Source organism: Pinus tabuliformis, chromosome 7 (assembly GCF_031772625.1).
Source record: "Pinus tabuliformis cultivar Carrire ecotype Pingquan chromosome 7, CPIR1, whole genome shotgun sequence".
In the NCBI taxonomy this organism is placed as follows: domain Eukaryota; kingdom Viridiplantae; phylum Streptophyta; class Pinopsida; order Pinales; family Pinaceae; genus Pinus; species Pinus tabuliformis.
The window spans coordinates 1,131,428,509-1,131,572,687 of NC_142293.1; the positions used below are offsets into that span (position 1 = coordinate 1,131,428,509).

The window sequence follows — 144,179 nt, forward strand, 5'->3', positions numbered from 1 at the left end:
AATACCCAATTTCAAAAAAAAAATCAGTCGAATCGGAGTCCGGATGAGGGAGATATCGCTGATTTAAAAGCGGCTCTTTTTGCAGAAATTTTGGTGATGGCGGGAGAGTTGCAGCGCAGATCTGAAATTCCAAGTGCCTGGATCAAGATTTCTACCACATGGGCAGATGCAGAATGATTGTTCCATTTCCAAAAACAGGTTATAGTAGGGATTCTGAGTAATATTGACGAAATTGTGACCATTTCAAATTTTCGCCAATTTTTTTTGTGATGGCGGCCCTAGGTCAAGATTTTCAGGACTTGTATAAATTTGATGGCTCTCATCCAGCCAAATGGCTAGCACAAATGGAGAAATATTTTAGATTGAATTACATCATGGATGATGAGACTTAGTTGAGTGTGGGAATACTGTACTTGGACAATGAAAGACGACAATGGTGGCAATGGCATCGACGTTGCTATCGAAGGCCCTTGACTTGGGACACATTCACAAAAGATCTTATGGACCACTTTGACCGTAAAACTAATCTTGTGGATAAGCTCACACAGACAGACACACAGCCTAGCAAAGATTTTATTTTTACAGAAAAGAAGGAAACCAAGGAACCTAAAGGGTTATTTTCTGCTGGTATCTCTTTATTGCAGGTTCATGGATTGATTCAGAAGGAGAAAATCATTGTGTCTATAAATCCGAGTTGCAAACAAAATCTCATAAATGTCAACTTAGCAAAAAAATTACAAATTCCAGCAAAACACATTCAAAATGCACAAGTGGATGATAAGGATGTTCAAGTGTACAAGGATTTGAAGATTTCTATGGATAAGTATGTGTTCCATGGTGATTTTTATGCTTCAGATATGGATAACATGGATGTTGTTTTGGGATACCCTTGGATGGAATCAGTGGGTACTATCAATATTAATGTACAGAAGAAATTCCTGAAGCTCTGGTATAAAAAGAATAAAATTACATTACAGGATATTTCCATTAATAAACAGGTAGAGTCCAAGGAGGCGGAAGCAGAAGATGTTCCAGAGTCTGACATATTATATGATGAGCTAGTGATGATAGATAATCAAACACAAACAGAAGTTGAAGCAGAAAAGGTTACAGGTGCTGATACATCAGAGGAGGGCTTAGTGGTTGAAGTCATATTTGAAAAGAAGACACGACAACAGGCACCACAACAGGGTGAATTAAAGAAAAAGACACCGTGGGTTAAAACTTCAACATATCATCACCCACATCACCCCGCAAGAAAACAACCAACAAGATGGCAACCAACTAGCCACAAGGACAACAACCCCCGTATGATGGATAGCAAGGAGCCTAGATCCACCTACTACATATCAACACAGAAGAGCTGCCACAGTCAACTTCCATCTCAAGCAAGCGAGGCACCAACGAGATCGAGGGTTCACCTTTCTCTTGGATGGCTAGATGCACGTGCATGGTACCAGTGGACTACTCTTTTGAGTAGATCTTATTATTTGTGTTATTCCCATGTTTTGGGGATGAAACATGCTTAGGGGGGTGGAATGTTATATACCTAGGGGGGATAATAAGGGGTACCAAGGGAGGTACCCAAGGTAATAATGTAATAATGGGATAGGCCATAGTAATAAATAAGGTGGTTAACCCATATCATGTAAGGGACCACAAGTAGTTAGTAATAATGCAATGGGCCCATGGTATTAGTCGATGGTATGAGGGAACCATGGTAATGATCCATGGTATTGTATGTATGAGGCCTATATAGAGGCTAGAGACTCCACAGGGAGAGATAGTCAAGGAATAAGTCAAGGATTATTGTATGAACAAGCATATGGCTTGTGGAGTGTTCTCCTTCCTTAAGGAGTGAATGTATGGTGTTGCCCTACCATAAGGGTTTGATCAATAAAGAAGCATTTCTATCTATTTCTATCTTGTTATTCTTGGGTTATTTTTATTCTCATATATCTTTTGGATCAGATCTATAACAAGTGGTATCAGAGCTATACCAAGTGGTATCAGAGCTATACCAAGTGGTATCGGAGCAAATCCATATTATTTCTGGGTATATTTGTATTTTCATATATTTTCAGATCAGATCTATAACACAATACCTAGTTCTTGTTCTTATTCTAGAACAAATTCTGAAGAGCCATCCACATCTCAGGTGCGTGTTCTTCCCAGACAAATGAGGTATGAGGGAATCCCTCACACCATCTAGGATGATCAATCTCGCCCTAGTATCCAAATCTTCCCATCTTTCTAGCTCCTTAGGGTTGGTTGGCTTCTTGACCTCTTTCTCGTCAAAATCCTAGATCCTGTTGACCCAAGATCAACTTGATCCTTTCCTTCCATGGACTATAGTTGGACAACCCCTCCAACCTGTCCTCATACCGAATGCTTGCCTGCAACTTCGACATTGTAGTGAATCCTTCACTCACAGTGTGACCAACTCCCTCTTACGTTGTATTTTTCTATGCACAACTCTGATTTACTTACTTCCAAAGTAGCTCAGACACGCTTTGATACCATGTTGAATTTCCACAACCTTGGGTCTAGGTTAGAATCTTAAAGTCACTGACGCTACCAAACCAAGAATCTCAACCAAAAACTACTTTGCACATCATAAATATAAAGCAGTAAATCACATATGCACAATATACATAGTTTTAAACAAAATTATACAATCACCAATCTTTGTTATATTAAACCAAATCTGAATAATACAACATTTTATGGTATATAAGATACAATGACAAATGTCATTGCAACTTCTATGTCGTATCTTGTCTCGCCGATCCTTTTCCCCTGTACTGCTCACTAGTAATACCTTAATCCATCAAGGCATCTACACATCGAGACTCTCAGAGGGCTGCCTCCTATCAATGTTGCAAGTCACGTCTGCTACAATGAACACAGGCTCAATGAACTGCTCTCTAGGCTGGCCAATACCCGAGCTCCAATTTGCCTTATAGTAGCCTCTTTCATCCATAAAATAGCTATACATAAGGTTGCAATACTACACCCAATCACGCACCAACAATGTCCTTCTTGTCTGCTGCTCTAGCGCTACTTTGGGTAGCCAACACCTTGCTCTCCAATCAGCTCTAAGGAATCCAATCAATCACAGATGAATCTGCTCCTAATATGACACTTCACCACCTTGGAATGTCATGTACATGGCATCAACAGGTTGATCAACAAACTGATCCAATCTGCTCACACCTTGACCCAATACACATCTTTAAACACTGTTGTTTCTCCTTGCTGCACTATTGCACCACTGGTTAGGGCACACCACACTGCCCTCCACCCAACACACAATCAACTATACAAGCCTATAAAGCCCACAGTTCACCCTAGAAGAGGTCCTCCATGCATACGCTTTCCCTTTCTTGTTATGTCCACCTAGACGTAGCCCTTAAGGGCCTCCAACTGCTGGCTATGGCTGACAACCTAGCCCAGTAGTTGACTGTAGCTTCGTTCCTCCTCAAATAGTGTCCCAATCCTCCTTCAAACAACAATCCCTTTCTCCTTTAGACTGTGGCCTTTCTGCCCTGCAAACCTACCCAAGAACAACACATAATCACGCCTCAAACATCCCTAAGACCTCCACGCTGTCACCTACAGCACTTCGGTCTTGCCACATAAAATACCCATGTTGTACCTTAGCTCTTCACGTTGTCTTTTGGCTCCTTTTGCTACGGCTTCCTCCACGAAATTTCAAAGCTCTTTATGAGATGTATTGCCCACACTTGGATACTCTAAAACACATCACTTCACCTCATATTTATACTCACATGAGGGCTCCACGAATTGACGAAGAGACCCATCTATTGGATGAATTTTACATCAAGTCTACGTGACTTGGAGACCAATAATTACCTTGTCAACTTCAAAAATTCATTTCTCTCTAACGACAACTTGAATTCAGATGATTCTCGATGCGTTGGAATCATATCACCGACCACTATCATCCTCATCCATCACATGTTGTACCTCCATCACGATTTTGGCCCAAATCATGATGGGTGCAAAACCCCACACTTGGGTTCCAAGCCCACACGCTGCCCTTGTGGTGCTTTGCCCTCCAAACCCTGAACCCTAGGGCTTGGAGTACCTCCCAAGCTACACAAATCAACAAGAAGTCGGGCCAACTGCTTCACATGCACTTCTCCTCCATGCATGTTCTTCCCTCAAGAACTTTGTCATGGTGTTTTATAAGACAAAATAGCCAAAGCCGTGTTCCTATATGTTCGAAGTGGATTTTCCCATGTGGGAATTTGTTCAGGTACTTGGTCATGGAAATGATAAAGGCCAAGCGAGTGCGCATGGCCAACACCTAGCGGATTTCCTTCATACACTTGAAGAAGACCCTCTTCTTTCAATTCAGTGGGATACAAGAATTATGAATAAGGCTATCCAAGCGCAAGTTTAGCGAAGACTTAGGGTGTGCTTGGATCCTTCAATCCTTTTTCCTCTGTCCTCGGGTCAAAGACAATGTCCAGGTTCATTCATACGCATATCGTTCCTAGGAGCATTTAAATAAAATTTGACATTACTTAGAAACATGACAATGTACAAAAGTGGAAAATAAATGATTGTTGATGTCGTTAGCTTAAATAGCATTTGAAGAAGGTCTATGCTAAATCTTTATCATGTTCTCAAACCTGTTGAAGTGGGCTTATGTCCTTGTATCTATATGCTACTAAAGATTGATGGAGAGTGGTGATTTGTTGTTGTTCTCATCAAATTTGCCAACAGGGTTTTGATTTTTCTTTAGAGCATCATCAAGTTGAGAATTTACATTGTTGGTTTCTTGTTCTGATTTTTGGGTGGCCTTCATTTAATCTCTGATTTGTTGGGGCATTTTCTTTGAGATTTCAAGCTTTATTCTTAACAATTAGTGCCCATCCTTTAATAACAAACTATGAAAACTGTATGTTCACTTTATCCCAAAGCCAAGCATCTATCTGTGGTCGGTACCACTACAACATCACATCTAGACAATTGTAAGATATTTTTTTGACAAATCCAGTACCACTGCAACATCACATCTTGGCAATTGTAAGATAATTTTTTGACAAAATAAGACCAGAAAGGAGCTAAATTCGTGTCACAAGTATTAGGGGATAGAACACATCAAAGTGTATTCAGATTCAACCTAGAAGTAGAGAGCCCTCTTGCAGAGTGGTGGCTTTGTTAACCATTGAATCTGCATCTTTGTTTAATTCAAATAACACATGCCATAATTCACAAGAAAATCTGGCTTAAGATTTGGTTTGCACTTGGTCATAGTTTTGGAGATGGGGAGACAAGAGGACTGAGCCAAATCTTAAATCAAAGAGATAATGAGGTAGGAGTCTCCAATGCAAACCATTTTTCCTGAAGTAATCTAAATCTTTTAATATAATCAACGACTTTGTAATGTTACTTAAATTAATCCCTGTATTCCAAGCATAATTGAGGCTTACCATTCCTCCAAGATGGAATTGTCCCCTTGACCAAACGGGACCAACATTCCCCTTCACTGCTCCTTGAAAAGAGTGTGATTTTCTGAGCATATCCATCTGTAGATGCCAGTGTCAACAAGATGCAGGATGGGATGTATGTGGGGTGGGAAGATGTATGAAAGTGCCTCACGAAGGTCATACTTGCCTTTGTAATGATGGTTTATAGAATCTCATGAATTCGACGATAGGGTATTGTGTTACAGAATGTAACTTTACCCTTCTGTGAACTCATTTGAGTTTTTATATTTTTAATTAATATTGAATACATTTTATTCTGATTTATGCATGTAATTTATTTTCAAATATTTTTTGTTTTCAAGTTAAATTGTTTTTAGTTATTTTATTTTTGTTTTCATTTTCATTCCTCCCTCATCTAAATATAACAATGTCCACTGGGTTGTTCATATATTGTCCTATTGGAAATTCCATGGAAGATTGTGGGAGGCATAGTTCTTGGGGTATCTCATATGCTACTAAGATGACAATTTATCAATATACATATATGAATGTTGGTGTTGTAACTGCAGCTATAAGATAGTTGTACACATATTTCATGGAAAATTTAGATGTAACAAGGAAATCAATTGTTCACCCTTAGTAAAATGGTCGTGGATGACATATTGACATCGACATCTATTTATTTCTCATCTTTCAATTTCTTTTTCATTTTTTTGTGGAATAGCTTCTTAATGAATTCATTATTGAAAACGATAGAAGAATATTTTGAATTTCCTAAAGAAGGGGGGAAAGACATACATTATCCAACACAACATTTTTGCATGTCCAATCTATCACCAATTTAGAGTCATCCATGACCTCTAATCTGGATACTCCCTACTTGCTTGCAAAATGAAGAAAGGTCTAGAAAGCTACAAACTCAACCTTTTTGTTTGAGCCTTTGCATGAACAATATTGAATGTGATCCACAAATTGGTGTAGATATTCCATTGGAATTGTTTGTCAAATATGAAAAAATCACCGGAATATTTATTGTTAATTTTTGCTTTTCTATAGTTAGTTGATATTCTACTTAATTAATTGAGAAAAATAGAAAATAGAAAAAAATACACACACCATCCACAATAAATGGAAACTTTTCTTAAGAAACCCTTAAGAGGGAATACCTACCTAGAAGGTGCGACTGCAATGTGTTTTTTTTTTCCAGAATTTATTTCATGCCATTTAAAAAAAAACTCAAATAAATTAAACTTCTCTAGAATGTACCTTATAGTTGCAAAGATTTACATTGCTCAAAGACATTTATGTTAGTCCAACTTTCTTTTTACTACATTCTTTAACGAATATATAAAAATTAATATTTTGATTGTATTTCATTATCAATATATTTCACTCTTTCTATTACCTTCAAGATTCCCTAACTCTTTTTAGCCTTCCTTTACGCCTCTGGGTACAATTACTAATTCATAAAACAAACAATTAAAAGAAACATCAAGAATCCCCACGCCACCACATTTCCCATGCCTTCCATTTAAGGTGGGAGGAATGAAAGTGTTAATTCCTAGCAAATTGATTATTGTATAGAGAATAATGCTTAGCAAACCCCAAATATCGATTTCCTTAACGGACTCTCAACTCAGTCCACATCCTATTTCCCATCAAATTACATAAATTTGAAGTGAGAGAAAGCAGCGAATGGCGTCAGAAGCAGTTAACAGTCATTAGCATCACCAATCAATGCATGTGATACGTGGGAAAGCCGAGGCTGTGAGTCAATGGAAGGGAAGGAATGTCTTGAAAATTTGAGATGTGTTGGCTCGACATTCGGTCAAAACAGTGCCAGGTGCACCAACAAGCCTTCGAGTAGCGTGCTCGAACAAGGTTGGAAGTTTTTTTTTGAACCTTTACTGTTTTGGTTAAGGCAGGAATGAGTTTCTGCTTGTGTAGGGTTTTTAAGGGTTTTCGACTGAGAACATTTCCTGTTCTCCCATTTGGCGAACCCCCACCTGCCACATAATATCATTCGGCGTTTCTTCGATCGACCTATTCACACATTCATCTTAGACAGACAAAATCGGATGTCTTTGGGCAAAGGGTGTGTTCATGTTTCCATACCATGAGAGCTTGTAAATGACATGGTTCAAGCATAATTTGCAATTGTTGAATGCCATAATTTTGATTATTGCACAACTTGATACAAACGCCACTGGTTTTGATACAATATCTTCTGATTTCCAATGATTGAATATGATAATTATTGAAGAATCTGCTGCGAACGCCATTGCTTTTGATATATAATTATGAAATAATGATGACAAGAGATGAGCATGTCTATTTGCTTTCTGGTTTGAACATATTTATCACAAGTCATGTTCATGACGAGTTTACCCAGTTTTCTTTAATAGTGAGATTTTTTTTTATTCTGGTGTGAGGTTGCTTATTTATTTATTTATTTCTCTGCAGGATTTTAGGACTATTAGATCGTCGCAGTTCAACTTCATTTTAGATTCTCCAGCGTCAGTCAATATTTGGCTCTTCTTTCCATTCGAATATAGTTGAACTCTATCTGTAGCCATGTTTGGTTCAGGTTCAACCCCTGCCTTTGGGGCAGGTTTTGGTTCTAGTTCCACCCCAGTTTTCGGTTCAAATACAGCTTCTGCTTTTGGTGCTAGCTCCTCTTCGCCATCTTTGTTTGGTTCTTCAACTCAGTCTGGTTTTGGTCTGCCAGGAATTACACCTTCGCCATTTGGTCAGTCAACGCCATCTCAAGCATTTGGGCAAACACAACCATCTCTGTTTGGACAGTCCACACCACAGCAGCAAGCATCTCCTTTTACCCAAACCCCATCATTTGGGCAAACCCAAACGTCTCTTTTTGGTGGAGCCCAGTCATCTCCTTTTGGGCAGTTTCAGACTCCGGCTTTTGGCGGAACTCAATCGTCTCCTTTCGGACAAACCCCACAATCAACTCCTGCCTTTGGCCAAACACAGGCATTGCAGTTTGGTACGCCTCAACAGTCCCTTTTCAGCAATAGCCAGTTAACAACTCAGATGGCACCAGTTGCGCCAGTGGTGACTCCTCTTCCGGACAGGGATATACAGGTTACTCTTCGGGAAGTTTTTATTTGATTAATTTGTACATTCAGTGTATTCACCTTTTACCTGATATTTGTCTCAGCACTTGCTTTGCTTTTTTTAGAAATAATGGAATGATTATGAAGACTATTCTATGGTGTAGGCAATCGTCGATGCATATAAAAGCGAGGCAGGGAATCCTAAATATGGTTTTAAGGTTGCTTCCGTTACCATAATTTTTCTCCCTTGTCACAGCTCTAACAAGGAAGACTTCTCAAGATTTTTACTGCACAGCATTAGTACCGAATGAGGTTTTCATTGACAACATTTATGCTGCAACTTGCAATCAACTGGGTAGATATGAAAGTAGTTTCATGGTCCTAGTTTATTTTTATTAACTTCCTATTCATTTGCAGCACTTTTTGCTCAGCGTGACTGATCCATCAATGCGAATCAAGCCAGTTGGTGTATCCGATGTAAGTTGTGATGAAGCTTTTTATAATCAAGTGTCCTGCAAGCTAATTTTATATAAGCTGATTCCAGAATTCAGAAGCTTGTGTTGACTTATTAACAAATATTTCAAACATTTGGTTCATTTTCAACCATTATATTATTTTCTCAGATAATGTGGGCAGAAGCAATGAATAAGCTGGAGGGCATGGAGAGTGCAGACCGAGAAAGGCTGTGGCCAGAATTGGTTCAAGGTTTCAAAGATCTCTCACGTCGGTTAAAGGTAAGATTTTTCTTTCCTAATCAGTAGAGGACTGCCATGCTGAATAATATTTTCCCATGCTTCAGTATTTTCGCAACTGTTTAACATCAGTCCAGAGATAAGTTGCATGTGAGCTTGAGCTAAGTGTCTCAAGGAGTTTACAAGCATCTTATCCTGCAATTTTTTTCCTCCCTCACATGAGCAAGGTATGCAAGCGGGCGAGTGCGTGCTCACGCTTGTTTGCAGCAGTTTATTCCATTATTCTCCTCTACTCTATCTTCAAATTTCACAATATTAAACCTAGAAATTTGTAGTCAATTGCTATGAAGTAAACCATGAATTAAAAATTTGCTGTCCCCATGTTTTATGCAGGGACATGAAAAATCTGTTTACTCTTGGAATATAATAAATAGAACAAAATATTTTGAGCAATTCCTAGAAGGCTTTGGATGCCCCGTTGAATACATATCTTGTGATAAAAGTGCACCCTGATGCCAGAACAACTTATACGTTAGCAAGTGCCCATTAAGGTATTAAGAAGACATAAACAAAAGCCCATAGGTGAGGTTGTTATTCTAGACTCATGGATCAAGTGTACATCCATTTAAGTCCCTGGTAACTCCTTAGTCTTACCTGTTGGAGAAAATGTAACTAAGTCCGGTCTTCATAAATGTAATTTTGATATTTGTAATTATTCAAGAAAAGAGAAATTATTTTTGTATTATTTGTCAATGAGTTTCTTGCTCATTGAAAATAGGTCAAGCACATTTTGAATTGTTTCTAGAGAGTCAAAGTCAAAATGTAATTATAATGAGGGCATGTTACATCGTGTAAGTCATCATACAAGGTCATGGGAACACCTCCAAGCATGGTCAAATCTTCTCCTAGCAGCAACGAAGTCTACAAGCAGCAAAACGATGGGTAAAATTGAATTATAGAGAAAAATTGTAAGTCGGCCTTAAGGACTGTCATGTCAGCTTGAAGAGGAGGGACAGACCTCTATTTACAGAGGCTGTCCACTCCTCAAAAGAACAAGAAACTTCTCTCTGAAATGCGCAAGCAAGAAGAAGACTTAAAGGACGAATAGAAGGCAAGGAAGAAGGCTACAAGGACAGCGAGTTAAGAAGACAAGGCAACGAAGGTATGCAGGACATTTCTGAAGCAGTTACAGCCACACATGCGAGGTCAAGGTAGGGTTGACTGCAGACATAACAGCATAAAAGAATAAGTAAACATATCTTACTGTTTTGGGTGGAAAACAAGGTCTACTAGGCCTCACTCTGCAAGCGAAGGAGAAGCCCTCATATACGAAGGAAGAAGGACTAAGATCGAAGAAGATAGGTCTGTTTCTAGGGCTAGAAACAGTTACATGTGCAAGGTGCAGGAAGGGTTTGACAGCAGTTTAAGGCAGAAGCATTACTATCCTCATTCAGATGTATACCTAGGCCTACAAGGTATCCAAAGAAAAGCGAAGAAGCCTCTATCTATAACGAAGTAAAGAAGCCCTAATATTCTAAGGTTTCCTAACCTAGAAGACAAAGTGATGGAAGACAGTGCTGGAAGTGACAGTGCAGAAGAAGGAAGGATTTGACTTATGCTTGGAGGATATCCTAGTCAAGGGTCTAGGGTTCGGCAGTTGTTCAAATAAGAAGCTTCTATAAGAGAAATCTTACAAAGGGTTTTCCTCTCAAGAGTGGAGAGGGTTTGTCCCTGGCAGAGAGCCAAATTCTATGTTCTTGTTATTTTGTTTTGGTAGCAGTTTGATGAAGCACACACATATGCACTAATAAGAAGAAGAAGTATAAGCTAATAAGAAAAGTAAAAGGACTTCACAAATTGTTATCAAGTCACAAAGAATCATCACACCACTACTTTGCCCTAGATTCTGTAACAGTGCCTACATGGCATGCAACCTATAATATTGGATCCAACACCTTAAGAGTATCCCATGGTTTCTTTTTCAGATAGATATATATCACAGATTTGTTATGGATTCATTTTTTCCATGGATATATTATGGATCCATATAAAAAATGGACATAGGATGATGAACTCTTGTAAGGTCTGTATGTTGTTGGTGCCCCTTTTCCAGTTTAAATGCATGAAGTAAAGTTTGTGCCCAAAGTTCCTTATTCCGGCTCTGCATTTAAGTCATATGCATTCTGGCTCTGCATTTAAGTCATATGCATGATTTTGAATTGATGATTATTCGAAATCATGCAGACAACGATGTAGTGGTTCTCTCTGGAATGCTAATGGGATGGTTTGTGATCATGGTTTTCCTTTCAAATCTATGTTTATGGTGTGATACCTGTCACCTCTCATATAACATGAAGTTTGCCCCAAGTTGAAGACCATGTGCAAGAAGGCTGCAGTTGGAGGTTTTATGGCCTTGGAGCCAACGTGCTGGTGCTTTGATCTACTTGTGGATTATCACCTTTTGTTGGAGGCTTGCTACTTGCATATGTGGAGTGTTTGGTGCCTTCATGGGGTTTTGCTTAGAAGTTAGCACAATGTACTCTTGATTAACCCATAGCACACCATGGAAGGAATACCCACTAACTAAGGGTTTTCCTAAGTATTATTGGTTATTTGTTGCTCTTTGATGTTGTGTGTTTGGTGGCTTGGCGTGCTTACATGGTTTCCCTAAGTTTCATGTTATGTTATTGCTTCATTATGTTGATTGAGAGCTCACTGAGGTGGTGCACTCACATTCTAGCACACACTTTCCTAGAGTCCATGCTTTGGATGGGTAAGTGCCTATTTGAAAGGGCCCCCCTTTGTTCTTTTCCTTCGACTATTCCATGGAGTTGAGGCATTTATTGAAGGCACACAACTTGCGCACAAACTTCTAGGATACTCAACATAATTTGAGGCCTTGGTAGCTAGATTAGGTCACATGCACGAGGATCTACACATTTGACCCCTTGGTTTGAGGAATGCCCGAATTATTGGGGCTATTGTTATCATGTGGTTGGCTTCTTGATATTATAGTTGACACATTTGTTGAGGAGGCATCATTGATAATGTTTATATCTCGGACAAGTGCTTCTGCATAGGCTGGGTGTCAAACATGCATAAGATATCCAAAATCCTCTGTAGGTGTTTGCTCATTAGGAGTAAGTGATCAATATGATTTATTTTTTCTAAGTCTAGCTTAGGAAAGATACATTGATTAATGTTGGCTATTGGGTTAAGTTTCTAAGGATAAATAATTTAATTCTTTAAGTGAATTAGCTCAAATTTCTACTATTGGTCCAAGTGGGTTAGTAATTAATTCCTAGCCATCTATCACTTTGGAGATTGGGGGTTAGGGATCTAGCTCAAGATGAAATTATAAAAGAAGCTGAAGGGAGAGGATGAAGTCGCATCAAATCATTTTTTGAGAGAGTGATTTTCACAAGAGTGAGAGACTTAAGACTAATAAGAAGAGAAAGATTTGCAGCAAGTTGATTTCAGGAGAAGGAAGAGGAGGTTGAGTTTGTGGAGAGAGAGAGGGCCAAGATTTGAAGGAGGCCAAAATTTGTGAGGGGTTGAGATTTTCCAGCTAGGCTTCCGTAGGGGTGAAAGAGAGATTTGCTCCACTGTGCAAGGGGCCGTATAGAGCTCGAAAAGGAAGGCCGATTTGTAGGTAGAGAGCCAAAATTTTCCTGGGCCAAGAATCTAATCTCCATTGGGTTGAATTCTTCAAGGGCCAAAAATCAGGTTATATTGTGATGTTTTTTTGTGTATCCTCTGAGGGTCAATTTCCCTGTTAGGGGAGCCCTAATTTTCTTGAGTTAATTAAAAGTGAAGGAAAATTTGTTGGGAAGAATTTCTTGCTATTTTTTGTGGCTGATTTTTTTGTTTTATTCCATTGCAAATTTGATTTGTGAAGTTAAAATACCAGTGTATTTATTTTCGATAGTTTCAGAAAATGATTGTATTGGATGAAATAATTTTTGGATATAAATTAATTGTTGAGAAAAATAAATCAGACCTAGTATTGAAAAGTTAACATGGTATTAGAGCACTAAAACTTTGAGGAGAAGGAAGATCAATTTGCCCTAGGGGTTTATACCAACAAAAGAAATTTTCAGCAATTATTTTCTAGGGTTTTGAGTATTTGATTTGGAAGGTGGGAGGATGGTTGCAAATGGACTAAAGTTTGAAGATTAGTTGGAGGGTGCATCCAAATTTAGTGCATGGAAAGAGATAATTACATTGGTGTTGATGGAGAATGGGATTTGGGAATTTGTTGAATAGACTTTCACTGCTCCAACTGATGTTGCACTATTGGCCATTCATAATCAAAGGGATGTGAAGGTTAGGAGAATCATCCTGGATGGGGTGAAGGATCATGTGATCCCTCATATCTCTAGGAAGAAGCCGGTTAGGGAAATTTGAGAGGCTCTGACTATAAGCTATATTAGAGTGATAATGCTAATAGAAAATGGTGTTGTAGGAGACATTGAGAAACACCAAGATGTCCAAGTCATATATAGTTGCCACATATCTTACTATGATCAGATAAGTTTGGATGAGTTGGCTACAGTTGGGGAGGCTGTGCTAGATCTAGAGTTGGCTACAGTTAGGGATGCTGGGGAGCATATGGGGGCTCCTAGGAGAATGTTTAGAGAGTGCATACCACCATAAAAGTTTTCTATCTACATGGCATTTATGAGTGACATTAGTGATTTCGAGCCTTCTAGCTTTGAGGAGGCAACTGACTAGCAGGTTTGGAGGAATGCCATGATGGAAGAGTGTTCTTCCATGATGAAGAATGATGTATGGGATATTGTGCCTAGGCTAGTAGGAAAATCAATTGCTAGTTCGAGATGAATTTTCAAGATGAAACAAATTGCAAATGGTAGCATCGAAAAGTATAAGGCTAAGTTCACGGTGATAGGTTTTTCCCAGACGAAGGGAGTATATTACGAGGAAACATTCCCTCCATTTGACAGATACACTTCTATCAGCGCTGTTGTGTCTATTGCCTCAGAGATGCGGTGGTGGACACATCAGATGGATGTGAAGACAACATTCCTTCACTAAGTGATTGAGGAGTAATTGCAGGGTTTTGAGGTGCATGGGAGAGATTCTTATGTATGCAACTTAAAGAAGGCTTTGTATGGTCTCAGGCAGACACCTATGACATAGTACTCGAGGATTGATGGGTATTTGGTAAGCATGGGCTTCGCCAAGAGTGAGGCATATTCCAACCCGCACTACATGCTAATTGGTGACGATCAGCTCATTCTGGTATTGTTGTGGATGACCTCTTTCTCATAGGATCAAAGAAGCTCATAGAGATGTGTAAGTGAGACGTAGCTGCAAATTTTGAGATGAAGAACAATGGCATGATGCATTACTTTTTGGGGTTGGATCTATGGCAATAGACAAGTGAGATCTTCCTTGGACAGGGGACATATGCAATTGAAATCTTGAAGAGATTTAGCATGGTGGTTTGCAGGCCTATGTCAACATCGATGATTACCATTCAGAGGAAGTTGAATGCTTATGAGTGAGAGTTGGTGGATCCCACGTGTTTTTTTGATGTATCTGGTCAATGCTAGGCGAGATATATGCTTTGCTGTGAACAAATTGAGCCAGTTTATGGTGGAGCTAAGGAGGGTTCATTGGATGGTAGTGAAGCATTTGTTCAAGGTATGGATTCAGGTATGTCAGGAGTGGTGGAGTGTAGTTAGTAGGCTATACAAACTTAGATTGGGTTGGGAGTGCCATGGATAGGAAGAGCACCTCTAGGTGCTATTTTAGTTTGGGGTCAACAAAGATCTCATGGTTCAACAAGAAGCAGTTTTTCGTGGCACTTAGTTCAATAGAGGTAGAATATATGGCAACTAGCTTGGCGAGTTGTGAGGTCATTTGGCTTTGCAAGATGCTTATAGGGTTATTTGGTCTCGAGTTGGCTCCGATAGTGATCACTGTGACAACTAGAGCAATATGAAGCTCTCGGAGAATCCAGTGTTTCATGATAGGTCCAAGCATATAGAGATCAAATATCATTTCATCAGAGACAAATTCTAGAGGGAAGTTGTGAAGCTCAAGTATATCTCCAAGGATGAGCAGGTGGCAGACATTCTCACCAAGTCACTGGTGAAGGGAAAGTTTGCGTTTTACAAAGATAAACTGTGGGTGGTGTAGAACACCTTCCTCGCTAGGAGGGAGTGTTGATGTTTATAACTCAGATAGCAACTTCTGCACAGGTTAGGTGTCAAGCATGCAAAATATGCCCAAAATCCTCTTTAGGTGCTTGCTTATGAGAGGTAAGTGATTAATATGATTTCTTTCCTAAGTTTAACTTACCTAAAGTACATTGATTAATTTAATTGATTAATGTTGGCTATTGGGCTAAGTTTCTAAGGATAAATAATTTAGTTATTTAAGTGAATTAGATCAAATCTGTACCATTTGATCTAATTGGTTAGGAATTAATCCTAACGATCTATCACTTTGGAATTTTGGGGTTAGGGAGTTAACTCAAAATGAAATTATAAAAGAAGCCTAAGGGGGACGATGAAGACACATCAAATCATTTCTTAAGAGTGATTTTTGCAAGAGAATGAGGCTCAAGGTTGAAGAGAAGAGAAAGGTGTGTAGTGAGGTGATTCTAGGAGATAGAAGAGGAGGTTGAGTTTGTAGGGAGAGAGAGAGAGAGAGGGCGAAGATTTGGAGGCCGAAATTTGTGAGGGGTCGGGATTTTCTAGCTAAGCTTGTGCAGGAGTGAAAGATAGATTTTCTCCAATGTGCAAGGGGCTGTGCAGAGCAAGGAAAAGGAGGTTGAAACTTGATATGCAGGTATATGAGCCAAAATTTTCCAGTGCTGAGAATCTAATTTGTAGTCGGTAGAATTCTTTAGGAGTCACAATTTCCAAGGGGCGTAAAATTAGGTTCTATTGTGTTGTATTTTTTGTGTATTTTTTGAGGGTCAGTTTCCCTGTTAGGGAAGCCTAATTTTCCTATGTTAATGAAAAGTGAAGGAAAATTTGTTGGGAAAAATTTTCTACTATTTCTTGTGGTTGATTTTTTGATTTATTTCTGCTACAAATTTTATATGTGCATTTTTTTTTAACAAAGTCGGTTACTAGATTTCTATTCCAAAAAAAGAAAAAGAGGGAGGCATGCTTCCATTACATCAAGGCAAAATGGAGAGAGGCGTCCTGGAAGAAAAATAGAGGGCAAACATTCCCTATCTTCCAAGCCCTTCCCCTTTTGATTCTGAGGTTACTAATTGCACTATCCTTATAAATACATACAAACTGATTCAACAACAATTTACACTTACATAACATAAAAAACTATTAGCGGAAGAACTTTGCAGAAAAGAGAGGAATGGAGAAATAACAACTAATTTTTGTTGACTGAGGGTTCCTGATGGGACTGAGGCCAGTTCTTGTTGCTTTGAATGTTAGAATTTTCTCCTATCTGATTAATAAGTAAGCTCTTCAAATAGTTGATCGTATCCTCCATATGCTTACACTTTTGTTTTAGAGCTGACATTTCTTTCCTCTGCTCTTCCAGTTGTCTCTTTAGAAAGGAATTCTCAGATTTTGCTTCAAATTTGTAGTCTTTGACTGTTTCTCTGATCTGTTCGATCATGTATTTGTTAGCTCTACAGACTGCGTAGTTCTCGCACTTTGGAACATTTGCAAGTGGGTTCCATTCCATTTTTCCTAAGGGATGTAAGCGACCATTCCAGCAGGGAAGAGAAGGGGAAATAAGAAACAAAGAATAGAAACAAAAACTTCCACTAGACAGGCCTGCAAAGACCAACAACTGCCAGGGAGAGGAAAGCAGAGCACCGAAAGTAGATGCCACCAGAGTTGCGTGAAGGCTAATGAATATGGAATTAAGCCTCCAAAGCTACGTGAAGGCTAATGAATGTGGAATTAAGCCTCCAGAGTTGCGCGAAGGCTAATGAATTTGGAATTAAGCCTCCAGAGTTGCGTGAAGGCTAGAGCCACCAGAGTTGTACGAAGGCAAATGGTTATGGAATTTAGCTACCAGAGCTGCGCGAAGGCAAATGGTTATGGAATTTAGCCACCAGAGCTGCGCGAAGGGGAGAAGCGAGACTAAGATAGAGTAGATAAGCTCATTCCCCAAAGGGGTGCAACGATAGTTACAGGAAATTAGATTACGACTTCTGAGACAATGAGGAAAGAAAGGGAGGGCGAAGATGACAAAGATAAAATCAATTGAGTGGAGGGGGAGTATATAAAGCTGCGCAACAGGCCACTTCAGGAAAGAGAACTTTAGCATTTCACGGGAAGCTTGAGTAGTTGCTATTCGCTTGATAGCCATAGTCTGACTATACTGTCTGTTCTTGGAGATTTCCTTGGATTTCCTGATCTTTTGAATTCTAGCCTTTCGAGTTGAAGTGACTGTTGCCCACCTTGATGTCCTAGTCTTGAGTGCTATTCTCTGCACATGGAGGCATGAGGTCCTATGGAATCGATTTCTGAGAAATCTCATTATCAATTCTAGATTCTCCCATAGGACGGTTGACAACAAGATTAGCCTGCATATCAGCGATACGATTATTTTCTCTAAGGATATGATTGAAGGTGACTTCACCAAGAAACTGAAAATTTTTCCCACCCTTTTTGTTATTTGACTCAAAGCCTTGTTCTTGAGGCTTCTACTTTCCACCATCGATTGGATTATTATTGCAGAGTCCCCCATTATAACTAGATTCTTCATACTTCGCTGCCTTAAGATTTCCGTTCCCAAGAGGAGGCCATATGCTTCTGCCCTGTTGTTGGTTAGTTCTCCTAATCCCCATTCATATGTGATGGGATTTTTCCCTCCTAGGTCGAAAAGTATACCTCCCGCTCCAGCCTTGCCTGGATTGGACTTAGAAGCTTTGTCAAACAGTAAGCAGGGCCTATTTAAGTTTTCTGACCATGTTTTGAATTCCTCTTTTTTAATTTTGATTTTCCAGTTCTGAATGATGTTAGGAGATTTGCTGATGTTTATTTTTTGTTGCTTGCTCATCGCGAATTCGGCCCAGACTCTTTCCTCTTGCTGCATGTGTTTGACATCTATTGCTTTAGCTCCTTTGGAGTTGATGAGTTTAGTTGACATGCTCCAAGTTTTAGCCAGAACTGTTCTGGTGTTTGGAGTGCGATCTTTAAAGATCCTCTGATTTCTTTCTAACTAGATTTGCCAACACATAAATGAGGGCAAACTCAGCCAATATCTTTTAACTGTTTCTTTATTTTTGAAAGTATATGGATACCTTTTTCCCCAGGTTGATAAAAGCTCATGTAAAGGCTGCGATTGCAGAATACTAACCTCCAAGGGACTAACTAGCCCTTGCCAGCAGACACGAGCAAAAGGGCACCCCACAAAGAGATGCTGGATATTTTCTTCACTCCCTTGGCACATTGCACAACGTGATGGGCCTTCATAACCTTTCTTTTTAAGATTATCAGCAATCAAAATTTTGCCTTTGAGAAGTGTCCACATGAACACTTTGAGTTTTGGCAGGGTTTCAATTTTCCATGCCACCCTCCAGTATTCCCAGTCTCGATTTCCATGCTGATGTAAGGTGGCATATCCAAATTTGACTGAGAAATCCCCTCCATCAGGGTCCCATCGAAGAGTATATTTTGTGTCTAGACTCAGAGGAGCAACCCCCTTAAGATGAGAGATTAGGGACTTCCACTAAGGGACAAGGCCTAGAGGGGGGTTGAGAATCCTCCAATCCCCCCATTCTCCACCTCTCCAAAGAGAGATGTCATCCAGAGTAATGATTCCTTTTGTTTTCATCCACCTTCTCAGATCATGAAGATTTTCTTGACAGGCTATAGGCTGATTTCCCATTATTCGTTCCTTCCAGATTTTGAGAAATTTTATATGTGCATTGTGAAGTTAAAATACTAGTGTATTTATTTTCAACAGTTTTGGTGAAAGATTTCATTGTGTGAATTAATTTTTAGGGATAAAATAATTGTTGAGAAAAATAAATCAGATCCGGTGTTGAAAAGTTAACAATCACCACCTTGCACACATATCTAGAGTGCCTTCCTTGACCTATGGTTCTAGATGTAGTTGATGGTTTTGGCACATGGTTTCACCCTATGGCACATGTTTTAAGCCTTTTTTCACTTGTAATAAAAGCGTCTTACCTCTCATGCGCATTTTACTAGGATGCATCATTTATGGAGGAGTTTATTGGTGCAATGGAGAGAATGTTCTACCTACCTTTGCTATTTTGGGAATGATTTGAGGTTTTCGAGGCATTGATCAAGTAGAGCACTCCCCTGTTTATGGCACCATTAGCACATTTATTGATGTATCATAATTTTTTCGGCACATTATTTTGGTGCGCCCACCTATGGGAGGAGTAACTTAATATTTTGGCCCTAGATCCAGGGGAGGCCTTAACCACTATTTTACACAACATTTAAGGGTGCACCTACTCCAAGGACTTCTAGGAGTAACTTAATATTCTGGTCCTAGATCCAAGGGAGGCCTTAACCACTATTTTACACATCATTTAAGGGTGCACCTACTTCAATAATTACTTAACATTATTTTTTGGTTAAGGGCTTCCTTGGAGAGTGCCCTCTTTATTGGTGATTGACACTTGGCATTTTAACAATCTTAAGAAGCAATGGCTCCTCTTAAAGAGTGCCTCTATTCTTTTGATTTGGCATCAATTCATATTTGATTGAAGGTGGATATCGAAGACACTTTGTAGGGTGTTCCAAAGGGGAAGAGGAACAGTGGCAGGAGGTGATTACTTTCTTGGTCAAAGAGACTTAATTAAAGGAAGAGAGAGAGACATGTGGGATCCCTTTCATTGTTCCACTGCTTTAGTATTTTGTTGGGTGTTTTTGTCTTGGAGAGCCCATCATGTAGCTTGTTGATATTTTTCTAGTATTCCCTTTCATTGTTACACTACTCTAGTATTTTGTTGGGTGTTCTTGTCTCAAGGAGTCAATCATGTAGCTTGTTGATATTTTTCTAGTATTTTATTTGGAGAAGAAAGTGGATCTAGATTCCACAAAATAATATTTTATTGCAAAAAAGATTGAGCTCAAATCTATATGTGGATTTGCTCCCTCCATTGTTATTGGTGGTTAGATTAATGAATAACACCTTTTTTGAGCCTAGTTGAATATCCTAGGAAGGTGAATGAAGGTGAATGCAATTGTAAGAGCTTCTATGTAAGTGTGGCTTCCATTTTCTCCCATATTGATGAATATATATTGCTGAAATTCACATCTAATTCTGCTGTAATAAGGGTTTCATAATAAGGGAGTATCGTTGGAGCAGAGCATTGGATGAGGTGTTTCGTATTTAACTTTCTTGCAATTTTTACTCTTAAGTTAGTTCATTATGTGATGTCAATTTATTGAAAAGTAGAGCATGTATAAATATTTTGGGGTAAGACCCACCCTCTATATATTAAGCATACACACAAGTAGAGAACCTCTGAAAGGGCCCACCGACTTGTATTTTTAGCAATATTGTTTGTTATTTATAGGTGAGATTTGCATGTTGTAACGACACTTTGTCCGCATTCATCTATTTTCATTCCTCTTGGTTTCTTTTTATTGATTCCATTTGCCCTAGGAGGATAGGTACTAATATCGGTTGTACATCCAGTTTATTTTCCTATATTATTGTTTTTGTTTTATTAAAGCAACTATTCATTTTAACATAAGCCCCCTTTGCATAGAGCTTTAGTAATCGTCAATGTTCCACCAAGTTTCTGGGATGGGTGAGCGCGAAGTGAGGAGATGCAAATGGGGAGTGTGTGGAAGCACCCCAAAACTTTGGGGAAACTTAGGGGGAACAGGGGATGTCGAGGTCCCTAGCATAGGGGTCCCTTGTCTCTAAAAATGTAAAAATATAAACGATAAAATCCCAATAATAACAATACATCACATGTAAATTCATCACTATGCAATGTAAGTACTAAATAATAAACAATAAAATAATACAAAATTCAAATTTGTGAGTGATATAAACATGATTTAGATTCATATTCAATAATGAAATATATTGATTCATAAACCATAAATGAAACATAAATAGTAAAATATTGATACAGTGATTTCATTTCATCATTATAGAATCTATTTAATAATAAGAAAAATATTAGATGCTAAAGTCTGAAATAGTAAATTGAAATCACTCAAACTCATAAACAATAGTGACAACTACAAGCCAAAGACTGGATCTAAGGTTGTCAGTATCTTGAGCCAAGACTCAAAAGTTAAAATTGAAAATTAACAATGGACAATGTCCATTGAAAATAAAATGAGCATTTAGGAGTGAAAGCGAATACAAGGTAAATAAAAGTGATTTTTTTTTTTTTTTTTTTTTTTAAGCGTATATAGGCAAAAGGTTTGGGGGATGCCTAGTAGTCCCCCTTTTGTGCGAGGATGCCCAACAATCCCTCTCTTGTGTGGGGATGCCTAGAAGCACCCTTTTTCGAGGGGGATGCCTAGAAGTCCCTCCTTTTGTGGGGGGGTGCCTAGAAACACCCTTTTTCGAGGGGGATGCCCAACAACACCCCTTCTCTTGGAGGAATGCCCAGAACTCCCCCCTTTGGGGAAACATGTCCCCCACTACGGGGAACAATTTCCCCCCACATTTCCCCAAAAGGGAGATGTGGGGAAACATTTCTCTAGGTGCCTCCGTATCCTGTGAACGTGGTAAACATGGGGGGTGCCCCCTGGAGACATGCCCCCATGGAACACTAGTAATACTAACCCTAGGGCATACCTCCCTTCTAATAGAGAGACAAACTCAAGTGAGAATATATGCTATTGTGGTGATAGTGACAATCCTCGGGTGAAAGATCATTACAGCATGTATTGACCATTGGGACTTTGTAGCTTTCGTGTAAGATCAATCAATAACATTTTAGCGTCGTTTCTGAGGACAAAGTCTAGTTCCTATTGTTTAATAGATTTGCTACAATTGAGTTGATGAAGGTTTGTATGTGGAGATCATACTCTCATCTGGTGACTCCATTATTGAAGAAATTATTGCCTATAGAGGTTAGAACATCCAATATAGTTGAAGACACATTTGAAGACTCACATTGGCAATTCCACAACGTTGGTATGAGGTATGATGGTTAATTTGTCTTTAGATTTATATTAGTACTTAATTTTAAATATTGAAATGAAGAAATATGGCCAAGTTGTATGCTCCATTGGAATTTTCATGCATTCTGGTATATCCACATAAGCTCCATTATCAAATTTGGAAGGAGCATGCTCCAAGATTTTATGGATCCCATTATATGGATTCACAATTTGTTACATCATTCATTGATATTATTTGTAAATTTCAATGTTGTCCATGAAGATATCAAGATGAAGATGTTTGCACTTTCATTGAAAAGGAAAGGTGCATGGGAATGGTATTATGATTTCAGCCCAAAGGAGATAACTTCATTTCCATAGGAAATTTCAGGTCTATATTTATAATGGAGAAGTGCATGTTTTAAATGATGCACATGTTTTGGTTGAGATTTGTTATAAGATGAAAGAGCAATTTGATGCTTGCATGTGAGAATGATGCTTCAAGGTTTCTCTTGGATAAAATTGAGGATAAACATGATATAATACTATTCTTGGGTGAGTATGTTATGAAGAAGTACGATATACTAGCCCTTATAAAGCTTGAAGCTCATAAGGGAGACCAACATTCTCTTTCATGACCATGAAGAAGATATTGGTGATGAAAGGTTAAGGGAAGGCAAGCATCCATTGCATTCTCTCTTGAGGTCGAAGGTTTGGTATGTCCTTTGATGACCCAAAATGGATCCGAACTAATGCATGGGTAAGGCTCAATACTTGCAAGACAATTTCGACAATTAACCAAAGCTAGGCAAGCTATGCAAAACAATGAAATTGTAAAGTTGAAGAAGGCAAAAACAAATGTGAGAGGAAAGTAAAGAAGAGTTAAATAAAAATAAAACAAAAAGATAGGAGATAAGGTTGAGGAATGGTAAGTGAAGGGGCATGGTTGATGTCCTTCCCCATACCCCCAACTCTCCCTATTTTATCCTTTACTCTTATTCTTAGAGAGCCATGAGAGCATTGTACTAGAGAGTGTTTGGGCGGATTTCAGGGAACCTGTTGAGAAATCACGTTGCTTGCATTTTAGGGTTGATTTCTCTTACATGATAATTACTTGTGAATATATGTTGGTTTCTTATTAAAGTTTATGTTCTCTTATTCATCAAGCAATTACCAGAACATAGAAACATGAAGATCACAAGAGACAAAGAACACAAAAGTTTAGGCTCCAAGCTAGGGCAAAATCCCACAAGGGGGAAAACCCTAAAACTCCTCTTCTTGTAGAATCAAATCAAAGTGAGATATCCATGACTCAAGACCAAGACAAGACTCCAACCTTCAAGAAGCCCAGTCAAAACCCTCCTTCAAGATATTCTTCCATCAACAAGGTCAACATCAAATATAGTAACAGGTACAACAACAAGTTCATCACTAGCAACAACCTTTAATATTACAACCGGAGACATGCGAGCTTCAACAAAGAACATACTTTGGCCTCTCCCTTTCTCTTTCCTTAACTTTGCTCCCTTTCTTGTTCTAATGTAGAAGAATATATGAATAGATGCCTCACGTTCCTGTCTCCAAATAAGCTCAACTTATCCTTTATTTATACTTGTCCAATGTAAGTCGAATGGGTGTCTCTTCCTGGGTAGGACCGACTTGACAGGCAGAGCTGACTTGGCTTCTTGAGGTGATTTGACCCAAATTACATTTTTGAAAATTCTTTTTCCCTTTTCTTACAAGAAGTCCAAATAGGACTTTGACTCAATTACAATTCTTTGACTCAATAAACCCTAGAAGCATGAAATAATAATAATAATAATAAAAATAAAATTTTCTTTTTTATTCTTTTTACGTTTTACATGAAATACATATTGATACAAGTGTAATGATAGTTATGAAGACCAAAGCTAGTTACATTTTCAACACGCCATCTTAACTAGGGAGGTATTCCTTACTCCCTCTCAACTAGGGAGACACATCCACAAGCCTTAAACTTGTCTCATCCACCAACTACTTGTTCTTCTGTGGAGATCTAGTTGTAGCTTGTAGGGATCCTATCTCAGATCACATCATACCGAGATTCGACCTTCCTAGATCTTTGTCAATCTTCACATAGCCCTATCATGTCATCAAAACATCTTATGGAGCAAAACTCTTTTAACTTGATCCCACAAGCCTTCATTTCTTTCTTCGTCTTGCAACAGGATTATGCTCTCACATTTTTCAAAGGGATTATAACAGCTTCCAATCATTAGTAGCAATAGTCAAACCAATCAATGTAGAGCTAGTCATAGCTTCCTCTTTTCGGCTTAGATGGGTGATCTACTTCTTGACCAATATCGAATCCAATATATCACGACTTCTTGTATTAGTTCATTGCCTTTTTTCCCTTATATTTCTGTTATAAATTCTTCCTAGAAGCCATACCATATTCAATTTCGAATAGTAAGATCCTTTCAGTCATTTTCTGCCTCGAGTTCCCTCTGAAATCGACATTGTTTTCTTCCTCACATTGTCTAGTAGCTGAAGTAGGTGAACTTCCATCTAATTGATTTTTCCTTCCTCCTTAATCTTCATGCTTTGCCATGATCTCCCAATTCTTCCATCTACTTGATCAAGCCTAGTTAGATCATTGTCACGTATTCAAAGCACTGTCATATACATCATAGTCATCACTTTACTGTTATATACTCTGTCACATCTTATATTGTCACACACACACACACATATCATAGTTTTAAAAACCGGCTGGCATGAATCAGAAACCAGTCAAACTGGTAGGTTCATTAGGCAACCAGGTCGAACCAGACAGAAAACTTTGTTTAAGGGCCAACTTAGCCAAAAAAACACAAAATCCTGACCAGACTGTCCGGTTTATGATAGAACCGGCCGATTTATGGTCAAACCGGACGGTTTTGTTATAAACTGGTCGGTTCATTGCCAAGGCCGCGACGGACCCACACAGAGTCTTTTTGGAAGCTACCTGGGTGTTTTGGAGGGAAAGTAAGGGTTTCCCTCCAAAGACACCCTCTCCAAGCCTTTAAAAGGATCTCACCCCCCTCATTTTCCTCACACATCTCATTTGGAGTTTTTGGATTGGGAGCTTGGAGAGTGTTGAGTTTTCGCTGGAGTAGTGGAACAACAAAGAGTTTGAGCTAAGTAGTAGCCATCATGCCTCCAAAAGCCAAGGATCCTGCATAGGCTCATTGTGATATGATTGATGGCAAAATGATCTGCAAATATTGCTAAAAATCTATTGAAGGAAGGGGTATTAACAAATTCAAGCAACACTTGGCTGGAGTAGGAGGCCGTGTAAAGCCATGTGGAGCTACCAAATGAAGTAATAGGGCATATTAGGGCAGAATACCTTCAGAAGTTTGAGACTCAAGTCACTGAAACAATAGAGAAGTTTGTGACTCAAGCAATTGCAAATTTTGGGAGTCGAGAATCAACCAACTGAGTTTGATCATGATGAGAAGTTTCAAGTGATAATGTTGATCACTAACATCATATATGTAGACTTGTAGTAGGCCAATGGCCCCATAGTTTGAAGGATTTGTTTTTGAACTCTAGAGGCCATTTAGAGACTCATTGATTATATATTTTGTTGCTGATATGTATTGCACTTGGTTCCATTTTGACATATTCACCTTTACATGGTATATATGAGCAAACTTTGCATATTTTGTGTCTATTGGTTTGGAATCATGATTTAAATCTTAAAAATAGTTTTTTTCATTAAATATTAATTATTTCATGTGTTTTTTTAAAACCGGTTCATTGAGATCTAATCAGTCCCGGTTTGATCGGTTCCGGTTTGAAACCCAGTTTATTAGGTGGACCGGTCTGGTCATTGGTTTCGGTTTTTAAAACTATGATATATATATCACTGCTATAATGTCTGTCATCCATTATTGTTCAATCATAGATCAACCATCCATCCGTCATATAGCTTTAGTATTAGGTCACTGTCATGTCAAGATCATTGCCATACTAAAGTTCACAACCATACGGCCATATAGATTTCAATATATAGATCTAGGTCACTGATATAGGGTTACTGTCATCATTACTGTTATGATGGCACTATCACACATCACTGTGAATATAACACTCTGCCATACATCTCTCCAAGTCATAGTCATAGGTTATTATCACAGTTCATACCTCCAAGTCACAGGAATATAGAGCACGAGATGAAGTGCGAGCCATAGGTTTCAAAGAATAGAAGCGAGTCACAACGAATGCATATACAAGCTACAAAAAATATAGTACGAACCACTGTGTAAACAACCTGTAGAGGAATATAGTGCAAGCCATGGTGACAACAAATGTGAGCCACAAATGCGAGCTACTAAACATGATACGAGCCACTGTAACATGCTAGCCACAGAACAAAGTATGCGAGCCACTGGGATTTAATACAAGCCTCCACAGATAGATAAACTGAACCACAAAAGGATGCGAGTCTCAGAGCTATACGAGCTACCACAGAAGTTCGGGATCAAATTTTCTTTGAGCTGCTGGCGTTGTTGTTTGACATAGTCTATAGGTCGGCTTCTATTGATGTGATTAGTCCTTTTAATATGTATGGGAAGGAAGTTATGACTGCTTCATACAATTGTGCGTTAGAGATGTGCTCTGAATACTTGAGATTCCTTGTTCACTATCCTTGCATAGCCCATGTATTATAGTTTTCCGGTCTTCAGAGATGATCCATATAATTTCTGTTTTCTTCCACTTATGTACCACAATGCATTATTGAGGATGTGATGCACAAATATTAGGTTCTTCTAGCACACTTTGTCCAGTGATTCAGATTTTAATTGTATAGATAACATGTCATAGGATTCAGATCTTTTGTTGCAGGAATAAATTGGAATATCTTCCATCCTGTCTCCCACAACTTGGATCACAATGTATCTTGAACTTTATACTGTCCCTCTAGAGTTCGACCTAGAAATCAACTTCAAAGTGCAAAGGAAAACACTTGAATGCTAAAATTATTTCGGTCTAGATCTTCAAATGGCAATAAGAGTGCTAATTTCAGACTTTTGTAGAGAAGGAACACACTTAGATCTACAGTGCTTCATTTAGGATGGCTTCATGAACTTCGATGTAGTAGTCCACTTGAGTGAGGGATAATTCACATTTCATAAAAATTTGGTTCGGTTCTCTTGTGAATAATCCTTGTCTCTGTTATTTCTTGAGAATAGATTGTCCACACAAAACAGTGGTTCCCAATTCTTTTGAGATGTTTCATCGAACTTGCCATATAAACTTTGATACTTCAGATCACATGTCACAGATATGAGGTATTCTTTCAAGTTTTGTTCTGCTTCAGTTATTGCCTTCGATTGCCCAGGATATATAGATCCTTTTGTAAGGATGACTTTCAAGAGAGTTAGAATAGAGGCTGTAAACTACAGTGAGTTTTCTTCATCTTCCTTCATAAACATGGTAAACTGTAGGAGGCTTTCAGATGTCTCACGGAGGGTTCAAATCCTTGTTTTCATCTCAGTCTTGGTCTTTAAAATTAACGCAGTCCTCTTGATCACGACCTTAGTCCTTTTAGATCAAATGTGGATCTCTTGTTCATACAATTCGAATCACCTTAGGATATAAATGCCCCCACAAGTTCAGATCATCAAATCTTAAATTCTGTCTAGGGGTACCACAATGTCTTTGCATGCCATAATGCTATAGACTCTAGAGATTATATCACAAGACTTTGTATACTGACCTTTTGTAGAATTTAGATACAGATCTTCGCACTTCCTTACTTGAATTCAGATTCCAAACAATTCGGATTACAAACATAAGATTTCAAAATTCCTTGATGGAATGCTATAGGCTTCAGATTTTCCTGAAGCAGTCTTAACTGAGAAAAATGGTATGGACTTCAAGCCTTTCTTCCCTTTCGATGGAGAGAGAGATATCTGCTTCAAGATACCAACAATTTGTGATCTTCAAATTGTCTTAGCTTCACCTTAGCTCTGATACCATGTTGAGAAATCATGTTGCTTGCATACTAGGGTTGATTTCTCTTACATGATAATTACTTGTGAATGTATGTTGGCCTCTTATTAAAGTTTATGTTCTCTTATTCGTCAAGAAATTACCAAAACATAGAAACATGAAGATCACAAGAGACAAAGAACACAAAAGTTTAGGCTTCAAGCCAAGTAAAAACTCCACGAGGGGGAAAACCCAAAAACTCCTCTTCTTATAGAATTAGATCAAAGTGAGATATCCATGACTCAAGACCAAGACAAGACTCCAACCTTCAAGAAGCCCGATCAAAACCCTCCTTCAAGATATTCTTCTATTACAAATTCAACATCAAATATAGTAACGCGTATAGCAACAAGTTCAACACTAGCAACAATCTTCAATATGTAATATTCCTAATGGAAATATTAAGTGAATAACAAAAGCATGAACTAAGAACAACAACCAAAATTTCAACACACACACAATATATTAGAATACACAAGAAATTGCACCAAAATTCTGAGCCATTTTATTATTTCTGAGCAGAATGGAGTACAAATAGATAGGATTAGAGGAACTTAGGCTTGCTACAACAAGCAAGGCAAAACTCAGGTTGTAAGAATGATGCCCAAGCGCTGGAAAATCTCCTCTCCAAATTCTGCGTTGGCCAGAAATTTACTATTGCTGCTGCCGGATAGGAAATCTGCCTTTAGATGTGCTCATAAAATTCTATGAAATTAGCTGGTGCCCTTTTTCATTAAACCCAAAAAAATCCAGAAAGGGTTTGGCTCCAAATCAACTCTCTTGGAAGCCCACAAAATAATGCGAATTTCCCAGTCTCCTCTCCTATACGCACTGCTAGATAACTATTGTAGAATGCTCTCCAAATCTCCTCCAAATCCCTGCAAAAATCCCTTTAACTTCCTCCTCAAATTTCCCTTTTTTTCTCCAGCCACTTCTCACTTCAATCCTCCCTGTCACTTGGCTGTTGCACAAGCTCTGTCAGTGACCCTTGTGCAAGCCTAGAAAGGGACAAATGCTGCTTGTAGATCCTCCCCAAAAATTTGACTTGCAAATCACCACTAATCTCCAGTGAAATCTGAAGAGAAAATACGCCAAAATCCCGAAATCTGATATGCAAAGGTGCTGTCTCCTCAATGGGGTGCAAGTTTCCTCAACTCTGCGGAGGAAGCACACAAAAATGGCTTGGTACTCGTGTAAACAACTCCGGAACAACTCCAACTGAAAGCAATGACTCTCCTAGGGTGACACTCTGTTGAAAATGTAACTAGTTTCAGTCTTCATAATTGTTGTGCTCATTCAATATGTATCATATGTAACAAACAAAAGAAGAAAAGAAAAAGATATTATTTTTAAAAAAACATGGGTTTCATGCTCATTATTGATGGTCTTCTAGGTAAAAGCATGTTCTTCATGCTTCTTGGGTTTGTTAGGTCTTAGGATTTATTGTTATGAGTCAAAGGAGTCAACATCATGTTTATAAGACCCTTCTGGGCAAAATGTAATTGGAAAAAGAATTTATTTTGAGCTAAGTCACCTGACATGGGGATTCGGGATTCGTGGTGTCAGATTCAAACACATTGACCTCCCGGAACAGGACACGTAGGATTTGTTATATATTATTTTATTAAATATATATATATATATATATATATATTAAAAATTAGATATTTCTTACACAAATTTTAATTAATGATACAAATATATTGATTTCAAACATAGATCTTCATCTATAGCTATTAGCATGCATAGTACATACAAAATTCAAGTACATGTCAGTGATACTGGTCACATAAATCATGATTTATAATTCATAACTGAAAGACAACTTACAACTACAAGATAGTAAGATAAACACACTGACAACTGTAGTTTTCTCATTAAGTCATCAAATCAAAATGTGTTACATAAGTAGTGTTGGTGCAATGCCAATGGCAAATAGAAATAGAAAATATAAAACAACTACAGGTATACAAGCCTCAAGGCTTCAATCAGCATCATAATCAACATCAGAATCAGCATCAATGTCCTCACCATCATGGTCCCCACTGCTCTCCTCTGCATCCTCCTCCTCCCCTGTATCCATGGTTGCCTCTGCATCTGCTGGTGTGGAGGATGACCCCTCTAAGTTATCAAATCTAACAGGCTCTAGCACTGGATAATTGAGATCCATGTTGGCCAATGCCAACTCAACACTGGTGTCCAGACCCATATCATCAGGGACAGTGTTACTTGGGAGCGGGAGCGAAAGCGGGGAGCGGGAGCAAAAACGGGAGCGGGAGCGACATTTTCAGAAGCTCCTGGTTTGGTGCTCTTGATTAAATACAAGTTCCATACCCTAATACATAACAAAATTCAATGGAAACATTGCAATCCCCCAATCCTAAAATCCTGAAAAACTGATAAGTCTGCTGGATTTTGAATGAAATCTAAAATTCTACTTTCTCCATATGAAATCCAATGAGGCCGGAACCACTCTCAAACATACTGAGTCATTTCATGGTAATGTTAAAAATTTAAGTAAAAGGATGAAAATGAAGATTAAGGAGAATGTCACTTTTACTTTAAGAATTTAACATTACCATGAACAACATATCAACACTAGGGCCTAGACTTGATCATTAAGCTGCGAAAACGCTTGCCAAATGAAAATATGCGTGGCTGTAATGACCAAATGCGGCCTTTTCATACCCACGCAGGTCACTTTTGTCGCCTAACGAGTCCTGGGAAACAGGACACAATTTCCAAAATCGTGACATGCTGCCAAAATCGTGATATGCTGGGGGATTCGACGTGTCAAAATAGGACACGACGTGTCATGTTTTTTGGACACGAATTTCGAGAGAATCGTGTCGGACACGACGGATTCGGATTCGTGGGCCCTATAGAATGAATCCAGTTAGATTTTGAGTCTAGAAAGTCCTAGAAACTCCAAAAGTACAAGTCGGCCTAAAGGAGGGAATTCGACCCTTTGAAAGGCTATATAAAGAAGCAATTCGACCATGTTTAGCACTCACTCACTCATGAAGTTTGATATCTCAAGAAAGAATTAGATTTTTAGCTCGGATGTTGGGAAAAGGAAGAGCGAAGGTCTAGCAAAAGAAAGGAGGATGAAAAATATTGCCTTTGGGCCCTATCTCTTGCACACATGCAAAGTTCGAGGGTTTCTAGTGCTGTAGGAAGAAGTCAAAGTTGAGGATCCGAGTTGGAGGAAGACGAAGTGTAGTATCTTGTAGATGGAAGGAAGAATACTCTATCTTGACCTCGTTCACATTGGGAGGAGCTGTCTTGCTCTAGGATTAGGGTTTTTGTAGTAGCTACAAGGCCAAAATTACTGGGTCAAAGTTGCAGGACGAGTTGCAGTATTGAAGCTGGCAGGTCGAAGTTGCAGTTTGAAGCTGGTTGGTGCAGGAACAAGGAAGGACTTGTTGGAGGGATGACTTGGTACTTGGAGAAGGATTTGGTCTAGGGTTTGAGTCTTTGTGTCTCAATTGAAGCGGATTCTATAAGAAGAGAAGAGTTTTCCGGGTTTTTCCCTTTGAGGGGTTTGCCCTAGCTGAGAGCCTAATTTCTGTGTCCTTTGTTGTTACTGTTTTGTTCTTGATATTTGTTTGATGAAAAGATCTAACTAAAGAACAAAAGAAGATTAACTAAGTTCACAAGCAAATATTAAGGTTAAGAATTAATAGCTGCCACATTGCAATGTAATATTAATAATAATAATAAAAAATCTTTTTCTTCTTTTTACTTTTTACATGAGAATACATATTGATACAAGTATAATGATAATTATGAAGACCGAACCTAGTTACATTTTTCAACAGAACCAAAGTCACAAAGAAGTTAACACATCCCGAAATTCAATGATCACTATCTAAGATTGGTTTCCTGCCTTTTGGGTTTTCAAAGGGACAAAGAAGAAACCCCTGGGACAAAAAGAATATGTAGAATTTTTTGGTCCATTGATCATTTACCCAGTTTGCAACCATATATGCATTTGGCCAAAGACCATTGAACCTACTTATAAGATCACATTCCTTGTAAATTTGAGGATCTCTCCTAGTTTATTCATAGAAATAGGGAGTGCCATGACTTTTTTCTGATGAATTTTCTGCGTTGTCCACTTTTTGTTTTGTTTTGGAAGGTGGGGCAAATGCCTTCTTGCTTTCCTTGCGTCCTTATATGAAGGGAGTCACACTAGCCAATTGAGACAAACTTTTATGAGTAGAGGTAGACTACTAGTGGGTAGTCTACCATCTGAAGAGCCAAAGGATGTGGGGTAGCCATGCCACGAAATGAGGCTTCTGGGTTAGTTCTGGACTTGGCAGGAACACTTGCTGTAGCCTGTGGGTAGGGTAGGTTTAATATATCTAGGCACCATTCTTAGATTGTAACTCTTCCATTAGTTCATATCCAGAAGAATGCCAAATATTGTGTTTTCCTAAACTAACTTTTATTTTGAGAATCCCGGACCTATGATTCTTTTGGTTCATTCACAAATAATTCTTTCTTTAATACAATAAGGGTTTATATGAGGCCACAAAGTTGTGCTTGTAACTGATAACAAATTCAAAGAAAAATATCTCCTCTGCACTTATTCTTGCCTCCAATGGCTTTTATACTACAAACAACAATTTGCAAAAGATTTAGGGTAGGATGTGAAGAAGAGAACCCAAGAGTTCTTGCAGTTTGAAATTGGCTAATTTTGGGGTGTTGTTTGTTGTATCTTGGATCATTAGATGCTTAATGTCAGGGCAAAAACTTTCTTTTGTTGTAATTTGTGATGAGCACAATGACTATATCAAAACATTTGGTAGGTGTATCACTACACCAAACCTGGGCTCCATTTATTAGCTAGCCCAGGAAAAACTGCAATAAGTCCAAGTAATCTCCTCTTGTTTAGAATATTTTTTAGACATTGTACCTTCCTAGAAAAATCAGGGAAGAGGGAAGCAAAAGGTGTATTCATTATTGGAGCTTACTGACCTCTTACATGATTTTCCTTGTTGTCTTGGGTCTGATTCTATTCCAAACAGTGTTGAATTTTCTCTAGTAGTGACAAACTAGAACGATTTTCTATCAAGATAACTACTTCAAATGATTCATTAGCATCAATTCCGTATAACATTCAATATCATCAAGCAGTTATACATAAGGAAATTTCAACCATTGATCACAGTAGAGCAGTAGAAATCACAATGAGATAATGAGAAAAAATTAGGCCAACAACCAGGGCAAAACCCACAAGGGGAAAACCCAACAAATCTTTCCTTATGAGAGAGAGAGAGAGAGAGATTTCAATGTTCATCAATTCATCTTGAAATAAAACATCAAGATAACAATTAACCAAAGAAATGACCTTTCATAAGTACCCAGGCATACTCTCCTCCCACAGATTTTTGGCCTCTTCTTCTTTATTTATCCTTAGCTGGAACAGAGAACTTGAGATGATTCGATGCCCTTTTGAGGAGGAGAGTCGAAAGGGTTCCTTCGAAGGGGCCAAGATGACTTGATCTAGGAGGCTGACATGGGCACTTTTGGGGGCATAAATATAAATTCAAATTTTCCCCTTTTATTCATTGATGAAAATACTGACCATGGCTACCAAAATTTCCAACACTCCCTCTTAGCCAGGGAGGTACTTTTCATTGTATCTCAAGATCAATATCCTCGACCAGTCCATTGGTCTCTTAGTAATAACCCAAGGAGAGAGATCAAATGTATAAGTCTCATGATAAGGAAAGATACATAGCATCAAACACATCCCATAAGCCAATACCCAATGGCATCTAAGTCAGTTCCCAATTGACTATGGGATTTATTGACCACACTTTGTCAACGGTCCAAGGAAGCAGGTTACAACGCAGTGAAGAATTTTTTTCAAAGATCAAGTCATCAACCAACACAATTATGCCATTGTAAACTTAGTTTCTGCAAGTTGTATTGTAAATGATGCTAGTATGACCATTTAATTATGTAACAACACCTAAGTAAGCCTATGATTTTGGCAAAAGATTTCATCCTAAGAAGTTTTTTAACCTCCCCGAATTATGTGTGTTTGTAAACACGGATAATCGACAAAGTTTTTCTTTCAGCTATAACTCCAAAGCTAGGATGGAATTCATTGACAAAGTCTTAGGTGAGTCCTAGTGTTATATTGAGTCTATTGTAAAAGTGTGTTTGAGAATAATTTTAGCACATTTGGCTAGATTATTTTATTACAAGCACACTTGGTTTCATACTAGATCATATTGTGTCGCAGAATTGGGTAAGTTATTGAGGGTATGAGTCTAAATGCATATTTCCCCTTCTAAGGGTCTAAGTTTTAATTATTTGATGTAAAAATATTTTAGTGCAAAAAATATTTGAGGGTGGAAAAAATTATTAATCCCCACTAGTGTCAATTAATTAATTTTTCTGGCTACATTAAATAAAAATCCTAAGCTAGAAAATTAATTAATTTTGAGTAAAAAAAATAATTATCTTCGAGTGGAAAATAATAAAAAATTCGTGGGTCAAAGGAAAGTTAATTTTTGGAGGTTCCCCACCAATGGAAAAATGGACATTTTAAGAAAATTTGAGCCCTTGGACCTTGGTGGTTATGTCAAAGTCAATTTTTTGAGGAAATTAATCCAAAATATTAATTTTTGGATTAATTAAAAGTGGGTTCTAAGAAAAATTCGAATTAAAAGATGATCAAGATATTTTCGACATTGAGATTATTTTGGTGATGATCAAGCAAACTTGCCGTTATTTTCCACTTGGAGGGGTTTTCTCTATATAAAGAAGCTATTGAGTTTCTATTTGATATCTTTGGATGATGTAATTCTTAAACGTTGGTATTGAGCTGCTGCTTTGCTGGGAACATTATTTTATCATAATAGAAAGACTTTGGGGTTTAGTTCATGGTGTTCTTCTTCTGTTGATCTGTGGTATGTGTTAGCTATGTGTGATCCTATATTGTGCTGAATATTTTTTAATAAATTGTTATTTCATTTGTCGGTGATAAGAACATTCTATTGATACATGCTATCTTAGGTGATCTGATTCACCATATGATCTAACAATTTTACTTTGAGAAAATTATAGAGATTTACAGGTATGCTAGCCCTTGGGCTCCAAGTTCACAGACTGTGGGGAAGAGCCAACTATGTTTGGGCTTTGAGATTTCATTGTGGTAATTGATTTTGCAAGAGGGTTTTGGCCAATATCTATTTTTCAAAATTATTCATCCATTGCTATTTATTCAAAAATATTTTCCAAAATTATTATTTTGTAAATATTGTACATTTGTAAATAATTTTTCTAACCCATTTTATTTTGCAGCACTTGGGTATTTGGGGTTTTATATTTTTGTATATATATTTGGGGTTTGGCATTCTTTGATTCATTTTTGTAGGTGATAGCTCAAGGTTTTGAAGCAACAAATTTTTCTGGGCTATTCAACCAAGCAATGAAGGCTGATCTAGGCCCTTGAGGGCTAAATATAGCCTCCCCAACTTCCAACAACTCAACGTCTAGCTGAAGAAGGGATGCCGTCCAACTTTTTGGTAGTGATTTTGGCAATTGCAGGCTTTCAATTTCTTTTTAGGACCTAAGGCCTAGCCGTCCTGCCTCCTTTGCCCTGGCCATGAGGCCTAGAGGCCTTCTAGGGTCCTCCACCCTGCTCCTTGCCTTGGCCACATCCCTTTTAGGGCTTGCCGCGGGATCTTAAATCCCCCAACCCCCTTCCTCGACCTAGCCATAGGCCTCCAAGGGCCTTGGCCTCCCTTTTCTCCCTTGGACGTGGGCTTGGGGAGCCTCCTAAGGCCCTCGCCCCCCCTTCTACCCCTGGCTGCAGCCCTAAAAGGGCTTATCCCCTTGCTGTTAGCCATTTTAGGGCCCTTTCTAGCCCAGCGTCAGCCCTTTTGGGCTTGACGTTAGCCCCAAGGGGCTTGGTTTCCCTTGCTGTGGCCTTCTAAAGCATCTTCTCCCTCATCTCTGCCCTTGTTTCCTTTTCTAGCCTTTCATTGGCCCTTTCTAGCCCTGGTTTTGGGGTTTCCTAGCCTTAGTCCATTTCCTTAGCCCTCATTCAAGTATTATTCAGTCATTGCTTTAGTTTTTTCTTTTCTAAAATTTGGTTTTGCAGCAGTTTTAGAGCTAACTTGGTGGTTACAGGTTCTCAAGTCCATTGGAAGCCTCTCTAGCCATGTACAAGGCCACAAGGCCTCTTGGTTTGCTCTCTAACCCTCTAGTTTCATCACTGTCCTCATTTCATTTTCTGAAGTATTTTATGACAACATATTTAGGGCTTAAGTGCATCTAAATCAAGCCTAAATTTACTAAACAATTTGCCTAAGCAATTGAGAATTAATCTAAGGTCAAATTTTGTGCATAGAATTGAATATTTTTGGACTGTTGGGTTAATTTCAGATCTGATATGTTTGCTACAACCACATAAAAACACTTACAACAATGATAAAATCATATAACCATGGCATAATAACTCATTGGAAGTCACATTTCATCATTTCATTTGTCATTTGCACTCATTAGGCTTACATTTCTTGGCATATTTGATCATAATTTGAAGACTGTCATAATAACCTAATGATTGATATACACTGCATAAAGATCTGATATAAAATTTTCAGTGGTGGAAAAAGTGGTGACAGTCACCTAATTTCACTTAGCTGTTGTTTCTTGCATCTTGTGGATCTTGGATAATTGTTTAATTGTGTAATTGGGTGATTTTCTTATTGCTGCAATCACATGTCTCTTGGCTGATCCATATTGCATTTCTGCATCATTGACATCTATTTGCACTTTTGCATTAACACACATAAGTGCTCTAATTGATTTGATAATTGTCTAATGAGATTGGCTTAACAAGTAACATTGTGATTAATGCTCTTGTTTATCATTGATATCATTGATAAGTGGATACATTTCTTTTCATTAATAGCTCTTGTGGATTTGTAATCTAAGTCACTCTTAAAACACCTTAACCGAATATAATCATAATTGTGATAAGAGATCTAATTGTGTCCATAAGGAGTCCTTTCTCGTATCTAATTGGCATATTGATTCTCCATTGTTAAGATCTTGAAGATTTTCTCATTGTACATAAAGAATTGTGTCTAATTGTTTGAGCATTGATCTTGTCTGTCTCTTAAAGCAATTGTCCATTGATAATATTGGCACATTTTCTAGCATCGTTTATTTTGAGCACTTTCTCTTGGGGTGAAGAGTGTCATTGATTTATTGTAAATATTTCATTGTTCTAAATTGAAAACCACTGTATATTATCTTCAAGTACTTAAGAACTTAATAATCTCACCTTAAGAGTCTTCACTCATATTTTGCATTTGCATTTTAGGACTAGGCCTCTTGCATTAATTAATTAACTTCCAAGCATGAGCTTGGTCGATAGAGAGATAAACCCACCTTTCTCATCCAGCTTGCGAAGCCTAAAACCTATTTAGTGGTTAACACAGTTACCTTGCAGTCGTCAGAGCCACAGTCTTTGCAGCGCCAGAGGCATCGGGTGGTTAGAACTCAACGGGAGGGATTGTTAATCAAGCCATAGCTTGCTTCCCTTTGGTTTCTCTCTCACAACCTACTCTAGAGACTAGCTTCAAAACAGTTGAGAGGAAGGATGCACTTAGATAGACATAATTTGAAAAAAAAACCAAGGTTCTGCATCTCACTTAGATTGTAAGATTTGTATTTCATATTGCTGAAGAATCGAGGGCATCTAGGTATGATGAGATTCTTCTGATGATGATAACTATTTGCGGAGTACTTTTTATTTTTCTTGTTAGCACAATCTTCTCTTATTATTATTAGAGTTTGTTCTCTTACTTCATCAAATAGTTACCAAAACAAAAGAGACAAGAACATAAGATGTTGGCTCTCAGTCAGGGCAAAACCTCTCTCTCCTAGAGAGGAAAAGCCTTCTGCAAATTTCTTTTATTGAAGCTTCAATTGACAAATGCCAAACATTAGACCCCTGACCTGTAGATCCTCCAAGCACAAGACATGATCTCCCTTTTGTACTTTCCCTTATGTTCTTCAATCAAAGCCTTCTTCTGCACCGCACCTTGATCTCTTCCTTCGCACTTCTTCCAGCAATTGATGATACTTTCCTTCACTCTTTTCCCGACAACTGCGGAAACCCTAGGTCTCCTTAGAGACCTCTTCTTTGGTGCCTTCTTTTCCTTCTACCTCGCTTGGCAATCTTCTTTCTCCTTGATACTTAGAGAGAGGCTTTTCTTCTGGTGTATTTCTGAGTTAGAGGATGACCCTCTTAACCCTACTGCAAATCTGATTTCTTCGCATGTGTGGCTGATCTAGGGCTTGGAGTTGACCTTTCTACTTGCTTCTTTCCTTCGCTTTAGGTGTCCCCTTCTTCGCTTGATGAGGAGACTTTGATGGGTGACCTTTTCTAGCCCAACCGAGCTACTTCTTATGACTGTAATTGTAGATCTGATGTGGCAGCAAAATGAGCCCTTTCTCCTTCGCACGTGTGACAAAAAAGAGCCCTAAAACAGTCCCAAAAATTCCGATTTCTTTCTTCTCTTCTTTGTTGGCTTAGAAGCAACCTTTTTGCTCTTCTTCGCACCTCCTTATTGACTTTCTTCCTCGCTGATTTCAGATATAGCTTGATGATCTATTGGTGAAGTCGAACTGCCCTATATATAGGAGTCTGTCCCTCCTATTTGGGTCGACTTGAGCTAGTGAGGCCAACATGTCCTTAAGTGCACCAAAAATTCATTTCTTTGAGCTGACTTGAAGAGGAGACATGTCTTTGCTTTGGAGGATCTCTTTTGACATATTTCTTTGACTCTAATACATCGATTTACATAGTGTAACATGCCCTCATGGGTCTTTAACAATTACATTGACTCTTTGACTTTCCTAGAAGCACTTGAACATGTACTTGACCTATGCAATGAGCAAGAAACTCAATTTTACAAATGAAAAAAAAATAATTCTTTTCTTTTACAAGTACAAAGATCAAAATTACATTTATAAATTTCGAACCTAGTTACACTTTCTTCAACACATATAGGACAGTGAAGTATCTTCAAAGCAACAATTGTTCATCTAGTGACTTGGTAAATAAGTTATCTTAAGCAAGTAATTGACTCCATTAAGACACTGGTCTTTCAGGACAAATCTAATCTAATCTTCAGCTTGCTAAATTAACCAAGTTGTTAGGCCATTTAGTCGTGTCTCCTGGACTTGTTGATTGCGAGCAAGTTTCCTATCTTCACATTTCATAGGGACTATCCCCATAGCTTGTTGTAGGGAGGCTACTAGATCAGAGAGGGCAGTGATCAGAGTGACAACCGCCTCCTTGAGTATTGTCACATATCGCCTGTACAATTTGAGCGACAACAAGATCAATCAATATCGTTCATGAGGCCAAACTCTCCAACCATAAGCAATGGTTTCTCAATCAAGCACAATGACCTAGAAGAGTACTCAAAAATCAATCTTCTTGACCAAGTCCACTTGGTCTCTCTGTCAAGCACAATGACTCAAGGAAGAGAACTCAACATTGATCTCCCCGACAAAGCCCAATGGTCTCTCAGTCAAACACAATGACCTAAGGGAGTAATTAGGAGTAAACTCTCTGACCATACCGATGGTCTCTTGGTTAAATCCAATGACCTAAGAGGTCCATCTCCCTGACCATAAACAAGGTCTCTCGATCCATGACCCAAGGGAGGAATCCCTACCTGAATCTCAAACTCCCTAACTATATAGTCTCTCGGTCCATGATCCTAGGGAGGAATCCTGATGTCAAAACAACCAATCTCCCAGACCACATGGTCTCTCAGTCAAATACAGTGACCCAAGGGAGAGTACTCAAAATCAATGTCCTCGACCAAGCCTACTGGTCTCTCAGTCATCATGACCTAAGAGATCACTTCATGCCTTAGAACCAAGCTCCTTGACTAGACTCACTGGCCTCTTGGTTAACTGACCTAAAGGAGTGAATCTTCCAGACCATAATCTATGGCTGCCCAGCTACAACCCAAGGAAGATTCTCACCATGCTATCAATCAATGCTCCCTCTCCAAGTGGGATTCTCAGCCATTCCAGGCTTCCCACAGAAGCAGGCAAACATCATCAACCTGCTCAACAATAGAAAAGTATACCATGGTCGATTCCATTACTAGATCAAACAAACCATGAAACAACTTTCGAAGCCAAACTGCTTCACAAATAAGCTACATTCCCAAAAACATCATTCAGGTTAATAATAACCTAAAAGTGCTCTTTCTTTCATTAGTGCATCCAGTCCAAAAAGAGTCAGCAATTTCATGCATTATGTAGTTCAACGAGCCAATCAGTAGGATTCATTAAGTCAACAACAATGTCTTTAAAATTTTCTCATCATGGAGATGTCCATGGACTCATAGTACATCATGCCAAATCTTAGCAAGGAATTCACCAAGCTCATGCCGCACTTTCAATCTTGCGATTCTTCAATCAACTCCCTCTTAAATAGGACAAAGATGTTGAGAAATCTAAGGCAACATATAGATTAGGTTCTTCAGCTTGATTTCTCTTATACTTCGACAAATTGTTGTGATTATTATTTTGTTCTTCATTATTGTTATTATGTTCTTTTCATCATCAAGATAGATGCGAAACAAGAAGATCACATAGACACCAGAGATAGGCGCACAACCAGGGAAAAAAACCCTATGAAGGGGAACCGGAAAACCTAGTCAAACTCTTCCACTAGTAGATTCAAATCAATTTTGAGACAACCAGGACCATAAACATTTTCCATCCACCAAGTCAACTACCCAAGTCAAACTTCAATCCATACACAATTCGACTCCACTAGTAAAGATCTTGATTTGCCCTTGTAATTTCTGAAGCTTGCATAATATCTTTGATCTTAATGTGATGATATGTCATTCCAAAAGACTTCTCGAATTTCTTTCTTTTCTCAAATTTCATTCTTTTTTGCAACTATTTTAGGTCCTTTCAAGATAAACTACTCACATTTCTTTCTCCTTTGCAATGATTTTAGGTTCTTTCCAATATACGATTCACATTACTTTCTTCATTGTACTGATTTCAGATCCTTCAAATATGCTACTCGCATACCTCTCTCCTTGGCAAAGATTCCAGGTCCTTTTACTCGCATTCCTTTCTTCTTAGCAACGATTTCAGATCCAATTAGGTTGATGATTTCTTCCAATAGGTCGAATACACCTTTTATTTATAGTCTTCTTCAAGGTGGTGGTTTCCTTTTACTAGGCTGACTTGAAGGTGGTGTGGCTGACGTGGTGGAGGAGACTATTTTGACATAAAACAAATTTTCTTCTTTGACATAAGGATCCCATGAAGGGTCTTTTACATCATGACTATGACCTTGACTCAAGATATAAACCCTAGAGCACACAATGGGTGCTTTGACCTATTGACCATTGACCCAAGCATGAAACCCATGCTTTAATAAGTCGATCTTTCTTTAATAAAAATTTCTTTTTTCTTTTCTTTTGCCAAATGCATTACATCGTGACTCAAATACAATTATGAATACCAATGCTTGTTACATTCTTCAACACTCTTGCTTAACTAGTGAGGTATTCATAATTTATATACATATACATATGGGTACAAGGATGAACTCAAAATGATATGATCTACACAAACAAAGAGTTATACAGCACCGTAGTTCTTTCGAATTGGATGTTTGACCAAGCTATATAACCGGGTGGGACTAAGGTGTGTTCCAAGATTTAGCTACTCTAGGTACCATCAGGCTTCCACCCTAACACCAACCTAGGGATCTAGGTGCATATCCAAGGTCAGAGCTCCAAGACCAACGCCACGCTCCCGACTTCGGGATCAGGACATCAACACATAGGTCGACTAGATGAACCTCGCAAGCATCTTGTTTCCCCAATATGCTTCATCTCTCCTTATTAACTAAATCAAATATATCCACCAGTCCAAGCATGCTTCAAATGTTCAATCTTCTTACAGAGAGATCTTACACCATCACAACCCTAATTAGTAATAAACTTTCGATATATATATATATATATATATATATATATATATATATATATATATAGTTAACTCAAACCTCCGGGGTTCTCAAATGTATTGATGTTGCTTAGGTCATTATCATATTATCCCAACACATCTTCGTTGAAAGCTTTCTTCTTTAACTTCTACAGCAACATCAAACTCAACCTTAGCACTGCTTCTAGAACATCCAAGTCTTGTTTACAACTTTGCTACTCATGAGTATCTATCAGTAATGCTTCAACCATGATCTTTATCCTTTCTTCAAGATCTCTGTTGTAGTTGTCAGATTATGCCCTCCCTCTCAACTAGGGAGATATACACCTTTCATCCAAGCTCTCCCTCAACTTAGGGAGATCAATAGCTTCATAACATTTTCAAAACTTTATTTCTTCAGGAACATCAATCTTTCTTATGGCAACAAGGTCATCTTTTTATCTTTTGTGTCATCATCATTCTTACAACTTCCTTTATTCATCATGCTCATCAAGTCACCTTCAATTATGAACATCTTCAACATCTTGAAGATTATGTACCTGCAAATAGCAAGTACAACCAAGTACAAATATACAAAATGATGAAGTCAATTATATCAAAATAGGGTTATCATGTCACTACAATGGAAGCATCAAAACAATCAAGCTTTAGGACATCAAAAACCTAAACATAGATAGGTTCATAATTAACAAGGGTTACATATTTTATATTTTGGACTTTAACAACTTGCTAGGGTTTTGTCACAAACCATATATTCCATGATTGAGACTTAAAGCTTTTGCAATCTAATCATAGCACTTTACATCTTCAATATTATGCCTTAGAATTTCATGTCAAATTTTACTAGGATTTTGTCACAAACCCTAGATTTTATTAATGAGTAGCAACAATCAAACTGGCAATTCATATCTAGTGTTTTATTATTATTTCCTTGTATCAATCTTCTACTAAAATTTTATCGAAAACCCTAGATACAAACATCAAACTCCAAAATCAGATATACAACAATTTTTGGCCAAGTTAGGGTTTCAAACATACAAAAGCACATACACCTAGGGATTCACAATGTAGGGATTCACTTCTTAGGATCTTTCATTAATTGATTCATGGGTTTCGTCAGAAACCCTAATCACCAAACCCTAAAAATCTAGGGTTCCATCATATAATTTAGATATCATTAATGAACCCTAAAAGGCTAGGGTTTCTTTATAATATTACCAAAATCCTAAACATCAAGAGAGTAGGATATCATTATTGTTTTAGACTTTATCAACAAACCCTAAGTGGACTAGGGTTTCATTATTAACATACCCTAAGCACCAAAAGGCTAGGGTTTTGTGGAAAACCCTAAAGATTAGAGTTTTACCAAAATAAACAAATGGCAAAAGATAATATAGCAAGGGTAGATTCAATCTAAAGATTAATCACCCTAACAAGAATCCTTGTGATTCAAAAGATCTAAACATGAGAAAGCTAGTGATATAAAACAAATTTCAAAATCACTGTACCTTTTAACAAAAATATCTTGCTACAAATCTTTATACATACCTTGATATTCTTCCTTTACAAACCTTGTAGGATTTTAGTTGAAGGGTTCCTATGGCAACAAAGGTTTTTAGAAGCCTTTTCTTTGAAGATTTCTTATTTCTTCTGGCAAGCTTAGTTTTGTGAAATAATACCATCCTTCTAATCATTGGCAAGCACTACCATGAGTATACAAGTATAATTACAAGTTCGGGATTTTAGATTCAAACCTCAAGTTTAAATTCAATTCTTACTAGAGTTTCCAATTTTACCCCAGACTAACTATAAACCCAAAAGCTATGGTTTCTATATGAACTATCTAGGGTTTTACAATCCTTAGATAGATTGAAAAATTTCAAGTCCTAGAATCATATAAGCAATTGAACAATTTTAATAAATGATCATGCTATACATACCTCAAGGTTACATACCTTTGATTTGAAAGATTGATGTTCCATTGGGCTTGTTGCTATTTCTTGCAAACTCCATACACATTTGTTAAATAAAGAATAGTAAGAATACTTACTTGATTTCTTCGAGCTGGTCCCTCAAAGGTTGGATGCCTTTTGCTTCAATTTTGTAGGTGAGGAGATTGTCAAATATTGAGAAGGCTTCAAAATCGGATTCTAACTCCACTGTTTAGACCTTGGATATATATATATATATGCTTAGAAATGGGATCACATAATCGTCTTAGGATGCGATTGTTAAGCTTGCAATATGTATGTGTAGATCTTTACAGCTCTGCCAACATTTGCCTCAGATGTCTCGGGTTTTTTGCCATTGTATATGATTGCAAATTTTTTGTAAGTATGGAACCTTCTAGTGCGTACTCATGCCCAGGTCTATTGGGAAGTCTTGGCTTCTCTTTTAAGGTGACTGAAGGTGTCAACAATTAGGCTTTTGATGTTTCTCTTATGCTGGCTTTTAATTCCACACAAAGATTTTTTAATTTGAACAATTTGGATCATTGTGGTAGCATTTAATTCGGATCTTGATAATAATTTTCAGGTCTTGTAGACTTGTTTTAGATCTTTGCTTTCTTTACCAAAATTATTGGCAATCCTGGGCTAAAAGATTAGCCTTTCGGACCTCTAGAATAGAGCTTTTCGGGTCTCAAAAAATTCTTTGCTCATTTTGTATGGGTCTGCGGTTTAGTGACTGTGGTGAGGGCTAATAAATGCGCCTAGAATTTTGGTTTTCAATCTTCTAGGAACTCGGTCCTAGATAGTTGCCCTTATTTTCTCATCTTGAAGCTAACGTGACCTTCTTACCGCCCTTTATGCAAGCAAACCATGCTCTGATACCATGTTGAGAAATCTAAGGCAACATATAGACTAGGTTCTTTAGCTTGATTTCTTTTATACTTAGACAAATTCTTGTGATTATTATTTTGTTCTTCATTATTGTTATTATGTTCTTTTCATCATCAAGACCAATGTTGCACGAAGCGGGAGCGAAGCGGAAGCGTTTTTTGGAAGCGGGGACGCCGAAGCGTCATTTTCCAAAAATCTAGGAAGCGAAGCGTCCGCGGAAGCGTCTGCTATATATATATATATATTTTTTATATTTTTTTGCATTTATACTCAAAACAAACATCCCAAATACCAAATTAATTGTAGAAGACATGAAAACATGCATATTTTTGCATAAATCAAGATAGATATAACATCCATTGTACATTAATGATCTAGAATCTAGATTCTTCTCCTCTTGTCTAGCCTTTGCCTCTACCTCGATTGTCTAGGGATATTAGTCAACATTGCCCAATTTTGATCAAACTACCTAATTCAAGACTTAAAATATGGTAGAAAAAGCTTAACATGTTTGATCGATGATTTTGACTTGATTGAAAGGTAATTTTTTGCTAAGGGCGTGCCGCGTGACAAAGGAGTTCAACAATTAACACCACCAACACCAGGGTACATATAGGGCTTGGTGCTCTTGATTAAATGCTAATCGCATACCTTCATACTTGATATAATCTAATGAAATGCCACAATCCCATTGATCCTGAATACCTGAAAACTGTTAAGTCTGCTGAATTTTGAATAGGATATGAAATTCTATTTTCTCCATATGAAGTCTAATGAGGCTGGAACCACTCTCAAACATTCTGAGTCATTTCATGGTAATGTTAAAAATTTAAGTAAAAGGATGAAAATGAAAAATAAAGGAGAATGTCACTTTTACTTTAAGAATTTAACATTACCATGAGGGAGCATCTGCTATATTTATATTTTTTTTTGCTTTCATTTGTCACCCTAACCCAAGGTGGACCCACCCCCAACAAGCAAACTCACCTAAAATTTAAAAAAAAATTGAAAAAAAAAACGATTTTCTAAATGCTTTTCCGGAAGCTTTTCTGGAAGCGTACGGAAGCGCCTGGGAAGCGTCTGGGAAGCGCCTGGGAAGCATCTGGGAAGCGCCGTACGAAGCGCGCTTCGGAAGCGCCAGCGCTTCCAAATTTCCAGGAAGCGTCTAAAAATTTCGGAAGCGCGCTTCCGGCCAAGCTTCCTAGGCGCTTCCGTACGGGACGCGCTTCGGGGCTTGGAACCGGGGGGGGCGCTTCGTGCAACACTGATCAAGACAAATGCCAAACAAGAATATCACATAGACAACAGAGATAGGCGCACAACCAGGGCAAAAACCCTATGAAGGGGGAAAACCCAACCAAACTCTTCCACTAGTAGATTCAAATCAATTTTGAGACAAATACGACCATAAACATTCTCCATCCACCAAGTCAGTGACTGAAGTCAAACTTCAATTCATACTAACATAATTAGGCTCCACCACCAAAGACCTTGATTTGCCCCTGTAATTTTTGAAGCTTGCATTATATCTTTGATCTTTATGCGATGATAGGTCATTCCAAAAGACTTCTTAAATTTCTTTCTTTTCTACAACTATTTTAGGTACTTTCAAGATAGACTACTTGCATTTCTTTCTCCTTTGCTATGATTTCAGGTTCTTTCAAATATAACATTTGCATTCCTTTCTTTGTTGTACTGATTTCAGAGCCTTCATATATGCTACTCGCATACCTCGCTCTTTAGCAAAGATTCCAGGTCCTTTTACTCACATTCCTTTCTTCTTAGCAATGATTTCAAATCCATTTAGGTTGATGATCTCTTCTAGTAGGTTGAATACACCTTTTATTTATAGTCTTCTTCAAGGCGGTGGTTGCCCTTTATGAGGTCGACTTGATGAGGAGAGCAGGTTGACTTGAAGGTGGTGTAGCCAACTTGGTGGAGGAGACTATTTTGACATAAAACAATTTTTTCTTCTTTAGCATAAGGATCCCATGAAGGGTCTTTTACATCATGACTATGACCTTGACTAAAGGTATAAACCCTATAGCACACAATGGGTGCTTTGACCGATTGACCATTGACCAAAGCATGAAACCCATGCTTTAATAAGTCAATCTTTCTTTAATAATTTTTTTCTTTCTTTTATTTTGACAAATAATTACATCATGACTCAAATACAATTATGAAGATCGACACTAATTACATTCTTCAACAAAAGAGGTCCTCAACCCTTGTCAGAAACAACACATAGTAGAAAAGATCATGGGTTCATCATATTCAGATCAACATTGCTTCTTCAAGTCTTCTGGCCGTTTTCATCTTGGAAGTCACAATTGACTTCTTTCCATTATAGATTGAACACATGCTTCAATTTGGCTGATCTTGTTGAAGAATCTGGGGCAATTAGGTGTAGAATGATTCTTTGGGACTAGATAACAATTTGTGATGTCTTTTTACAATTTGTCTTTGTTAGCTTAATCTTCTTCTTCTCTTATTAATACATGTGTGTTGGCTTCATCAAACTGCTATCTAAACATAAAACAAGAACACAAGATGTTGGCTCTCTGCCAAGGCCAAAACCTCTCTTCTCTTGAGAGGAAAACCCTTCGGTATGTTTTCTCTTATTGAAGCTTCTTTCTTGATCAATGCCAAACCCTAGACCCTTGACTAGAAGATCTTGTCAACACAAGTCATGTCCCCTTTTCTCTGCACTATGTTTCCCTGACACTTTGTCCACCTCCATTCAGCACTTCGTTCCCCGACACTTCGTCCTTATTCCGACACTTCGTTCTTCTTTCCACTGTTAGTAGATCTTCTAGAAGAAATACTTTATCTTTTGTACTTAGTGATATCCTTCACCTAAGGATACTCATTCCTTCTCTTGATCATCCAAGTTCCTTCTTGATGTATAGTGGTAGGCTTAATGTGACAACACTACAACCCTAATTCTTGCACGTGTGAGAGGTACCCTAGAGAATTAGGGTCCTTTTCTTTCGTTTGAATTGGGAGGCCTTGTAGGCCTAGTTTCAAACCCAAACAACACTAGTTCATGGACTGTTAGTCCCTGCTGTCATACCTGCAGATTTGTCTTTCTTTTCTATGCATGTGTGACTGTTTCTAGCCCTAGAAACAATCCTCTACCTTCACTTTTCTTCCTCCTTACATCGCTCCACTTTGTAGATCTTTGTAGACTTATTTCCCTTCACTTTATCTCGGCTTCTTCCTTCGTTAATTTCAGAGATGATTGTGTTATCTTTGGAGGAGTGGACAACCTCTATATATAGATGACTGTCCCTCCTTTAGGCCGACTTGAATTCCTTTGCTTCGATGGGTGCTTTTAGTGGTGCTATTGCTTCTTTTGATAGTGTCTTTGCTAGGAGGAGACTTGACTTTGCTTGGAGGTGACATCTTTGACTTTTGTACACAATGTAACATGCCCTTAAGGTCTTTAACATAATTATTTTGACCTTTTGACTTACCTATAACACTTTAACATGTGCTAGACCTACTTGAATGAGCAAGAAACTCATTGACATATATGATAAAAATAATATTTCTTTTCTTGTATAAATACAAATATCAAAAGTACATTTTTGAAGACTGAACCTAGTTATATTTCCTTCAACACTCCCTCTTAACTAGGGAGGTATTCATACAACATTACAAGGTGTTTGGCTATTATAAATCTTGAAGAATTCACATAAGAGAAACCGGATTTGCAATCCATCTGTTATAGCATCATACTAACCAACATTGTTTCCATAGCAAGGCCTTGACTGACAACTCTATCTCTCAATAGATCAAAGCACAATGTTGGCAAGACCAATGACTTATAAACACCTTAGTCATTGTCTCTCAAGGTACATACCCACCTGGGTGTTCACTGAGTATGACCTTTTAGGAATTAGGACTATTCTTGTCTTGGGTTCCCAACCCTCAAAGAATATCGGTCCTCTTGCCTACTCTTGTCTTGGATACCCTACACATCCTCAAAGAGTATCAGATGCCAGATGATTATCCAATCCTCCCATTCTTTCTTCCCAAGAGAAGACAAGAATGTGGTGTCTATCTTGTGTCTACATTTCCATTCATGGCCTTCATCGAGACTCACGATTGTTAGTCCTGGTCTAGTGCATGACACATGAAATGGAAAAACACAATTGTCGCTCCTTTGTAATCAGCGGTGATACAAAACTCCCTCTTGATCAGGGACCTATCAGAGCTACCTCTTAATTAGGGACTCTTTCATTCATCAACAACTTTTTTTTGGGTCCTTCAGCTGCTTGATCCCCTTTCTTTCTTTGATGTCATGAAGCCTTTGCTCGAACTTCTTCTAGGTAGGGCACCATCCATTGATCACTTTCCTTCTTGGTTTTTCATGTCATTGCTTCCTTCGTGGAAAGTGGCTTTCTTGTCATACATCAGGTTTTCTTGTCATCTGGCTACTCCTTTGTCATCTGTCTATGCTTCATAATACTCTTTTCATGGATGCTTCGTTGTACTCGCTTGTTTACATGCTTCGACCTAGTAGCCCAACATGACTTCATCTTGATATTGCTTCAACATTAAATGGCGCTTTTGCTGGATGGCTTCTTCGTCATGACATCTTCGTAGAGTAGAATCAATTATCTGCATCTTTCATATCTCCAAGGAATTCATAGATGTCAAGGGTCCTTCCTTCCTTTGTCAGAGTTCTCCTGCCTTCTTGCGGGAGATATCTTCAATGGTTCTTTGTCAGATAGTGATTCTTTGTGATCGTGGTGTTCTTCACATGCTTGATCTCTTTCTTCATTTGCTTCTTCTTGGATAGATTGGTCAACCACCTTATGCTACTTGTGAGAGCACTTCTTCATTGCTTGCTTCTTGGACTAGTCAACATTTCTTCTTGTTTCTTAGTTAGCAATCTTATACTCCTTATGTGAGCATATCCTTTTCTTTACCTTCATTGCATTGTAAACCATGCCTTCAAGCATGTCCTTGATGAAAGAGATTCTTTCATACTTGTTCATGCTATAGAACTATTCCCATGACTCAATAATATACATATGATAACATGACTAAACTTTTATGCATGCATACCTCATCTTGATTCTCCTTTGATCATCTTAACTTCATTTGATTGTCCTTGGTGTGGCCCTTCTTGCTTCATCTTAGCTTGCTTGCATATCATCCTTTTCTTGAATCCCATGAATGGGATTCCCAATGAGACATCTGCTTTGGTTCATGAACCTTCTTTTGAAGGTTCCCTTCATAGGATCTTAAAGACCCTTGCCTTGCAAATGTTTCTTTTCTTTTGATGATAGAGGTCTTCTAAGATTCTTAATCATGATCAATTTTCTTTCATCGTGGATGAGGTCTTATACTAGGTATGCTCCTTCTACATGAATAGCTATATCTACCATGCTCCTATATTCTAGAAGATATTTCTAACCATGCATTTTGTTCTCATTATAAATGCTACTTCTACATGAGTATCTAGAACTCTGTACTTCATGCTTCTAGATTCTAGAAGATGTTTCTAGCCATGCAATTTATATTTTATCCTACATGCTCCTATCCTACTCAAAACCTTGAAAGAAGACTTAAAGTAAAGAGTTTGACTTAGTCATAGTAGAGTTCCGGAGGATCTTCCTTCTTTTGCTTCTTTTCTTCTTCTTTCACCTCTGGAGTCATGTGAGCTTCCTCCCTTTTTCTTTTGTTGTTGTTGTCCTTCTTAAGCTTAGGACAATTCCTTTTGTAGTGTCCATATTTTTCGCATCCATAGCATTGGATTTTGGACATATCTTTGTTGTTTGTTCTTCGTGGACCAAATTTGCCAAATTTTCCCTTTCTCTTGGCAATGGTAGCAAATGCCTGCTCCTTTGATCCCATATCTTCCTTTGCTTTAAGTTTGGTTTCTTCTGTCTTGCATAGAGACCACATTTCACTGAGCGTGGTTGCTTCTTTCTTGGCATATATGCTTGATGTGAAGTTGCCCCAATCCTCAGGTAGAGCATTGAGTACTACAGTGGTTGTCATTTCTCTGTCTGACATGACTTCCCCAAGCTCTTGAAGTTGATCCCTCATCTCGGATATCTTCATGAAGTAGGGAGCTATTCGTTCCTTGGATATCTTCATCTTGTACAATTCATTTCTCATAGATATCACTTCTCCGACTTTGGATATGAAGAATAGCTCTACTAGCTTATCATAAATTTCTTTTGATGTTTCAAATTTGGAGACATAAGGAATGAGAGAGTCCTTGATAGATTCTATTAGAATCCTTTGAGCTCTTGTCTCATCCTTATTGTACTTGGCTAAGGCTTGGGTTTGTTCCTTAGCAGGGATAGTGATATTCCCTTTGACATGTTCTAGAAGTTCATTCTCTTTGAGAAGTAAATCAATCCTCTTCTTCCATGCAAGAAAGTTATTGGTACCTACCAATTTGTTGCTTTCCTTGCAAAAAGACATTGATGTATATTCAGAAGGGGACATATACTTACTTGATAGATTTTGAAATGTAGTTGACTTCTTTTCTCCTTGAAGTCTTGATGGCTTGCTTTCCTTGAATCTTGATGTTCCTCAAGATGTCTTCTCCAAGTGGGCTTGCTTGATGATGAGACTTGCTTGATGATTTGTGGCTTGATGTAGGTCCCTCTTTGATCTGCTCTTCTTTGTAGGTGCCTTTATATAAGGCTCTTCTTCTAGCTTTGTAGTCTCCCCTGATGAATGATAGATGATAGACCTTCTTGTCCTTGATGTGATAGAGACTTCTTGGCTTGATGCTTCAACTTTTGTAGATGTCCTTCCTTGATGAGTCACCTTATGAGTGTTCTTGAGATGCCCTTTCCTTGATGTGTCACCTTAGCTCTGATACCATGTTGAAGAATCTAGGGCAATTAGGTGTAGAATGATTCTTTGGGACTAGATAACAATTTGTGATGTCTTTTTACAATTTGTCTTTGTTAGCTTAATCTTCTTCTTCTCTTATTAATACATGTGTGTGTGCTTCATCAAACTGCTATATAAACATAAAACAAGAACACAAGATGTTGGCTCTCTGCCAGGGCCAAAACCTCTCTTCTCTTGAGAGGAATACCCTTCGGTAAATTTTCTCTTATTGAAGCTTCCTTCTTGATCAATGCCAAACCCTAGGCCCTTACTAGAAGATCCTGCCAGCACAAGTCAAGTCCTTTCTTTTCTTTGCATTATGTTTCCCCGACACGTTGTCCACCTCCTTCCGGCACTTCCTTCCTCGACACTTCGCCCTTCTTCTAACACTTCGTTCTTCCTTCCACTGTTAGTAGATCTTCTAGAAGAAATACTTTATCTTTTGTACTTAGTGATATCCTTCAGCTAAGGATACTCATTCCTTCTCTTGATCACTGAGTTCCTTCTTAATGTATAGTGGTTGGCTTAGTGTGACAACACTACAGCCCTAATTCTTGCACGTGTGAGAGGTACCCTATAGAATTAGGGTCCTTTTCCTTCGCTAGAGAGATAGGCTTCTTTGCTTGACTTGGGAGGCCTAGTTTCAAACCCAAACAACACTAGTTCATGGACTGTTAGACCCTGCTGTCATACTTGCAGATTTGTCTTCCTTTTCTTCACACGTGTGACTGTTTCTAGCCCTAGAAACAATCCTCTACCTTCACTTTTCTTCCTCCTTCGATGCACTTTGTAGACCCTTTTAGACTTATTTCCCTTCACTTTATTTCAGCTTCTTCCTTTGCTAATTTCAAAGATGATTGTGTTATCTTTGGAGGAGTGGACAACCTCTATATATAGAGGACCATCCCTCATTTAGGTCGACTTGTAGGTTGACTTGCTGCCTTGAGGCCAACTTGACTTCCTTTGCTTCGATGGGTGATTTTAGTGGTGCCATTGCTTCTTTTGATGGTGTCTTTGCTAGGAGGAGACTTGACTTTGCTTGGAGGTGACTTCTTTGACTTTTATACACAACGTAACATACCCTTAAGGTCTTTAACATAATTCTTTTGACCTTTTGACTTACCTATAGGACTTTAACATGTGCTAGACATACTTCAATGAGCAAGAAACTCATTGACATATATCATAAAAATAATATTTTTTTTCATGGATAAATACAAATATCAAAAGTATGTTTATGAAGACCGAACCTAGTTACATTTCCTTCAACAGATCTATTTGTTGAAAATGTAACTAGTATCGGTCTTCATAATTGTTGTCTAGCTCATGATTGGATGTAATTCATTTGTATTTGTAAGAAGACGAAAAATAAAAATTATTGTAAAAGATCAATGAAAATATTTTTATAAGCATGGGTTTCATGCTCATTTGATTATATTTCTAGGTCTAAGCACTCATTATGTGTTTCTAGGGTTAAGTCATGAGTCATTGTCATTGTTGTCATGTCCTAGACCCTTATTGGGCATTTTATATCAAGGAAGAAAAATTATTTTCATGTAATTTGGTCATGTAAATCTACTGCACCAACTCGGTCTCATTAGGGACCTTCAACCACTATATATATTAGTGCATTCGACCTATTGTGACACATTCAAGCAAGAAGTTCGATCTGCAATTCAAGAAAGTGCGAAGGTAAGAAAAGGAGAAGATAAAGGCTTGAAGAAGGAAGATAAACCCTAGTAAAAGAAATAAGATCGTTTTCTCTTGTTTCTAGTCCACATGTGCGAAGATCTTGGAGTTGCAGAAGGGCCAAAAAGTTGCAAGTTTGCAGTAGAGGTTGAAATTTTGATGCAGGAGGCCGAAATTTGTGATTGATGCAAGATTGAAGAGGGTTAACTTTTGTTGACTAGAAGCATATTTTTGTCATCTTGTAAGGACTTATTTGGAAGGATGACTTGGTGGATTGAAGGAGGTCTTTGTCTTCATCAAAGGGTCTTGGTTGTCTCTTTTGATTTGGTTCTTGAAGAAGAGGAGAATTTTTGGGTTTTCCCTTAGGAGAGGGGTTTTTTTCTTGACTGAGAGCCTACATCCTATGTCCTTGTTGTTTTGATATTCATGCATTTATGTTTTGGTAGTTGCTTAATGATAAGAAGATAAAATAAGACATAAAAGAAGATAATAAGAATACGAAGAAATCACAAGCGATTATCAAGATAAGAAAATAGTTTTGCCTTTTTGATTTTCTAACACTATCTGCTCCCTCTGAGTCCAGAACTTCATCCCATACGAGTCTTCTTGTCACAAGCTTTGTTCTTCCAATCTTTTCATCTATTGTCACAGCCTTGGCAGACTTCATCATGTACCTGCAATCCTCACTAGGAGGCCAAGGAAGAACAAATACAACCAAGCAAGATATACAAGGACAAGAAGAATAACAACAATAGTAATAATCAAGAAAGAGAGATGTAAAGTACTTATCTCTTGAGAATATGTCAGCTCCCTCTTAATCTTAGCCTTCTTGCATCCAACCTGCAAATCAACCTCATCATCAAGATGTCATTTCTTCCAGGAGCTAGGGTTTCTTCTTTCAAGTGGAAGCAATCAATCCATAAGCCCTAGGCTTTCTTCTCCAACCCTTTTTGTCTAGATAGGGTTAACAATTGTTTAGCTAGGGTTTTGACTCCAAACCCTAATAATTCTTCAAGTTTAGTCTAGGGTTTACAAGCCCTAGATGTGTAACAGTCATCTTTGCATTCTTTTCCAATGTCCAAAGCTATATGCTTGAAATGATCCTAGATCTTTTCAAATCACGAAACCCTTTTATCACAACTGCTCTTGCAATAAATCTCATCACTCGGGTCTTTAGGCTTATACTCAAATACACATGCAAGCTCTTAGTCATTTAGGACTTTATCTTCAAATTTAGCAGACCCTTTTAAGGAAGCTTCCATACCTTGTTTAATACTTGAGATTTCAAGGCAATGTTCTGACACTATTCCTTTCATTTGGAGACTTGCAACTTGCTTGCTCTAAAGGTTAGAACAAAACTCAAAGGGAGATAACAACATATTCTGGATATAAGCCTTCAGACTTCTGTGACAAACTTCGTTTCAATACAACTTCTTTAGCAGACTTATTCCAATACAAATTATGATTCCGGAGTGACACCATAATCCTTCACAAGTCTTTGATACAAGCTTCTTCATCTATACATGTTCTTAATTTTGACTTAAAATTTTCTGAAAACTTAAGTGATGCAATGCATCTCAGGAGCTCAAGTTAGATCATGGGTTCTCGATCTGTACTTAATAAAATTTGTCTCAAACTTTCCTATTTCAATCTTCACATCAGGAGTACAACGAAAACAGTTTTCAGATCTTGCTACAGGATAACACTTCATAGACATCATTATTACAAAGATAGTAGATTTGAACTGGAAATGTTGGCTTCTTATATCGTCCTTCTTCTATGTATTGAACAGAGCTAACATTAAAGTCAATTCAGAAATCAAGTCTTCAAGAGCTTCACATCATGTCTTGATCAATACTTATAAATTCAACCACAGAGGTGCAATTTGGAAGTCGTACGGATTTGTGGCTCTTTGGAAGGATAAGATTCTGACCTGATCTTTATTCCACAAACTTGATCACCTTTGGATGCTATTCGGGTGCCACAGAGACTTGCAAATTCTTTCATCTTAGTTGCTCTACACAGTCTAAGGTCACAGACTTCTTAGGATTCATTTGTCACCACAGACTTTTGACTTGAGCACAGAACTATGCTCAAAATTTTAACCTGTGCACAAGCTTGTCATGAAAGAGATAGTTACAGATTTGTCTTTAGCAAACTCGGACTACTCTTTAGTTTGGATCATGCTTCAGATATACAAATTTGGATTTTCTTCATAGTAACTATTGAACAAACCACAGACATAGAACAATACTACTGTACAAGGAGCTCAGATGTAGACTTTCGGTCTAACATAGGGACTAGGCCCTTCTCACACAAGGATCATAATCCCATTCATGGATTGTTATTAAGTAGACAGGGATCATATCAAGGAGCTTGATTCATCAACTTTTGAATCATCATGCAGTACTTGCACTTGTCCTTTTTCCACAGAGAAAAGAGACTCAGTCTTGACGCCTTTCACAGGCTCGGGCTTTGTCTCCTCAAACTTGTCGCTGTTCCAAAAAGAATAAGCTCGGTCTTCCTTCAACTTACTTCTGAGGCTCCTTATTATAGAGGTAACACTTAGTACTGAGACTTGATCTTCTTATGAAATACATGCCTTCAAGATTGCTTCGAACTTCAGGCCCGGACTTGTTCATTTGAATAACACCACACAACTCGGATGACATTACAGATCTTGATTGGGTTTGGACATCTGGTCATACCTCAGAGAATAAGGCTCGGATCTCTTCTTCACAGCTCGGACTAATACACAGACTTTAGACCCCTTCAATATACCTCAAATGTATGCTACAGACCTCGGACTTAGCTCAGAATCATGCTCAAAACTTTGCATTTCACAGAGATAGGAGCCACAGAATTTTGCATAGGAGTTGCAGAACTTTGCATAGCACAGAGATGTGATCATGAGTCAAAGTGTCTTTGAGGAAACCTGCTCTTCAATCCAGCCTCTGATACGATGTTGATTTTTCTCTAGCTGTGACAGACTAGAACAATTTTCTCTCAAGATAACTACTTCAAATGATTCATTAGCATCAAGTCCATATAACATTCAATATCTTCAAGCAGTTATCCATATGAAAATTTGAACCATTAATCACAGTAGGGTAGTGGAAATCACAATGAGACAAGAGACACAGAATATTAGACCAGCGGCCAGGGAAAAACCCACAAGGGGAAAACCCAGCAAATCTTTCCTTATGAGAGAGAGTTCAACGGTCATCAATTCATCCAGAAGCAAAACATCAAGATAACAGTTAACCAAAGAAATGACCATTCATAAGCGCCTAGGCATACTCTCCTCTTTCCACAGATTTTCGGCCTCTTCTTTATTTATCCTTCGCTGGAACAGAGAACTTGAGATGCTTCGAAGCCCTTTTGAGGAGGAGAGTTCACACATATATATAGTTTCCAAAAGGGGGTCGAAAGGGTGCCTTCAAAGGGGCCAAGCCGACTTGCTCTAGGAGGTCAACATGGGCACTTGTGGGGGCATAAATATAAATTCAAAATTTTCCTTTTTCTTCATTGATGAAAATACCGAACATGGCTACCAAAATTTCCAACAGCAAACATCCCAATTATATCACAAAATGAAATTGTGATTTTTTGGCCTATCCGATGTTTGCCGATTTTTACCAATATTTTGGCGGTATCTTAATTTTGCCGATGTTTGCCAATTTTTACTAATATTTTCTTGATTTTTATGATTTTTGCTTTTTTGGACCCTTGCTGATCTTATCCCGATGTCTATTTTTGCAACATTGATTCCAAGCTTCTCATATTGTCATTTGCTAATATATCTATCCAGAATTGTCATATTTTATCATTATTTGTATATGCCATCTGGGGATTATGTCTAGAGTCTAAAATGAGGGAATCAGTGGCTTGATTGTGGTCTATATGATTCACCCGATTTCTTCTGTAGATTGCTCACCCCTATAACTTAGCAAAGAATCGAGTTTACTTCGGAGAAACAATGAGCAAGGAATTTTTAATAAAATCAGGGTCCTCATCCTGCTGTACTCCTTGGCAAGGAAGTTGGGCTGTCATTAAGAATATGAAGGTTGCATTATACAATGGCACTGGACTTTGCCCATGTGACATCAATGGATTAAGCTATTACGTGTTCAGGTTTCAGTTGATCACTATTCAATAATGAATATGCATGGTTCTGGAAAATGCAGATATACTGTGAACCCATTTATATTAATTTTTATTGATAACATTTTCATTGGCTAATTCACAAATGGCATGTGCATCTCTAAAGTTTTCAATGCCGGTGGTGTTGCTTAATAGTGAATTCTGAAGAACATATTGATCACGATTTGTTGCATTTATTAACCCATAAGGGAGGTTGGTGAATTATATATTTAATGATATGTTATATATAATGTCATGTATGCAGAATTTCTTTCATGATTGCTGTCCCGCAATAGCAATGAAATATTTGGGTTCTATATTATGCAGTTTAGTTGTAATGTTCCAAACTACGAAAAATAGTGCTATGCAAAGCAAACAATAAAAAGAAGACCATAAAATTGAAACATTCATTGCACACCCATAAAAAGTCCAGGAATAACCAACCACTGAGCCATTTTATTATAATCTGGGAGAAAAGTACAATAATGTGGAAGTGGTGCACCTGGGCTTGCCTCAATGGCAAGCGTGATCAAACCGAGGTAGTAATATGTCAAGTCCAGATGGCACAAATAACTGCTGCTATGATACCCTGCATTGCCCTTGTGAAACTACGCTGTTTGCTGCAAAGGTGCTGCTGGAAACCCCACCTCTGGTGCTCAGCAAATTACGGGAAATTAACCCTGACCTCTCCACCAAATACCCAAAATAACCCATGAAGGAATTGGCCAAATGTTGATCTCAGAATTTTGGCCCAAATTCTACTTAGCTCCTCCCGCAGCTGGTTGAGTTGGGACCCTTGTTTGACCCCTTAGATCTGCACAAAAGATTCTATAAAATTAGGAGTGTGATCCTTGCCCAAAACCTAGAAAAACCCAAAAAGGGTTTTACTTGGTTCCAACCTACAAAAATTGACCCTTCACAGCGTGGCCCTCCTCCAATTTCGAATTCTATTGCTATAACTGATCCTGTCAATCTCTACTCTCCCAACTCTAGCAATCCTCCTCAAATGGCGCTCCAAATGATCTCTCAGCCTCCCAGTTCCAAACTCCCCCAGATGGTGCTGCCCCAAAGAGTCTCACTCCAATGACTGCGAAGTCATGGAGGAGATGACACAGTCTTGCGTGTGATGAAATGGAAGCTACGTGTAGGATGGCCCTCTTGTTTGTAGCTGCCCTCTATACTCTTGAAAATGATGAAGGATGCTCCTGTCTCCCCAACTTCCCGGAGTGCCTCACGCTGTGACTATGCAATCCCTGCGCTGTTGTTACTCCCCCTGCTGCTGGTACTCGACTTACAACTGTTGTAACTCGTCTCCCTGTTGCTGCTACGAACTGAGATGAAGAAGAACTCCCTTCTAGGGCTGGCACTCGAAGTCCACCGAAGTAAGGGTTGAGATCTCCGCTCGGAGACACTCGTGTGCTAAACAACACAGTAACCCGACTAAGCAGCTCGAGCAACTAAGATTGAGTTCAATATGTCAAAAGATACCAAATGAGGCTGAGCCTTCTCTATTTATAATTCGTGGGCCTCTTTTCCCATGTGTGCCCCCCGACAACTAGCAATTCGACTTTCCCTCCTTAGTCATCTGAACTTCTCTCTAAGGTGGTGTGTATTTCCTCATGTGGGTGGCCCCCATGCTGTGCCAACAAAACATTCCGGCTCCTTTTTCCTTCTTAAGTCTTTTCCAAAATTCACATGGATCCCAGGGCCTCCAAAATTGTCGAAATTGTAGAATAAATAAACTTGTAACAATTTAATTTTGGAAGGGACATTACAGTCCTCCCCTTCCAAATGTTGCTTGTCCCCAAGCAACTTCAACACTGGATGCTCATGTATGTGTTCACCCTCCCAGGTGGCATCCTCATCCGCAAGTTCCTCCAATGCACAAAAAATCACTTGTCCTCCAGCAATGCCTGAATAAGCGACTCCTTTGTTTGTTGATTACCCTTATCATCATCAGTAATATCGGGACCCCAAACGTATTGCAGAGTCATCCTAGGTCCCTGCATTGTCCTGACATGAAAGGATCCCTCAATACCAGGATCCCAGTCCATCCTGTCCCACCTGAAGCTCCCCTTGCTCCACTAACTATCTTGTCCGGTATAAATATCAGAAGTCCCCCATGCCATCGGTGATTCGCTAAAGCCCAAAGGAAGACCTCAATGACCTCCCCCTGTTGCAACCGGCTAACCCCTAATGGTCGTTGAGCTATGTAGTACTGTGATGTCTGGGTCCCATGCTAGCCATAGAAGGGTGCCACCATGTTGTCGCTGCACCACTCTGGCTCTAGCTGACTGCCCATTGTGTGTACACTGTATCCTCCTCTCCTGAAAGTCGATGGTGGAATACTAATAGAGGCGAGGCACTTTGTGCCTCGACATCTCCATGACGTCAAAGTCTACCCATCTAATTCTAACTCCAAACTGGTGCAGCGACAAAGAAAGCCTGCCTCGCCATCTAATGAAGGCCACTGTGTATCCCCAGGTGCCAATCCCTTAGTGAACTAGACCACTCTCTGCCATGACTTTGACCATCACGAGATAGAGTGATCTATCAATCAACTGAATCCCTGCATCCCCTAGTTGGACCTGCAGCAACATAGCTCTGACAACTACAGGAATCCATCCATGCCTCATCTCTAGTCCCTGCATGTGATCAATATATAGGCTCCATATATCGTGGGCTAATATGATGCATGCTAATCTGCCCTGTGCCTGCCACTGTGTAGTATTGATGATCGTTGGAAGCCAAGTGTGCCAAATAGATACCCCCTGAATGCAACCAAAGGATGGGTATCTGATACTCGTAATCAACTTAGGGTGTGTGGATCCCTCTTGTCCCTGCTAACCATCCCCCCTGGGTCTGCCATTCGCCCTCTCGATAATGTGCCAATATAAGGTCTGGAGCCCGGACACATACTGGGAAACTATCTCAATCGTACCCAGTATCCTCTGCTCATGTTTGGTCTCAACATGCCTTGAGAAAAGAGTGACACATGTATCCCTCATGACTAGCTCCCTAGATGTAGGCTCGATGATGAATGATATGCCACCCCTGCAGATGGTCACATCATCCCCCAACCTGTGGCTGTCAACTGATGCACCAACCCAATTCCATTGTTGAAAAGTCTCCCCCCTAGTGCGCTAAGTGTCACCCAAATATCTCAGGTGAGCTCCTTGTTCCTCACTGCTCATGCCCAAAGTGCAGAAAGATCGACTGCTCCCGTGAGGGATGTAGAAGAGGGTCAGGCGTGTGAGGCCCCGCGGATACCATCAAGTATCGCTCATCTGTGTCCCCATCGATCCTGGGTGAACTACCCCCAAAGGTATGCCTGGTGTTTCCGTCCAAGGGTTTCCTTGGAGGCAACACTCCTAGACCTCGTTGTGTAGCACTATACACCCCTGCATACCATCGATCATCCCAGTACTCCTGGACATGCCACTGTACACCATTGGATACCCTCGGCTATGACTATGCCATCCTATACTGGCTTGTGTCCCTCATGTGTCACTGTACTGGTCACCCCTTGCATGTACTCAATGCGATGTGAGGCACTCCCACTCCACAGCGCAATCCAACATACTACGACACACCCCCATGCGTCTCCATGCCCATCTGCAGACCACTGCTCCACGCTAGATGCTCCTACCCATCCCTGAATGAGATGGCCTAAAGCTGTGTCCATATGCGTCGACCCGCATCCAACCCGTATCATCACCTCCACCGTCGCATCACCATGCTCTCCAATGAGGGGACCTCCCCTCCAAGTTCTCCGTAAGGGAGCCAAGAAGTGAATCTCCCCAGGTTTCAACAGTGATGCCACCACTGCTCTGCTCCTTTGTGTCCCACACAAATGTGAAGAATCCCCAACTCCATACAAGGCACTGTTTGGTGGCCTGCCAATGCCACCTCCTCCGACAAACTCCTGCCAGAGTATGTTGATCACCCAGTGATCTTGTGTACAAGTGCCATACCAAGACAACCAAAAGAGTCTGTCCATAAATTGGTTGGCCATTGGTGTTGACCGAGACTCCCCTAGCAAATGTGCATGCTCAATTGCACCATCCTGGTTGTAGTCAATCAGCATACCTAGGAAATGATAGGTAGTCCCACCGGGAACCCAATGCCAGTTTGCGGTGCCGATATCCCCAATGCTTGGAAGCTCCTGTTGAGCTACACCCATGTCCACCACCCTCTCCATAACCCACTCCACAGGGTACCAACTCAGAATCTCTCGCCATCCAACCCCAAGAGAGGGATTGGATGCACGAACTCTTGCACATAGAACCCCAACATGCGGGAGCTGCACCCTGCGCAACTCAGGTCGTCTCATCTCGCTATCCTAGTCAATACATGAAATCTGATTGGGTAGCTTTGTCTCTCTGTCCAATGGGCCAAGGTTACCTAACAGTGCTGCCAACCTCGCATATGTATGCTTGAAGAGGGCTGCTCTCACGCCCCAATGTGCACTCTAGCTGCACCAGTAGGGAATCCAATCGCTCCCCAACGTGAGTCAGTTTGGTCGTGGACTCGGTACAAATCGCTCTCATGCCCTCCATCTCCTCGTTTTGCTACAGAAGAGCCTCACACACTAACATGATCTTCCTTTGTAGTGCTAGGTCGGCCTGAAACTGGTGGAAATGCTGTGGGCATCTATCACCTGTAAACTCGATCACAGCTCCAGATACCTCAGCAACTGTTGGCATCTCATCCATGGGTGGCACCCCCTCAACAAATGGCTCTATGTGTGTAGGCTCTATCCTCTCCACCAAGGTGTCAACTGGAGCTATCAAAGAGGTCTCTAATAAAGGTGACTCCTGCGCCACACCGAGTATATGTTAAAATTGGCAACTAGGGCCAAACTCCATGTGGGTCTACTTATTCATGGCAACTGATATTTTTCTTGGATTCCTCTCGTCGAGAGGTGTAGGATTGATCTAAAGATCATTTGATTCCGACATGTATTCATGGAGATATGAATTTATTTGTGTTATGGGACAATTCGTCAAGGTCGGCCAACAACCAAATTGCCCCCACTTGTGCTCAACATTTTAGTATAAAAAGAGGTGGCTTGCAAGTCATTTAGACAATCATCTCTTGTGATCTCTCTCCACTTGTCTTTGGGTTTTGGTGGGAGGAGAGATCTAGAGAGGATACGCTTGCCCTAGCAGAGATGCCCTAGATCTTGACATTGTCATGAAGAGAGATCCCTTTTCGCATATGGTATGATCGAGTTCATTATAATCTCTGGCTCGCATAAGGTATATCTGTGTATGTCATAATCTCTGGCCCGCATATGGAATAACGGTGACCCACTGAAAAGCACAGTCACGCTAGCATCAAATTTCCATAGAACGTATGTAATTACAACACACTGTAATACATGTATGGCATTTCAATATGTATGGTATACTCTGTGATTTGTAATTAACATCACACTCATTGTATAAACTCGCATTGCACTCTGTTTGCATTATATATTATCATCACACTGTGTATGGCATGGTATGGCAAACAACATATGGCAGACAGTGAACAACATGTATATACATGATATGGCAGACAATGTTTCTTTGACATGGCAGACAGTGTCATGGTATGGCAAACAACATGTATATACATGATATGGCAGACAATGCTTTGACATGGCAGACAATGAACAACATGTATATACATGGTATGGCTGACAGGATTTTGGTATGGTAGACAATATATATATTATATGACATGGCAAACATAGTATCCATGACAGGGTAGTCTCCCCAGTGACATGATATAGTAGATGTGGCAGGGAACTTGATGTATCACGATCCACAATATGTATTCTTTGTTTCTCCTGATCGATACACTTTGTTTCTCTATAATATGGTTGGCATCAAGATGCTTTGGTTTTCTTTAGGATATGACATCAACTCACATTGCTCCTCTGTATGGGAAGCATCATTGTATGGAGAGACCTAGTTGCAGTTAACTGCTAGGCTAGGCCACAGGCCATAACCAACAGTGGAGACTGTTTTAGGAGTTGTGTTCATAGGCAGTCCTATAGAGCAACATCATGTAAGTAGTGCAACAACATGATGATGATGTATTGCAGTAAGCATAGTGCAATAAAGGGTACAACACATTGTAGCATGAAGGATGCAGCATAATGATGATAAAGAGTAGCATGTTGGGTACATCATGATGGGATACAACTCAGTGATGGTGCAACATGGTGCAACACAATGATGATGGACATGGTATGATGGTGCAGCATGGTGCAGCACAGTGGTGATGGGTGCAACATAGTGCAACATGATGAATGGTGCAGCATAGTGCACAGTGACAGTAGTGCAACATAGTGATGATTAGTGCAACATGTTGAGATGCAACACACTGATGAGAACAACTCTGTGATGGGTGCAGCATGGTGATAGAATCACCTTGGAGAATCAGTTGAAGTAGTATGCCTTCACTTGAGTTCAGATCAACTACCTCATGTGGTATTTTCTTAGTGAAGATCTCTGCTCTTATTTTGACAAGTCAAAGTGTTGACTTCTGATGTATATGTACTATCTCTCTCTTTGCTGAACTATTGAAGAACATAAGAAGAATTGATCAAGGGTTTCCCCACATTGGGGTTTGTCCCTGGCTGGGGCCACATCTTGTGTCCTCTTGTTTTGGATTGTTTTCTGCGATTTATGTTTATGTTCTATCTGCATTTTACTATCATGCTAAATGTGATTGCTAATCTGGAATTGATATTGAGCTAATATGGAAAATTGAAGTAAATTTGCTCTCAGCATAGAACATACCTAAAATTAACAGTATATCGATGTGCTTCTCACCATCTTGTGGGCTCTCAGCATCATGCTCAACCTCCTCCTCAGGCTCCTGATATCTAAAGCAAGGTCTCCACCAGCAAAAGCGCCCCCTGGTCTCACCCTGTAACCGTCTTTGTCTTGCCTGCTCCTTTTTAGGAGATCTGGTGCCTTGATTTGGTCAGCGTTCCCCACACGATGTAGATGGCTGCACCCCCATGACCTGCTCACCTCTAATGTCTCTGTTGTAAGAGTGAGGATGGGTTTGGTCTATCACCCTTCTCAACTGGGCCAACCTCTGATCGTCCTAATGAATTCTACCCCATAATTTCTGCATACTAGATTTCCCTTGAGCCATGGGTTTGTCTTCGGTTTCACCTGTCACTGTGCACTCATACCCAAAGCTTCCATGATCTTCTGGCTAATTTCCCACAGTTGGGCCAAGATCATGTTCTGATACCACTGTAATGTTCCAAACTTGGAAACATAGTGCTATGTAAAGTAAACAATAAAAATAACACCATGTAATCGAAACATTCAGTGCACACCCATAAAAAGTCCAGGAATAACCAACATTTGAGTCATTTTATTATAATCTGAGAGAGAAGTACAATAATGTGGAAGTGGTGCACCTGGGCTTGCCTCAATGGCAAGCGTGATCAATCCCAGGTGGTAATATGTCAAGCCCAGATGGCACAAATAACTGCTGCAATGATGCCCCGCACTGTCCTTGTGAAATTGTGTTGTCTGCTACAAACATGTTGCTGGAAACCCCACCTCCGATGCTCAGAAAATTACGGGAAATTAACTCTGGCCTCTTCACCAAATACCCAGAATAACCCACGAAGGAATTGGCCAAATGTTGACCTCAGAATTTTGGCCCATATTCCCCTTAGCTCCTTTAATTGTTGACTGAGTTGGGACCCTTGTTTGACCCCTTAGATCTGCGCAAAAAATTCTATAAAATTAGGAGTGTGATCCTTGCCCAAAACCCAAAAAAACGTTTCCCTTGGTTCCAACCTTCAAGAATTGACCCTTCACATCTTGGCCCTCCTGCAATTTCGAATTCTGTTGCTATGAATGATCTTGTCAATCTCTGCTCTCCCAACTCCAACAATCCTCCTCAAATGACTCTCCAAATGATCTCTCAGCCTCCCAGCAAACTCCCTCGGATGGTGCTGCCCCAAAGAGTCTCACTCCAATGACTGCGCAGTCATGGAGGAGATGACACAGTCCTGCGTGTGATGAAATGAGAGCTGTGTGTAGGATGGCCCTCTTGTTTGTAGCTGCCCTCTATACTCCTGAAAATGATGAAGGATGCTCCTGTCTCCCCAACTTCCCGGAGTGCCTCACGCTGTGACTGCGCAATCCCTGCGCTGTTGTTACTCCCCCTGCTGCTGGTACTCGACTTACAGTTGCTGTAACTCGTCTCCCTGTTGCTGCTACGAACTGAGATGAAGAAGAACTCCCTTCTAGGGCTGGCACTCGAAGTCCACCGAAGCAAGGGTTGAGATCTCCGCTCGGAGACACTCGTGTGCTAAACAACACAGTAACTTGGCTAAGCAGCTCGAGCAACTAAGATTGAGTTCAATATGTCAAAAGATACCAAATGAGGCTGAGCCTCCTCTATTTATAATTTGTGGGCCTCTTTTCCCATGTGGGCCCCCTTCCAACTAGCAATTTGACCTTCCCTTCTTAGTCGTTCGAACTTCCCTCTAAGGTGGTGCGTATTTTTTCATGTGGGTGGCCCCCACGCTATGCCAACAAAACATTTCGGCCCCTTTTTCCTTCTTAAGTCTTTTCCAAAAATCACATGGGTCCCAGGGCCTCCAAAATTGTTGAAATTGTAGAATAAAAAAACCTGTAACAATTTAATTTCGGAAGGGACATTACATTAGTCATCACTCTTTTTCTGAGTAACCATTGGTCTTCCGATCCAATTTTGCAACCTCTTTGTAAACATTATATTTTTGGCAGTACGTTGTACCCCAAAGATGGATCTTTTTTCTAATGCTCTTTTGGTTATCAACCTCCCTTAAAGGTGTTCCCTTAACCAAAATAACAACCCCTTTTGGTGTTCCCTCTGTGAATGTTTTCTTGTTTGTAATCTCTAATACCAATCATGGATGGTGTCACTGGCAGCTCTGCAGATTCTTAAAACATAGTTTGACTTCTAACATTGTTGCCATTGCTTTGGCTATGGGCCAAGTTATATCATGTCGTAATAGTCTCATCCTTGTGGCAAATTGTCTGAATATCTGAGTAAGCTGTTTTGTATTTTGAAGGTATTATAATTTGGTATATGCCAATAAATAATTGTCTATTATAAAGAGTGCAACTTGTGGATAAATATTCTGTACTTTGAAATGTGGCGAGGCAGTTGCAAGATGAGGCAATAGCTGCTGATGTTCAGAGGCTGCAAACAACACAAACCAATGTTAAACTGGTAAAATTTTCATTGTGTGAAATTTAGTGTTTGCATTGATTTGGTTTACCTATATAGTTTCACTTATGAACATGGAAGTGGATCCTACTTGTTGCAGCTAGAAAGACATTTCCATGTGGACACTCTTACATGGATACAACGTTTGAGGCAAAAGGAGCAAGAACTACAAAGGCGCCTTTTGAGGGTGAGGTTGTTTTATCTTGTCCCAGTTAATTATGCTAGGTTTAATTGCTTCTCTTGCAATTAGGTGTGTCATACTGCAAAGTGTTGCGGCCATTGGGTCAGTGTTACGTTTTTTTCAAAGAAAATAGGATTTAAATATTTCAATATATAAATATTGTTTTGCAAAATATCACTTGGAGATTTGTAAGCTGGTATTTCCTTAGGATACGACTGTCTGAACTAAATAGCATACTTTAACGCAGAATAAATTTTCCGTATTGAAGGTACATCTAACCATTTCATGGAAGTTACAAGCAACACTTTCTAGTAGCTATTCTTTAGCCAATGTCTCAGGTGGAGATTAGTAGTTTCAAAGGATTAGACATGAACAAGGAAAAGGAGGATTTTTACTCCCTTTGATGATTTTCTACTGATAAAGGTATATTTATAATGCAAAACGCTTTTAAAAATGGTCACTGAAGATAAAATAAATCTAAAGAAAATTAGGCCACCTACTCTTAAAATAGCATCATGGCTTTAAAAGCACACTTGTAGTTTTACAACATGCACAACCGTACAAAAATGGGCATCAAATATTATAATAACCCCATAATGACTGTTTTGTTTCCTTGAGTGTTTTGTTCCTTTAAACCAAGCATCTTCACAAATCTTTCAAACGTGTACTGAATGCCTCTGCAAAGAGAACTTCTAGCTGTTTCTCGCTCCTGCATTGTATGTTATGAACATAAATAACATAAAATAATAATTAATAATTAGTATTAATGAAACAACATGTCTCAAAAGACATGTCTCATTTGAAAATAATAATAATTTTTAATATATATATATATATAAAGAATTGTTAAAAGAGTAATAAGTGGTGAAGCAAATAAAGTGGAATTTTAGAAGCATTGGTATTAATTAAAAAAAGGGGTATTAGGCCCGAGGGTTAGCTCAATTGGTCGAGTCCCTGTCGTTAAATCACTTTTGCTATTGAGAGGTCACAAGTTCAATTCTCTCGACACTCGGTGTCCGGGTCTGTGGTTGAGCCAACAGGAATTGATCCCTTCGGGTGGATCTGCCTAATACATATATTCTATGGATGTAGTGGTCACCAATCTCCGGGGTCTGTGAACCACATAGAAAAAGAAGTGTATTATAAAATTATTACCTAAATCATAAAGTGCCCGATTTAAGTAAAAATATAATGGTATTTGTTTGAAAGAAAAATGGAGTCAATCATTGAGGAGAAAAGAATGGAGTTAATAATTGGAAAGGAAGGAAAATTTTCCTATAATGGTATCCCCATTGTAGATTCAGATTATTTACATTAAAAGGAAACATCCAAGCAAAGAATATTAATATTATTATCAGCACAAGCGGCAAGGAAATTTACATCAATATTAAATTGACAAATCAATTATCAATTCTAGAGCCAAATATAGGTGAAAAGGAAGATATTTTTCATAAGAAGCGATATGAAATTAAGGACTTACAAGTAATAATTGATGATTATGAATGCATATTTCAATTCAGTGTTGTAACTATGTTTAATGAAGAGTTCAACATAATTCTCGATTTCCCATGGTTTGGAACATTAGGTACCTTCATGTTAAATATGGAAAAAATTACTGATGTTTCCCTACAAGAAGAAGATGATGACATTTCAGGACATTACAATGAAGTCAAAATAGATAATACCTTTGTCAAAAGACCTTAAAAAGATATTGAAGGTCATGTTTCCAGAAAATAAAAAACCAATATCAAAGATGCAGAAATAATTTGACGAAATTTTCTCAAATAAAAATAAGGAAATTTCTCGCTTAAAACATCATGGTCAGAAATTATTTGCACAAGTCAAGAAATCCAAGACTCTGAAACAATCATTAGAAAACAAAATGGAACAACTTATCCAAACAAAAGTCTCAAATTCTTCAAATAAAAAGGTCCAACTTGTGGAGAAGGCAACAAATGTAGATTCCATTAACCTCACACTTCAAATAGATCTGAATCCAAATGAAGTCAAAACGTACTTGGATGTTGTATAGACGTTGGAAATTCTAAAGGAAACCCAGCAACATCAACACACAATGAAGATCATATTGCAAAAATAAGTAAAAAAATGGCACAAGCATGATAAAAAAATCATATTACAACATCATAAAAGCAAATGTTTTAATTAGTGAATGTATTAGAATTACTAAAAAAGGAAACAACTGTCTTATGTTTTCAAAAATATTGATGCCAACACAATCCAGTTCCATAACAAAAATTCGTCTTGGGTATCAGATTAGTGCAAAGTCTTTTAGAGGATCAAATTGGGATGGTTAGATCATTTTTTAGTTTGACAGTTTTGCGCTGTGCTCAAAAGTAAATATCGTCTTGTATCATCAGGATAACAACTCCAACAATTGGGAAAGACAAAATGATTACAAGACATAGAAAGTCACATCAAGCCTTTCCATAAACATTTTTTTGAGGACAAAGCATTTCTAAAGGGGAAGGCAATGTTATGAATATAGATAACATAAAATAATATAAATAATAATTAATAATTAGTATTAACAAAATGACGTCTCAGAGGACATGACTATCTATGAAAGGGCACTCTTGCCTAGGTATATATACGGGGCCGTCATTTGTAATTCTCACCATATTCTTCATTCATTCATATATATATATATATATATATATATATATATATATATTAGTGTTCCATGGGGATCTGGCCCTCGCGGTTGGGTGCATGCTTCCCATGTTTCACATGCACCCGGGATGGGGGGATGCTTGGGGAAACGTTCCCCATGTCCTCCTTTTGTGGAAACTTGGGGAAACGCAAGGGGAAATGTTTCCCCAAAAGGGGTGCTTGTGGGCGCCCCCCTCAAAAAGGGCTGGGTGCCCTCCTTGCCCCCCTAAAAATTTGCTTGAAAACAATAATTCATAAGTGGGGAAACCTAGTATTCAACCCTAGGGTCCTACTAATGCAATGCAATTAATGGTAATGTTAGATTCTTAAAGTAAAAATGTCATTCTCCCTCATCTTTCATTTTCATCCTTAAATTTTTAACATTAGCATTAATTGACTTATGATATTTGAAAGTGGTCTTGACCTCATTGGATTTCATATGGAGAAGGTAGAATTTTAGATCCCACTCAAATTCCAACAGGCTTAACAATTTTTAGGATTTCAGGGTTTGGTGATTGCAACGTTTCAATTAGATTATGTCATGTATGATGATATGGAACTAGCATTTAATCAAGAGCACCAAGCCCTTTGTGTACCTTGATGTTCGTGGCATTTATTATTGAACCCCTCTGCCATGACCCTAGTAAAATTGCACCTATAATTCAAACAAAATCTTGACTTGACATGTTAAGCTTCTTCTATCTAATTTCAATGCTTAGAGTGTGATATTGATGATGAGGATCCCAATATATGCAATGATTTTGATGATATGTAGGTGTTTGTTGTAACATGATTTTTTTGGACTATAGAGGCCATCTAGGGCCTCTTTGCTGAGAAACTTTGCATATTTGTGTATATTGATGCGGATTCATATGGATGCGCATAGATATTTACACATTTTTTCAAAATTTGAATATTTATGTATTTTTTGGTCGATCAGTTTTTTGGTCTTGCCAATTCTCAATTTTATGGTTGACGTGTTCAATCACCAGTCTGGTTCTGATAACATTGGTTCATTGTCCATTGTTCATTTTTAGTTTTAACTTTTGAGTCTTGACTCTAGATACTGATGACCTTAGACCAAGTCTTTGACTTGTCACTTTTTACTATTTTTGAGTTTGAGTAATTTTACTTTACTATTCTAGTCCTACGATTTTAATATCCACTATTTTTCTTAGTACCAATCAAATTCTAGAATAATGAATGACGAATTTAAATCAATGTATACAATATTTTACTATTTTTTTCCTACACAAAAAGCCTGTAATTTCATTCCATAGGATCAAAATTAATTCTGTTTATACACTTTAAGAGCGTATTTTTGAGACTTATAAAAAGTCGGACAAAACAACCTACAGAGATCTGGCATCATAAATTCTCTTAAGTGCCTCAAAACCATAAGACAATCATGATTTTAAAAACCAACGAGATTCTAGATCTTTGAGTCTAACAAAAAACAACTAACAAAAATTAGTGTTCCATGTGGACGCGTCCCGATGTGTCCCTACACTCTGGGGACATGAGGATGCGTTCACCCCACCTGGGAAACACGTCCCTGCGCTTCCTTGCACTCTGGGGACATGGGGACGTCTGGGGGATGTTTCCCCACGTCCCTAAAAATCGGAAACCTAAGTTGCAGGAAACATTGGAGAAGGTCTGTTTCTGGCCGGAAACGGAATAGAAACAAGGAAACTTGTACCGTACGGCTTGGAAACTTGTTTCTAGCCGTACTGGCCCGTTTCTCGAGGAGGAAATGTGGCCAATACGGCTGGAAACGCATTTTCAGGCTGTACGGTAGAGTGTTCTCTTCTAATTTGACTTTTTCTTGTATTTTCTTTTTAATTTTTTTGCGTCTAATTTTTATTGGACGACTAAAATATCTTCTGGACGCTTCTAGATGCCTCTCAAGCTATAAAAAAAAGGATTTTTTGAGTGGGGCAGGTTAATGTTCAAGCCTATGGCCCTAGTGTTGATATGCAGTTCATGGTAATGTTAAATTCTTAAAGTAAAAGGATGAAAATGAAAAATAAAGGAGAATGTTACTTTTACTCATCCTTTTACTTAAATCTTTAACATTACCATGAAATGACTCAGGATGTTTGAGAGTGGTTTTGCCCTCATTGGATTTCATATGGAGAAAGTAGAATTTTAGATCTCACTCAAAATCCAACAGAGTTATCTGTTTTTTAGGATTTCAAGATTGGAGGGATTGCAATGTTTCCATTGGATTTTGTCATGTACAAGGGTATGGAACTTGTATTTAATCAAGAGAACCAAGCCCTCTATGCAGGGGAGACTCCCAATAATCAAGAGCACGTAGGGTACTAGGGTATGGAACTTATATTTAATCAAGAGCACTAAGGTCGTTCGACTATGCAGGAGGAGACTCCCAATCAAGCACGAGACAAAAAATTAGAAATTTCTCGCGGCTGATTTTGGATTTTGGATATTGTTATTTTCATTATGTGATCATTCATGAGTGATCTAAATTTAGAGACTTATAGTTTATGCATTGACAATTGACAATTTAATCATAATGTAATAAATTAGAATGTGTCATATATGCTTTATGATTGCACATATTTCTTAAATGTCCTAATATATACATATATATTACGTTTCCCTGTTTCCAAAATTTGGGGGGGTCACGTTTTGTACTCTTGCCCGTTTGGAAAACTCGTATCCGTTTCGTGCAACTTAGCCAGAAACGCAAGGAAACTCAAAAGGGGGACATTTCTCTCCCAAAAGAGGAAACGCTACCTGTGTTTCCAAAAAAAAGTTGAGGTCAATTCATAAAAAAAAGCAATGTTCCACCAAGTTTCCGGGACTAGGAGGCGAGGGAGCGGGGATACACAGGAGCGGCCTATGCAAAAGCTCCCCACCCATTTTTAGGAAACGTGGGGGGACGTCTGGGTCTTAAAAACTTATAAATATAAAATATAAATTGATGAATCATATAAATGAAACAAATTTAAAACGAAAAGCATGTTTCCAAAAAAATTGAGGTCAATTCATAAAAAAAAGCAATGTTCCACCAAGTTTCTGGGACGAGGAGGCGAGGGAGCGGGGATACACAGGAGCGGCCTATGCAAAAGCACCCCACCCATTTTTAGGAAACGTGGGGGGACGTCTGGGTCTTAAAAATTTATAAATATAAAATATAAATTGATGAATCATATAAATGAAACATATTTAAAACGAAAAGCATGATTATTGATATCATTATCATATAAATTATAATCATACATCATACATGTAAGTTTGTAACTATACAATGTAACTACTAGTCTACTAACTTACTAACAATGCACAATGAAAATAAATTATAAAATTATAAATGTTTAAACTTTTAAACTTTAAACCATATTGATGTTCCACTTCTAACTATGAACATTGAATATAGAATATTGAAATAAAATTATAAAAGTCAAGTCTGATACATCAAAAGTCAAAAATTTTAGTTTTGTAGAGTCAAAATAACATAAGAACATATCTAAAGATAAATAAGCATAATTGCTCAAGGTAATTTGTTCAACGAAGGAGCAGATAGAAGGTTGTTTGGTGATGGCGGCAACGTTCCGTTCAACGAAGGAGCAGACAGAAGGATGCTTGGCGATGGCGGCAGTGTTCATTTCAACGAAGGAGCAAACAGAAAATGAAATGTGAAATGAACATAACATAAATCCTTCCCGGTCGGTCAACAAATATTAAAAAATTATTACCTTTTTGTTTCACAAAAAAAATTGTGAATTTTTTCTAGGGAAAAGACCCCTCAAGGCCAAGACCCCTTAAGACCCCTCAAGACCAAGACCCCTTAAGACCCCTTTTGCCTAAAACGACCCCAAAAATGGAGGAAATGTCCCCTTTCAAGTTTCCTCGCATACCCTGTTTTTTGGGAGCTTGGGGAAACGACCCCCTTTCGTCCCCAAGTCCCCGGAGCGTGAGGGAGCTAGGAAACTCGACCCCCCAGTGGGGGGACGCAACCCTGTGGAACACTGAAAAAAAAGTCAAATCCCTAATTTTTTTTATAAAATATTATAAATATACTATGAATTGATGGGGGGAAGGGCTTTTTGGTTATTTCATATTTGAAGGGACCAACAACACGATGGGATGTTGATCCAGAGGATGATGCATAGGTAGATATGGAGGAGGGACTTGATGAGACACAAATGGGGTTGGTTGGTGTGCCACTTAGCATGTTTGAGAATGCAAGTGATTCTGATTTAGATGGTGACATGGTTGATCCTGATTTATTCATGTAGCAGTTGGATGCAGAGACTAGCGGGGCATTACCTTGAGCAATTATGCTCATTTGTCATTTGATATGTTCTTATGTTATCTGCGTTTCTATTTTGGACTTCAATTGTAAACTTTAGTTTGTTTTGAATCTTGATATATGATATATTAGACTTGATTGTAAAAAAAAATGAATCTTGATGTATCAGACTTGACTTTTATTTCAATATTCAGTGTTCATAGTTGGAACTTCATTATGGTTTAAACTTTTATTTTCATTGTACAATGTTACAGTTACTTGTATGATTGTATCATGCTTTTTGTTTTAAATTTGTTTCAGTGATATGATTCATCTATTTATCCTTCATGATGTAAGTGTTATATAATGATAAAGACAATTAAATTATAAAATTTCAATGATATATTTATAAATTTTTAGTACTTTACTATATTTGTTGGTGTCTCTTGTGTTAAAGGCCCTAACATCCCCCCATGTTTCCTAAAAATTGGTGGGGAGCTATTGCATAGGCTGCTCTTGCGTTTCCCCGCTCCCTCGTCCCCATGTCCCAGAAACTTGGTGGAGCTATGACAAAAACCCGTGCAACAGTTCATGAATTTCAGAAATTCCTCAAAATCAGTTGCAGTAACAACATATCATAAAGGATCCTATATGGACAAAATTTGTGCAAAAAGTGTAAAGAAGAGCATATCTAGTGCTGTTGATTATCCTTTGGTTGTGGGAACTTGATTTATCTCTTCCGTGAAAGGCCTGTAGAAGAACTTGTAGTGATAAGGTCTTATGTATTTAGTGATGTGCCAGGGACCCCGATCCATGAGCAAACCTTTTTTAGAAAGGCAATCGATTGTTTGATTTATTTCCCTGTAGATGTGAGCATACAAAAATTAAGTAAAAGTGTTGAAGAATGTAACTAGGTTTGGTCTTCATAAATTGTACTTGAGTCAAAATGTGATATTTGTCAAAAGAAAGCAAAAGAAATTTTATTAGTAATTTAATTGACTTGTTAAAGCATGGGTTTCATGCTTGGGTCAATTGTTATAGGTCAAGCCTCCATTGTAGGCTTTAGGGTGTTGTCAAAATCAATTGTTGTTTGGTTAAAGACTCCATCAAGTTAGTCTCTTCACCTAAGTTGTCATGTCCCTTGTCAAACACATTTGTAACAGGGTGTTGCTACACAATTTTGCATAATTTTGGCTAAGGAAGAGAACCCATCATTTTCGGCTTAGGGACTTAGGAGGCAATTCAACTTAATTTGTTTACTAGTGGAATGTGGGGGGCCACCCACATGGGAATTCGAATTGGCCCATTCAAATAGCTTGGAGGGAAAGTCTAATAGGTGCATGGAGGGGCCCACATGAGGCAAGGGAGGCCCAAGGAGTTATAAGGAGGGAGCAACTCTCATTTTGGGATTTCATTCATACATCTTGCAAACAATATCACTTCACTGTTCACTTTGCTGTTTAGCTGAGTCAATTGACTGTTTAGCCACGAATCTCTCAAGTGGGAGGTTCAACCTCAACTTCAGGGGACCATCCGTGCCCGCCCTAGAGAGGCAATTCTATAAGGATTTCAGGAGTTCTGGGGCAGTGACATAGCACCACCAACGAACGTAGAGCAGGGAGTGCGTATTTTTAGTCAGCCAGAGAATACGTAGAAGGCGGCCAACAGAGATCAGATTGTTTGCCGGAGAGTTAGAGAGCTGAGATAGCAGCAATAGACCATAATTATTACTGAGTTTTACAGCCAGCAAAGCCAACATTCCCACAGTTCGAATCACTGGGCTAGGGGACAATGCTGAGGCCACTCAACTGTTTTTCGTGGAGCTTAGGAGCAAGTGTCTTACGCCAAGAGCTCACTCGGGAAGTCAGGGATTGGATAGCAAGGGTCAGACCAACACTTTGGGGGCATTTACAGGAGGATTTACAGGTAGTTTCTAGCAGGCTGAGTTTTGCAGTTGTAGTTGAGGTTGGGCTCCAAGGGGGTCGAATTTCAGAAGTCTAAACCAGCCAAAATCCTTTCTGCGTTTTTTTTGAGTTTTTGACAAGGATCTCAAATATAAAGTTTCATAATTTTTTGAGCATCGGAGGTGGGGTTTTAAGCCATATTTTTGCAGTAGACAATGTAGAATTGCTGGGGATTGAATAGTGCCTTTGGGGATTGATTTTGGGAAGTCCAAATTGGGCCAAACCATTTCTGGGTTTTTGTGGGTTTTGGCCAAGGAGTTTGTGGCTGAAGTTTCATCATTTTCTGAGCACTGTAGGAGGAGTTTATTGCAGTCCCTTTCTAGGCAGCAGTGAAGTTTTCTAGGCAGCGCAGAGCATTAGAGGAGCAATCATTTCCAACATTTGAGATCATTGTATTATCACTTGGGTTCTGTCACGCTTGCCATTGAGGGAAGCCTAGGTGCATTCCTCCATACTATTGTACTTGTTCCATTGATTAATAAAATGGCTTAGCTGGGTCTTAATTCTAGAGTTTTTATGAGCATTTGCTGATTGTTTAAAATTTTTGTTCTGTAAATCATTTTTGCTTTACATATCACTATTTATTTAAGTTTGGAACATTACAGTGGTATTAGAGCATGAACTTGACCCAGTTGAGGGAAATTAGCCAGAAGATCATGGAAGCTTTGGGTATGAGTGCACAGTGATGTGTGAAACCGGAGGCAAACCCATGGCTCAAGGGAAATCCAGTATGCAAAAATTTTGGGGTAGAATTGATTGGGACGATGAGAGGTTGGCCTAGTTGAGGAGGGTGACAGACCAAACCCATCCTCACCCTTACATTAAAGACGTTAGAGGTGAGCAGGTCGTGGGGGTGCAACCATCTACATCGTGTGGGGAAAGTCAACCAGATCAGGGCACCAGATCTCTTGAAAAGGAGAAGACAGGACATAGACGGTTAGAGGTTGAGACCAGGGGGCGCTTTTTTTGGTGGAGACTTGGCTTTAGATATCAAGAGCCTGAGGAGGAGGTTGAGCATGATGTTGAGAGCCCACAGGATGGTGAGGAGCACATCGATATACCCGGTGTGGCGCATGAGTCACCTTTATTAGAGACCTCTTTGATAGGCCCAATTGACACTCTGGTGAAGAGGATAGAGCCTACTCACATAGAGCCATTTGTTGAGGGGGTGCCATCTCTGGACGATATGCCAACAATTGTTGAGGTATCTGGAGTCGTGACCGAGTTTACAAGTATAGATGCCCACGATAATTCCATTAGTTTTAGGCCGACTTTCTAGCATTAAAAAGGAAGGCCGCGTTAGTGCGAGAGGCGGTTCTGCAACAAAACGAGGCGCTGCAGGGCATGAGAGCGGTTTGTGCCGAGTCCACGGCCAAATTGACTCAAGTTGGGGAGCAGTTGGATTCCCTATTGGTGCAACTAGAATGCACGTTGGAGTCTGAGAGCAGCCCTCTTCAGGCATACATAAATGGGGGTGGCAGCACTGTTAGGTTACCTTGGCCCATTGGACAGAGGGAGACAGAGCTACCTAGTTAGATTGTATGTATTGACCAGGATAATGAGATGAGACGACCTGAGTTGCACAGGGTGCAACACCATGCTGGGGTTGTTCTATGTGCAGGAGTTTGTGCATTCAATCCCTCTCTTAGGGTTGGGTGGCGAAAGATTCAGAGTTGGTACCTGGTGGAGTGGACTATGGAGATGGTAGTGGGGACCCAGGTAGAGCTCAGCAGGAGTTTCCAGGCACTCGGGATGCTGGAAGCCCCGACTAGCATTGGGATCAGTGAGGGACTACCTATCATTTCCTATGTATGCTGGTTGTCTATAACTGGGATGGTGCAATTGACCTAGCAATTGATCATGCACATTTGCTAGGGGATTCTTGGTTAACACTAGTGGCCGACTAGTTTATGGACATACTCTTTTGGTTTTCTTGGTATGGCATTTGTACACGGGATCACTGGGTGATCAACATACTCTGGCAGGAGTTTGTCGGAGGAGGTGGCATTGGCAGGCCACTAGATGGTGCCTTGCATGGAGCTGGGGGCTCTTCACTTTTGTGCGGGGCACAAAGGACGCAGAGGAGCAAAGTAGTGGTGGCATCACTGCTGACACATAGGGAGTCACTTCTTGGATCCCTCAGGAGGGATTTGGAGGGAAGATCCATTCATCGGTGGGGATAATGATGCAATGGTGGAGGTGATGATATTGATTGGGTGTGGCCTGACACATAGAGACATAGCTCTAGGCCATCATATCTAGGGATGTGTGGGAGCGTTTAGTGTTGAGCAGTGGTCTACAGGTAAGCATGGAGATGCATGGTGGTGTGCTGTAGTGCGTTGGACTGCGTTGCAGAGTGGGAATGCCTCACATCGTAGTGAGTACATGTGGGGAGTGACAGGTGCAGTGACACAAATAGGAAGTAGGATGGTACATGATGGCGTAGCTGCAGCTGAGGGTATCAAACAATGTACAGGGGTAGGCCGCGGTGTACAGTGGCATGTCCAGAAGTACTGGGATGATCGGTGGTATGCAGAGGCGTATGGTGCTGCACAACAAGGTCTTGGAGTGTTGCCTCCAGGGACACCCATGGACGGAGATACTGAGCATACCTTTGGGTGTAGTTCACCCAAGATTGATGGGGACACAGATGAGCGATTCTTGATGGTATTTGTAGGGACTCACACTCCTGACTCTCTTTTACGTCACTTACAGGAACAGGTGATCTGGTTGTTGTCCTTTGACACTCTGGGCACAAACAACAGGGGACAGGGAGCTCACCCAAGATATTTGGATGACACTTGGTGCGATAGAGGGGAGACTTCTCAGCGGGGGCATCGAGTCGGTGCGCGAGTTGACAGCCACAGGTCGAGGGATGAGGTGATCACTAACAGGGATGGCATATCATTCATCACTGATTCTATGCCTGGGGCGCTGGTCACAGGGGAGACATGTTTCACTCTTTCCACAAGGGATGTCTGGACCATGCATGAACAGAGGATACCATGTACGATTGAGATAGTTGTCCAGTATGTATTTAGGGTCTCGACATTGTATCGACACATTCTCCAGGGGGCGGGTAGCCGAACCAGTGCCGATGGTTGGCAGGGGCAGGATGGATCCGCATACAATGAGTCGATTGCGCGCATCAAATACCCATCTATTGGTTGCATTTAGGGGGTAGCTATCTGGCACACGTGGTTTCTAGTGCTCATTAGTACTACACAGTGGCAGGCACCAGACAATTTAGCATGCCTTAGATTAGTTCATGATGTATGGAGCCTATCTATGGGTGGCATGCAGAGACTAGAGATGAGGGCCAAAGGGATTCCATTAGTTGTCAGGGCTATGCCGTAGCAGGACTTCCTATGGGATGCAGGGATTCAGTTGATCGATAGAGCGGAGTCGTGGCAGAGAGTGATATAGTTTGCTCTTGGGATGACACATGGGGGTTCACAGAGGGTTTCATCATATGGGGAGGCAGACATTCTCTATTGCTGCACAGGTTCGGAGTTAGATTTGGATGGGTAGGCCTTGGTGCCATGGAGATGCCTAGGCAAGATGTGTCTCACCTCTTTCAGTGTTCCACCATCGAGTTCCAGGAGAGGAGGATATTGTCTGCGCACGATGGGGAGTATGACATAGTCAGAGTAGCGCAACATCAGCATGGTGGCACCACTTTGGGACTAGCAAGGAACTCGTGTGTCACAACTCTTCATAGCGCAATAACCTTTACGGATGCGCCGACTACTACAGGGGGAGATCATACAGATCTTCCATTGGGCTTTAACGAGACACTGATGGAGCAAGGGACTTCTGATACTTGCACCAGGTAGGATAGTGAGTGGAGCGAGGGGAGCTTCATGTTGGACAGGATGGCCTGGGATCCTGGTATTGAAGGATGAGGTTAGGGACGATTGAGTGGCACATATGGGACACTGGCACATGTTGCAGTGACAGTGGGGAGCAATAGTTAGAGAGGATGCTCATTCAGGAATTGCTTGAGGACAAGTGATTTTTGGAGCGTTGGAAGAACTTGCCGGATGAGGATGCCACTTGGGCGGGTGAGCACATATTGGAGCACCCAACTTTGAGATTGCTTGAGGGCAAGCGACATTTGGGAGGGGAGGATTGTCATGTCCCTTGTCAATCACATTTGTAACAGGGTGCTGCTACACAATTTTGCACAATTTTGGTTAAGGAAAAGAACCCATCATTTTTTACTTAGGGACTTGGAGGCAATTCGACTTTAATTTGGTTGCTAGTGGAATGTGGGGGGCCACCGCTGTCACCCACATGGGAATTCGAATTGGCCCATTCGAATAGCTTGGAGGGAAAGTCGAATAGGTGGATGGAAAGGCCCACATGAGGCAAGGGAGGCCCAAGGAGTTATAAGGAGGGGCAACTCTCATTTCGGGATTTCATTCATACATCTTGCAAACAAAATCACTTGACTATTCACTTTGCTTTTTTGCTGATTCAACCGACTGTTTAGCCACAAATCTCTCAAGTGGGAGTTTCAACCTCTACTTCGGGGGACCATCCATGCCTGCCTTAGAGAGGGAAATTCTGCAAGGATTTCAGGAGTTCCGGGGCAGTGACATAGCACCACCAACCAGCGCAGAGTAGGGAGTGCGTATTTCTGGGCAGCTAGAGAATACGCAGAGGGAGATAGAGGCCAACAAAGATCATATTGTTTGTCAGAGAGTTAGAGAGCTGAGATAACATCAATAAATCAACATTCTTGTTGAGTTTTACAGCCAACAGAGCCAACATTCCAGCAGTTCGAATTGCTGGGCTAGGGGACAGCGCAGAGGCCACTCAGCAGATTTCGTGGAGCTTAGGAGCAGGTGTCTTAGGCCAAGAGCTCACCCGGGAAGTCAGGGATTGGATAGCAAGGGTCAACCCAACACTTTGGGGGCATTTCCAAGAGGATTTACAGGCAGTTTCCAACGTGCCAAGTTTTGCAGTTGCAGTTGAGGTTGGGCTCCAAGGGGGTCGAATTTCAAAAGTCTAAACTAGCCAAAATCCTTTCTGTGTTTTTTCTGGGTTTTTGACAATGATCCCAAATATAAAGTTTCATAATTTTTTGAGTATTGGAGTTGGGGTTTTAAGCCGTATCTTTGCAGTAGAAACTCCAAATCAGGCCAAACCATTTTTGGGTTTTTGTGGGTTTTGGCCAACGAGTTTGTGGCTGAAGTTTCATCATTTTCTGAGCACCATAGGAGGAGTTTCTTGCAATCCCTTTCTAGGCATCAGTGAAGTTTTCTGGACAACGCAGAGCATTAGAGGAGCAATCATTTCCGGCATTTGAGATCATTGTATTATCACTTGGGTTCTGTCAGGCTTGCCATTGAGGCAAGCCAAGGTGCATTCCACCATACTATTGTACTTGCTCCATTGATTAATAAAATGGCTCAGCGGGTTCTTAATTCTAGAGTTTTTATGAGCATTTGCTGATTGTTAAAATTTTTGTGTTGTAAATCTTTTTTGCTTTGCATATCACTATTTATTTAATTTTGGAACATTACAAAAGTCTTCAACTTAGCCTCAAAGGAATTATCATCAAATGAACTCAAGTCGGCCTAAATAGAGACACATCTCTTCATGATAACATGTCGGTCTATTTTCATATGGCAACAACTATATATACAAGTATGAGGACTTCGCATAAACACAGTCAATGAACTCAGATTGATTTCAGAAAGAATTTCGTGAGACCTCTGAAGCAAGTGCAGATATCTCAAGAATAATCTCGGTGCAAATCCCAGTGAGTAAATTCGGGACATCTTCAGTATAGCCACAGTTCTATGAAGAAGCTCTGTGATATCACAGTAAGAAAGTTTGGTAATATCACAGTGAGGAAATTTGGTAATATCACAGTGAAGTAGTTCAGTGATATCACGATGAAGGAGTTCAGTAATATCACAGTTAAGAAACTTGGTGATATCACAACAAAGAAGTTCAGTGCTATCACAGTGAAGAAGTTCGGTGCTTGTGCAAGGAAGAAGTTCAGTGCTTGGTGACATCATAGTGATGAAGTCTCGGTGCAAACACAGTGATAATGTTAAATTGGGCAACTAGGGTCAAACTCCACCTTGGACAACTCAAATGATGTAGTTGATATTTTTATTTGATTTCTCTTTTCGAGAGGTGTAGGGTTGATCTAAAGATCATCTCATTCTAACATGTACAAATGGAATTATGAATTTATTTAGTTTATGGACAAATTGTCAAAGTCGGCCAACAATCTAATGTAGGCTCAGAAGCCCAAACGTCACGTCTCTTCACCCTCAACATTGCGTATATATAGAGGAGTCATTTTCCTCATTTGGATACACATCAGTCACTCATCTTTCTCTCTCCTCTCCTCTTTGGTTCGTACAGCAAGCAGGAGCAACCTTCTTCTCTATGCGTTGACCTGTTTTGACTAAAATGGTAGGCCAAAATTTCAGATTTGTTTTTGGGCTATTATAGGGACATTGACCAGCGTTGGTCGAGGGTCAAACTTCATCTTTTGACTGCGTTTTTCACGCAGGAAATTCATTTTTCTTAGACTGCAGCTCTTGGCACAAAAATCGAGGTGTTTGCAGTTGTTTGACCAACGTTGACTGCAGAACCATTGACCGTAGAAGTTGACTGTGCATTGACCAAGTTTGACCAGATTTTTCTGGACTGTTTTGGGCTAATTTGGTCTATCCATGGAGGCCGAATTGATTGGGTTTGACCGAACTTATTTGGAGGAAGATTTCTGCTAAGTTGACCAACATTGACTTTTTGGTTAGGGCATATTGTTGATTGCAGTTTGTCTGGATAGATTTGAATTTATTTGGGCAAGTGAATTTTGTATATTGTACTCTCTCTCTTTGCTGAACTTTTGAAGAATAATAAGAAGACTTGATCAAAGGGTTTCCCCACATTGGGGTTTTTCCCTGGCATCATCCAAATATTGAGTCCTCTTGTCTTGACTTGTCTTCTGCTTTTTATTTATGTTCTATCTGTGTATACTGTCATGTTAATGTGATTGCTAATCTGGAAATTGATATTGGGCTAATAAGGAAAATTGAAGTAAAAAGCTTTTAAGCATAGAACATACCATTGTTATCTAAAATTAACATGGTATCAGAGTTGAGGTGGAGACAAAGCCCAAGCAAGAGTGAAAAGGGCAATCACTGAGATTTGTTGGACAAGGACAAGAGGCAATGGCTTTTGCATCTTACTTCAAGCCTGATGACAAGCTCAGTGATAAGTTTGATTATCATGCATGGAAGATGTCTCTTGATTTGACTTTGGAAGAGCAGGATGTTATGGACTATGTGTAGGGAAAGATCACTGAACCTCCTTCAAATGCACCGTCTGCCGCTAAGACAAAAGTACCAAGAAAGGTGAAGTCAAAGCAAAGAAGATCATCAGGGATTCTATTAACAAGCATTTGGTTGCATACATCTCCGATTTGAACACATCTAAGGAAATGTATGACAGGTTGGTTGGCATGTTCAAGGTTAGCAATGCGAACCAAATCCTCTTTCTCAAAAACAAGTCGAAGGACATAAAGAAGGGAAGAGGTGAAGATATCCAATCCTACTTCATGAGGATTACTGAGATATAAAATGATATTCTTTCAATTGGAGAAGTTATTGCTGATAGGGAGCTCACTCTCATTGCCCTTGGAGGACTCCTTTGTGAATGAAATGTGTTCAACACTACTATCTTCAACAATGACAAGATTCCAGGTTTTGATGAATTGTTGACTAGATGCACTCAAGAAGAGACAAGGATGATGGAGAGAGACATTTCTTCAAATAGGAATGAACCTATTGCATTCTCCGCTCATGATAAAAAGAAGAACAATACAGGTTCAAAGAAGCAATGTCAAGGAAGACCGGATTCAAAGATGGAAGGAAGGGAAGATGCTTCATTTGTAACAGGTTTGGCCACTATGCTAGGGAGTGTCCTAATAGAAGGGATACATCTCATGGTGATGGCAACCACAACCACAACAATTTCAGGGGCAACAACAATCAAAGGAATGGCAGATTCAACAACAAAGGAAAAAGGAATGCTCCCACTACTCAACATGGAAATGGCTGACCTCCCAAAAGATCAAGAAACTCCAGGTATGATGAATCTAATGTTGTAGATAGTAAGCAAAAAGAATTTTATCTTATATCTGCCCTCTCTAATGCCTCTCCTCCGGATACCTTGGGAAATTGGTTGATTGATAGTGGTGCTTCAAGGCACTTCTCTGGGTATAATGAAGCTCTTTCAAATATGATAGAAAATGATACAAATTTGGAGATCATTCTTAGGGACAATGCTACCTATCTCGTGAAGGGAGTTGGAAATGTTACTCTTCAATTGAATCAAGGTAACACCATTCATCTACAAGAAGTTCTATATGTATCAGATTAAAGAAGAACCTGGTATCTATCTCAGCGATGGAGGACAGGATTCAAGGTGGCATTCATTGATGGAAAGGTACGTGTTTGGAACAGAAATTTCAAAGAAGCATTTACTCTTGGATTTAGGGTTGATAGCCTATATCAAGTTGGAGGAAGCCCATTAGGAGCTATGTCTTGCGACACATCTCTGCAATCCGAATTATGGTATTGAAGGTTTGCTCATCTACATTATAAGGTTCTACCGATGTAAGGAAGATGGTGACAGGTATGCCCGAATTTAAAGTAGAACATGAGGTGTTTGTCAGGGATGTGCTGAAGGAAAACATACAAGGGGACCGTTCCCCTCAAGTGATAGCAAAACAACTGACATTTTGCAATTTGTTCATTCTGATCTATCTGGTATGATGCTCGTGACATCTTTGGGAGGATATTTATATATGCTATCTTTGTGGATGATTTCTGTCGCAAAACTTGGATATATTTCTTGAAAAGGAGGACGAAGTATTCTCATGATTTTGTTCTTACAAAGCCTTGGTCAAATTCAAACTGGGAAGAAGATCAAAATATTGAGGACCAATAATGGAACCGAATATGAATCAAATGAGTTAAATGACTATTGTAGAGAAGCTGGCATTGAGGGAGACTACTATTGCATATACTCCTGAGGAAAATAGTGTTGCTGAAAGGAAGAATCGTTCCATTATAGAAGCCACTCGTGCCATGCTTCATGATCAAAGCCTTATGAAGTTCTTATGGGTGGAAGCTGCCAACACTGCTGTGTACGTTCAAAATAGATGCCCTCATCAAGCGTTGGACTCCAAAACTCCTGAAGAAGTTTTCACCGGTAAGAAACTTGATGTTTCTCACTTTAGAATTTTTGGTACCTCGTATATTTTCATGTGCCAAAAGAAAAGAGAAGCAAATTGGATGCATATGGGAAGAAAGGAACATTTGTGGGCTACAGTGAAACTTTTAAGGCATATAGAATCTATGTGCCTGGTCAAAGAGAAGTGGAGATAAGTCACGACGACACCTTTGACGAATATGCTGCCCTTGGGAAGATTAGTAACCTTCCTATTCCAAGGAAGGACAAAGAAGTAGATTCAGGAAAGCAGGGAGAACCGCAGGCTGAGCTGATGCTCGATGTTGAAGGATCAATGGATCCCATTGATCCACCTCCTCATGAACCCTCCTAAAAAAGGAGACCCTCATGGCTTAGGGAAACTCTTGAAGATGCCGAGAGACATATTGCACCAAGGGGGACATTTCGTGAAAGTAAGAAGCTGAATAGGTATCAAGGGTATGTAACTGCCATGAGCACCATTGTTCAATCTGAGCCTTGCACATTCGAAGAAGTTGTGAAGCACCAAGTTTGGAAGGATGCTATGAATGAAGAGTATGAGTCGATTATGAAGAATGATGTCTGGGATGTGGTCCCTATAACTAAGGACAAACCTGTTGTCACCTTGAAATGGATATACAAGATCAAGCATGGAGTTGATGGAAGTGCTGAAATGTTCAAGGCCAGGTTTGTTGCTCGAGGCTTCTCTCAAAAGGAAGGTGTGGACTACGATGAGATATTTGCACTAGTTGCCCGATATACCACCGTAAGTTCAATTATAGCCCTTGCTGCCTCGCAAGGATGGAACCTACACTAGATGGATGTCAAAATTGCCTTCTTGCATGGTTCAATTAAGGAGGAAGTCTTTGTAGAACAACCCGAGGGGTTCGAAGTTCAAGATCGTCAGACACATGTATGTAGGTTGAAGAAATTCCTCTATGGGTTGAGGCAAGCTCCCCAAGCTTGTATGAGAGGATCGATAACTATCTGATGAAGCTGGGTTTTACAAGAAGTGAAGCTGATCCGAACCTATACTTTAAAGTTGAGAATGACAAACATCTCATCTTGGTACTTTATTTGGACGATCTCTTTCCGACAGGTGCAGACCCTTTTATTCATCAATGTAAGAGGGAGTTGGCTTCCAAGTTTGAAATGAAGGACCTAGGACTGATCCATTATTTCCTAGGATTGGAGGGCTCGTAAAAGCCAGGTGAGATTTTCATTTCTAAAGGAAAATACATTGTGAAGCTACTTGAAAGATTTGGGATGGTGGACTGCAAGTCCGTGACTACTCCGATGGATCTTAACTTCAAGAAGTTATGCAGAAGTGCTGCTGGGCCTGATTTTGGAAATCCATTTGAGTATCGTCAACTCGTGGGGGCCTTGATGTTCTTGGTGAACTCTCATCCAGACATATGCTTTGCAGTGAATACATTGAGTCAATTTATGGTCGAGCCTCATCACATACATTGGATTGTTGCCAAGAATCTTTTGAGATATCTTCGGGGCACAATCACCTATGGACTAAGATACACTGTCGGGAATGTGAGGCTCCATGGTTATTCTGACGCTGACTGGGCTGGCAGTGTGGTGGATCGTAAGAGCACATCGAGATGTTGCTTCTCTCTAGGTTCTGCTTCGATATCCTAGATGAGCAAGAAGCAAAAGTTGGTTGCTTTGAGCACCGCTGAGGCTGAATATATTGCTGCTAGTATGGCCTCCTGTGAAGCTGTTTGGTTGAGGAAGCTCTTTAGTGAGCTGTTAAGACATGTGTTGGATACCATCTTGATATTTTGTGACAACCAAAGTGGGATTCGTCTTTCTGAGAATCTCGTGTTTCATGATCGCTCCAAGCATATTGATATCAGGTACCACTTTATCCGGGATATGTTACAATGGGGAGCAATAAGGCTCTATCACATTAGGACTGATGATCAGGTCACAAATATTCTTACGAAGCCCCTAGGGAAGGGCAAATTCTTAACCTTCCGTGAACAACTTGGCGGCGTGGAGAGACCCTCTTATGAGGGCCCCGTTTGATTTGGATATTGAGCTCTTGGAACTCCGAGGGGTTTGGGGTACTTCTTAGAGTGATGAGCAATCATAGGGTGGGTGGTTCACCTTCCCCTAGTGGTGCGCGATGTACAAGGTGAATGGATCACCTTCCCTGCTGATACCCCATGATGGTTGAGATATGCATAAGATGAGTGGTTCATTTTTTGCTATGGCATATGAGCAAGATGAGTGGTTCACCTTCTCCTGCCGATACATCCTACCCATGCACTCTGGGACTCATGGGAAGTACCTCTCATCTGGCCAATGAGTAGGGAAATGAGGATAGGGACCATAGTACTACCGATGGACACATCATGTACTATCATACTCCCTATGCTAGGATGTTTGATATTGATCTGGGATCAATGGAGATTGACTTTGGGTCAGTGGAGAGTGGTATGATACACTCTCGATTATTGGAGACTGACTTCGGGTTAGTGGAGAATGGTATGACACATTCACGATAATTTCTTCTTCATTATTTCTTCATAGTTTAGAGGAGCAAAGTATAACAGGGATGTCAGAGATGGTATAGATTGACAGATGATTTGGCAAGTGGTTTTCTTCCTAGTTGAGAGAGTGTTAAATTTGGCAGCTAGGGCCAAACTCCACCTTGGACAACTCAAATGCTATAGCTGATATTTTTATTGGATTCCTCTTTCTGAGAGGTGTAGGATTGATCTAAAGATATCTCATTTTGACATGTACAAATGGAATTATGAATTTATTTCGTTTATGGACAAATTGTTAAGGTCGACCAACAATCTAATGTAGGTTCAGAAGCCCAAAAGTCATGTCTCTTCACCCTCAACGTTGTGTATATATAGAGGAGTCATTTTCCTCGTTTGGACACACATCAATCACTCATCTTTCTCTCTCCTCTCCTCATTGGTTCGTACAACAAGCAGGGGCAACCTTCTTCTCTATGCATTGACTTATTTTGACTAAAATTGCAGGCCGAGATTTCAGACATGTTTTTGGGCTATTACAGGGACGTTGACCAGTGTTGATTGAGGGTCAAACTTCATCTTTTGACTGTGTTTTTCAGGAAGGAAAATCGTTTTTCTTAAGCCGCAACTCGTAGCGCAAAAATTGAGGTGTTTGCTGCTGTTTGACTAGCATTGATTGCAGAGCCATTGACCGCAGAGGCTGACTGCGTTGACCAAGTTTGACCAGATTTTTTTGGATTGTTTTGGGCTGATTTGGTCTATCCATGGAGGCCGAATTGACTGGGTTTGATCGAACTGATTTGGAGGAAGATTTTTGCTAAGTTGACCAACGTTGACTTTTTGGTTAGGGCATCCTGTTGACTGCAGTTTGACTGGATAGATTTCACTGTAATTGGGCAAGTGAAATTTGTATATTGTACTTTCTCTCTACTGAACTTTTGAAGAATAATAAGAAGACTTGATCAAAGGGTTCCCCACATTGGGGTTTTTCCCTAGCATCCGCCAAATATTGTGTCCCTAAGAAACCCGATTCGCTAAAAAGAGGCCACGTGTCCTGTTAAACACACATGGACAGCAAACAATGTGAAAGATAAATCAGTGAGTACATTTTTTTATTAACAGGAGATGTACATTTATAATACAATGTTGTGACTCTTGGGTTTCAGATCCCAAGGTCTCTTGGACTGCTTAGTCTTTTCGGCTTCCACACTAACCCTTTAGGATTAGGTGTCCAACATTCCCCCCCTTAATCCGAAGGGTTATGTATGAGTCCAAGAAGAGAGCTGTAATACAAAATGTGCAAAAAATGCATGGCAGCACTAGGCTGAATGTGCTCTATGAAATGTTGGTATAAAGGGCGGTGGTTTAAGGATGACCACCAACACTGGAACGCTTAGTGCAGTTCCCGAAACTCTTGCAAAACTGGCAAGAAACTGAAGTTTTCTGCTAGAGGAAGTGATCCTATTGTTTTAAAGAGGGAAACCTTCAACCATAAAAGGGAGGTCTCACCCCGCATAAAAGGTAAAACTTCAACCTGAAAAGGGAAGTCTCAACCTGTGATGGTTTAAGGATGACCAACAACTCTGGAATGCTTAATGCAATTCCTGGAACTCTTCCAAAACTGGCAAGAAGCTGGTGTCTTCTGCTAGAGGAAGTGTTCTTAATCTGTGATGGTTTAAGGATGACCAACAACTCTGCGATTCCTGGAACTCTTCCAAAACTGGCAAGAAGCTGGAGTCTTCTGCTAGAGGAAGTGTCCCAGATTGCCAACTGAAGGCATGTTCATGCATCTTTGTCTCTGGCTACAACTCTGAAACTGGTGTGGCAGGTTGTGGCTCAGGCTCGCTTGATGTGACTTTGAAGCTTGTAGATGACCATCATTTCCCCCCCTGTCAGATACAAGGTGAGATGATGGAGAAAACTCAACTGCAAGACTGTTCAATACTCTGGAACAAGTTCTGACATGTGTTTGGAATATCTTCTTGGCTGTTGATGCCCATTGCCAAGAAGCGATCCATCCAAGATGAATCTTTGTTCTTGCAGGACGTTTGTTTCTGAAGCATCTGTGTGAAGAATGACTGGTTTTATGGCAGTGCTTACATGGATGAAGATCAAAACAGTGATCTTTCAGATGGCCAACTCGGTCACAGTGTTGGCATTTCACGATCTGTAGTTGTTGTTGTTGTTGTGGAAGAGGGGCAGAGTCTGGAACAGCTGAAACTGAACTGTCATAAGGAGCAGGTGAACTGTCATGAATGAATCCAGCACTCTGAAACTGAATGGGCTTGGCATAGTCTGGAATATGAAAGGACAAGTCCTTGTCATATCCAAGACCAGTTCTGTGCTTGTTGTGGACAAGCTGTTCCCAAGGTCTGATGATGGGCTTGGGAAGTGCAGATTGAGTTTCTGCATCTGCATGTACAGTTGCTACTTTATTGGGCATTGGATCTGAATAAACTTGCTGCTTGTGGGAGTTTATTTCACTGTTCTGAACAAAAACAGGTTCAGAATGATGACTCCTTTGTTTTAATTCTTCTTGCTGAAGCTGAGATTCAAGCTCCAAAAATTCTACCTTTTCTTGTGTATACTGCAGATAGGTTTTGATATCACAGAGAGTGTTCTTGCTGATTTTCACTGTATCATGATCAGTAGAATGCATCAAAGTTTTCAAGAATTCTAACACTTCAGTAATTTTAGCCATATTCTCCATTGTCAAAATTACACCTTTTAAAAACTGATCATAACTATGACCCAATGAGTAAAAGTGACGCCCACTCAAGACACAGAAAAATCCTTTGTAAATGTGCAGCAAATGAATCAAGGAACAAAAACTATAATGAGTTTTAAATACATTTCCACAACTGGGGCAGCAGCAACTGCAATATTGGCAACTGAGAAGAGAAGCCAACTGCCTCAAGCTGGATCTTCAGAGAATCTTCTTGCCCAATTAAGAGATATACAAAAGAGGCTCCTTGAGTTTATTAGAAAGAGGGTATCACTTCTAGAAAAAGCACTGAATGCTGAATACCATAAGGAGTCAATAATTGCAGAGCAGAAGGAATTTGAGTCTATCAATGAAGAACCTGAGCAAGAGGCTAGAGATGTACATCAACCACTGGCAGAAGTTGGTAGCACTGCTTTTTCTGCTCTATCAGCTCTAGGTTGATATTTATGCGTTTCTGCTGAAAGTTGACCCAAAGTTTTGATTCCAGATCCAGAAGAGGTGTCAACACATGCTTTTGATAATGATTTATCTGAATGCCCAGTGTATATTCGTCTGTCGCCAATATTGATGAATGGAAATGGAGGCTTAGCTGTCTAACACGACTAGACAAATCCCAGCGTGTTGAATATTCCAAATATAAAAAACATCACTTGTAATGTAGAAACCAAACTGATATAGAGCACATATAATTCTCTGCTGGAATAATCTATGCTGTTTTATAAGTCCAGCATTCAAATACAGCGCACAATACACCACATGAATTCTTAAATAATGCCAAATTGCTGCAACTTTAAAGAATATAAACAGTCTCCATGACTGATCAAATAAAGATACAAGCAATGTTTTCTAAATGGCCAACAATGAATATTTTCAGCATCAAAATTAGCTTAAGTAGGTTTGTATCAAACCTTGTCTCTGCCCATCAACCAACGCACCTTTGAGTGCTTTCGACCCTCTAAATTCTCAATGTACCAAGGGATGCACAGCAATCGGTTTTTACTTTTCACCGACTGTTTGCCTTGCTACATATAGCGGTGTGTATAGTGATATTATCTGCAGTCCCTGCTTCTGGACAGTCGAGAAAACTTGCGGCTTTGGTGGAAGGGCAACAACGAAGAAATCCCCAAGCGTGATATTACAATTGCAGATGAATGAAACTGCTTGGATCTCAAGCCCGTAGGGAGCAACAACGCTAGATTCACGTAAACATCTCTGACTGCAACCGAGTTTCAAGACACACAACGCATGCTTCAACACATTTCTCAAAATTCCTCCACAAATTTTCATGCATTTCGCAGTAATCTTGAATTCCAAACTTCAAAGGCTCGAGCAATGGTTGCAGACTTGACGTATTTTGACAAAGGAAACGAATAGATTCCAGGGACATAGAGAACATTCAAATTCAGGGATAACGTTTAGAAACTCGATGTTGACTCCGTGGTCCTCAAAAGCATTGATGATTTCTTCGAATGCTGTAAGTTACAAAGTAGCACTGCGCACGCTCAACTATTTAGTTCCTTACAACAGATTCCCAAATCCATGAATTGATAGTCACACAACCTTAGAATGCAAAAGTCATTCCCAAATGTCGATATAAAGTTAACCAACACAATATTCAGGACTTCTCAAATTCTGATGGTTGAGACGAGCTTCAATGGTTGCATGCAGTGTTCCTCGGTCATATCCTCTCCTTCCTCAGCGATGGAAGAGACCAGAATCTTGAAAATGCATATTCAAAATTCAGAAATACAGCCTCCGCATTGCAACACAAAAAATATAACATGACAGCAGCATTCTCGAGCACCAAACAACACGTCCTTTCGTAGAGACATTGACAGTCCGCCGTAGGAGGAACTCCTGGAATGGCTACACCAACACAGCAATTCATTGTAATGAGCACGCAATACAAATTTGAGCTCTAAATGGGCCAGCCATTCGCCCTGTCAGCCAGCGCATGCAACTTTAAAGTGGATTTCAGAATGAATGAACGTAGAAACCGTGCCCTTCTTCTTCCAACACCATAACCTTCCTCGGTTTAGCGGTGACGGGTGCAGGAGCCCAGAATTGCTGGGGCTCTTACCATAGCCTCCACGCTCTTACTGCAATGCTTCAACGACTCACAATAATCAAGGCTGCGGTCTCTCAACAATAATCAGTATATTCTCGGCTTTGCCATCGGCTTCAAAGGGTGGTGATGCTCGACTATTCAGCAGATGCGTTATAGAGAGCGTTATGGAGTGATTGCAGTGGCGTGGCAGAGACGCAGGACAGAGGTGGCAGAGACGCAGGACAGAGGCATCTCAGGACAGAGGAGCGCAGTCTCAGGACAGAGCATTGATACAGAGAATTTTCATAGAAATAGCGTATATCATCATCGCTCGTAAATGATAAGAGCCGTTTCCAAATTTCTTTTAAGGATTATATGTATCAGCGGCATAAAAATCGGCAAAGAATCAAGTGAATTGTTAATAGGGATGGCAGATAATAGGTGGCACTACAGGTTGAAGCGGTAGATTTGCTATGCGCAAGGAGGTCTGAGACGCTGACAAGCTAGAACGGTTGAAAGACAGACAATGAGGGCATAACTGGCCATAAATTTAGTGGAAAGGAAAAAATCTGCAGTTCTGACATGCAAAGAGAGGCCACAAAACAAGTGGCTCAAATATGAGCAGGGCCAGAATTCGCCCGCTCTGATACCATGTTAAACACACATGGACAACAAACAATGTGAAAGATAAATCAGTGAGTACATTTTTTTATTAACAGGAGATGTACATTTATAATACAATGTTGTGACTCTTGGGTTTCAGATCCCAAGGTCTCTTGGACTGCTTAGTCTTTTCGGCTTCCACACTAACCCTTTAGGATTAGGTGTCCAACATGTCCGAATCCCACGAATTAGACACGATTCGTTAGGGATTTGAATCCCAGAAGGGGACACGTTGTGCCCTAACGGGACGTACGAATCCCGTACGTGTCCTGTTAGGACACGTCGTGTCCCGTTTTTGGGATTCGAATCCCCAAAAAATGAAACTCGCGGGCATAAAAAAGGCATTGTTCTTTAAGTGTTTTACCATTTCTCTCTTTCAGTTTTGCATACGTTGAGCTGTGGGCAAGGAGCTAAGGGTGTGGAGCGTTCGGCAAGGAGATTCAAGCACCAGGTAAGTGCATTTCATCTCTATTTTTTTGCATTTCTATTACAACAGTTTGTATATGATTTTTTTTACAAATTTGTGCATGTTTTGTTTATTTTTTTTACAATATTCATGGCTCAATCAAGGGCAGCAGTTAGGGGGCAAAGGAAGGGGAAGAATGTCTCCATTGGAGATGCCCCTCCTCCCCCAATATCATCAAAGTCTGTTGCAAGTAATGTTGAGGGAAGAGGAGGACCTAAAGACAACATTGAGAAATATCCCTTGTGGAAATATGTCACAAGAGAGGACGGGACAAGCAAATGGAGATGCAACTTTTGCCACATTTCTTTCAAAAGCACATATTACTGTGTGAAAGGCCATTTGTTGGATTTACCAGGTTGTGGAATTGATGCTTGTAAAGCTATTCCTTTACAAAAGAGGAAAGAAATGGAAAAGGAGTTCATTGTTGGTATGGAAAATGTGGCTGCAAAATCAAGAAAAACCAAGAATGAAGACCCCCTTCCATTTTTGAGGAAAGGCACCACCAAATTTCCATTTGAGAGTTCTATTGGGGGACAAGCAGCAAAAAGAAGAGCAATTACACTTGGTCCAATGGACAAGATTTTTCAAAAAGAGAAACGGGAAGAGCTTGATCTCACCATTGCCTTCTTTTTCTATCAAAACTTTATATCATTTAATGTTGCACGCTCACCTCTATTTATTGAGATTTGTCGAGTTCTAGCTCACGAGTCTCCATCATGGTATGTGCCTCCTGGTTCAGAGAAGCTTAGAACCACATTGTTGACGAAGGCAAAAAAAGAGGTGCAAAAAATGCTTGAGCCTATTGTAGCATCATGGCCAACATCTGGGGTTAGCATTGTTTCTAATGGATGGACAGATCCAGCACGACACCCAATCATCAACTTCATGGTGTCTTCCATGAATGGTCCAGTTTTCTTGAAAGCAGTGGATACACTTGGAGAATACAAGGATGCACAATTTATGGGTAAGTTATTTATTAAAGTTGTTGAAGATGTAGGTGTTGATTCTTGTGTGCAAATCATTACAGATAATGCACCTGTTTGCAAGGCTGCTGGCATGATTGTGGAAGATAAATATCCACAAGTGTTTTGGACATCTTCCATTGTCCATTCATTGAACTTAGCACTGAGATCCATTGCTTCTGATGTGCTTTGGATTGGTAACATTATTGAGGATGCACGACATATCCGTAACTTTGTGCAAAATCATACAAATGCCCTCACTATCTACAAGGAGTACAACAATCTATCATTGTTGAAGATTGCTGATACACGGTTTGCCTCTTCATTCATGATGTTGAAGAGGTTGAGGGAGGTCAAGACCGCTCTTGGGGCCATGGTTATTTCTGAGTTTTGGTCTTTTTGGAGAAAGACAGATCAAGTAGCCTTTAAAAGAGTGAAGGACACAGTGCTAGATGATGCTTGGTGGGAGAGGGTAGATCTAATTATTCAGATCATGGACCCTATCATTTCTTTGCTTCGATTTGCAGATACAGACAAACCCATCCTAGGAGAGGTTTATGAGGGATGGGATTCCATGATTGAGTCTGTGAGGAGCATTATTCTATAGAGTGAGTGCCCCGAGTATGAGACATCACCAGAGGCTTTCTGTGGTACTATACAGGATATTCTTGTCAGCAGATGGGACAAGAATTACACACCTTTACATTGTTTGGCTCACTCATTGAACCCAAAATACTACAACCATGAGTGGTTGAATGGTGGACCTTCCTGGTGAAATCTCATAGGGGAGGAAAGATGCATTCATGCGGGTTTTCTAGGTTAGAGCATCCCTTGATGAGGTGGAGGATGCCTTTGCAGAGTTTTCCATTGGCACTGGTCGATTTGCAGGATATGATGTGATTAGAGATAGGGGGGCTAAGAAGCCCTATTCTTGGTGGGCAAATCAAGGGGCAACAAGCCCTCCTATTCAACAGTTAGCCATGAGGCTCCTCTCTCAAGTGACTTCATCCTTTTGTTGCGAGAGGAATTGGAGCACATATGGGAATTTGTATAGTGTGAAGAAGAGCAGGCTTGAGCAGTCTAGGGTAGAGACAATGGACTATGTGCACACCAAACTTCGTCTTATTTACAGGCAAAGGGAAGAGTGGTTGAGGGGAAAGACAAAGCTGTGGGATGTTTTTCCTGATGATATGGGTCTGGACAATAGTGTTGAGTTGGCATTGGCCAACATGGATCTCAAAGATCCAGTGCTAGAGCCTGTTAGATTTGATGACGGTGATATTTTCGAGGGGTCATCCTCCACACCAGCAGATGCAGAGGCGACTATGGATACAGGGGAGGAGGACGATGCAGAGGAGAGCAGTGGTGACCATGATGATGAGGACATTGACGCTGATTCTGATGATGACTATGAGGATTGTTGACTCATGAGTCATGGGCTCCGGCTACCTATTGCCTTGAGGCTTGTATACCTGTAGTTGTTTTATATTTTCTATTTCTATTTGCCATTGCGGCATTGCCATTGCACTACCTATGTAACACATTTTGATTTGATGACTTAATGATAAAACTACAGTTGTCAGTGTCTTTATCTTACTATCTTGTAACTGTAAGTTGTCTTTCATTTATGAATCATGATTTATCATTTTATGTGACATGTTGATGTATTTGAATTTGGTATGTAGTATGCATGCTAATTGCTATAATGTTACTATTACTAACTTATTTTGTAAACAATAAAACTAACATCTAGATGATCTATGTCTGAAATCAATGAATTTGTATCATTAATGAGAATTTGTGTAAGAAATATCTAGTTTTTAATATATATATATATATAAAATAATATATAGCAAATCTTAGGTGTCCTGTTCCAGGGGGTGAACGTGTCCGAATCCGACTCTCAAATCCTCGTATCCTACGAATCCCGAATCCCCGTGTCAGGTGACTTAGTTGTGTCCTCTTGTCTTGGCTTATCTTCTGCTTTTTATTTATGTTCTATTTGCATTTACTATCATGTTAATGTGATTGCTAATCAGGAAATTGATATTGGGCTAATAAGGAAAATTGAAGTAAATTGCTCTTAAGCATAGAACATACCATTGTTATCTTAAAATTAACAGATAAGGATTCGGTTGAAGCACAGTGATGAGGTTGACTTGATGGATGGAGGTAATCTTGAGTCTAAGTTGTAAGGGTCTTGGTCGTCTCACTTTTGAATGCACTGAAGGAAGAATTTTGACTGGGTTTTCCCCTAGAGTGGGGTTTTGCCCTGGTTGCGTGCCTATATCTTGTGTCTTCTTCTATTTGTTGCTTGGCATTAGTCTTGATGGAACTAATAATAATAATGAAAACCATCACAAGATAATGTCATAATAAGAGAAATCGTTTAAATGCCACACTTTGGATTTCTCAACATGGTGTCAGAGCTAAGGTCATGATCAAAGGCAGTTTGAAGACCACTGATACGTCTTTGAAGTATTTTCAGTGAAAACCTCTGTTTGCATTTCTCTCGAAGATCATGTTAGTTAAATGAAGATCCTAGCTTAAGAAGAAGGGCTTGAGTATACCTCAAGGTGACAAGTTCAGACCTAATTCAGAGAAAATAAGTTCAGTAAAAGGTTCAATACTACAATGGTGAATTTCGGTAAACCACAGCAAGGAATTCAGTGAAGCTTCAGTAAAGTATAATCAATGAAATATGAAACGTTTTAGGGCTGCCTCCACAGAACCGAAACCTTGGACTAATACTTGGGCTGTCACTACATAACCAAGTCACATCTATGCTGTCATCACAGGACTGAATGACTAAATTACATCTACAAAAATCACTGCAGAAGTATATTAAAACCAAGTTATGATGCCACTGTAGAAGGATAATAGAAGTCGGGTTATGTCATTGCAGAAGCCAAGTTTTGATTAAAGTTTGACACAAATAAGGATGCCATAGATGTCACTGCAGAATTGAATTCTGAGCTAAGTAAGGATGCCACAGAAATCAAGTATGACCGAAACAAGGAACCAACTTAAGGAAATCAAGTAAGTATTCCTTACTCAACAAGATGTACTTGCAACAAGTCTAATGAGCTATCTAATCAGAGGTACGTAAATACAAGGTACGCTTTTAGATTTGTAATATATCTAATCTTAGATGGTCCTAGTTTACAGTTAGTCTAGGGTAAAAGAATGTAATCCCTAGATGACATACAAGAACCTTAATCCTCATCTTCTAAGGTTTACAAGTAAAGCAAAAGTCCTAATGTTGGAAGAAGGAATAACTTGATATCATAAGATTCCATCCTCCATGGTTATGTAGAAGATCTAACTTGAGAAATGAAATCATGTTTTTGGTATCACATGTTTTGCTTGAAAGTATGCAATACAGGTATAAAAGATCATGGCTTAATACAAGAAGAACACTTCAAGGAATCATTACAAGGTTTGTCAAGAAACAACTCCAGGTATGTCTTAGACTATACACCTTACAAAATTTTCTTAAAAGTATGTTCATCTTATTTTGAAATTTGTGTTACATTACTAACATTGTTTTGTCTAGCTGTCTTGAATCATAAAGATTCTTGTTTTTGGTGATTCATCAGTTAATAAATCTACCCTACTTACATAGTTGATTGTTGTTATAGAACCCTAGATAGGTTCTCTTGAAAACCCTAACTTAAGGGTATGCTAATGTTAATGTCTGAAACCCTAGCCTGCTTAGGGTTATTAGAAATGTTTTTTGAAGTTTTTTGAGGATGATGTCATGTTTGGGGTTTTGGTATGATCATGAAAACCTAACTTGTTAGCGATGAATGATGTTGTCTAAGATCCCAAACCTTTGATGTTTTGGTAAAGAAGGGTTTTCTATGTTATGAAACCCTACGTATGTGTCCATTAGTTGTATCCCTAGCTTGGTCTAGGTCGGTATATATCTAATGTATTAATATTGCTTGACATATGATGTACTTATGCATGATGATGGATTCCTAGATATATGTGTTGACCTAATTATTAATGGTCATGAGTCCTAGGGTTTGGAAACAAGCCTTAGTCAAAGTTTGATATTCTAGGATAACATTGTTTGGGAAATCTAGGGTTTTGCCACTGAACCCTAGTAGTAGTTAAATTCTCTAGTATATGTAACAATCTGGAATCTACGAATCTATACAGTGATTGTTGAGATTATGTAAATGAGAAATCTAGGGTGTACATCAAACCTTTGTAGAAGCTAGTTATGTTGTTGATTAAGTTGTGATCGATTTTGATTGTTGGAAGCTCATGTATGAAATATAGGATATGTATGAAATCCTAGTGAGGAGTCTAACATATGAATTCTAATAGTTGTTAGAAACATTACTTGTTTGAATTGTTTTCCAGGGTTTGCTATATGAAAGAACTTGTCATATCGTTGAAAGAATATTGAAACCCTGGATGAGTTTAATATTTTGCGTTGTTGATGTGATTTAGGGTTTAACTAAACCTGAGCAAGAAGTTGAAATATAGTCTCTTGCTGATTATGCTTCTGTTATTACAAGGTTTTGATATGGCTAACTTCATGTTTCTATAGTTTTGGTTGTACTTGCTATATAAGTTGTGCAAGAACATCATCTTCAAGATGGTGAAGATGTTCGTAAGAGAAATTGATATGATAAGCATGATGAGAAGGATGGAAGCCATGAAAGATTCTCTAATGTCATAAGAAGAACCTGATCTTCCTGGGTTAAGAGGGAGCCTAGATAGAAGAAATCTCCCTTATAGACAACCGCCTTATGGAGTCAACCACTTGCTTTATATCAATTAAGGACCAAATCACTGGATGAACAACCGCTGCTTGAATGCTTAACTATCTTATCTGCTATGCAAATCCTAAGACTTAGGTGTGATGCAAGGAGCTTGGTTACTTTTAATTAAATGCCTATTCTAGGTGTATGCTTTCTCCTAACTATTTTGAAGCTAGTCTCTAGAGTAGGTTGTGAGAAAGAGGCCAAGGGGAAGGAAGTAGAGGCTTGATTAATGATACCTCCCCTTAGGTACTAACCTTTTGGTGCTTCCGGCGCTGCAGAGACTGTGACTCTGACGACTGCAAGGTCACTGTGTTAACCACTAAAGAGGTGCTAGGCTTTTCAAGAAAGGTGAGAAAGGTGATCCTATTCTCTATCAACCAAACTTATGCTTGGAGGTAAGTTATTAAATGCAAGACTAGCTCTTAGGATGAGATGCAAGATTATTGAGTGGTTCTTGAGTTAAGATTGTTAATGTTAAGTACTTTAGTTATGATTGATCTTAAATTATGACAATAAGTACTTATCAATGGAAATTAAGAGACAATCTTTAACCACAAGAGAATATGCCAATTTAACAAGTGCCAACAAGATACAAGATATAATTCCTCAATAACCACAAGAGATATCAACTTAATACATGAACCATCAAATGACAATTAGAACAATAATTCTCAATACAAGATGCCAATTCTTAAGATAGGAAACAAGATTATCAATGCTCGATTCAAGAGATGCCAATATTGCTTAATGCCAATAATTCAAAAGATATTCAATTTTAAGCAATGAACACTTAGATCTAAATGCCCATGTGAGATTATCATTCACAAATAGATTGAAGCAATAATGAAGACACAATTAGACACCAATATTCAATGAGCTCTTAGATCTATTAACCATCCAACAAGATGAGACTAATGTGCTTTAGGGAGTGAGCTTATCAAATGTGATCTTATGAAAAAAAAGCTTTAGTCAACTCACAACAACAAATGTGTTAGTGCGCTTGAAACATGTTGGACACCTAATCCTAAAGGGTTAGTGTGGAAGCCGAAAAGACTAAGCAGTCCAAGAGACCTTGGGATCTGAAACCCAAGAGTCATATGTTGTACTATAAATGTGTATCTTATGTTAATAAAAAAATTGCACTCACTGATTTATCTTTCATATATTTTGTGCTGTCCATGTGAGTTTAACATGGTATCGGAGCCACTTGTTTTCCTGTGGCCTGTTATTTGCATGTCAGTCCTGCACCTCTGCCTGACTCCGGCTATTTTAAGACTCTCTGTCTGACCCTTGAAATTATGCCTGTGCTCTTGTCCTGACAATTTAAATTTCTTTGGCTTTCGTGACTGTTTATAAACGTTTTTTTGAAAAGCGCTGAGTTTGTCAGAAGCACTGAAAACGGGTCAAATACAGCCTGCCTGGATTACATGAGAGTGCCGAGTAGGGTGATTTCTGACATTCAACGACGTTTGTCGTGATCATGACATTAAATGTTTTTTGTCAGGCCATTTACTGCCGGAGATAAAGACACCCGTTAGAAGCCGAAGTTTCTTCACGAGACCTACCCATACGTTTTGACGTTACATTGTTTTTAATCAGGATCGCATAAAAAAAAAAAATGTTTTAATAGTAAGGTAGAAGAACTTCATGAAAGTCTGAGCTACCTCTGCGTACTTCTCTGCAGAATCCCTGAAGCTCTGTCACGGCTTTCTCTAAGAGATTCTGGTGCGAAGAATTGGTGAAGTGTTTTTGTGGTTCACACTCGTTCAACCATCCTTCTGATGCCTCTTCAGACTTGCACATATTCTCAGGCATAAACGTATTGTCATCTGAATCTGAATTTATTACCTGTGTCATTCGAATCTCTCCTGCGTCGTTACGAGATTCGAAAGTAGGGTCTCCTGAATTGCAGAGTTTTACTTTCTTGACGGAAAGAAAGTCCGAGCTGCTGCCGCCTGCCACTGCCGCTCGAGAGTGAGGGCCATTCAAGAAGGGAATCGAGGCATTGATTTTTAAGCCGCAAAGAAGGGCCCTCGAAACTGCGTAAAAAAAAGAAGAAAAAGGAACGCTGTTTATGAGCCCGCCAGCCGAGTTGAAGGAACCCGCACTGCCAGTCCCGCCATCGTGAAGAGGAAAGAGCTCTTGTTAAGAGCCGACCCTGACAGAAATCTAGATTCATCGTTTGTGAAGACGGAATGGTGATTGAATCCGATGCCGCTGTGGAGGAATGGTGATTGAATCCGGTGCCGCTGTGGAGGAACTGAGACGAAAATAAGGCCATTCAAGAAGGGAGATCCGCATAAGATTTATGTGGCTCGGCCTCCTGCTCTGATTCTTTTGATTTCTGACATGGTATGATTTCTGGCGACAAGGTTCATGTCCAGCAAATTCGCGTTGGTGACTACATCGAAAACCGTGAGCATAAAATTCAGCGGCAAAGATAAACATTATCTGTGAGTTGAGTAATCTTATCTGAATCTCGATTTGCCACATACATTCCTGTGCTTGTCCGCGAATCAGCTCCGAGCAACATTCATCCAGTCCATATTCATTGTTTTAGTCTTGTACAAAACCTTGTCTTGCCCTCAAGAACCGTCGCAGGGACCGACTGTGGTCACTACTGTTTGCGTGAAGTGGATTGTGAAATCTCGGTTCGCTGTGTGTTTAACATATGTCATTTGAATCAAGGTCAGCTTGTTAGATGTGAAAGCCCTCTGCAAAAAAAACTGCTCGCTGGGGAGCGTAAAACTGCCTAAGGGAATATCTCAGTTCTTGTCGATAGGGGCATCTCTTGCCGCCAGCACAACGCCATCCCTTAAGGTCTCTACACCATACAATTTTTGTGGACATACTCAGAGATGTCCTTGTCGCTGCTCGCTACAAAACGCCCGAGGTGACCTCTGCAGGAGGAGAATTTCGGCTATTGTTATATTTGTGAGAAGATATTTTGTCCGGAAAACACACTTTGCAATATTTTGTGGACTTCCACATGTTATTGTTATCCTCTATTCCTTTATATATTCACCAACGATAAATAATTTTATTCTTTCAACAAAGGATTCGAACACTTGACCTCTCTGTAACGCTCTGCTTTCCTTTAAATTCATTATGCATACAATGATGATGAAGATTGAAGGTGTAATATCAAGTCTATATGTTCTTGACTTCAAGCTTTGAGCAGACCCAAAGCAATTCACACTGGTCTTCCTATTTGAAGGGGTTTTGAAATTCAAGTCTGGAGGCTGAAATACATAGCTATTCAAGTTACAAGACAAGTGTTATGACTTCTGCAAATGTTTGGGTTGTCGTATATTGATCTAGATTTTTGAAGAACCAGGTTCTCTACTTCCCAGCTACTTCTTTATTACAATTTGTTGGCTAAGATTTTTTCTGTGTAATTTTGCGCAGAATATGTTTATGGTATGAAATTGCATTGTATATGGAAGTATATTGAGAAGCTACATACTTGAAGATTTTTTGAAGACAAAGTAGTACACCAATCAATTTTTTGCAGTGATATTATTGTGAAATGTATAGAATGGGTGTTGTATTAGAATTGCTGAACACTCTAATACATTCTACCACGGACAATACAATTATGATTGATAAATCCATTGTCGCAAACATTCAAATCTGTTTGAAAAATGTACAAGAAAATATTGAGTTTTTGCAGCTGGAAACAAAGCTACTGCAGGAAGAATTACAGCAGTGGAGTCACCATTCTGAACCTGTTTCTGTTCAGAACAATGAAGCAGAGTCCCATAAACAACAAGTCAATATTGTTCAAGTTCATTCAGATTCAGTACCCAATAAAGCAACAAGTGTACATGCAGATGCAGAAACTCAGTCTGCACTTCCCAAGCCAATCATCAGACCTTGGGAACAACTTGTCCACAACAAGCACATAACTGGTCTTGGATATGACAAGGACTTGTCCTTTCATATTCCAGACTATGCCAAGCCCATTCAGTTTCAGAGTGCTGGATTCATTTATGACAGTTCACCTGCTCCTTATGACAGTTCAGTTTCAGCTGTTCCAGATTCTACTCCTCTTCCACCGCAGCAACAACAACAACACATTGTAAAATGCCAACACTGTGACCGAGTTGGCCATTTGAAAGATCACTGTTTTGATCTTCATCCATGTAAGCACTGTCATAAAACTAGCCATTTTTCAAACAGATGCTTCAGAAACAAACAGCTTGCAAGAACAAAGATTCATCTTGGATGGATCGCTTCTTGGCAATGGGCATCAACAGCCAAGAAGATATTCCAAACACATGTCAGAACTTGTTCCAGAATATTGAACAGTCTTGCAGTTGAGTTTTCTCCATCTTCTCACCTTGTATCTGACAGGGGGGGAAATGATGGTCATCTACAAGCTTCAAAGCCACATCAAGCGAGCCTGAGCCACAACCTGCCACACGAGTTTCAGAGTTGTAGCCAGAGACAAAGATGCCTGAACATGCCTTCAGTTGGCAATCTGGGACACTTCTTCTAGCAGAAGACTCTAGCTTCTTGCCAGTTTTGGAAGAATTCCAGGAATTACAGAGTTGTTGGTCATCCTTAAACCATCACAGATTAAGGACACTTCCTCTAGCAGAAGACTCCAGCTTCTTGTCAGTTTTGGAAGAGTTCCAGGAATTGCATTAAGCATTCCAGAGTTGTTGGTCATCCTTAAACCATCACAGATTGAGAACACTTCCTCTAGCAGAAAACTTCAGTTTCTTGCCAGTTTTGGAAGAGTTCCGGGAACTGCACTAAGCGTTCCAGTGTTGGTGGTCATCCTTAAACCACCGCCCTTTTTTACCAACATTTCATAGAGCACATTCAGCCTAGTGCTGCCATGCATTTTTGCACATTTTGTATTACAGCTCTTTTCTTGGACTCATACATAACCCTTCGGATTAAGGGGGGGAATGTTGGACACCTAATCCTAAAGGGTTAGTGTGGAAGCCGAAAAGACTAAGCAGTCCAAGAGACCTTGGGATCTGAAACCCAAGAGTCATATGTTGTACTATAAATGTATATCTGATTTTAATAAAAAATTGCACTCACTGATTTATCTTTCATATATTTTGTGCTGTCCATGTGAGTTTAACAAAACATTAGAAAACAATGGCAATTTTAATGCTACCAATGCTACCTACCTTACAATAACACATAAAACCATGAAACACGTAAGAATTATTATCAATAGAGTGTGGGCAATGGAGATCTCTTATGTTCTACGTATGTAAATTTTATTTTAGAGCTCTTTTAAGTGCAAGATGAGATGCATATGCTTGCCAAATAAGAGCAAAATCACTTTGCCAATATGAAATTATGAGCTGATTAGTCCTTTTATGATGCAAACACCAATGTTATATTAGACTTATTATGCAGAGATGACATTCACCTACTCTTGTGAAATCAAGCCAAATTATGATTGCCCAACTTATCCAATTAATTTATCAATGCAAAAGACAATATGTGAGTTGATTTTATGGCGATTTAATGTGTCTTTTACCACTGTTAAGAAGAAATAAGGTAGCTGTAGGTAAACAATGGGGTAAGGGTTTGAGGGGCAAACCAATGGCTTTAGGCCTTGAAGTTCACATTTTGAACTTGCCAAAAATTTTCCAATGACTAGAACACCTGCAAACACCTGCAAACACCAAAAATTGTGCAAATACCTTTGCAAAACACACCAATACTCAGTCCCAAAATCAAAAAATGACCCACAGAGGTAGAGATGGCAAAATAGGGCAAGGGAAAGGTTAGAGAGGGGGCAACAAGCCTCTTAGGGTTGCGGCTAAGGCCTAGAGGCTAAATAGGCTTGACGTCAAGCCTTGGAAAGATGATGCTAGGATAAGGGAGGGGCCGAGAGGCCTGTGACCTAGGGTCAAGGCCTCACAAGAGGCTACCGCTAGCCCAAGAAGGATGCGACTTAGGGACAGAGGGCTGAGGGGGAGTTGGAAGAGGCTGTCGAGGAGGGATAAGGGGAAAAGAGGGGAAGGGAGTGCTACGACAGGCCTAGGAGGGGGGGTTGAGGGCCTTAGGCCTACAAAGGGCAAAAACACCCATGTAAAGGGCTAGGAAGGCAGGTCGAGGCCTTAGGGGCTTGTAGCTAAGGGAAGAAAGCCCTTAGGGCTTGACGACTATGCAGATGGGGCCTACGACAAGGGAAATGAGGCAAAAAATGGCCAGCGACTAGGCAAGAGAGGAAGACGCTAGGCTTGAAAGCCCAAAAAAATTTGAAACCCTTGCCAAAATGTGAATTTGTTTTAGATCTTCGAATTTGCTCAATTTCACTGCAAAATTCTTCCGTGCTGGCCCTGCAAATTTTTTTAGAGACTATATCTTACCCTCAAAGGCCTAGATCTAGCTCAAACCCCACCAAATATTCTTTAAATGGCTTGGATCTCACTTGCACAAATGAAAATAAAAATATCCAAAACCCCAATATATACAAAATTGAAAAAATAAACCCCAAACCCAAGTTGCCTCAAAACAAGGGTTAGAAAAATTTATATACAAAAATTATTCTACAAAAGTAATTTACAAGTTATATACAAATATACAATGCTTGAAAGATTTTGTTGAAGAATAATTTTTATGATAATGCCTATAGCTTGATGTATTTCGAAAGATAGATGTTAACCACAACCTTAGTGAAGTAAGAAAATCATATAAATTTCCTGAAGCCCAAACAAGGTCAGCCTGTGCCCATAGTTTGTGAACTTAGAGCCTAAGGGCCGTGAAACCTGCAAACTCTATATATTTCTTAAGAAAAAATTGTTAGACCATACAATGAATCGGATCACCTAAGATATTTTGTAAACTGTAATTAGGTTCGGTTTTCATAATGGGTGCAACAAACCCAATTGACAGTAAGAAGAAAGTTCAATCACTAAGAGCCCTTTTGAGCCATTTTCCTTCACAAGGTGCATTGAATGTTGCTTCTATGGAAGAAAATTAAATGATTGGTTGCGTCCTACCATCCTATGAATTACCTCATGCTCCCATGTTGAGTAACTTTTGGTAGATTTAATTAAGACATTTCCATTCAAAAGAGAAACCTGGGCATGAAGTTTTTTTCAGCTTGTGTTGCTAACCTCATTGACGCCACCTGAGGCTAGAACACTTGTTTGAGCTACATCAACCAACACTCCCTCTTAGCGAGGAAGGTGTTCTACATTCGACACCATCGTGCGTCATGCTCATATCTGGAACCCCTGTCACCTTGAGTGCCCCATGGTCCATTTCACTATGCCACGACTCTCCCAGACTGTTGCTGCAAGCTATGAGTGCAAACTCATCCTTCGTCCATCTAAAAAGCTCATCCACGAATGTCGTTGTCTGCTTCTCGCCCTTTTTGTCAACCATGACACTTGATCTTCGATATGTCCTTCTTTTCCTACTTGGAGTTGGACTGTTTATTGGATCCCTCTTTGCTTTGCCCTTGCTCACAAGAGTAACATTCTCACTGTCATCTCTCTTCTTCTTAGAACTGTTGCTAGTACCACTGTTGCCTCTCACAAGGCTCAGTGAAAGCTCCTCCCGTGTGAAGTCGTTCCACAAGCATTCCCAAGTAGGAAAATCAGATTTTCCACTAACCACTTGCACGAGAACATCCCACTGCTTCTAACCCATTTAGGGTTGTTCTCACAAGCACTTCATCATCGACCTTCTCTCCAATGGCTACTAGCTCATCTCTGGTTGTCTTGATGCGGGTGAGATAACTGGTAATGTCTGGTGCTTTTGAGCTTCTCTCTTTGGATAATTTTTTGATTCATATTTTTATCGTAGAAAAGTTTGTTGATGGCATCCCACACCTTATTGGCTATATCTTCTTCCGCTAAATGTGGAACTATGTGGTCCTTGGCCCCATCTAGAGTAATATGCCTGGCCTTGGCATCATCTTCTAGTACTCATGCAACATGATAGGATCTGTTCGTACAACAATATGTGTTGTCACAAACTCTTTCAATGCATGCTTTTCCAAAATAAGAAGGCACTGGATTCTCCAGACACCGAAGTTCGATGCACCATCCAACCTATCTTGATCCCTCATCTTGCCGAAGCCCATTGCTGAAGTCCTCGAGAAAAAATAAAAATAATCTCTTATACTAGCTAACAAAAGTATCTGGAAAACCTCACGGTCTCCCTTTGCAAGTGATCTCGGTTGCTATTGGGCAACTCAAACTTCGTTTGTGAACTCGTATTGCCCACTGGAATTGCACATTATCCGTCCCAAAAACTTGCACTGCCTCCGAGAAATCACTCTGACAAATTTCTCTGCCTTTGACAAAGAGAAAAACCCACTCACACGGCCTCAAGAAAATTGATTTGACCACTGGCAAACGAAACTGTCGCTGGCAACCCGCGCTGGTAAACTTGAAATTCACACTGGTTAATTCGGCCTCCCTCTTGCAAAAAAGAACACTGGTAAAATTCGTCCAATTAAAATCGGAATAAACTGAAGAAATCGATTTGGGTATTAAACCCTTGGCTTTCTCTTCCAAACCCTTGTGCTAATCTGCTCTAGTAAACCTCTGGGCTTCATATATGCTCTGATACCATGTGAAAAATCGATAAAAATATCGCTTATTGCAATCAATTGGTATTTATCTAATGTATTTAATTCTGAGAAAAAATAATATATTGCAAATACTGAATAAAAACATGATTGCAATTTTCACGAAATTAAACTACAGAAACTCTGATAGAAAACCAATCACAAAATGGACACAATATTTTCGGACAAAATGTCCTTGGAAAAACCTCGAAGGGAAAACCAATTCTTTAGATTTGAGAGTTTTATTAATCTTCAACAAATTCTGCAATTGATGAATATTACAATATTGCTTGCCAAACCACGTTAAAGCTCTAACAAAATATCTCTTCACCTCCACAAGTCAATCTGACCACTGGAAGGGCCACGACCTCCCTCTGCAACTTGACATGGCCTCTCCTAGCGAATATGGATTGTACAACCTCACATATGCGACTCCTTTGGCTCTTTGATGCTTACGACTGGGACATAATTAGCCTCTCGACTATGTTGGCAACTTGTACGACCCTCCTAGCAATCTGTATGACCTCCTCCTGTCAATCTTGGCCTTCATGAGGAATCTTGGCCTCCACGAGGAATCTTGGCCTCCACGAGGAATCTTGGCCTTCCTCAGAGAAAACTCGGCCTCCCTTGGAACCCTCATGGCCTCAATAACTAGGCCTCCTTGTCTGCAGAAAAATGTTGGGAGAATTCCTCCTACGGATCTTGGAAATTGGAAGAATATAGATGAAAGAAAATTTCGAAAATATTCACTGCTTCAACTGTTGTTGAAACCCTCACTAGTGTCAAACCCATGTTATCAGAACCTGATTGGTCATCGAACTGGTAAACCCCCCAGACCGGGTATCGATAAAAAAACCGGACCAAAAACTTGGTCAACCAAAAACACAAAATATTCAAATTTTAAAGAAAACCACATATATTCATATGCATCCATTTGAATCCAAACCATTATACACAAATAAGCAAAAGTTTCATTTATAGAGCATGTAGGGGTGCACTTAACCAAAATAATGCCGAGTGCAATCCATCTTTAAACCAAAATTACATAAAAACAATACCTAGATGGCCTCTAGCATCCAAAAAAAATCATGCTACAACAAATACCTACATATGACCAAAATCTTTGCCTATGTTGGGATCTTCTCCCTCAATATCACCATCTAAGCATTAAAATAAGATAAAAAACGCTTAGCATGTCAATTCAAGATTTTGTTGATGGGTACATTTTTAGTAGGATCACGATGGAGGAGTTCAATAATCAATGCCACTAACATCAAGGTACATAGAGGGATTGGTGCTCTTGAGTAAATGCTAGTTTGATACCCTCATACATCATAAAATCCAATGGAAGCATTGGAATACCCCCAATCTTGAAATAAAAAACTATTAAGTTTACTGGATTTTGAATGAGATCTAAAATTCTACTTTTTTCCATATGAAATCCAATGAGGTCAAAACCACTCAAACATTCTGAGTCATTTCATGGTAATGTTAAAAATTTAAGTAAAAGGATGCTTTAACTTTAAGTATTTAACATTACTATGAATTGCATAGCAATAGTAGGGCCATAGGCTTGAATATTGGGCACCTCTTGTGAGCTAGTGCCCAACTAAGGAAAAAAAAAGCAAAACAAGCCCCACTTGTTGTGTTCTACACGACTTTACTGTACCAAACCAGCCAAATACGACTCAAGTCACTGGTCTGAACCAGTTTTTGCCTCAAAACGGTCAGACCGGCCAGTTCAGACCGGTTCGGTATGGTCTTGATAACACTGGTCAAACCCCATGCTACATTGCGCCCTCTTCATTGCAATGAATGATCTCCAACATTGCCCATTGATTTCCTTTATAATCTCTCGTTGAGAAATCAACGACCAAGATCTAGATCTGAAATGATTTAATCTATGGCTATGATTACGTAGAAACTTTTCTAGAAGTCTCTAGAGGAAAATTGACCATGTCTCAATTATTACTAATTAATTAATCTATTTCCCTAAATTAAAACTTAGACAAATAATTAAAAACTGATTAATTAATTTAATTAAGACATTTCCATTCAAAAGAATAACTTGGGTTTGGAGATTTTTTCTGCTCTTGTGCTCCTAGCTTCACTGACACTGCCCGAGGCTAGAAGTTAGAACACTCGTCCTAGCTACATAAACCAACAACCTCTCTTGGGCAATTTAATTAGAAGACATTACATACATGGTGCTATCACCCCTCCAAAACCAATGACTCCCCTTAACCATATGTCTGAATAGATCCATCCCAAGACCTCCAATCCTATCCAGGATGAAAGGAATTGAGAATGGGGACTAAAGGGACCAGACATGACAGACCACAAGTGGCCTAGGATACCATACCCATAATCTTCACATGGCCTATAGGGCTTTGGGACTTGCATCTCATTGGACTTACAATCGTGCTGTCATGAAAATATATAGGGCATCTCCCATGAAATAATAACACTGAAGGTGGAGTATGAGGTGACTATATGGCAAATATACAGTACTCAATTTTTTTGGTATTTGAAGAATTATTTGGCAACAAGGCTGGTATAAGTTGTTCAAGTTCACTTCAAAAAATGCGTGAATGATTCAAGATGTGCAGACTGATGTCTTGAGAGTAATAATAATAAAGTTAGTCAGTTTTAAACCAGTGTTCCACAGGGACCCCCCCCCCCTTAGGGGTCTAGTTTCCTTGCTCCCCTGCGCTTCGGGGACTTGGGACGAGTAGGGGACGTTTTCCCACGCTCCCAAAAATGAGGAAACTCAGGGGGACGTGCCAAGGGGTCGTTTCCCTTTTCTCAGGGGGTGTTTCCGAAAAGGGGGATGAGGGGGGTCGTTTCCCGTCCACATCTTCCACTGCTAACATTTTGGAGGTTGATAATATGACAGGGTGTAAGATTCCAACATCAAGTCGTATCTTGATCTCACATATGTAGAGCACGTTTTGTTGCAGGATGAAGAAACAGCTCAACCCCGTCACTAATAAGTAATATAATTGTTAATATTTCTAGATACCAGAGTCTCCAAGGTATAAGTACACACACCACCCTCATATTCTTTAAATGACGTCACTCACCTTCCTATATCGCTGGAAAACACCGTATTTTGATCACTCCAAATATATATACATAAACTCCAGGATGTGCGTATTCGTTTGACGAAATGGTGTACAAAATTTTCATATAAAATGTATATACACATTGGAAGAAAGTGGTTGACTGAAGACGCTCCCTTCTTAGCATTATATTTGTATTTTTGATGACTTTATAGATACAGCGATTTCTGTCGCTGACTTAATATATGTGTCTGGTTTAGCAGAATTGTCGAGATCTCTGGAGATTTGAAATGAATATAATTATGCTATTAAGCAGCAACTGTTCTTGAAAGTTTGAAGCAATGCCTGCTCAGACCGCATGGCCTTTAATCCCGTAAGAAGCTAAGGATTTCGAGGGAAGATCGCCGTGGCTTGTGAGAAAAATTGTATTGTTAAGCGGCTCATCCTTAATTTCACACCGTGCTTTATAAAGTTGTTCTTGCAGGTCTAAAAGAAAACATTAGATTTGATTGTTATGGGTAAAATTGGGATTGAATTTTGTAATAGATTGTTTAGTTTAAGTGGTTTGGTTTGGTTTGGTTTGGTGAATTTTGTAATAGATTGTTTAGTTTATGATATATGATTATAAATTAGAATTTTAAATTTATATGATATTAAAAATTTAGGTAATGATATTCATATCAATGATCATGCTTTGCAGCTTTTCAATTCAAACCCAATTGTCATAGTGGACTCAATTAATAAATTATATTTTATATTTATAAGTTTTTAAGACCCTGACACTCCCCCATGTTTCCTAAAAAATGGTGGGGAGCTTTTGCATAGGCCGCTCCCGCACCTCCTCGCCCCTTCGTCCCGGAACCTTGGTGGAACATTGTTTTAAACCCAAGTGATGTCTTTATGTGATTCTGAAGGATATGCAAATGCAGATCTGAATATGTTGATGAAGGCAATCAGAATTTCAATAAGCACTTTAGGTTCAGGATAACACCATGCAGAAATTTTAATATTTCTATTAAGTGTAAACATAACAAGAAGCAGAGTGGGATGTATTGTGAATGGGGTTAAGAATGTTTAAGTTTAGAGTATAGGAAATGTTTTAAAAAGTAGAAGCTTTCGAGGTTTTCTGGCAATATTAGAATTCATAAAATACGAGACCGTTGTTGGTAGTCATGTTTCCTTTATTTGTAAGGCTTGAGAATATGTTTTTTAACATATGTGCTGTTTATTGTGTCTGAAGTGGCCTTTCCTACTCTGTTGACTTTTGTATTAAGGATGCCTTTAGTGTAGGAATTACTCAAGATTCCAAGAAATTCTGTTGATGTATTTGTACATTCGAGATGCTCCAAACTGTGGGGGGGAACAATTTCAGGTAACTGTAATATCTTTGAGAATGTCAACAAGTGATGTGAAGAAAGGAGAGTGACATTTACTTGAAATATAAGCAAGGGATGTGGAAATATTGAATGCGTAGTAAACAATTATTTTGACATGTGGTGGCTATTGTTAACAAGTGACAAAGTATTTGACGGATATTTTTTTTTTCTTAAAGCGTAAAGATTCTCACCTTCAATAGGTATACAGTTTAGCTATTGCTGCATATAGAGATTAGCCAGTGCTGCTTGGAATAAACTTTGAGGGCAGATGTTTTGAACCCAATTGATCATTGTAAGAGGAAGTCCACTATTACACTAGTGTGTTCTCAAGAGGATGTTGTAGTTCAACTAGATACCCTGGTAAACTTACTCAGATTGTTAAAGAGTGATTAGCATTTTATCATCCTTGCCACTCAAATATTGTATTATTTTCCATTTTTTTTGTAAATGCACTAATAACATAGAAGTTTATTAGATATGACTGATATCTTCTAGGTTTTTGCAAAAATGAATTAGTATTTTCAGTTTTCCTACAACAATCTATCACATATTAATTGTAAAGTGTGCGGAGCAATCTTCTGTTAAATCTCTTGAAAAGTTAAAACTGTTTTGAAAATTCCTGTTTATTGCAGGCTTAATTCTTTAAATGTTTCACCTATCAAATTCTTTGGCTATGTATATTTTTAGAATAAGATTATATACCAATATCGTCATTATTACTTCTAGGTTTCGTTTGAGAACAATATTCATAGATGATATATTGTTTTTGGAGTTCTGTGATCTGGAACAAATGCAATAATTTTATGTATTTGCGTCATTCAAAGACAATATTGATGGGGTGGTAATGGTGGTCACTTATTGACAGCTAGTTTTCACTCTAGTAGGCATGAAACATGAGCAGTGAAAGGTTCAGTGTTTCCATCTAAACATTTTAGATTAGCTCCTTTCAACTTGTGAATCACTGTTTCTGGAGGTTTGGTTTTAGTTTTCGAGACTGTCCTGAATTGATTTTGGTGTTACAGTATTGCTTGATTTTAACTTAAGAAAGTTTGTGCTTAAACTGCCATGGAATTCATTTTTCCAAGAACATTCCAACTAGCAGTTTAATCTTAGTTATTGGCCGATAAAATTATGTACATTGTAAATTGTGAAGGCACATCTTATGTTTCTATTGCTTTACTCGGTATTTTTAATGAAATGCCAGGTCATGAGGATTGTCGAGGCAGTTGAGGGAAAAGGTTTTCGTATGCTGACTACAAAAGGAGAAGCTCACCTGGGAGAGCGTTTGCGTGTGCTGGCTCGACAAGTGAGTAATGGGCAACTACAATGATTTCAAAGGGGCAGTTCTGATTTTATGCTGTAGGCTTCTTCTGTGTATGTTTGTTGTCAGACACAGCCTGAACATAAGGATGCTTAAATGTTTTGCTGCTTTGTGATGGGTTTTGAAGTCTGAAGGATATATTCAGTTTTGCTAATGCAAGATACTAAATCTGTTGGCAGCTTCAAGGTCCTGGTGCAGAATTGCCACGGAGGGTCAACACTCTCTTGTCTGTTTCTCGAATGCAAGCTCAAGTTGGAGGAGCTCCTACCTTGCTTCCTGGATTGGCCAAAATAGATGAACGGAGCCTTGGTGATATGCATGAGGTGCACCAATTATATTTTACTCCTGACATCTCTCTTAAACTGAATGTTTGAAAATGCTGGTCGGGGATATTGGTATTGTTGATGGTTATTTACTTCATAGTATTGGATCTGACATATCCAGGACTGGAAATTTCAGGTTTTACGCCAGCAAACAGAGGCCATTTCTCGTCTGGTTGGCATTTTAAAGAAGGACATGAGGGATATAGAAATTATAATGTCAGAGGACACAGAGACGATAGATGAATCAGTTGAAAGTAATTTCAGAAGATCTGGAAGAAATGGAACATTACCTATGTATGATGTGAATGGCTTGAATGGATACTAAGTTTTAACAAGTGCCACCACCTTTGTTCATATTTCTTTGCTTTAATTGGTTTCTTTTGAAAAAATCTAGATATTGAGTAATGGGATCACATTTAATGAGATTGTATAATACGAAAGGCGGGACATTTGGTGGAAACTCTTCCATAAGCAGGATATCTGGTCCTTTTGAATGTTACTTGACACATACTGTAATAGTTTTCTTTGCTAGCATTTTCAACTAGAGCAAAATTGGGAATGAAAAATGAGAATTGGTATTTGTAGATGTGGATCCAGACTTACCCAGCAAAAGCACATTTCATGTCAAAATCAGGGCATTCTTCTTTATTTCTGTTCTGCTTGGGTTCAGTACCTGAGTTTTGAAGGGTGCTCGGTTCTTCCTGATGGCTACTTACTTTTATAACATGCACAATGCTATAATGAGTGTTTTTTCTAAGAGTCAAGGGGAATTTATTTCATAACAATGACTAAGATGTTATTCCCATCCTCGCAACCTTAATATGCAGTCATAATAAGGGGAAAACAATTAACCTATGTTCAACCTTTTCCAAATACAATTTAATTTTGAGCTGAACATCGCTCCTCTACTTGTACTGTGCTTAGCTAATTTCGGATCTGTTGGAATTTAGCAGTCTTAAAGAGCTGTTGGAGACAAATTTGATATGCCCTGAGTTGAGCAATCTTTTGCTAAAAATACAATTTCAAATCCGTCATTTCTTCGCAAAGCTGATTTTAGGGCCTTCTCTTTGAGGTATTGCCATTAAAATGACAATTCCAAATATTCCATTAAGACAGCTTCATTTATATTGCTATTTATCTCAGCATCTTTATTATCTTCAATACAATCAAAATATCAAATTCTATTGGATTGAGTCCAATTCTTCATTTCCTTTCTCGAGAGCTGAGGATTGCTTAGCATAATTCAACAATTATGAGGCTCATTGATGCCAGCATAGTTCCACGGGGGACTTGTACCTAGCCTATTTGCTTACCCTGTGGGCCTGAACTTGTGCTGAGTTGTATTAACATGGAGGGATTTTTCTGCTAGTGTTGGAACCGGAGTCATCATTATGATAAGTGCTACGCCTTAGCACTAGACTATGGCCCAACAAACAGCAATTGCCTAGAAAATTTTCCATTCACTAATCCCAAAGCACCATATGATTATTGTTCCCTTTTTCAATCTATTCACATAATTAGATATTCATGTCACTATTGTCTAGTGCATGTTGTATATCAAAAACCCTTCCTAAAGCACTATCATATTTAGAAGATTGAGCAAACCAACTATCGATCAACATCTAAACATCAATGCCATATACAAGTCTAGTATCTCAAGGAGGAGCTACATTTTACTTAATCTAGATGCTTATTCTCGTTACATATGATGGAATCTAATTATGTGGTGATTATTTACAAATTATCTTTTGCTTAACTGCACAGAGCATGTAAAAGTTATGGACAAAACAACCATCTTGCTTCAATTATATACAGGCTACCGCAGAATAGTAATTTTATCTTTCAAAGTGGTTCAGTTCGAATCGAGATTATTGACCTATCGGCATTTTTTGCTTTTCAATTGTAGAGTAATGCTTTTTCTATATATTTTAAGTGCGTACAATTATATGAAAGTCACCACAAATAAGCGACTTTTACTTCATAAGAATGGTTAAGTTGGAGCCCGAATTATTGGCTTATTGGTTGTTTTGCTTTCCCAATTGTAGGGCAGTGCTTTTCTATATATCTTTAAGCTCTTGCCTTTGAAATAATAACTTCTCCATTTGTTGGGATGAGTAATACACATTTTAGGCTGTAGATTAAATATATCTTCTTTTACAAGAATAAACATTGTGGTCATCATGAAGGCATTTACATTATCTCATAGCGGAGCGTGACTCTATTTGTCGCTTGTATAGCTTCTGATAACTATTAATTCTATATCTATTGTATATATATTTAACATTTAATTTTGTTGAGCTAACTTCCAAATAGGTTTATGTTCAAATTATAATTACCTACCTATAATTGTCTTTAGGTCATATTGAGTAACTCATTCCTAGGACTAAAAACTTTGCCATCAAAATTTTGCTCTAAATTAATTCCTGCCATGAACGATGTTTCTTTCTATCAGAATTAATTTTTGTATCTGTTTTTGCGCAAAAGACACTATGGTCAAACTCGAGACAAACTTTGGTTGCATGGTTTAATGAGCGATATAAGGTGTTCGATCATGATGGAACACTTCACTGGATTCTCAGGTCCAATCGTTTTCTTAGGTTAGTTTAATTTGTATGCTGCTTTCATATTCAGTTTGACTTAATTGCTTGCACTCTGTTTTACATTTAGGTTTCTCTACGTCTAGTTTCAAAGTAGGTTCCCAGCGTTTTGTTGGGCTTGTTGCTTTAAAATATTTCTAGTTGGTTTGTCTACTTTGCTCTTTAGTTGCTTGTTTGCTTGCTTCTATAGTTAGTTTTCATAAAAACTAAGAATCTTCTTCTAGATTACCCAGAGATATAGGCATTTAACAGTGCATCCCAAAGATTCACTGCTTAAATGTATGAAACCTGCATATCAATCCCAGAAGTTGATGTCTGTGCCATGATATAGGGATAAGGTTTCATCAGTGGTACTTTCCATCCTTAGCCAGACACAAGACTGAACAACTGCCCTGATCACATGGCACTGCAGCATGAAGGGTAATAACATATTCGACATCTGCAAATTTTTTCATATTTTTTTGAACCCCTTGCCAATTGGGATTGGTGGCATGCATGATGACCCCATGTTGGGCCAAGCTTCCCCAATGCCCAAATCGTCAAAAGTCTAACAACAAACCAGGTGAGGAACTTGCATCTCTGGGGCCATATTGTTCGTTGGTACAATTCTTTGTTTGTGTAAAAAATGTGCTTTTAATTTTATTTTGTTTTGGATTTTGTGTTTTTATCATTCCCTAGTATATAATGTCCCTAAATCGGTGGTTTTCCCGCCTTCATCCACACTAGCTCATGGTGACCACATGGCATTGCTTGCATCTGTGATATGATGTGCCTCCGAAGACATTTGCCGAGTAGTGGCAGGAACTTTAACTTAAAATACACTTGGGAACAACATGTATACTACACACTAATTAGTGAGGGGTGACCTTAGTTTGCGATCAATTCCCATCCTTCGGTAGTTGCACAGTAGTTGCTCAACTAGGGTAGTGCAGAGTTGGCAGAGTTTACAGTGCCAGACATGATTGAACTTAATAGACTTATAGCTCTCTTGCAGTGGTTTGATCAGTGAATTTCAGTGAACCCAGTTCCACAAGTTTGTGTTAGATTGCCTTATAGAGCACACTTTTGGTAATTTCAAGATAGCAACAGTTTTCGATTATTAGGTGTAGGCCAACTCAACTAGAGGAGTACACAACTTTGTTATCAAATTTTCTCTATTTTTGGTTACACATCAATGGTAATTATTTTTGCCTCGTTTAGATGCGCTTTGGTTTTTGGATTGACGAGTTGATACATTGGTTTTTGGATTGACGAGTTGATACATCGAATTTGTAGAACATTTCATCAGGAAATATGGTTTGATTTTGTCTAGGAATAGTACCATTTTGCCCCATTTTCAATTATGGTCCATTCTGCTCTGATTCACTAATGAGGGGCAAGCTACAAGTTAGGAAAATGCAGAGTAAAGTCAATTTATAATAGTTGCATTTTAAAATGTAAATTGATGTTAAGAACATAAATAATATAAATTATAATTAATAATTAAGGACATGTTTCAAATGACACGACTCTATGAAAGGGCACTCCTCCCTATGTATGTATACGGGGCAGTGGTGTATGGTGTGCGACAACAATACAGCTGAATCGATAGTATGGTTATAAATTTTTTGTTTGGATGATTGTATTTTCCTTTATTTACCTTGTTTTCTGGTTCTATCTGTCTTTGAATTCTGTGGAGTAGAGTAATTTTTTTATTCAATAATATATATATATGTGTGTTGCGGTCAGAGACAAATCCTTTATAGAACTCTACGGAATTAGTGGTTGGCCAAGAGATGAATTAAACAAGGTTTGATAAATGTGTGGCCAAATGCCATAGGCCATGATTAGAAGCATGGCTTATAGAACTCTACGGAATTAGTGGTTGGCCAAGAGATGAATTAAACAAGGTTTGATAAATGTGTGGCCAAATGCCATAGGCCATGATTAGAAGCATGGCTTTGATACCGAATGTGATAACCATGCCTAGTGACTCAGCTAAATAATCCAGAAGCCTTGGAATATAGGGTAATCCATTAATGATATAAATGTATGAATGAATGATATGAGCGAGTTACGTATATATATATATGCGGGAGCACCCCTTTATAGTCATTCTTTCATTAATACTAATTATTAATTATATAATTTTATCTTATTTATGTTCATAAAATTTTTATCGAAAGGGTAAATGGTGGAGGCTATGAGCTTTGAACTTAAGTGGGTTAGCTTAATATTTATTATTATTATTTTTTTAAGTCAACATTCCCACCATTGAACTCATTAAGAGCTTGTGGACTAAAAACAATTTGTAAGCTTGTTTCAATTGTGCATGTGTGTAAGGGACCAAAAAAAGAGCATTTGACAATTGAAATCAAGTTTCACTGCATCTTGGTGTCCATGTGGGTTCCTTTCATCACCACTATGCTCCACCTTTTAGCACAACCTCCTTACTACTCTTGCTCCTCCATGGTCTTGCCACCTACAATTCAACCTTGTACTAGCCACATGGAGATGTCATTGTGGCCCATCCTCTCATCCAATGTAAGAATAAGACATTGACTTTAAAAATGGGAACCCACCTTTGGATTAATCTTACACAACTATAAATGCTTTTTATTAATAACGATGTAGATCTATCTTAACTGTATATCTGTCAAGAGTCTAGAGATTATGTAATTTGTTTTTTTAGAGTGCAAAAGTATGAAGAAAGGTTTGCGCTTCCATATATTAGCTCCTCTCCAGGTTTGATAGAGACTAAGTAGACTTAAATGTAATTACTAAATTATGTTACGGACCTCCCACACTGCGTCTTGGTTGCTCCCTCTCAAGGTTTGACACAGATTAAGTAGACTTAAATGTAATTATTATATTATGCTCCTTACCTCCCACACATAGGTTTGTAGTATGTGCCTCTTGGCACAAGTGGGGGAAATGAAAGTTTTATGACGAAAACAAGATAGTTTTTGATATTAACTATTTCTAGATTTACTATGTTAGGGTTATTAATGTCGATATTCTAGTCTTGTGATATGTAGTTTATCTTCATGATGAGAAATGAGAAAATAATAGATCAATAAATCATAAAAGCTTGCAACATCAATTGCTAAGAATTGACCACATTTACTAATTATAAATAAATGATTAGTACACTAAAAAAACAAATCACAACAAAAAAACCGATAAGATTGCTCTGAAAAAGTGAAACTTAATTAAAGATAAATTATAATTAATATATTTAGAAAACAATATGAAACTATGAATATGAGTTAAACAAACTGAGTTAACAATGATAAATAAACAATTTTAAACTAAAAGTAAAGTGAAATATATATATATATATATATATATATATATATATATACGTTAAGAAAGTTACAAAAGTATTAAAAAATAATATTACTATAACTAGTAGTAAAAATTTAAGAACAATAACAAAAATTTCACTTAAAAGAAAATGAACAAAAGTGGGAAAATGATCTGGGAAATTTTCGTAAATGCTTTCAAACAAAAATCCCCATTATACAGGGCTTTTTAATAACACTTACATTTTCTTGTGAAATCATGAACAATTCATATTCTAAACAATTTCAACAAACCATCAACATGAAACAAGAAGCAATACTCAAACAACCATAAACACACAATATGATAACGAAGTTCACCCAATGTGGGCTACATCTCTGGGCCCGATGTCAAGAGTGGGGAGACTGTTTCATTAGTTGTTACAAGATGATGATGAGTATATGATGTAATCTCTGTCAATACAAGGATGAACCCCCTTAACTAGAGTAGCATGTCTCTCCACGAGACGTTCTCCTATAAAAACTCACTCATAAAAGCTCTTCTCCAACATGTCAAAGGAACAATTTCTCACATAAAGTGGCATACATGGATCTCAAATGCAAATCATCATCTCATCAAAAATCAGATGAAGACATGGCCACAATGCATCTTGTTGTACTTGTCTCTCGCAGGCAGTTCTTGGCTACAAAAACTATGCCGAGAAACCAACTCGATTAGTGTTTAGGTTCAAGCTGGCCCTTGAACCAGAGGGGGCTCCCTTAATTGTTATGAGGCTTTGTTTAACGCTGTTCACTTTCAATGGACAACAACTTGTGAAGCACAATGGCCAGATTTATGGTTTATTTTGGGTGGTTGCTAATGATTGTCCAATTTCTGTTAAAAATAAATCCCTCTCTTGTTAAGTCCTTGGTAAAAGTGTCAACATTCAATTCGACAAAATAACATGACTTTTAAAGAAATTGACAAAAGAATATAAGAGAATACATAATAATTAAGCAGTCATACCGAATACTTAATCAACCAAATACAATGGATGTGTTCTACATCCAAATAAAACACATTCAAAAGATGACAAAAGGCAACAATTAATAGATGTAGAGGAATTAACCAAGACATACAGTGTAGTTAATTTATCCCTTTAAATGATTATAACTTTGCGGGGGATTACAGAGAGATTGGCACTCAATCTATTCTTACCTAGATCTTCTATAGTACTTTGAACATGTTCAGAAATAAGATATGAAGGCACTAGAAAAATATATAGGAAACACAATTTCTGTCAAGAACTAGAGCTAGAATACTTCAATTAGGATTTCTGTAAATAAAAGCTTCTCAAAACGACTAGGTCTTGGCCTCAAAAGCCAACATTATTACATCTTTACATAAACTGTTTTATAGAACTTACATAACAGCTGTCAAAATAATAGAATCCTCATAATTACAATATTGAGATATTATAAATATCTTTTAAGTTCATGCATTAAAAAGATAAACTTTAGAAAATATCTAATGAACCCTAGAAAAACTGTAGGCAAATCTGCGAAAATCTAGGCAAAAATAGAGCTAGGAAATAGAACAAGTCCCTCTGTAGATTATCATATTTGTTTCAACAAAACAGGTCCCTTTGTATACTTTTTCAACACTGCTCCTGGATGTCTTCTACTGCTCTGCGTTTTCTTGGAAAAATGGCTGATACGCAGGCTGTCGACATTACTGATTTTCAGATCTAAGATATTGCTAACAACCGGGAGATCAATCCTTTCGAATATCGCTGACAACAGAGATGTCAACGTCTCTATTTTGTTTCAAAATCGCTGATAGGCATGCTGTCGACCTTTTCCTGTAGGTTTCGTTTATTGACAACTATGCATAACTTTGTTCAAAATAACTGACAGACACATTGTCAAGCTTATCAAAAACTGAGTTTTGAATTAAACAAGTGGATAGAGATCGTTTTGATACCCTGACACATTAGTTGAGGGTACTAGAAGCCTCAAGTAACACATTCAACTTGTCTAATCCCTGTTTCTTTTTATGTTCATTCTCCATGGGCTTTGATTTGACATCCTGTTTATTTCTTTTCTTATTAGGGCTTGCAAGCTTCTTCTCAAACTCTGTAGGATTTTTCTTAGACTTTGCAGGTTCCTTGTTGATGATTAAGTCTTTCAAAGACACATCATATATATCAATGACTTGTTTAGCTAATTATGGGTTGCTTCTAAGCTTGATTTTGTACTGTAGTTTGTTTGTTGGCCTACTGTGCCTATTGCCCTGTCTGAGAATCTTAGGTGCTGGTTCATTTTACGCTTCTTCTATCACTGAATTTTTTCCCTTCAAACCTCCAGGTGTAGCTGTGTTTGCAGGAGAGGTTTTTGAGGGTAGAGTTGAAAAACCAACCGAGGCAATGTCAGTTCTTGGACTTCCCAATGATGTAGGCTCTATCTTATGAAGCCGAGCACTCCTCCTTTGATAAACCTTGGGAATTTTCGGGGCAACTGAGGTGGATGGAGTTTCTGAGTCTTCACATATGATGGGAGTCCTAATAGGAACTTGACTGAGTTTTCTTCATCCTTTTGATAGTTTGGGGTCTGCCCCTTTTCCTCTTGGCAGGTTGAGGATAGAACCCTCCCTAAAAAAGGAAATGGTTCATGGTCTACCTTAGTTTAATCAACTAACTTTCTATTAAAAGTTTTATCAGTGCCTTGTGATAAAAAAAATGTGATGAAGGGTCAACCCTAGCCCTATACCTAGCAGCGATGTGCTTGAGGCTTTCCAACAACTAGAAGCGGGGATTAATCCTAATCTGCCTATCTAAATGAGCCAAGAAGTTGAAATGATACAAATTGACTCTGTTATAATGACCCTCACAAGTAAAATATTGTCGGCAAAGCCGCAGGGGGACATACCATTTGTCTTGTAGCCAATCCTTTTGAACTCCGGCTTTCCATTTCTTTGCTCTGTGCTCTTATTTGAAGAAAGACGGAACATTTATGCCGGCTAGGATATGACTGTGAAAGACCCTTTCCCCGTCCATGGGCAGAGCCGTGGCTTTGGCAACATTGTGCTCTGTTACTTCAAATGATAAACCACCAACCTCTACACAATTACCATTGAACCCTGCTGCAAACGATTGGGCTACCAAATCGTGATAATCAGAACACCGATAGAAGAACTGACTCCACCCCACCTGCTAGAAAAAATGTAGGAGATTAGGGTACACATCTAACAAGTCTAACGCTTTAGGATTAGTTCAGTCTAACATGCCTCCCTTTCCCATTCTGGCTAGCACTATCCATGGGATTCGATACTGTGTCTCTACAGTGGAAATAGTTTGAATTTCCAAGTGAAAACTTAGATAATTTACCAATATAACTGCTCACATGATATGAGGTGTAAGATACATTGAACACTATTATGTGTTAAGTTAAAACTTAACATCACCCTTAGTCATGATCGCGAATCAGAGTTTGTTTGATACAAAGGAATTGATCACATGGCATTCTCAATAATTACATTGGTAAGCACGATTAAATTTGTACTTTACCCTTTCGATCATAACAGAGACACATGCGACCAAAATACTGATGTTGACGTGGTCAATATAATCAACATTATAAATATTTAAAAATGACTTAATCGCTAATAGCTAATCTATTGATAAAATTAAGAAAATAGTGCTATCCTCCTTGTCAACGATATTCACTTTCCAACTGTATCGGGTCCCGAAATGCTATTAGGAGTATTAACCTGTTTATTACAACCTTAAATGCTTATAACGCAGCTGTCAGCATTTTATAAAAAAATAAAACATGAAGTTTATTGTGACCTCTTTGGCCAACACCTGTGCCCTATTCTCTCTCCCTCAGACATCAGGAAAGTGGATTTCGGGGGGACCCCTTGGCAGTATATGGTTTCAAGTCGAGAGGATGCGAAATTCATGAGAATATGCCATGTGATCAAAGGTGGTAATATTAAAAAAAGACTTTGGACCCCCCACCAACTATTAAAGCTCGGATGACCTTGGGGGTGCCGAAATGGAATATAAACCATTGATTCCCAAGATCCAACATCTTCCATTGAAAACTGCGAGGAATTTAATGGTTGAATTAAAACAATAATTTTAATTTTAAACTTAAAATTTTATAAAAATATATTTGATGATATATTTTAATAAAATTAAAATCATTTAAAATTATTATTATTATGACCAAATAACCCAACATCGCTAATTAAACCATTTTATCCATGATAATTCACATGAATAACTGGTAAATTTCAAAATTTTCTTGTAACTTTTAATGGTGTCAAAATAAGTTACAACATCGGCTCCAACTGGGGATTGCTTCCCCTTGCGGGACGCAGAGAACCGAGTAGACCAGCTGCCTTGAATTTGTTGGGCATGGAGTCAGTTCATCTGCAAATCTGAAACCATACTGCCTGCACTAATATAGAGACTGTTTCACACTGAAATCTGAAAATTGAAATTTGCTGAAGTGAAACAACTGACACTATAAGTGGAAATAAGCACAACCGTGCCTAGTTCATTGGGCTATGGATTCAATCAGTTGGTTAATAATAAATTTACTCCTTTCAATCCCCTGCAAGTCATTGCACCCAACCAAAACAAACTTCACATTGCAAACTTGAAACACAAGCTGAAACAACTGCTGATCTACTGCATTAATCAGTAAAATGAAAACTCACTGATCCACTGCACACTGAATCTGAAAATAACTAATTCAATCCGACACAATCTCTACCTGACTGAACTGAAAATATACACTGTTAGGTGTAATCTTCTTTCCAATGTAACTAAGTGAGGAGTGGATTTACTAACAATTCACTTTCCGAGCAGCTGAAAACTTGAAACATATTTACAATATAAAGCTCAAACTCCAGCGGCAAAAAATACTTACATGTGAAATTTGAAAGCTGCATCTTCTGTAAGCTTCTTAAGTTTCTGATCACAATAGAGAGTAAGAGAAATACACTACTGAATGCTACCATCACTATGAAGAAGAAAAACATGCAGTTGCATGCTATTATCATAGCCAAAGATGTACTTATCATTTTGAATTGGCTAAATCCGGAAACTAGTGGAATCACCATATGACAAAGTGGAGTTGCCAGGTGAAAGAAATGCAACCAATATCAATTGTCTAGTCTTTTTTCACGAGCAAAGAGTAGATCTAATCATGATCATGATCCAGGGAAAAATTTCTTCGTCATTTCGTTCCCCGACAACAACGCCAAATGTTGTACTTGTTTCTCATAGGCAGTTCTTGGCTACAAAAACTACGTCGAGAAACCAAATCGGTCTGTCTTTAGGTTCAAGTTGGCCCTTGAACTAGAGGGGCCTCCCTTAATTATTACGAGGCTTTGTTTAATGTTGTTCACTGTCACTAGACATCAGCATATGAAGTACAATGGCCAGATTTATGGTTTATTTTGGGTGGTTGCTAATGATTGTCCAATTTATGTTTATGAATATATCCCTCTCTTGTAGAGTCATAAGTCAAAGTGCCAACATATGATTTTACAGAATAACATGATTTTTAAAGATTTTGGCATAAGAATATAAGAGAATACATGATAATTAAGCAGTCATACTGAATACTTAATCAACCAAATACAATGGATGCGTGTAGAAGATTTCTACAACCAAACATAACACATTCAAAAGATGGTATAAGGCAACAATTAACAGATGTAGAGGAATTAACCAAGACGAACAATTCAGTGAATTTATCTCTTTAAATGATTATAATTTTGTAGGGGATTTAGGAGAGATTTACACTCAATCTATTCTTACCAGGATCTTCTATAATACTTTGAACATGTGTAGAAATAAGATACGAAGGCACTAGAAAAACATACAGGAAACACAAATTCTGTCAAGAACTGGAGCTAGAATACTTCAATTAGGATTTCTATAGATAATAGCTTCTCAAAACGGCCAAGTCTTGGCCTCAAAAGCCAACACTATTACATCTTTACATAAACTATTTTATAGAACTTACGTAACAGTTTGCAAAATAATAGAATCCTCATAATTACAATATTGAGATATTATAAGTATCTCTTAAGTTCATGCATGAAAAAGATAAACTTCAGAAAATATCTAAAGAACCCTAGAAAAATTGTAGGCAATTCTACTAAAATCTAGGCAAAAATAGAGTGATCTGGTCAATTGTCTAGCTGGAAAATAGAACAAGTCCCTCTATATATTATCATAGTTGTTTCAATAAAACAGGTCCCTCTGTATACTTTATCACACTGCCCCTGGATGTCTTCTGTTGCTTTTCATTTTTTCTGGAAAAATTGTTGACAGGCAGTCCATTGACATTATTGATTTTCTGATGTGAGATATTGCTGATAATGGGGAGATCAATCCTTTCGAATATCACTAACAACAAAGATGTCAACGTATTTGTTTTGTTTCAAAATCGTTGAGAGACATATTGTTAGCCTTTTCATGTAGGTTTAGTTTATTGATTAGTATGCATAACTTTGTTCAAAATAGTTAACAGACACACTGTCAATCTTATCAAAAACCACTGACAAAGGCATTGTCAACTCTTCCAATTTGCATACAAAATTGGCTGGTCGACTGTCCATGAAACAAAAAAACTGAGTTTTGGATTAAACAAGTGGACAAATATGGTTTTGATACCCCGACACATTATGTGAGGGTATTGCCAACCTCAAGTAACACATTCAACTTGTCTATCTCTGTTTCTTGTTCTGTTTAGTCTCCATGGGCTTTGCTTTGACAACTTGTTTATTTTTTTTCTTATTGGGGCTTGCAGGCTTCTTCTCAAACTCTGTAGGATTTTTCTTAGACTTTGCAGGTTCCTTGTTGATGATTAAGTCTTTCAGAGGCACATCATCTATATCAATGACTTGTTTAGCTAACTATGGGTTGCTTATAAGCTTGATTTTGTACCGCAATTTGTTTGTTGGCCTAGTGTGCCTATTGCCTTGTCTGAGAATCTTAGGTGCTGGTTCATTTTCCGCTTCTTCTATCACTGGCTTTTTTCCCTTCAAATCTCCAGGTGTAGCTATGTCTGTAGGAGAGATTTATGAGGGTAGAGTTGAAAAACCAGCGGAGGCAATGTCAGTTCTTGGACTTCCCAACTTATGAAGCCAAGCACTCCTCCTTTGATAAACCTTGGGAATTTTTAGGGCAGCTGAGGTGGATGGAGTTTCTGAGTCTTCATACATGATAGGAGTCTGAATAGGAACTTGAGTCTGAGTTTTCTTCATCCTTCTGATAGTTTGGGGTCTGCCCCTTTTCCTCCTGGCAGGTTGAGGCTAGAACCCTCCCCAGAAAAGGAAATGGTTCCAGGTCCTCCCTAGTTTAATCAACTGGCTTTCTATTAAAAGTTTTATCAATGCCTTGTGATAAACAAAATGTGATGAAGGGTCAACCCTAGCCCTATACCTAGCAACCATGTGCTTGAGGCTTTCCAACAAGTAGAAGCAGGGATTAATCCTAATCTGCCCATCTAAATGAGACAAGAAGTAGAAATGATACAAATTGACTCTGTTATAATGACCCTCACAAGTAAAATATTGTTGGAAAAGCTGCAGGGGGACATACCATTTGTCTTGTAGCCAGTGCTTTTGAACTCCTACTTTCTAGTTCTTTGCTCTGCGCTCTTATTTGAAGAAAGACATAACATTTATGCTAGCTAGGGTATGACTGTGAAAGGCCCTTTCTCCGTCCATGGGTAGAGCTATGGCTTCGGAAACAATGTGCTCTATGACTTCAAATGCTAAACCACCAACCTCTACACGACTACCATCGAGCCCCACTGCAAACAATTGGGCTACCAAATCGTGATAATCAGAACACCGATAGAAGAACTGATTTCATCCCGCCCGCTGGAAAAAATGTAGGAGATTAGGGTACACAAATAACAAGTTTGGTGCTTTAGGATTATTTTGGTCTAGCATGCCTCCATTTCCCATTCTAGCTAGTACTATCCATGGGATTTGATATCATGTCTCTGTAGTGGAAATAGTTTGAATTCCCAAGTGAAAACTTAGACAATTTACCAATATAACCACTCACATGATATGAGGTGTAAGATACATTGAACACTATTATGTGTTAAGTTAAAACTTAACATCACCCTTAGTCATGATCGCGAATAAGAGTTTGTTTGATACGAAGAAATTGATCACATGGCATTCTCAATAATTACATGGGTAAGCATGATTCAATTCATACTTTCCCCTCTCAATCATAATAGAGACACATACACCCAAAATAATGACGCTGACATGGCCAACACAATCAACATTTTAAATATTTAAAAATGACTTAATCGCTGGCAACTAGTTTATTGATAAAATTGAAAAAATAGTGCTATCCTCCTTGTCAGCGATATTCACTTTCCAACTGTATCGAGTCACGAAATGCTATTAGGAGTATTAACCTGTTTATTGCAACCTTAAATGCTGACAACACAACTGTCAACATTTTATAAAAAATTAAAACATGAAGTTTATGTCACCTCTTTGGCCAACACCTGTGCCTTGTTCTTTCTTCCTTAGACACCAAGAAAGTGGATTTCAGGGGGACCCCTTGGCGGTATATGGTTTCAATTTGAAAGGGTGCGAAATTCACGAGAATACGCCACAGGTGGTAATATCAAAACAAGACTTCAAACATCCCCCTGCCCTAGCTATTAAAGCTCGGATGACCTTGGGGGTGCCAAAATGGAATATAAACAGTTGATTCCGAAGATCCAACATCTGCCATTGAAAACCGCATGAATTTAATGGTTGAATTAAAAAAATAATTTTAATTTTAAACTTAAAATTTTATAAAAATATATTCGATGATATATTTTAATAAAATTAAAATAATTTAAATTTAAAATTATTATTATTATAACCAAATAAACCAACAACGCTAATTAAACTATTTTATCCATGATAATTCGCACATGCGTGATAATGTGGCCATTAATAATTGGTAAAGTTCAATTTTTTCTTGTAACTTTTAATAGTGTAAAAATAAGTTACAACACATCTTATACCTCCAAGTCTGGGGACGACCTAGAAATTAGATACTCGAATGAAAGAACTGCCTATGCCATTGCATTCCTTGTGAAAAACCCTGAAATATGACTGTAAACTTGACCCCTTTTTGACTCGGCTAATCTGTTCTCCCAAGGAATATTAAAGATCCCTAAAAGATTCTCTTCTACGGGTTAAATGAAATTCAACTACTCATATGAAGAAACTAATCATGCCATCACGTGCCTTGCGAAAAAATGATTCAAATGAGTATAAGCTCGACATATTTTTGACAACTTCAAAATTTTGTCCCTAGCGAATCTTAAAGATTCCTCAAAGAATATTCTTTGAAATATTCCCTAACATATGCTCTAACAATATTCCTAAAATCTTCTTGAGATCCATGTCCTCATTGCCCTGCCTGTGCCCTCATCTCTCATGTATTCTCCATGGTCCCCTTTGAACCATTTGAATGGCATTTTATAACAAAGTGTGATGGTGAACAAAACAACGTGTGTGTTTGGCATAGTCATATTAAGTTACTTGTTGCTAGGGAGGTTTTGGGTTCAAAACCCATGGACTCCTAATTTTGCTTTAATAGGGTTTCAAAGCCCAATTTTGGTTTTAATATAATTTTCAAACCATATAATATATGGAAATTGTATGTACATACTGTAATGACTCCCAAAACCATAAGAGTAAGACAAAAATGGAGGTTGCACTATTCCAAGGCCACTTGGGCCTAATTTGAGGTGCCATGTGGCACCATGTGATTGGGCCATGTGGCAAGATCTCATTGGTCCACATCATCTGCCACCTAGTTTCCATGTGTCAACTTGTGGTGTTGCCGTGTCACCTGCTTGTGGGTCCACCTGGTTTTCTGACTGGGCTTCCACATCAGCTTTGTGGGTCCCACTAGGCCTACTGAATTTGCTTCCATGTGTCATATGTATGGCCTGCCACATGGAAGAATGTTGACTTTGACTTTGGTTTTTCCCAATTTGACTAAAACTTTGACTAAGCATAACTTTTGCATACGAACTCAAATTGAGGTGTTGTTCACGCTATTGGAATTAGGAAGACAAGATCTATGATATAGTATTGGTTTCAATGAAATCTGAAGGCTTTGATTTTTGAGCCTTACTAGAGCCACTTGGATAAGAAAAAGCAGTAAATTTCTAAGATAACGAAATAATTCATCAAGTAAAGAACAAGGGAAAACAACAAAGGTGAGTGAAGACTAAAATATACAAAAAGATAAAAACATTAGAGAAACACACATAGGAGTATGATTCTACTTGTTTTGAGGAATTGGGGGCCACATTTTGCTCAGCTTAAGACCATCATCTCTAGCTACCTTTTCTGTGGTACTATTGTAACCCTGGAGGCAACCTCTGGTTGTAGGAGGTCAGTTCCTAGGACATCTATAAATTGATAAATATTTTAAATATATGGTTGGAGGGAAAGAAGTGTTGGAGAGAGAGGTTATGAGAGTTGTAATGGTTGATCTAATTCCAAAACCTATCTTTGAAAACTAGAATGGCCATGAACAATGAGGATAGCAAAATTTAAATTAAAGAGGTGGTTAGAGGAAAAATGAAGAAAAACAGGGTTTTAGCTTAGGCACTTAAGAATATGAACCTCAACTTTGTCGAAATAATAATGAGAAGAATATAAAGTTGTGAGCGAATTTGTGGAGCGTGGAGCACCTATTAAGGGTTTTTAAATCAAGAACTTGAGTACCAACAAGAAAATTCAAATTCATTAACTTAAATAACCCAACTGAATCACAGACTATTCCAGGGGAAGAATAACATAAATGAAATGAAAAAAGATTTTGCAACTTGCCCAAAAATGGAATCAAACTAGTCTTTATTCCTCAGTTTCAAAGAGAAATTTCATTACATTTCTCTTCATTTTTAGACTCTCCACCTTTAGATTCCAAACCCACCCCAAAATATTCCTCTCATACTTTTATTACCCCTAGGATCAACTATTTTGATGAGCTATAAAAAACTCCTTTTTTTAAAAACAATTAAATTATAAACTACTTTGTAGTTTATAATAAAGTTTACAAATTTTAGATGAGATTAATGGAGTTGTCTATAATGCGACTTTTTGGAAATTCCGGTGACGGAATCCGGCGGAAGAAATTGAGGTTAAATCTTGATTTGTTGCAGTTAAAATGGTTTTTTAACTACATATTTGGATTCAGCACCCTGAAAAACCCCTGGGATGCTTTGATTGTGAAGAAACTAGCTATCAAACTTGCAATTCCAATAAATTGCTGCCGGATTTTGACCAAAAAAACCCACCGGAAAAACTTCCAAAAAAATCTTATTATAGACAACTGTGAGATTAATATCATATATTTAATATATATGATGTTTAAAAAAAATAACCCCGCTCCCTTACGCAATAAAACCCCGCTCTAAAGGTTCATAATATGATATATTATTTGTTTTAATGAGGGTAATATATCTCAGAGTTTTTACCTAGCAGGAATTATAATACAAAGTTAGAGTTGAAAGAAAGAAAGTGGGCCCGACTTCATATCGATGTACGAAACCATGAGCGGTTTTAGAAAACTGGAAACTGCTTTGCGACAAGTGCTGGTTTTTGGAATATAAGGGAGGGGTGTCGAAAAAAGTTTGGATGGTTGATTTGTCAATAGGAAGTTTGGTAAAACTGTTTTGTGCCGACCCTCTTGCCCTTAAATTCCGGTTGATTTACCCTCTCATAATTTGTTGATCCGGAGAAGAAATAATATGTTCCGTTGATCATTTCTTCACTTTAACTTCAGACGAATACCCATAAAGTATATTTCATTCTCCAACATCAACCGTGTGAACTGCCACAAGTGCATGACCTCCCTCATGATAAGAAGTTAAGCGTATGGATTCATCTAAAATTGCAACAAAGTTTCATTCACTTCCATCTTAATCTTGTCTTTTTCATATTCAAGGTCAACCATGCTCGCAACTTTAACACCATCCATTACTGATTTAAGAGTGAAAACATTCACCAAATTTGCAAGATAAACACTTGAAAATTGTGGAGTTCCTCTTGCAATAATCATAAAATTATACCTTTAAGACCTTCAACATCAGGGTTGGGTATTACAACATGACGATCAAGGCGACCAAGTCGAATCGGGACCTTATCCAATGACTCAGGGAAAATTGTAGCAACAAAAACTAATATTCCTTCATTTTACTTAAAACCGTCCAATGAACCCTGCCTTTAGGTTGTTGTCTAATCTTGGATATAGAACTCTTTTTCATCCAACAAGAGGCATGACAACCTGTTTACATGAATTTTGAAAATAATCTTTGTATATCGCTTCCCACACAGTAAAAGGTAGAAATGATATATGAAATTAGATGGGTTCCCTGTTGTCCAAATGCATCAGAATAGGTATCCGAAGTTATAAATCCCAAAAATACTCGAGTTCCAATCTGCTTCTTCAGGTGTTCAAGGAGTTTTCTACCCAATGTTACATTTAACCAATTATATAGAAGTTCAAGTAATCAAGCTAAGCCTTGTAGAAGGGGCACGATGAGGTTTTTGGTATTAACCAAATTTAGTAAAATTGGCCTAAGACTAGTCTGTAAGAGCTCTCTGGGTAGCTTTTGTTGCTGGATAACTTGGCTAAGACCTTTGCAACAACCACAATTTTAGGTGTTCAATAAGTGAGATATTTGAAGAACATTGGAATTATCCAAGTGTTGGAAACCAAGACAATACTGAGAGGAGGGGTGAATCAATGTTGTGCGATTTTTTACCAATTTAAACTTTCTTTTACTTTGTGCAAGAATATTAGGACACCATTAAATGATTTAGCAATCAAAATAAATATCATGACAAGCAATAATATCAACCATCACAATGGAACACAAATAACAAACAAATTCTTCAATTCATTCATAAGGCAAGCTACAACTTGCTATTACAATTTTTTGGCTACAACCAACAGAAGTATTTAACTCCGTAATTTATTAGGTACAACTAAATGGAGCTACAACCCCAAATATTTACCAACACCCACTAGAAGGAGCACCAACCCCTGACCTTGCAAGCTACAACTTGCTTGACACTAAATGGTTCATCTTTCATCCATTTTCACACTAGAAACAATGAATGTCTTCTCCGATTTTCAAAATAAATCATTTTCTTCCTCAATCACCAATACCTTAAGAAATATTTGATCATTGAGAAACACGAGCAACAATCCAACTTGATCGCATTTGAACTCATATCACGTCTCTGAAAACTTATTTTTCCTGCTTATTCAAGCCTGCTTATATAGAAATTTAGCTTTATATTTTTGGCTTCTTTTATTTTCTTGTATTGCTGCATGCATTCTTATTTTTTCCTTTGTTCTGTTTATTTCAGCCCCTTGAATGTGTTCACCATTTTCTCTAACCATGATCATCCTTTATTTCCAGTTAAACTGTTTAAATTCTCTAATTTTAGCAATTCTGCCCTTTTATAGGTTTTAGTAGTGCCTCTTCTATTTTTATTTGCAGTTAACTTTGTCTTTGCTGCAAAAAGTGCTGCCAAACTTATAGTTCCGATGAAATTAGCCTTTAGCACCTTTTCTTGTTTTTTTACCATGGGACTAGGTCTCCACGACCATTGGATAATCCCTTAGGCGCTACGTTGCTTTATGCCCTACGCATGCTTATTTTCATTGCTATTATGCTCCCACACCCTTGGTCTATTTCTACATGAAATGACGAAGGGTTAGGTGCTAAGCTCGAAGCTCCCAAACCTGATGCTTTCCAATTTCGCCTATATATAAACTGCTCAGATCACACCTCCCAGGTTACATGTCCCATGGGGACCGCTCCAACGCCTTTTGATTGGCTGCCACTTGCCTCCATGTCCTAATGCTCTCCTTCCCAACGCCATCCACTCTACGCTTTATTAATTTTTTTCAGGGTCATTCCTACAAGATGACGTGTCTTGTGGGGTCACCCGAACTCAATATTATTTTCTTCCACCTGCCAACCTTTATATCCCGTGTGTCTCGGTGCTCCATTTACCCGATGCTTCCTCTCTGCACTTTTTTTAAGTCTTCTGGGCTGTGACTGTCGGGATGACGTCACGCTGACATCACTTGGGACACGTGTCGACCACTTGTTGGTTCACATGTCACTAAAAAATAGGACCTTTAGGTGATCCAAAATTTTGAAACTGCATGCCACATGTCCACCCCCATTTGGACCATGTCATCATCCATGTCATCTCCAAGAGCCAATAACATGCTGCCATGTGTCCTGTTGGAGAGGAGAGAGAAAGGGTCACTGGATCCTTGGTTTTGTGAGAAATTTCTTTGTTAAAGTCTTTTATAAAAAATCACTGGTTTCAAGAACTCGAAGCCACTCCATTATGGTTCGTGTTATTTAGATGACGTGTTGTTTCTCCACTGTTGATATGCGTGATCGACGGTATGGGAAACCATCTCCCATGGCCTCCAAACCTAACAAGGCTGCCATCTAAAGGCCAGTCAAATTTTTTCCATGTGGCCCAATTCCTATATCTTGGTATTTAGCTCTTATGTGCCTCATTTAATGCTCTGAGGTGTACCCTCCGAGGTAATTCCACCAGGATGGCATCACCACCTAGTGTCATCTTGCGCCATTCATCCTAATGCCATAGCCATTCCGTCAAGATTCTACTGCCGGGGTGACTTCATCGAGTGGGATCCACCAAGGTCCAATAGAAATGCTTCCCGCTGCTACACTATCACTCTACGTCAACCAATAACCCCTTGTAGCTGCTCCGCCATGCTTTGCTTCTAGGTTTGACACTTCTACCATCTTTGGCTATGTGTCAAAGCTCCTCCATCCACCTTTTAACTCTACTAACTTTGACTTAAGGTCACTAGAATTGGACTAGTTCTATCTTTTGAACAAGGAGACCATTTTCAGACTTCCATATATCATTAGAAAGTTCTTTCAAATCTCTTTCCATTTAAATGGGTTTGACTTGTGTTTGAGGTGATGTTCTACACTAGAACTGACTCCAAAGCTTAATACCATTATTACTACCATACTGATCCATATTGGTCCTTAAGATTGCTTCCTTAAACCTTCTTTGACACCTGTGCCACCTATTGACATCAATGGACACCTTGTTTCCATCACCCTATTGCCATTAGTGACAACATATTTCAACAATCTCTCCCTTTGGCATTGATGGAAAAACCATGATCAAACAAAACATCCTGATTAAAATATGATTGTCTTTCTTGAGTGCTGCTTCCCCTAAGATGTACTTCTCTTTTCTACTTCTGCTTATGTGATGTTGTTGTTGCGATTTCATGCTACTAGTTTGGATGTGCCTGAATTACTAACACCTATCCTTTTATTCATTGATTGATCAATATTATATATTCCCCTTTATTTTGTTCAATCACCATGTATCTCTTCCTGTTTAACATCAATGGAAAAGGCACCAACATGATCCCCATGTCACCATGCTCTTTCTGTTAACAATCATTCTCTGTCATGTTGATCCCGTGGACCTGGAAACTACATCTTGACATGCTAAAAATGAAATAGCTTCCTTTCTTCCTCTTGAAGGAGGATCTAATGTAGGGGGATGAGAAGAACAACTCCCAATCTTTGCCTCAAATATTCAAACTGTTCTCTAGGAAGTGACTTGGTGAAAATATTAGGAACTTGTTTGTTTGTAGGAACATACTCCAACTTCACAGTTTGAGCTACAACTTGCTTTCTCAAGAAATGATACTTGATGGGAATATGCTTTGTCTTGGAGGGAAAAACAAGATTCTTTGACATGCTGATTGCACTCGTGTTGTCACAAATAATGGGAATAGATTGATCATAAGGCACTTGTACATTCCTCAAGGTATGTTTCATCCACAATTATAGTTGAGTACAATAAGAAGCTTCTGCAATATATTTTGCTTCATTTGTAGATAAGGAAACAAAATCTTGCTTCTTGTTCAACCATGAGATTGTAGATTCAGAACTGCTCATGAAATTTACTAAATCATAAGACTTGAAGCTACTCTACTTCTCTGTGGAATTCAATTCACGATCTAGAACAAAAATCATAGACATGAAAAATGAAACATCACACATGCACAAATATTTATCTAGGGGAAAGCTACTGCTCAAAACCCCTTCCTATATGTATTGCATTAATCAAATAATAGATATGAATACATATGGTTGCTCAAGCCTGAGTGCAACCTACAAGTGTATAGTCTATCTCTCTGCCCGTCTGAATGACTCTAGCCAACACTTAGCAAATTTTCAAGCCCTCCAAGCTCCTATTTCCTTGCAATGTTCCTTGAGGAAATTAGCCCCTATTATTTAGTAAATTATCTCAATTGGATTGCGCAAATCCTCTAAGATCATCCTCTGACTACATGCATCACTTGTACACATTGGAATAATATACAAATGTTAATACACTACCCTGGAATCTCCATCTCAACCGGGTAACTCGAATTCTATTGAGTGTGGTTGAAGTTACACTTCCACAACTTGACCTTCCACTAGTTCCTCCAACAATTAGAACTAGTTTAACTGACCATAACTCAATTTAACTGAAATAGGTTGCTAAAAATTAGAAATCAATCATATTGAACTGAAATCAGGCTTCCCCAAATCGAATTAACTAAGTTAATCGAGTGACAAGTGCCATGTCACCTCAGTTAAATACCTCAAATATTTCTACTGAAATGAAAATTCTAATTTTCTCTAGTTTGATCAAGATAAAGTCAAACTGAGATTTTCTTGTTGCATTTTCAACACTCGCACTCAACAAGAAAGGTTTTATCAACCACCCCTATCCTGTACCTATGGAACTCGAACTTCCCTCTTGACAAGGCCTTTTTCAAAAAGTCAACATCTTATTCCTTTGTCGGAATGTACTGCAACAACATTATCCTACTCTGTACGCGATACCATAAATGGTGATATCAGATATCTATATTCTTGGACCGATAGTGAAAAACAAGTTTTTAAGAGAGGTTGATGCAACTCTGATTATCACAGTAGATCACATTTGGATCCATCATATGACCAAACTGTCCCACTAGAATCTTTCTCATGCAGATGGCCTCACATGCTGCTTGACTGATAACCATGTACTCTGATTCTGCTGAGTTGAGTGCCACACAAATTTTCTTCCTGCTATACCAAGAAACAATTGCGGACCCAACACTAAAAATTCCTCTTGATGTACTCTTCTGGTTTGATGGACTCCTCGCCCAATCTGCATCTGTGAATCCACACAACTTCACTCCCTCGGTCCGTCTGTACCAAATTCCAAACTGAGTCATGCTTCTGAGGTACTGTAGAACATGCTTTGCTGCCCTCCAAAATAATTTGGTTGGCCTAACCATAACTTGGCTAAGCTAGTTGACTGCATAGCACATATATGATCATGTATTCACAAGATACATTAGTGAACCCACCAATTGTCGGTAAATAGTAGCATCCACTTCCTCACCTGAAGTGACATCCTCTTTCCTCCAGTTGGTCACTAGAGGTGTCTCCATGGGTTTGTAGCTGTCCATGCAGAACCTCTGAAGTATCTCATTGGCATACTTTACTTGAGAGACAAACAATTCCCCATCACCTTGCCATACTTCCAATCCGAGGAAGTAGTGCATGAGACCCATATCCTTCATTTCAAACTCTCTTGTAAGGTCTTACTTGCAAGATATGATCAGCTACTCACCACCAGTTAAAATCAAGTCATCAACATATAAGAAAATAATCAACAATTTACCTTCTACTAAGATATGATAGAGGTTTGCATCTGCTTCACTTTTGGTGAATCCCAAACCAGTGAGATAGCTATCGATCCTGATGTACTAAGAACATGGTGCTTGCTTGAGACCATACAATGATCACTTGATTCTTCACACATGAGACTTACGATCAAAAGTAATGAAGCCTTACAGTTTCTCGATATACACCTCCCCCTTAATAAATCCATTGAGGAATGCTATTTTCACATCCATCTGGTGGATATTCCACCCCATCTATGAAACCAGAGCAAGAATTGATTTAATGGATGAGTACCTTGCTACAAGGGAAAAGGTATCCTCATAGTCAATCCCCTCAACTTGAGAGTAGCCCTTGGACACAAATTTGGCCTGTTACTTTTATATGGTTCCGTTTGCTGCATGTTTTCCCTTGAAGATCCATATCGAACTCATATCTGATTTGTATGCTGGTCTTGGGACCACTTCCCAAACACTGTTGTTTACAATGGTTTCATATTCCTCCACCATTACTCAACCCATGCAGATTTCGCTACTGCTTACTCAAAAGAGGATGTCTTAGTCTCTACTCTACAAGCTCATTCATTAGATCCATGTAGCCAGTGTACCGATCTGGTGAACTTCTTTGCCTATGCTGATTTGAAGGAGCACCCACATTCTCCCTCGCATCCTGCAAAAGTCTCTGAACTTGCTTGGTAATTTTTCCTACCTTCTCTAGATGGTTCTGCTTGAGTGTCTGTCTCCACTCTCTGATCCTCAACTCGTGGCCACTCCGTAACTTCCTGAGGCTCCTCCTTTGGAGCTAAAATATCATCTTCTGTTGGGATCTGAAGCTCCCTCTCAAGAGAGCACCACATGGCTTTGTATTCATCAAATATTACATCCCTTGCACAGCTGTCATTCTGAGGGATGGCATGTGCATGTGGTAATTTTGGGGAGTTTCTATGTAACCCACAAATACCCCCAATTATACCGTCAACTATAGTTTCTTCCTTGATTCTTTGGAGACATCGCAGTAAAAAGAGACTCCAAAAATCCTGAAGTGTGACACCTCCGACTTTCTCCCTGAGAAAGCCCACTCTAGTGTAATCATGCCCAAAATATGATGAGGACTCTGGTTCTGCACATATACTTATGCGTTGCATGACTTGAGCCACAAATGCAGAGGTAGGCCCTAATCATACAACGTCGCCCTCGATTCTCCCACAATGCTACGGTTCTTCCTCTCAAACACCCCATTCTGTTGTGGGTTGTGGGGTGCTGTCAACTCTCGTCGAATGCCTTCTTTTGCACATTTTTTTAAAAATTCATTCGACACGTACTCACCTCCATTAAATCTTCTGAGAGCCTTCACCTTCTTTCCCATTTCTTTCTCAACCAGTGCCTTGAATTCTACGAACTTGGAGAAAGTCTCATCCTTCTTCCACATGAAGAAGATCCATCACTTCTATGAGAAGTCATCAATAAAAATGACAAAATATTTGTCCCTGGAAGTGGAGGTTGTCGAGAAAGGTCTATAGACATCACGGTGGATCCTTTCAAGCGCTACATGTGATTTGCTGTCCCGATCATGGAAGGTGGATTTTTTTTACTTCCCCAGGGTACATCCTTTGCATACATCCTACTGCTAAAGTGATCCTTTGGGAAGGCCTGTGGTTATCTGCTGCATGATATTCAAAGCGCGACGACGAAAATGACCAATTATTCTATGCCAAAGTTCACCAATATCACAACTCTACACCTTCTTGACATTTGTGCTCGATGCAACACAATACTCCACATATGGCTTGTAAAGGTTCTTCACACAAACCTCGATATACTTCACTTGTCCTGTGGCTATGTGTCTTAGGAATTCCTTTCCTTTGCTGAAGATCACATCATAACCATGGTCTTCCAAAACTGCAACAGAGACAAGATTTTTCTTTAGGCCCTCAATGAACATGACATCCTTGAGCTTGAGGGTGGAGCCCAACTCCCTCTGAAAGGTGACTGTACCAATCCCGGTCGTGCTATACCTTCTGCCATTCGCCATATCAATGTGCATTTGTAAGTAATTTTCCTCCAGGTCACTTAAAAATTATCTATTCCGCCTCTATGGAATGAGGCACATGAGTCCAAGTACCACACGCTCCCCATCGCTGTGTTGGCCATGCATGCAATGGGGGTAAATTCAAGCTCGAATCGTGAAGCTAAAGTTTCACCTGATTCTCCTCCTGAGGTATTCTTGCTTTCCTCTTGCGTGGACACTTTGTGGCATAGTGCTGGAATTCATGACAATGGAAGCATTTAATTTTTGATAGATCTTTCTTCTTTCCCCCTTGATTCGAATTTTATGCTTGAGAGCTAGCTTCCTGCGGCCACTACTATTCTTGAACAATTCTGTCAGTTCTTTCCACATCGCGAACATAGTTTATTTTTTGTGGAGATTCGAGACAATATGACCCTATACTCCCTCCAAGATGATTCTCCTCGCCTTGGATACATATTTCTTCCACTAAGTAAGGTTATGAGCATTAAATACTTGAGGTTTTGCAACATCTATCTTGATGTATTATAGCAACCCATTGTCATCTAATACTGCATCCATGCAACAAAATGAGGTGCCTTCGAAGAAATACTCTAACCATAGTCTGTTGGAGGCCATCTTCTCAGCTTTGAAGAAATCCTGCTACACTGATCTTCAAATTCGAACCTATGAGACCTAACTTCGAATTTCCTACTCTAATGTGAATCCTGCTATGATACCATGAGAAATTAGATTATAGATTCTAAAATGCTCATGAAATTTACTAAATCACAAGACTCGAAGCTACTCTACTGCTATGTGGAATTCAAGTCACGATCTAGAACACAAATCGTGGACATGAAAAATGAAACATCACACATGCGAAAATATTTATCTAGGGAAAAACAATTTCTTAAAACCCCTTCTTATTTGTATTGCATTAATCAAATAAAATAGATGAATACATATGCTTGCTCAAGCCTGAGCACAACCTGAAGGTGTATAGTCTATCTTTCTTCCTGACTGACTAACTTTGGCCAAAATTTAACCAATTTTAAAGCCCTCCAAGCTCCTATTTCCTTGCGCTGTTCCTTGAGGAAATTAACCCCTATTAGTTAGGAAATTCCCTCAATTGGATTGCGCAATTACTCTAGGCTCATCCTCTGACTGCATGCACCACCTGTACACATTGGAATAATATACAACTGATAATACACTGCCTTCGAATCTCCATCTCAATTGGGTAACTCAAATTATCTGCACGCATCAATTATTTTGCGCTGATTGATTAGTTAACTGGTTGATCACTGAGTGTGGTTGAAGTTATACTTCCCCAACTTGACCTTCCACTAGTTCCTCCAATAGTTAGAACTAGTTTAACTGACCATAACTCAATTTAACTTAAATAGATTGATACAAATTAGCAATAAATCATGTTGAAATAAACTTAGGATTCCCCAACTTGAATTAACTAAGTTAACTGAGTGATAAGTGCCATGTCAGCTCAGTTAACTACCTCCAAGATTTATGCTAAAATGGAAATTCAAATTTTCTCTAGTTTGACCAACACAAAGTCAACCTCCAAGATATAAAGCATCACCACTTATGGTTTTTTGATCATATACATCACCTTCCTAATCAACATCAGTATGAACAATTAATTAATTTTTTTTTACCTCTGGGGTACCAGAATCCATAATCCTTTGTTTCTCTGAGATATCTAAGAATTCTCTTAGCTGCTAATATATGGCTTTTTCTGGGAGCTACTTGAAATATCTCAACTATAGAAAAAACCTGCATAATGTATGGTCTTGAAGCTGTCAAATATAAGAGGTTTCCAATTATGGATCTGTATAAAGTCTGGTTCACTGTTGAAGATTCATCCATCTTACCAAGATTGCAACCCAACAATATTGGAGTGCTCACTAAACAACATTCTTCCATGCCAAATTTACTCAACACTTCTTTAAGATACTTGATTTGAGAGATAAAAATTCGATTGGGGGTCTACATAATCTGTAGTCAAAGGAAGTAGGAAATATCTTCATGCATGGACATCTTTAACTCAACCTACATATCAGCTGCAAATTCATTGTTCAACTGAATCACTACCAAAGATGATATGATCAACATATACAACCACCGCAATTAGTTTTCTATCCTTTGCTTTGACATATAAGTTGCTGTCAGCTACACCTCTTTTAAATGCATACTTGAGCAGGTAACTATCTAGGTTGGTATACCAAGATCTAGGGGCTTGCTTGAGACCATACAGGGCCTTCTTGAGTCTGCAAACATAATCTGGTTTCTTTGTCATCTGAAAACCTTCTGGCCATTCCTCTTCATGCTCAAAGTGTTTATCCACCTTGACATCAATACAGTCAATGATCCTTTTGGTGTTTTTGTTATAGCATCTGTATCCTTTGATGTTGTCTGAATATACCAGAAAAATACCTTCATTTTCCCTTGCATCGAACTTGCCAAGTTTCTCATCTTTTCTCTTGATGTAGCACTAGCTACCAAATACTCTGAAGTGTTTGACTATCGTAGGCCTTCCATGCCACAACTTGTAAGGATTTTTGTCGCATAAAATGAGCTTTATTGAGGATAACCACTGATGTATGAATAAATTCTACCTAGAACCTCTATTGAACATTCCTTTCGTTCATCATGGCTCTAGCTAACTGCTACACCAATTGCTTTATTCTTTACTTCCACACTGTTTTGCTGGGAGTGTCTACTATTGTAAAATTCCTTTCGATGCCTTTCTTTTTACAGAATTCATCAAATTGTTTTGAAGTGAACTCACCCCCATTGCCTGATCTTATACTTTTGATTTTGCAATCTATTTCATTCTTAGCCATGGCTTTGAAGTCTTTAAATTTCTCAAAAGCTTCAGATTTCTCTCTGAGGAAGGAAACCCACATCATCTTGCTAAAATCATTAATTATTAGCTTAAAATCTAATTTACCTGTGGTTTACTATGTTCTGGATGGTCCACATAGATCCATGTGTACTAGCTGCAATGGATTTGTTGATGAGTAATCTTTTCCTTTGAATGGAACTCGAGCTTTCTTTCCTAATTGGAAAGATTTTCAAATAATACTCTGGCTTTAAAAGACTAGGAAAATCCTCGACGACATTTTTCTTTCTCAACTTGACTATCTGACCAAAGTTCAGATGTCCAAGTCTCCTATTCCATAGCCAACTTTCATCTATCTTTGATAATTAACACCTCTTTGTCTTCTCTTTGAGCACATAGAAATTATTATTAGTTCTTAGAACTTCAACAACTATCTCACCTTTGCTTGTAGACTTGATTTGACAATTTTTGGCTTTAAAGATCACATCGCATCCTTGATCACACATCTGAGATACACTAAGCAAGTTATGCTTCAACCCATCAACATATACAACATTTTTGGCTTTACCTTTTCCATTTGACAGACTGACCACTCCTTTTGCAATTCTTTTCCTAGAGCATTATTGCCAAAAGTCACGTTACTTTTGTAAACAGGTTTCAAAGTCAGAAACTTGTTTTCGTCTCATGACATGTGCCTGTAAAAACCACTGCCCACATACCAATGGCTCCCTTCATCATGTGCATACAAAGCAATATCACATTTCTCTGATTTCTCCTTTTCTTTCTATATTTTGGGCTTCTGCTTTATCTCCTCAATAAATGGCTCTGTCTTCTTCCCAATTGATTGTTATGTTCCCAAAATTTTGACACTTAAAATATTGCACCTGATAATTCATAGGAGTAAAAGAGTTACAATACCTGGGTCTGATTTTCCTTTGCGGAAGTCTTCTCCTGGATATGAGCTACCTGTAAGATAGATTGATTATGAAATTTGCTGCTTTGTGGCCATAATTTGTGCATGTGAAACAATACCCTAGGAAAATATCATTGTACCTAGAAGGCTGTCTTCTGTGCTGGGTTGAATTATGGGCATTTTGATTTTCTTTTCCAATGTTCTTCTTTTGTTGTTGATGATTTTTGGGGTGCATGTCTCCCTTTTGCTGCTGGAACAAAAGTGTTTTGTTTCTTTCCTTTTAACTCCACTACTGCGTTGGACTCAGATTCAAATCCAAGACCACTATGATCTTTAGAGACATGCTGAGCTTCCAATATCTATTTTAAACCCTCAATTCCTTTACTAAATTTTTGGTTGAAACTTAGCTGCATTTTAGCTTTGTCAAGTTCCTTTCTTAGCAACACATTTTCTACTTCCAGTCTCT

At 38.9% G+C, this 144,179-nt stretch overlaps 1 protein-coding gene across 3 annotated transcripts; it reads left to right on the top strand.

Moving 5' to 3' along the window:
• The first annotated feature begins 7,103 nt into the window (after positions 1-7,103).
• On the top strand, positions 7,104-114,833 carry LOC149251496 (nuclear pore complex protein). Of its 3 annotated transcripts, none has more exons than XM_089459465.1 (10): positions 7,104-7,343; positions 7,926-8,564; positions 8,701-8,754; positions 8,954-9,013; positions 9,160-9,270; positions 67,079-67,144; positions 67,242-67,328; positions 113,808-113,909; positions 114,104-114,247; positions 114,384-114,833. In XM_089459465.1, the coding sequence occupies exons 2-10, from the start codon at positions 8,037-8,039 to the stop codon at positions 114,570-114,572; spliced, it is 1,341 nt and encodes a 446-aa protein (XP_089315591.1). In that variant the 5' UTR covers positions 7,104-7,343; positions 7,926-8,036; the 3' UTR covers positions 114,573-114,833. The 3 variants fall into 3 exon arrangements, with proteins under 3 accessions (XP_089315591.1, XP_089315592.1, XP_089315590.1); XM_089459466.1 differs by lacking the exon at positions 7,104-7,343 and adding an exon at positions 7,350-7,588; XM_089459464.1 differs by lacking the exon at positions 7,104-7,343 and adding an exon at positions 7,350-7,557.
• The last annotated feature ends 29,346 nt before the right edge of the window (positions 114,834-144,179 follow it).

What these genes read in the sequence shown, in the direction of transcription:
- LOC149251496 (XM_089459465.1), top strand. Translation starts at nt 8,037, where the DNA reads ATGTTTGGTTCAGGTTCAACCCCTGCCTTTGGGGCAGGTTTTGGTTCT. An exon ending in ATCTCTCACGTCGGTTAAAG is followed by an intron (nt 9,271 to 67,078) that starts GTAAGATTTTTC and finishes GTGGCGAGGCAG; the next exon opens with TTGCAAGATGAGGCAATAGC. An exon ending in GCCTTGGTGATATGCATGAG is followed by an intron (nt 114,248 to 114,383) that starts GTGCACCAATTA and finishes TGGAAATTTCAG; the next exon opens with GTTTTACGCCAGCAAACAGA.